Consider the following 144,179-nt stretch of genomic DNA (forward strand, 5'->3'; position numbering starts at 1 on the left):
GTAACATCCATATATGGCCAGCTATCTAAACTTTAACATTGATTTATCCTGTAAAAAATGTCATTCAATTGGTAACATACATTTTTGTCTTCTTCTAATGCCTCTTAAGTGGAAAGTAATCTAAAAGTAACTGAATGTAATCAGATTACGTTACTGAGTTTGGGTAATCCAAAAGTTACTGATTACAATTTGACAGGTAACTAGTAACTAACGGATTACATTTAGAAAGTAACCTACCCAACCCTGAAAATAACGAATGTACGCCTCGAATATTTACCATAACGAACATCCATCATTCATGACATTTCTGTGGGGGAAAGGATGGAGTGGACACCTGGGGTGTGTTCAGGTTCATTTAACGTTTGCTACGTTATGTACTAAAAGACACCTTTCCCCAAAACCTTATTTAAACTTCTTGATTAGACTTTGAGGTACATTTGGTCAGTTTGGTGGGTGTGGATGGGGTGTGGTTTGAAGCAATGAGCAACGTCTTTAAAAAGGCAGCGGAGAGTTCCCCAACCCCTCACCGTTTTTCAACTGATCCTACAGAACAGCACCGTTTCATTTAATTGAACGTTGTAGTACGTTTTTTCGTATTGAATGCAGCCCAGCACTGAGCCCTGTCACAACAAATGAATAACTTAATGGCTACTTTTATTCATTAATTTATGAAAACGCTCTAGAGATGTCTCTGAAATGTTACTTGCCTACATATACATTTGTTTCAAGTTTAAAACGGTTTCATGTCGCCTGGCTCTGGCTTGCAATGGGGCGCTAAACTGAAAAGAAAACGGGTGCATTAATTGGCTATTTAAAAAGCGTTCTCGCTGTGGCTGGGCGTTTGCGCTCACTCACCTTTTGTTGCCTGCGTGCCATATCCGTGGGTTGTTTGGCATTGAATGGGTACGCTATACATCTCAACACAAATACATACATCTGTAGTTTACTTTTCCTCTCCGCTTCCTCTTTCTGAAGTCTTTCCTGTTCATTTTTCACCTGGTCTTCGACAGGAGACTTTTCGGCTTGTGCTTGGTCCGCAGGCGGTCGTTTCTTATGTTTACCTCCTTGACCCGAGGAAGTCGGGGGGTCTTTTGGAACTTGAGTGTCCTCGTTAATTTCTCCCCCCGAGTCTTCGCTGGAGGATGGGTCTAACATGTTTCGCACCGACACAGGTAAACTCCTGACCGCTTCCCTTGAATTGTCTAAACTCCTCGGTGTTTATTGGAGCTGTGACGACTCTTGAGTGAAATGTTTCTTGACATAAATGCGAGGGCGGAGTTTTGAGGAACGTGAGTCGGTGGATTTAGTTTAACGTTAGTCATCTCAGAGAGGAAGAGGCGAGAGGGTTTACTGCGATCAAACTCTGTCCACGAAAATAAGACGATTCATTTTTCTGTAGAGGTCGAATACAAATTATTTATAATTTGCTACTTGAAGCATATTTGATAAAATATGTTTCGTAATGGTTAGGTTGTTACGAGTGCACCGATATAAGTGGACTCAAGTGGCAACTTTGGGGGGGCGACTTTCAGTTGAGCCTATTCACACGTATCTGTCCTCTCATTGGCTAGAAAGGGTCCACCTGATCTCGCCTCCTACCGTCTGCCTTCCATCTTTCGGACATGTATTTCAATTGGTCACTCGACTATATTATCAATATAATAGATAATCCTCTCCTTTGTAAAGACTGCGTTAACTGTGTTGCTGCCGGTACAGTCCGAGGGAGGCAATACAGGTGGGCAACCTGTAGCATTGGCAACACGTGTGCGGTACCTTGCCTCTCAAAGGGGCAACTATGGTACTTTCACTTATACCATGGTATAGTCTGAATCATGGAAATGTACCATGGTTTTAGCTTTTAAGTTGTGTATTTATATATATATTGTGTGTGTGGACACCTTTTAAATTAGTGGATTCGGCTATTTCAGCCACCTGTTGCTGACAGGTGTATAAAATCAAGCACACAGCCATGCAATCTCCATAGACAAACATTTACAGTAGACTGGTCTTGCCTTACATAAGAGCTCATAGACTAACAACATGGAACGTCATAGGATGCCATCTTTTCAACAAGTCCGTTTGTGAAATGTATGCCCTGCTTGAGCTGCCCCAGACAATTGTAAGTGCTTTTATTGGGAAGGCGCAACAACGGCTGAAGTGGTAGGCCACAAAAAGCTTCAGCACTCGGACCACCGAGTGCTGAAGAGCATAAACATTGCCTGTGCTCTGTTGCAACACTCACTACCAAGTTCCAAACTGCCTCTGGAAGCAACGTCAGCACAAGAACTGTTAGTCGAATTGGAATGCCAACTGAGAGCCAGACCTAATTGCCCAACATTCGTGCCCGACCTCACTAATGCGCTTGTGGCTGAATGGAAGCAAGTCCCCGCAGCAATGTCCTCACATCTAGTGGAAAGCCTTTCCAAAAGAGTGGAGGCTGTTAGCTGCAAAGGGGGGACCAACTCCATATTAATGCCCATGATTTTGGAATGAGATGTCAGATGAGCAGGTGGCCACATACTTTTGGTCATGTAGTTTATGATGGTACTGCCATGCACACCTAAATAATACCATGGTATTGCCTCATTTTTACCATGGTTTCATGGAAATACCAAGGTTTTAACCTGCATTATACATTCTACCATATTATGATAAATGGTACCAAGAATTATAATGGTACCATCTGTATTAATTGTCTGTTAACGGCCGTATAATGCATTAAATAAATACCCGCCAACAAGGTCAAGAGGTCAGATTATTATAGGGAACAAAAATGTAACCGCAAAATGAATCGATTTCACAGCTCCATTTGATTCATTGAACAGATGTGAGTTGAGCAATGTCTACATAAGGGTGCAAATTATACACTCACAAAAGCTCTGCCGAATGCCTTGAGGCCGATACGTAAAGCTTAAATGAAAATAAGTGATACTAGCAAGAGCATTGTGCAGGTTTTGTTTTTCCTCTTCTTATTCAACTGTTACCATGCACTAGGCCCTAATCTATGGGTATCACATGACTGGGCATAGGCCCACACACTGGGGAGCCAGCCCCAGCCAATCCGATTTGAGTTTTTCCCCTACAAAAGGGCTTTATTACAGACAGAAATACTCTGCAGTTTCATCAGCTGTCTGGGTGGCTGATCTCCAATCCCGCAGGTGAAGAAGCCGGATGTCAAGATCCTGGGCTTGCGTGGTTACACGTGGTCTCACGCACCATCAACAAAACAAAGGAGATCATGGACTTCAGGAAACAGCAGAGGGAGCACCCCCCTATCCACATCGATGGGACAGCAGTGGAGAAGGTGGAAAATGTTAAGTTCCTCAGCGTACATGTCACAGACAAACTGAAATGGTCCATCCATACAGACAGTGTGGTGAAGAAGGCACAACAGAGCTTCTTCAACCTCAGGAGGCTAAAGAAATGTGGCTTGTCACCTAAAACCCTCAAACTTTTACAGATGCACAATTGAGCAACCTGTCGGGCTGTATCACTGCCTGGTAAGGCAACTGCACCGCCCACAACCGAAGGACTCTCCAGAGGGTGGTGCCGTCTGCTGTTGTTCTGGGATAGATTTGCACTTTTCGCACCAAAGTATGTTCATCTCTAGGAGACAGAACACGTTTCATTCCTGAGCGGTATGACGGCTGCGTGGTCCCATGGTGTTTATACTTGCGTACTATTGTTTGTATAGATCAAATCAAATGTATTTATATAGCCCTTCGTACATCAGCTGATATCTCAAAGTGCTGTACAGAAACCCAGCCTAAAACCCCAAACGGCAAGCAATGCAGGTGTAGAAGCACGGTGGCTAGGAAAAACTCCCTAGAAAGGCCAAAACCTAGGAAGAAACCTAGAGAGGAACCAGGCTATGTGGGTTGGCCAGTCCTCTTCTGGCTATGCCGGGTGGAGATTATAACAGAACATGGCCAATATGTTCAAATGTTCATAAATGACCAGCATGGTCATATAATAATAATAAGGCAGAACAGTTGAAACTGGAGCAGCAGCACGGTCAGATGGACTGGGGACAGCAAGGAGTCATCATGTCAGGTAGTCCTGGGGCATGGTCCTAGTGCTCAGGTCCTCCGAGAGGGAGAGAAAAAAAGAGAGAATTAGAGAGAGCATATGTGGGGTGGCCAGTCCTCTTCTGGCTGTGCCGGGTGGAGATTATAACCGAACATGGCCAAGATGTTCAAATGTTCATAAATGATCAGCATGTTCGAATAATAAGAAGGCAGAACAGTTGAAACTGGAGCAGCAGCACGGCCAGGTGGACTGGGGACAGCAAGGAGTCATCATGTCAGGTAATCCTGGGGCATGGTCCTAGGGCTCAGGTCCTCCGAGAGAGAGAGGAGAGAATTAGAGAACGCACACTTAGATTCACACAGGACACCGAATAGGACAGGAGAAGTACTCCAGATATAACAAACTGACAGATAAAAGTGGTACCTTCTAGCGTTTGGAAATTGCTCCCAAGGATGAACCAGACTTGTAGAGCTCTACAAAAAAAATTCTGAGGTCTTGGCTGATTTCTTTTGATTTTTACCATGATGTGAAGCAAAGAGGCACTGAGTTTGAAGGTAGGCCTTGAAATACATCCACAGGTGCACCTCCAATTGATTCAAATGATGTCACTTAGCCTATCAGAAGCTTCTAAAGCCATGACATAATTTTCTGCAATTTTCCAAGCTGTTTAAATGCACAATCAACTTAGTGTATGTAAACTTCTGACCCACTGGAATTGTGATACAGTGAAATAATCAATTGTTGGAAAAATTACTTGTAATGCACAAAGTAGATGTCCTAACCGACTTGCCAAAACTATAGTTTGTTAAACAAGACATTTTGTGGAGTGGTTGAAAAATGAGTTTTAATGACTCCAACATAAGTGTGTGTAAACTTCTGACTTAAACTGTATATACTATATTCTATCTATTGCATCTTAGCCTATGCCACTCTGTCATTGCTCATCCATATATATTTGTTGGTTTGTATTAGGAATTTGTTGTGGAATGGTTAGATTTTACTTGTTAGATATTGCTGCACTGCACAAGTATTTCGCTACACTTGCAATAATATCTGCATGTGACCAATAAAATTTGATTTAATTTGTTGTGAGGCCAGTTGGACGTATTGCTGAATTTTCTAAAATGACGTTGGAGGTGGCTTATAGTAGAGAAATTTACATTTAATTCTCTGGCAACAGCTCTGGTAGACATTCCTGCAATCAGCATGTCAATTGCACACTCCCTCAACTTGAGACATCTGTGGCATTGTGTTGTGACAAAAGTGAGCATTTCTGTGGCCTTTTATTGTCCCCAGCACAAGGTGCAATGATGATGTAATAACATATAACATAGAAATAACATTTTGTGCATATGGGACATTTCTGGGCTCTTTTACACGACCGGTCCAAAGTTTTAAAACACCTACTCATTCCAGGGTTTTTCTTTTACTTTTGACTGTTTTCTACATTGTAGAATAATAGTGAAGACATCAAAACTATGAAATAACACATGGAATCATGTAGTAACCAAAAATCTAAATATATACACAAATCTAAATATATTTGACATTCTTCAAATAGCCACCCTTTGCCTTGACAGCTTTGCACACTCTTGGCATTCTCTCACCCATCTTCATGAGGTAGTCACCTGGAATGCATTTCAATGAACAGGTGTGTCTTAAGTTCATTTGTGGAATTTCTTTGTGTGGTCCTCATGAAAACATGGGATCAATATTTAACTGTTGCGTTTTATTTTTGTTGTGTGTGTGTGTATGTATGTAAACTCAGCAAAAAAAGAAACGTCCCTTTTTCAGGACCCTGTCTTTCTAAGATAATTCGTAAAAAACAAAATAACTTCACAGATCTACATTGTAAAGGGTTTATACACTGTTTCCCAGGCTTGTTCAATGAACCATAAACAATGAATGAACATGCACCTATGGACACTAACAGCTTACAGACGGTAGGCAATTATGGTCACAGTTATGAAAACTTAGGACATTAAAGAGGCCTTTCTACTGACTCTGAAAAACACCAAAAGAAAGATGCCCAGGGTCCCTGCTCATCTGTGTGAATGTGCCTTAGGCATTCTGCAAGGACGCATGAGGACTGCAGATGTGGCCAGGGCACAATATTTCAATGTCTGTACTGAGGCGCCTAAGACAGCACTACAGGGAGACAGGACGGACAGCTGATCGTCCTCGCAGTGACAGATCACGTGTAACACCACCTGCACAGGATCGGTACATCCAAACACACCTACAGGACAGGTACAGGATGGCAACAACAACTGCCCGAGTTACACCAGGAACGCTCAATCCCTCCATCAGTGCTCAGACTGTCCGCAATAGGCTGGACTGAGGGCTTGTAGGCCTGTTGTAAGGCAGGTCATCACTAGACATCATCGGCAACAACGTCACCTATGGGCACAAACCCACCGTCGCTGGACCAGACAAGACTGGCAAAAAGTGCTCTTCACTGATGAGTCGCAGTTTTGTCTCACCAGGGGTGATGGTCGGATTCGCGTTTATCGTCGAAGGAATGAGTGTTACACCGAGGCCTGTACTCTGGAGCAGGATCGAGGTGGAGGGTCCGTTATGGTCTGGGGCGGTGTGTCACAGCATCATCGGATTGAGCTTGTTGTCATTGCAGGCAATCTCAACGCTGTGCGTTACAGGGAAGACATCCTCCTCCCTCATGTGGTACCCTTCCTGCAGCCTCATCCTGACATGACCCTCCAGCATGACAATGTCATCAGCCATACTGCTTGTTCTGTGAATGATATCCTGCAAGACAGGAATGTCAGTGTTCTGCCATGGCAAGAGAGGAGCCCGGATCTCAATCCCTTGGGCACGTTTGGGACCTGTTAAATCGAAGGGTGAGGGCTAGGGCCATTCCCCCCAGAAATGTCTGGGAACTTGCAGGTGCCTTGGTGGAAGAGTGGGGTAACATCTCACAGCATGAACTGGCAAATCTGGTGCAGTCCATGAGGACGAGATGCACTGCAGTACTTATTGCAGCTGGTGGCCACACCAGATACTGACTGTTACTTTTGATTTTGACCCCCCCTTTGTTCAGGGACAGATTATTCCATTTCTGTTAGTCACTCTGTGGAACTTGTTCAGTTTATGTCTCGGTTGTTGACTCTTATGTTCATACAAATATTTACACATGTTAAGTTTGCTGAAAATAAACGCAGTTGACAAGGAGAGGACTTTTCTATGTATGTATGTATGTAATGTATGTATGTATGTATGTATGTATGTATGTATGTATGTATGTATGTATGTATGTATGTATGTATGTATGTATGTATGTATGTATGTGATAGTCAGATGCAGCCGACGATTGTTGGTCCTAGTTTCTGTAACATAAAAGGTAATTAGTTGCTATGAAAAAGGGGTAATACTTTGTTTTAATAGTACAGTTTTTTTTTTTGCTCATGTTTGCTCAGGGTCCCTGTGATGCAAACCTGAAATGTGACATAATGTAGCCTAATCTTTGGCACTTTGTAATCATTGACATTGTTTATAGTCCAGGGGTTTTGTGCTTGTTTAGGCCCGCAGAGGGCTCTCTTGCTAGCCTGCCTAGTCGGTGTGTCAGTTGAGAGAGAGCAAAGCTAACTGAAGAGAGAAGCACTAGATAAACAAAATATTTTAAACATTATCACGGTGAGCGACTTATAAAGCATAGGATATGAAACACCAAGTTAAGTGGAGTATAATGATAATTTTTTGATTCGTTTAATTAATTTATAAAAGTCTGTTAGCATAGAAGCTAAAGTTAGCTCCAGCCAAAGTAGCTTATCATAGTCATGGTGACAGGACTAGATCCGTTTGTAAATTCAGAGTGCCTTGCTCTCTGAGCGCTTTAGAGCGCACACTGGACTCTATTCAGGTTATTCGGCATAACTATGTGTGTGGAAAACATTTAATCACGGGTAAGACGTTTAACTTGTACAGTCTGTTTGTAACTCCACTCACTGCTTGTAGCTGTATAGTCCATTTGTTGTTGGTCTTGGCTAGGTTAATGTTCCGGTCGCTAGCTAGCACTCACTCATGTGGCTGTTAGCACTGACATGAAAAGGGGCATGTGGGAAGCCCTACAATATTAAGTTTGTAGTGAGAACACTTAAGAGCAGGTCATCTTTAGACATGTAGTTTTGCAATTGACTAAAATAAGCATGCAAGAAAATTACATTTGAAACAAGTAACGGTTTTGCTGTGAGCTAAGATAACCAAGGTTGTTTTTCCCACAGGTGGGCGCGGCCCACTATAATTTTGATATCATGGATGATCAGTCCTTGTATCCATAGCTCTGTCTATGAATTTATATTTATCCAGGCCCATCCCTCCAGCTTTTTACCAAAATAACTTTTATTGTTTCAACTGCAAAATTGCCGCTTTAAAACTTCTTATGGCTGCAGGGGCAGTATTGAGTAGCTTGGATGAATAAGGTGCCCAGAGTAAACAGCCTGCTCCTCAGTCCCAGTTGCTAATATATGCATATTATTAGTATTAGTAGCATTTGGATAGAAAACACTCCGAAGTTTCTAAAACTGTTTGAATGATGTCTGTGAATATAACAGAAGTCAAATGGCAGGCAAAAACCTGAGAAAAAAATCCAAACAGGAAGTGGGAAATCTGAGGCTTGTAATTTTTTTAACTCAACCAATATCCCACTGTGTATTGGATAGGGCTATGTTGCTTCCTAGGGCTTCCACTAGATGTCAACCGTCTTTAGAAACTTGAATGAGGCTTCTACTGTGATGTGGGGCCGGATGAGAGCCCTTTGAGTCAGTGGTCTGGCAGAGAGCCAGGTCCTGGTCATGCGCATTTCACATGAGAGCGACCAGCTTTTCTAGAGACAATGTAATTCTCCTGTTGGAACGTTATTGAAGCTTTATGATAAAAACATCCTAAAGATTGATTCTATACTTAGTTTGAACTGTTTCTACGACCTGTAATATAACTTTTTGAACTTCTCGTCCGATGTTCGGCTGGACCTGCACGAGCATTTGGATTTGTGTACTGAACGCCCTAACAAAAGTAGCTACTTGGACATAAATAATGGACATTATCGAACAAATCAAACATTTATTGTGGAACTAGGATTCCTGGGAGTGCATTATGATGAAGATCATCAAAGGGAATATTTATAATGTTATTCCTTATTTCTGTTGACTCCAACATGGCGGATAAAAAGAATTCTGAGCGCCGTTCTCAGATTATTGCATGGTTTGCTTTTTCTGTAAAAAAAATTGAAATCTGACACAGCGGTTGCATTAAGGAGAGGTATATCTATAATTCCATGTGTAACACTTGTATTTTCATCAACATTTATGATGAGTATTTCTGTGAAATTGATGTGGCTATGCCAAATCACTGGATGTTTTTGGAAATAGTGAACTTTAAATATGAACTTTATCAAACAAAACATACATGTATTGTGTAACATAAAGTCCTATGAGTGTCATCTGATGAAGATCATCAAAGTTTAGTGTTTCATTTTATCTCTATTTGTGCTTTTTGTGACTCCTCTTTGGCTGGAAAAATAGCTGGGTTTGTCTGTGAGTTGGTGGTCACCTAACAATCGTTTGTGGTGCTTTCGCTATAAAGCCTATTTGAAATCGGACACTGTGGTGGGATTAACAACAAGATTACCTTTAAAAAGGCATAAAACACATTTATGTTTGAGGAATTTTAATTATGAGATTTCTGTTGTTTTGAATTTGGCGCCCTGCACTTTCACTGGCTGTTGTCATATCAATCCCGTTAACGGGATTGCAGCCCTAAGAAGCTATTTTAAGTCCCATAACACTTGATGGAATGACATTCCGAATGCACTGTATAGGCTGTCATTGACTTGCATTTAAGTAGGCTGTTGCTTCTATGGAAAGTATACAGGCCCCATTACTTTTTCCACATTTTGTGATGTTACAGCCTTATTCTAAAATCGATTCAATTGTCCCCCATCTACACACAATACCCCATAATGACAAAGCAAAACACTGGTTTTTATACATTTTTATAGTTACTTAAGTATTCAGACCCTTTACTCAATTTTTTTAACCCTTATTTTACCAGATAAGTTGACTGAACACATTCTCATTTACAGCCACGACCTGAGGAATAGTTACAGGGAAGAGGAGGGGGATGAATGAGACCATTGTAAACTTGGGGTGATTAGGTGGCCATGATGGTATGAAGGCCAGATTGGGAGTTTAGCCAGGACACCAGGGATAACACCCCCACTTTTACGATGAGTGCCATGGGATCTTTAGTGACCACAGAGAGTCAGGGCACTTGTTTAACGTCCCATCCGAAAGATGGCACCCTACACAGGGCAATGTCCCCAATCACTGCCATGGGATATTGGGATATTTTATTTTAGACCACAAGAAAGGGTGCCTCCTACTGGTCCCCCAACACCACTTCCAGCAGCATCTGGTCTCCCATCCAGGGACTGACCAGGACCAACCATGCTTCAGAAGTAAGCCAGCAGTGGGATGCAGGGTGGTATGCTGCTGGCCTAAATACTTTGTTGAAACACCTTTGGTAGCGATAACCGCATCGAGTCTTGGCACACCTGTATTTGGGGAGTTTCTCCCAATCTTCTCTGCAGATCCTCTCAAGCTATGTCAGGTTGGATGGAGAGCGTCGCTGTATAGCTATTTTCAGGTCTCTCCAGAGATGTCCGGACATTCAGAGACTTGTCTCAAAGCCACTCCCGCGTTGTCTTGGCATGTGCTTAAGGTCGTTGTCCTGTTGAAAGGTGAACCTTCGCCCCAGTCTGAGATCCTGATCGCTCTGGAGCAGGTGTTCATTTAAGGATCTCTGTACTTTGCACTCTTCATATTTCTCTCGATCCTGACTAGTCTCCCAGTTCCTGCAACTGAAAAACATCCCAACAGCATAATGCTGCCTCCACCATGCTTCACCGTAGTGATGGTATTGGCCTGGTGATGAGCAGTGCCTGGTTTCCTCCAGACGTGACGCTTGGCATTCAGGCCAAAAAGTTGCTTCTTGACACACTGCTCACTTAACCCAGAAGCCAGCCAATCGGCAATTCCGATTAATCGGGCGACCTCTAGTAGTAATGCACGTAAAGTTGGTTGGCAATCGATACATAAAGTCCAAAGAAGAAAAAGAAGCCTGAAGGAAGGAGGATGATGAGCACTAATTCAGTGTACCGTTTGATCTGTGGAATAATTGTTGGAGTAGTGGACCTTGTGCATTTCAGGTAAAATAACAACGCAATGTTTATATCCCAGGACAAATTAGCTAGCAACAGCAAGCTAGCTAGATAAATTGCCATACATATTTAATGATTTTTGACCTGTCCCCAAAGTAATATAATTGGTTCAGCGTTTGTTTTGATATTTCAACCTGCTGTCCTGATCGCTTCTGGTGTGGTTGAACAAAATCAACGTGCGCGCGACTAGATTCTATAAAGCGTGCTGAGGGCATAATCAAATTATCCTCGCGATAATGATCATTCTCCTAGAGACCTGTGTCTGACGTCATTTCAATGTTAATCAGGCGTCTCTGACATGACGTGGGTGTGCATGTGTCTGCATAGCAAATCTTTATTTACTGAACATTATCACCCATTAGATTTCATCTTGTGAAGATGGACACCTCTGCCAAAGCCCAAGGAAGCGTGTTCTTTTAAACCGCCTTTCCACGTGCTACTGTATCGTCACAAAAACAGACCCGATAAACATGTGCCTTCTTTCCCTTCAGAACATTCCTACTTCGTTCTTTAACACCGGACCTTTATTTGTAGCTAGCTTCTTAGTGGGTCGATAAATGGTAACCTCAATTGACATTGTAAACTTTGACCCCCAGGTTATTAGACAGACTAATAACGCACAACATTAGACACCAATCTACTCTCCCATTAAACTGGGCTTGTTTACAATAGGGAAATTAGTCGCTTTGGTAAAGTGTTTGGTTTGTCTTATTGTGTTGGAAGGGTTGTCATTTCTATCCGTGTTTGGCTTTTTTAGAGTCCTTGATTTAAAGGGTAACCCTGGAAACCGACATAATTAACCTTTTCTCACATAGTTTCTAAGCAAGAAATGAAGAGGTGGAATGACCACTTGGCCTTTCTATTTTTCATTCCATTCCACACTGGACTCCTACGAACTTTTCAATTAAGGGTTGAAAAAATATTTAAAAGAATATTAAACAGAGTTTATCTTTGTATTATTAAATATTTTCAGCCAGGATAGGTCAATGAACAGGTCTTGTAGGGAATTACACTTTCTTCACCTCTTGAAAAGATAATCACACACCTCAACAATACATTTGGCTTTGGAGGTGATGTCCCTCACCTCACAAAATGAAAGTTGTGTCACCCTGTTAAGGTAAAATATCTGCACTGTAAATGTCTGTGACTTTGTGTCATGAAAAGGACAAAGAGGCTTAACTATCTAAGTGAGTGAGTCTTGTGCGTATCTTGTACGGGAGTGAGTCCTGTACATCTGTAATTAAATGGCCAATCACCTTTCATTTACATGTGGTGAAGTGGGAATCGACATTAAAATAAATAATGGTTAATATGTTTAAGAACTGAACAGAACGGAGTATCTTGACTTGTATTTTACAGAAGGCTTGCAAGGTGACATGAACCTTTTGGATGGAGATTTGATCTTATGCAGAAGTGGCTGTAAAGCCAACCAAGCTGGGAGGATTAATACAATTGCACATCCCTGTAATGTGTAGAGTCAAATTATCATTTTGTAAGAGTCTATTGCTGACACATTTAAGTTGAATGCATTCAGTTGTACAACTGACTAGGTATCCCCTCTGTCATGTTGGTATACAGGGATCGGGAGACAGGCGCAGGAATGCGTAATAGGGTTTTTTATTGACCCAAATTACAGCGTGTCGGGGACAAAGACCAAACAAACACATATACAAAACACAAGGTTGAAACCAAAACAAAAGAGCGAAGAGTACCTTGAATAAATACACGGGACGAGACCCATAACATACACACACACAATGATTCCACACGGGACGAAATCTGTAATCTGCACAATACAAGTGGCACGAAAGCCAAAACAACAAGGCACAGGTACTCACATGACCAGCGGACATTGTAACAATAATCAACCATTAAGGGAGATAGGGGGAATGGCCTGTCCGACGAAGCTGGGGCTGGTCCATCCGGCGCCGCTGCAACTGGGCTGTCCCGACGTCGCCACAACGGGTCCGTCTGACTGCAACTGGCCCGTTCGACGCCGCCGCAACCAATCCGTCCGACGCCACTGCAATTGGCCCGTCTGACAACACAACTTCGGCAGCTGCATCAGGTCCTGATCGACCTGCACTGCATTTAGTAGGCACTAGATTCGATTTTCTTATCAGATGCATGGTCAATGAAAACATTTGCTGCGATGTCGATGAGAACCTATGGCCATGAATGAATGACACAATAAAAGGTTTTGAATATAAGACTTGCTGCGTTACAACACTTCAAACTGGTAACACTTGTATTAAGAGTGTAGCATATTCACCACATCTCACTGGGCAAAAACTGGATGGATCAACATTGTTTCCATGTCATAAATAAAATAAATGCAATGTGAATATGTTGAATTAATGTGGAAAACTGATTGGATTTGCAAAAAGTCATCAACATAAGAGAATTTAGTATTTTTTTCACCCAATTTTTTACCTAAATCCAATGATGGTGAAATGTTTTGTTGAATTCACATTATTTTACAACTCAACCAAAACTAGACATTGAGCTGACGTCTGTGCCTAGTATAAAACAATATAATTTCCCCATTGTTTTGAACATACAATATAGCTCAGTATTTGTATGATTTATTTTAGTATTTTTTGCTCATCTTTATCAAGGGTGCCAATCATTTTGGACCTCACTGTATGTACTGAAAACATTGTCTTTTTGTCTTCTTTTTTTTTTTGTATTTTAGCCTGGTACGACCATCCTGATCTCGCGAACTTACACGTAGATCAGGCTAGTAGTCTTTGACCATACAGTACAAAGCACTGAGAATGACCCTATGCCACCTGACTGTTAATCATTTGGATAACAGATAAGAAATGTGCTTCAATAACTTATTACGGACAGACATGAACACAAAGGTTTTAAATGTTCAATGTCATGTAAAAACAATGTAATAAATACTCCTTTATGAATTTATTAATCAGACCAGAAGATAAGTTTATCACACATAAAAGTGAGCAGTTTGGTAAGGTGGGTATAGTACACTATCACATTGGATTTTGAACATTCTGAATTGCTGGTAAAAATCCTTACCCAAGATCCTTTTAAGGATCTTATGGTTTTCCAGTGTAACACTGTTGTATCTAGCACTGAGGTATGTACCAGCTTCTTACTAAGATCATGCACACAAAGATCCATTCAGATTGTATTTTACAGTATTTATTTAATATCATCACTTCTATCATGAAATCAGACATCCATTTCAAAGTTGCATAAGCCAAACCAGTTCAATGATCATCAAATACACTATTTTTATTTGACATACAAGAGAGATGGTGAGGAAGAGGGGAAAGGGACAGACAGAGACGGGAAGAGGGAGGAACAGGGCTTCACTGCGTGGCCTTGCCACCAGCGGCTTGTGGGATGGTAGTCAGGATCCTGGCTGTCACCGTTTTGATGGGCTTGGCGACTAACAGGTTGCCGTGGGTGGCTGATTGCAAGTCCACTTCCTGGAGGTATTTGGCCATGACAGGGATCTTGGAGAAGTATTTCTTTGCCACTGTGTGTTTGTGTTTAACATTCCGAATGAACACCACTCCATAGGCCTGTCCATGGTCAACAGGGGTTGATACTTTAGACTTTTCCTCCCATCTAGCTAGTGGTATCATAATCTATGATATTATATTGCCTCGACTGATTTTTTTTCTCTCTCTGGTACTCTAATACTATCTCTTAATATAGGTTATGTTTACTTAGTTAAAACAAAATCTGCTGGAGAAACTAGGCAATTCATTTTAAACCCTCAAGTGTGCGGGTGTGTGTGTGTTTACCTTCTCAGTGTTCTCCATTTTGATGTGAGCAGCAGCTTCTCCCTTGGTGAGCAGGATGCAGTTCCAGGGACTCCACTCCCACTGGCAATCCCACCTCACCATTACCAAGTCATGCATGTCGCTCCATGCACTGAGGGCCGACTGGGCCCCCCACACTACATCTACCAGGTACCGCAGGTCCTGCTCCTGTAAGATACACACGACCACAGTCAGACACACACACACACACACACACACACACACACACACACACACACACACACACACACACACACACACACACACACACACACACACACACACACACACCTGCAGCAGGTAGGTAATCTTGGCCTCTGTGTTCCTCTGGGCCTCAGTCTTGCGGAGCCTCCTGAGGATGGTCTTGTAGTGGGAGAAGTCCTCGCGGCGGCGAGCCTCGTTGTCCAGCTCCGAACAACTGCGACACTTGCCTACCAAGCGAGCATTGGCTGTAAGTGCAAAGTCAGTGGAAAGCAGGTAGCGGCTGCAGCCGCGGCAGAAGTAGATGTTCTTCCTCAACTGAGCTGGGTCCTGGGGGACCTGAAGGAGGAATGAGGGGGATTGAGAGGAGGGTGAGGGTCAGAATAATACCGTTTTCTTAATTGGCCTAATTGAATCCACTGGGCGCACACTGGTTAAATCACCGTTGTTTCCACGTCATTTCAATGAAATGACGTTGAACCAATGTGGAATAGATGTTGAATTGACGTCTGTGCCCAGTGGGAAGGTTCAGTAATTATATTTTATTGACAAGAAAATACACCATATAACAACTATACGGTCTCAGATATGTACACTCGATATACAAAAGTATATGGACACCCCTTCAAATGTGTGGATTCGGCTATTTCAGCCACACCGTTGCTGACAGGTGTATACAATCGAGCACACAGCCATGCAATCTCCATAGACAAACATTGATAGCACAATCCCCATCATAGCACTGAGACTGCACTTGTGAAGGTGGTAAGTGACCTTTTAATGGCATCAGACTGAGGCTCTGCATCTGTCCTCGTGCTCCTAGACCTTAGTGCTGCTTTTGATACCATCGATCACCACATTCTTTTGGAGAGATTGGAAACCCAAATTGGTCTACACGGACAAGTTCTGGCCTGGTTTAGATCTTATCTGTCGGAAAGATATCAGTTTGTCTCTGTGAATGGTTTGTCCTCTGACAAATCAACTGTAAATTTCGGTGTTCCTCAAGGTTCCGTTTTAGGACCACTATTGTTTTCACTATATATTTTACCTCTTGGGGATGTCATTAGAAAACATAATGTTAACTTTCACTGCTATGCGGATGACACACAGCTGTACATTTCAATGAAACATGGTGAAGCCCCAAAATTGCCCTCGCTAGAAGCATGTGTTTCAGACATAAGGAAGTGGATGGCTGCAAACTTTCTACTTTTAAACTCGGACAAAACAGATGCTTGTTCTAGGTCCCAAAAAACAAAGAGATCTTCTGTTGAATCTGACAATTAATCTTAATGGTTGTACAGTCGTCTCAAACAAAACTGTGAAGGACCTCGGCGTTTACTCTGGACCCTGATCTCTCTTTTGAAGTACATATCAAGACCATTTCAAGGACAGCTTTTTTCCATCTACGTAACATTACAAAAATCAGAAACTTTCTGTCCAAATATGATGCAGAAAAATGTATCCATGCTTTTGTCACTTCTAGGTTAGACTACTGCAATGCTCTACCTTCCGGCTACCCGGATAAAGCACTAAATAAACTTCACTTAGTGCTAAATACAGCTGCTAGAATCCTGACTAGAACCATAAAATTTGATCATATTACTCCAGTGCTAGCCTCCCTACACTGGCTTCCTGTCAAGGCAAGGGCTGATTTCAAGGTTTTACTGCTAACCTACAAAGCACTACATGGGCTTGCTCCTACCTATCTCTCTGATTTGGTCCTGCCGTACATACCTACACGTACGCTACGGTCACAAGACGCAGGCCTCCAGCTGGAGGCAGGGCTTTCTCCTATAGAGCTACATTTTTATGGAATGGTCTGCCTACCCATGTAAGAGACGCAAACTCGGTCTCAACCTTTAAGTCTTTACTGAAGACTCATCTCTTCAGTGGGTCATATGATTGAGTGTAGTCTGGCCCAGGAGTGGGAAGGTGAACGGAAAGGCTCTGGAACAACGAACCGCCCTTGCTGTCTCTGCCTGGCCGGTTCCCCTCTTTCCACTGGGATTCTCTGCCTCTAACCCTATTGCAGGGGCTGAGTCACTGGCTTCCTGGGGCTCTTTCATACCGTCCCTGGGAGGGGTGCGTCACTTGAGTGGGTTGAGTCACTGATGTGATCTTCCTGTCTGGGTTGCCCCCCCCCCTTGGGTTGTGCCGTGGCGGAGATCTTTGTGGGCAATACTCGGCCTTGTCTCAGGATGGTAAGTTGGTGGTTGAAGATATCCCTCTAGTGGTGTGGGGGCTGTGCTTTGGCAAAGTGGGTGGGGTTATATCCTTCCTGTTTGGCCCTGTCCGGGGGTGTCCTCGGATGGGGCCACAGTGTCTCGTGACCCCTCCTGTCTCAGCCTCCAGTATTTATGCTGCAGTAGTTTGTGTCGGGGGCTAGGGTCAGTTTGTTATATCTGGAGTACTTCTCCTGTCCTATTCGGTGTCCTGTGTGAATTTAAGTGTGCTCTCTCTAATTCTCTCTTTCTTTCTCTCTCTCGGAGGACCTGAGCCCTAGGACCATGCCTCAGGACTACCTGACATGATGACTCCTTGCTGTCCCCATTCCACCTGGCCGTGCTGCTGCTGCAGTTTCAACTGTTCTGCCTTATTATTATTGGACCATGCTGGTCATTTATGAACATTTGAACATCTTGGCCATGTTCTGTTATAATCTCCACCCGGCACAGCCAGAAGAGGACTGGCCACCCCACATATGCTCTCTCTAATTCTCTCTTTTTTTCTCTCTCTCGGAGGACCTGAGCCCTAGGACCATGCCCCAGGACTACCTGACATGATGACTCCTTGCTGTCCCCAGTCCACCTGGCCGTGCTGCTGTTCCAGTTTCAACTGACCTGAGCCCTAGGACCATGCCCCAGGACTACCTGACATGATGACTCCTTGCTGTCCCCAGTCCACCTGGCCATGCTGCTGCTCCAGTTTCAACTTCCACCTGACTGTGCTGCTGCTCCAGTTTCAACTGTTCTGCCTTATTATTATTCGACCATGCTGGTCATTTATGAACATTTGAACATCTTGGCCATGTTCTGTTATAATCTCCACCCGGCACAGCCAGAAGAGGACTGGCCACCCCACATAGCCTGGTTCCTCTCTAGGTTTCTTCCTAGGTATTGGCCTTTCTAGGGAGTTTTTCCTAGCCACCGTGCTTCTACACCTGCATTGCTTGCTGTTTGGGGTTTTTAGGCTGGGTTTCTGTACAGCACTTTGAGATATCAGCTGATGTACGAAGGGCTATATAAATACATTTGATTTGATTTGATAATCTCCACCCGGCACAGCCAGAAGAGGACTGGCCACCCCACATAGCCTGGTTCCTCTCTAGGTTTCTTCCTAGGTTTTGGCCTTTCTAGGGAGTTTTTCCTAGCCACCGTGCTTCTACACCTGCATTGCTTGCTGTTTGGGGTTTTAGGCTGGGTTTCTGTACAGCACTTTGAGATATCAGCTGATGTACGAAGGGCTATATAAATACATTTGATTTGATTGACAGTAAAACTTACTAAAGAGCTCAGTGATTTTCAACATGGCACAGTCATCAGATGCCACCTTGCCAACATGCCAGATTGTCACATTTCTCCCCTGCTAGAGCTGCCCCGGCCACCTGTAAGTGCTGTTATTGTGAAGTGGAAACATCTAGGAGGAGGAACGGCTCAGCCGCGAAGTGGTAGGCTACACAAGCTCACAGAACAGGACCGCCGAGTGCTGACACTCACTAATAAGTTCCAAACTGCCTCTGGAAGCAACGTCATCACAATAACTGTTAGTCGGGAGCTTCATGAAATCGGTTGCCATGGCCGAGCAGCCGCATACAAGCCTAAGATCACCATTCGTAATACCAAGCATCGTCTGGAGTGGTGTAAAGCTCGCCGCCATTGGACTCTGGAGCTGTGGAAACGTGTTGTCTGGAGTGATGAATCACGCCGGAGGAATTAATTCACCATCTGGCAGTCCGACGGACGAATCTGGGTTTGGAGGAGGCCAAAAGAACGTTACCTGCCTGAATGCATAGTGCCCACTGTACAGCTCCCTCAGTGAAGGGAAATCTTAACGCTAAAGCATACAATGTCATTCTAGACGATTCTGTACTTCCAACTTTGTGGCAACAGTTTGGGGAAGGCCCTTTCCTGTTTCAGCATGAAAGGTGTGGAATTACTTGACTGGCCTGCACAGAGCCCTGACCTCAACCCCATCGAACACCTTCAAGATGAATTGGAACGTCGACTGCGAGCCAGGCCTAATCGCCCAACATCAGTGCCCAACCTCACTAATGCTCTTGTGGCTGAATGGAAGCAAGTCCCCGCAGCAATATTCCAACATCTAGTGGAAAGCCTTCCCAGAAGAGTGGAGGCTGTTTATCAAAGGGGGGACCAACTCCATATTAATGCCCATGATTTAGGAATGAGATGTTCGTAGAACAGGTGTCCACATACTTCTGGCCATGTAATGTACCTTGAGCAGTTTGGCCACCTCAGGGTTAAAGGTGGGGGTTTTGATGTATTGGAGGAAGAGGGTGGAGATTCTCTTCCTCAGCCCCTCCAGATTGGTCTCCTTTACCCCCCTCATCAGGAGGTCCGCCTCCCTGTCAATCAACTCCACAATGTTCTGGGTCAGCTTGCAGTCGTGCTCCTGTACAATTATTAAGCATTTTTGTGATTCACAAATTAAAGAATCCTCATAGAAAACAATGGCCAATTGTCAATTCACAATCAATCAGTATGTATATTTCATATCTAAAAACAACTCAAGATGAATATATATTTTCAGTCAGTATGGGTTGAGGGTAAGTGTTCCCACCTTGACGGTGTGTTTGAGTGTGAGCAGCACGTCAAGCCTCTCCTCCTGGTTGAGGTAGTGCAGGTTGATGCTGGAGTACAGATCTCTCAGCTCCTTGGCTCTGATGGTGTACTGGGTGTCCACCTGGGTCATCTTCCCATCGAATGCGCGCCACCTCTTAGGGGCAGCACACTGGCAAATACAAAAATAATATATTGTTTGGTCAAATGTTTTAATTGAAACTGAGAGCCTGCATTGCCTATTCAATGCTATGGAAAACTTTGGGAGAGAATTAATGGGACACCGCACATATCCCAGAGCAGTGGGAGAGAATAGAGGGGACCTTTGACCTTCTCAAGGAAGGCCTGCACGGCCTTGTCGTAATTCCTCTCTCCGGCGGCGATGCGATGGCGTCCGATGGAGGCAATGAGCTGGCTCTCCTGCTCCAGTAGCGCACACAGAGCAGCCTTCCTCTCAGCACCATCCAGAGTGGCATCGATGTGCTCTACCTCCTCTTTCCTCCACTCTGTTACAAACACATTCAGAGGATTTAAACACACACACACACAGTCTTGTACAGCTAACCTTGTGGAGACACACAATTCAGTCCCATTCAAAAACCTATTTTCCCTAACCCGTTCACTTACCCTAACCTTAACCCGATTGGTGCAGTGGTCTAAGGCACTGCATCTCAGTGCAAGAGGCGTGCCTACAGTCCCTGGTTCAATTCCAGGCTGTATCACATCCGGCCGTGATTGGGAGTCCTATAGGGCTGCGCACAATCAGCCCAGCGTTGTCCGGATTTGGCCGGGGTAGGCCGTCATTGTAAATAAGAATTTGTTCTTAACTGACTTGCCTAGTTAAATAAAGGTTACACACAACCCCAAACCTAACCCTTAACATAATTTGAATTCTAACCTTAACCCTAAACCCCCTAGAAATAGCATTTGACCTCGTGAGGACTAACAAAATGTCCCCAGTTGGTAAAAGTCCCTATCCTACCTACCAGAAGTCCCTATCCTACCTGATAGGTTAAACACAAGAATAGTTAAACAAGTCCACTCACACACACACAAACCAGTGGAGGGTGCTGAGGTGAGGACAGCTCATAATAATGGCTGAAACGGAGCGAATGGAATGGCATCATTTGATGCCATTTCAGCTATTCCGCTCCAGTCATTAACACAAGCCTGTCCTCCCCAATAAGGTGCCACCAACCTCCTGTCACACACACACACACACACACACACACACACACACACACACACATATGAGCAGCAGAGGGTGGTCCCTGCTTACTCTCCAGGGCACTGTAGAGCAGGGCAAAGTCGTCCCTGCACTGGGGGTTCATCCTCCTGTGGTACTCAGCCTTGATCTGCTCCTCTTTCTCCTCCCTCTTCCTCCTCCCCTCTCTCTCCATCCAGGCCAGACGCAGCTCCCTGTCCTGCCTCAGCTGGTCCGTCATCCGCTTGGCCTGCCAGCGCCGCGTGTACATCTGCAGAGTGATCACCTATAGGTGGGGGTAAAGGTGTGAGCACAGAGATACAAAGGCAGCTCTGTCTGTCTATGTATAGTTCAGAGGACGTACAGCTCTCAGTCTCCTGCTATGGTACTGGGCGGCAGTGATGTAGGAGCCAGGGGAGATGAGCTTGTCCTCCATGTTGGACACGTAGCAGCCGATCTTGGTCATCTGGGTGGATGTGCTGTTGGTGCACTGCTGGGACTGGCTCTTCACCGTCACTGTCTGAAGGAGAACATTTGGTTGTTCGCATACCTTATGCAGCTCCAGGTGCAAAAAATTATAATGTTTGAAAAATATTTTTGTTTCAAACTTTTTACACATTAAATGCACTATGCCTTATGTGGGTTGAATGCTGTAACGGCAACATTTATTCACATTACTTTAATAAAATATTTCAGTTGTTGTGTATATTACATTTGTTTTATTTGATGACTATTATTTTATTCAACGACATCATGTCCTTTCTATAAGAGCTGCTGCTTATGCTGTCTGACAAAAATCACAATTCCCAATACCAACTATCAATCACTTAGATAATGTATTTTTAGGTAGATACCCCACGAAGCAACTGCTTTCTATCCCTCTCGATCGCTCCTCTCCGTGCCTGCCCCACACAGACCGGACAAGTAGGCACGCAATGGATTATGGTCATTGTTAGTTACCATATTTTCTGTGCTAAACTATGTAGAATATTGGCCTGTTGGAAACTACAACACCCTACTACATTGCACAGTTCGGACTTGATCTGATTTACATTATATATACAAAAGTATGTGGACATCCCTTCAAATGAGTGGATTTAGCTATTTCAGTTACAACTGTTGCTGACAGGTGTATAAAAATCGAGCACTCCGCCATGCAAAATCTCCACAGACAAACATTGGCAGTAGAATGGCCTTACTGAAGAACTCAGTCACTTTCAATGTGGCACCTTCATAGGATGCCACCTTTGCAACAAGCCAGTTCGTCAAATTTCTGCCCTGCTAGAGCTGCCCCGGTAAACTGTAAGTGCTGTTATAGTGAATTGGAAACGTCTAGAAGAAACAAAGGCTCAGCCTCAAAGTAGTAGGCCACACAAGCTCACAGAAGTGCTGAAGCACATAGCTCTTAAAAATCATCTGTCCTCGGTTGCAACACTCACTACAGAGTTCCAAACTGCCTCTGGAAGAAACATCAGCACAAGAACTGTTTGTCGGGAGCTTCATGAAATGGGTTTCCAAATACAAGCCTAAGATCACCATGCGCAATGTCAAGCATTAGATGGAATGGTGTAAAGCTCGCCGCCATTGAACTCTGGAGAAGTGGAAACGCGTTCACTGGAGTGATGAATCATACTTCACCACCTGGCAGTCCAACAGACGAATCTGGGTTTGTCGGATGCCAGGAAAACGCTACCTGTCCAAATGCGTAATGCAAATGCAACTGTAAAGCTTGGTGGAGGAGGAATAATGGTCTGGGGCTGTTTTTCATGGTTTGGGCTAGGCCCCTTAGTTCCAGTGAAGGGAAATCTTAACGCTACAGCATACAATGACATTCCAGACGATTCTGTGCTTCCAACTTTGTGGCAACAGTTTGGGGAAGGCTCTTTCCTGTTTCAGCATTACAACGCCCCCTTGCACAAAGCGACGTCCATACAGAAATGTTTTTGGTCATGTAGTGTATATCTAAGGAAACTGCGCATTGAGCGCACAGAACTAAATGGAATTCAAATAATTGAACCGACATCAGTCAATTAGTTGTTTAAAAAAATTAAATATAACAAATGTCAGTTAATCGCTCACCAATAGTGTGTGTGTGTATGTACCTGTGTATCACGGCTGAAGGTCCCCACCCCCCTAATGGGTTTCCTCTTAGCTATGGTCTGTACAGCTGCATGGTGGTACTCGGTCTCTGTGGCCTTGTGTCTGTAGCCTCCCAGGAAAGCCTTCCTATGGGTGACCCTCTCAATCTCCACCACCACATCCTGGAATGTCTCTGTCTCTGGGAGAGCGGGAGAGCAAGGGGGGGGAGACTGAAATATACAGATAAAGGATACAACGCATATGACTATCATCCATGAAAGCTGGCCCTACAAAAGTATGGTATTGTCTCCCAGAAGACTGGTAGAGAAAGTCTAGTAAAAAAAATACCTGTCTGGACACGGACAGTGATTACGTCAGGCATGTTGTAGTCCTGCTGCGGCTTGACAGGACGGATGGGGTGGTTTTCAGGGTCAGACGAGGTCATCTCCAACTGGATGGTGCCATGAGGCTGCACTCCCAGCTCTATCAGGGTCCTATGGTCCTCTACCATCCTACCTGGATGGAGAAAGACCTAAATCATAATGCATAAACAAAGAAAGTCAAGGCCTTAGCAGTTAGTTGAAAGACTTACCGCTCTGAGAAATCTGTATGAGTTCTGATGGCACTTTCAGCTCAGTTGCGAAGTGATACTTCAACTCCTTGACGGTCAGCCCAATTGCAAAGGCCATCGTCATCATGTGTCCCTCCGGCATCAGCATGATCTTCACTACAATAGAGAAGATAAACAACATGTCCAACACATAATATGATAAAGCAGACAAATGCCCTTCCTATCATGAAACTATTGTGGTCTATAATTATTGTGATACTTTGTAAATCCTCTTTCTTACCAGTGGCTGTTGAGTTCCCAACTTCATTAGAAAAGGTTGTTTTCTTTGGTGATGCTCCATCTTGCATGATGTCCTCAGGAAGGTCCGCTTGAGCTGTCGCCTCCACGGTGTCCTCCTCACCTGATGTCAAAAAAGTTGACTTGTGCACCGTTTCCCCCACCTGCTCGCCAGTTTCAGTCTTTACTCCAGTATCGCTATCTTGTACATCTGGAAGCGGGTGTTCAGTGGTGTTGCTTTCAACCTGAGATTCATCTAATTCTGCTTCAGGACCTATCCCCTCTTTTTTCACATTTTGTTCATCAGCAATCCCGTTGAGCCCCGACGTTTCTGCGTCTTCTTCGGACATGACGCGTAGCTAGTTAGCCGCTGACAGCAATAGTGGGAAACAATACGTTTTTAAGCGTCAGTAAAAGTGAGTGGATTTTGAATTTACTCTCAAAAAGTCGATAAGCAAGCTGGATAGAAGCACGCTAGCTTTTATTTCCCTGTGTATTTTCAACCGCAACCGACTGCTGTTTGTGCAGCAAGTGCTTGGTCGCTGCCATGGTAACGTCCATGTGATCTCTGCTAAAATGTAACCAATGAAATGCCTCTGCCCACAAAGGTTACCAGAGTCCAAGTGGGGACCATCCCTTGCGAAATCAGCATTACAATATTTGAACGTTAATTCATTTCAAGTGAATGGTAGCAGTATATCTTATAATTGGTATTAGTGTGGTAGTTATCAGGTAGCACTACACGATGTTTATCTTTGCGAGCATTTATAGAGTTGACCACACATGTGATGTCTATTTAAAAAAATTGGCGCCCAAATTAATTATTTGGCCTTAAAGTTTTCAGAGATAAATTAAATAAGCTTTTATATATTTCAAAATGTCCTCCTAGTTCAGGGATCAATTACAATGGGGGTGTGACACACAACATGATGAGATTGGCAAATTAGTTGCAAAAAACAAACCAATTGAAGCTTATTATAAAAGCCTACATTTTTCCCATTTGAAGAACTGTATCCACTTCCACTATCCTCCAAGCAACGCGAGCGTTGCAAAATAAATGTAGAAATCTATGTTATTCAATTATTGCACCTACAATGCTCGCGTCTATTTCTGACGCAGGTTGCACTGCAAGTCCTGCCTCTCCCATCTCCTCATTGGTTTAAAGTGTGACTGAAAGACGAACGAACGAGCTCAGTGGTGGTAATGCACCTAATTTATGGAAGTTGCCAATCGCAATATAAAGTAGGATAAATGAGCTAGTAAGTGCAAGCTAACTAGCTTAAGTGCCATAAATGTTTAATGCTTTTCGACCTGTCCCCAAATTAATATAATTGGTTCAGAGTTTTTTATATATTTTAAAGTCTAAAGCGGACCTTAGTCTAAAGTTTAATAATGATGTTATGTACAGTGAGACTAATGGTAAAATGGCTTTCTAAATGAAAACATAGCAAAGTATCAATCTATGTGACATCAAAGGGGGCCAACCAACTTTCTGGTAGAGAATGCAGTGATGCGCTATGCGCTACGCTACGCGCTATGATAAACTGCATCTAATGGCTTTAATGAAGTGGCAGCTGTGTTCATACGCATGACGTCTCCATAGTCTAGGAACAATAGGAACGTCAACTGAATAATCTGCTTTCTACTATTGAACGAGAGACAGCACCTATTTCTTTAAAAGAAGCCCATTGTTATTCTCAGCTTCTTCACTAACTCATCAATATGCTTTTTAAAAGACAGCTTTTCACCTATCCAGATGCCCAGAGATGTGTAAGCACGGACACGATCAATATGGACACCATCCAAAGTGCATATGCTTAAATCATCAGACTTATGTTTATGCACTCTAGAGAACATATACTTAGTTTTACCTGCATTCAGTATTAATTTATAGTCAACAAAGTTTTTTTTGTACAACAATGAAGGCAGACTCTAGTTCAGATAGAGCCTGGTCAACTGTGGGGGCAATAACATACACAACAGTATCATTGGCATTCAAGTGCAGGTTACAATTTTTGACAGACAAGTCAATATTGTTAATATAAACAGTAGAAACTCTGAACTGGTCTGGTCAGATTGGACAGCTCTGCTAAGGTATTTGTTATTGTAGAATACTGTTATAAAGCTTGGAGTTTGAATGGGTCTGATGGGTGATCTGAGTCTGATGTATGTAGTTCTGTCTGTCATTGAGCTGTGTTCTCTAATATGTCATGTTTCGAGTTTTGTGTAAACCCCAGGAACAGTAGCTGATGTTTTCACAACATCTAATGGGGATCCTAATAAAACACCAAATACCAATGATGGCTCCTCAAAGCCATGGTAATCTAGCAGCTCTATACTACTGAGATAATCCACACTTCAGAACCAAGTACCCACTGCTATGTGGTTACAGACACAAGAGCTCATAGCAATTTATAAGATACTGAACTTTAGAGGCCTGTTGTCTGCACGGACACACACACATGCCACAAAAGAGAATAATCCATTGCATCTATGAGCTTGATCTCTGATGACATGAATGGTGGGATTCAAGCCAAACATAACTGAGAGCAGGCTTAAAACACACAATGATGACATATGCAAGTGTGCCATATTTATGATAAACAGCCCATGATAATTGACTCATAGTTATACACTGGCACCAAGTAGTTCCAATTTATTTAAATGCAGTAAGTACAAAACCTTTTATAGTACCAACAAGGTACTATACTTTCTTTACGTCAACAAAGCCCTGCAGTTTGTTCCATACATTAAAATACCTACCCAATTTGGTAGCCTGGATTCCATCCAGATTGAGCCCCTCCCCTGTCTGGCTCAACCAATCTAGATGGCAATAGACATTTGCCAGTCAGAATGGCACCCTTGCATCATAATGGTTGGTCAGACATTAAGTCCAGGAATTTCTGCCGTGACCTTTTGAATTGTTCTAGTAGCTTCACATGGGCTAACGCTGGAGGAGAGAACAGCAATGGGGGGAGAGACGCCACTGACTCTGGCAGCTAAAGCCGATCTGGTGGAGACTCCTGGAGCGTGGGAGCTTCTCCACACAACACCAACACAATGACTACCCACTATTGCTGGGTAAAATTAGTGTACTGCAATCTGAGGAAAATGACACACTTAAACTGTAAACAATTGTGTTGTTTAATCACATTGATCATGACACTGTTACCAAATCAACCTTAAAACAAATAGGTGTAGACCTGCATTTCATTTGGTTAAGTAATAAACAGACAAATATTTCAGTTAGAGATAAATGTCTTCACAATGATTTTGTGATGAATCCAGAAGTTCATAGAAACACAATCTTTGAGTTGTATTCACCATTGTTGTGTTGTAAGGAGTTTTTAAAACCACGGAGCTGCATAGCTTCATTCTCCTTGCTGAAACTGTTAGGGCCGGTTCATATGAAATGGCCTATTCTTTGATTGCTAGTGGGTGGAGCGGATCTGTCAGAAGAAGTGGACCTTCATGCAGGAAGCAGCCAAGGTGGGCTGCTCTGAGGTCACGATGGTGTTGCGGAGCTCAGGTTAACTAGAAAGATCACCGGGGCTTGACCCTGTTGGGTGTTTCCATGTCCACATGCTAGACATTGCTCTCCACTATGGTATGTAACCAGTGAGGTAAAATCAGCTCGGAATGTTAATGTATCCATCTAGTCATAGGTTCTGTGAATTTACAGAGGTCGTGCTTATAAACTTTACTCATGTATTCTCTCAGGTGGTGTGACTTTGTTTTTACATGTCATATAAGGAAACGGAGTCAATTCCCAGGCTTTAAATGGGAAGAGTGGATGCAGTTCTGGCGGATGCAGTTGGTACAGGAAACCCAGACTGTATTGAACTTCTCTTAAAAAATGGAGCCAACCCTAATCTACCAACATTCGGCCAGGCCTCACAGGTGTTGAATGACATGTCCATCTCCACCAAACCTTTTTCATTTCTCACTGCTATCAAACTCACTGGCCAAAGCCCGATTCACTCTGCAGTTGATAGCAACCATTCTGATTGTATGGAACTACTCATAGAAAATGGCTTTGTACGTCAACGTCCTCCTGACGCCTCTCAGACAAGAACATGGACTTGAGAAGAAGCACATTATACTTTGCTGTCTCTAGGGACATCCCATGCGTGGAAATGCTGCTGAACGCAGGAGCCAAACCTGAACTGGACCCTCTATGCTGCCTCCTGGTGGCGGCGAGAGCTGGGAGGTATGAGATTGTGAAGCTGCTTCTGGCCAGACGTCAATTGTTACTTCACAGTGGTCAGTAACACAGTGCTTCCCCCGGCTCTGTATTACTGCCTGCGGGACGAGATGATGTGTCTTCTGCTCAACAATGGCTATGACGTTGAAAGGTGCTTCACTTGTAACCATGACGACAGCTTGAGTATGAAATGTGTAGAGGGAAGAAGGAATTCCAGTGAGTTGTCAACCTTTTTTTCATTATTTCCATTGTGGGATGTTTATTAAGCTTCTCTCGACTGAGTGACAAACAAAACATTTTCCAATCGCGTCTATCCTTTATGCAGTTTTGTGAATTCATGAGTCTCTCATGCCTCATGCACCTGTCTGGGTGTGTGGTGCGCATTCTTCTGCACTATGTTAGTCATGTGCATATCTCTTCACAATTCAAACTCACCCTGGAGAAGCAGAAAGAATGGCCTGACATATGTGACGTTCTGGGTAAGGTTATATACTGACAAGACTATAGGTTCAAATACAATGTTTTTACTATTCCAGATGCACCATTTACATGGAGTATATCACATTCAAATACAATGCTTTTACTATTCCAGATGCACCATTTACATGGAGTATATCACATTCAAAAGGTTTACTCTTCTGTTTATTCTCTTTCACCTAGGGAAACCCGATCACTCAAGCACCCGTGCTGACTGGAGATCAGGAAGCAGCTGACCTTGAAAAGACTGAATGACCCCATGATCAGGGTCGGATTAATGCAGGGGCTTACTGCGGCTGAAGCCCCTGGGCGGCCCAAGAGGCAGCAAAAATAAGGAAATGGCAGCAAAAATAAGGAAATATATACAGTATATATTACATATGTAGTATGTTTTTACTGCACCAGCCAACCACAGGAGGATTCAGGAGCCCGCTTTCAATGAGTGGAGACAGGAGGTCAGAGCGCTGGCCGTGCCGTGCCAGGATAACAACCTCTCCCTCAACGTGAGCAAGACAAAGGAGATGATTGTTGACTACAGGAAAAGGAGGACCGAGCACGCCCCCATTCTCATCGACAGGGCTGTAGTGGAGCAGGTTGAGAGCTTCAAGTTCCTTGGTGTCCACATCACCAACAAACTATCATGGTCCAAAAACACCAAGACAGTCGGGAAGAGGGCACGACAAAGCCTATTTCCCCTCAGGAGACCGAAAAGATTTGGCATTGATCCTCAGATCCTCAAAACGTTCTACAGCTGTACCATCGAGAGCATCACTGCCTGGTATGGTAACTGCTCGGCCTCCGACCTCAAGGCACTACAGAGGGTAGTGCGTACGGCCCAGTACATCACTGGGGCCAAGCTTCCTGCCATCCAGGACCTCTACACTAGGCGGTGTCAGAGGAAGGCCCTAAAAATTGTCCAAGACTCCAGGCACCCTAGTCATAGACTGTTCTGTCTGCTACCGCACGTCAAGCGGTACCGGAGCAGCAAGTCTAGGTCCAAAAGGCTTCTTAACAGCTTCTACCTCCAAGCCATAAAACTCCTGAACAGTTGTCATCAAGGCAAAGGGTGGCTACTTTGAAGAATCTCAAATATAAAATAGATTTTGATTTGTTTAACACTTTTTTTGGTTACTACATGATTCCATATGTGTTATTTCATAGTTTTGATGTCTTCACTATTCTACAATGTAGAAAATAGTAAAATATAAAGAAAAACCCTTGAATGAGAAGGTGTGTCCCAACTTTTGACTGGTACTGTATATACATGTATATCCTCCTAATATTGTACAATATGTGTGTCGCTTCATTGGCCTGGGCTGTTGTTTGCTTGAATTCAAGACCAAAGCTCCGTTGCCTATGATTTCTTAATCCGGCCCTGCCCATGTTCATGAGCTGTGACCTTTTCCCTCCCAGACTGAAGAGCTACTTGATGAATGATCTGAATGGCCAAAGTGTTTGCCATGTAGGGAGAAGAGACGACTGTGAACTACCAACCATGCAACCGTATTGACTATGCAGCTTGTATACAGTATGTTTGAATTGTTGAGCATATTATTACATTTCTGTTTCACACGTTGTAAAGTCTTTTTTTTATTTTATTGATTGGATAATGTCTTCCCCTGTCTCTTTTTGAGTAACATATTAGTCAAAAAAGCAATAAGTAAAGCATGGATGTTTGATAAAGCCTTTGAAAGGGAATTGATGCTGGAGCTCCAGCAGTTCTGATGCAGCTTCTGAGAGATCCTATTCAGAATCAGCACAATAGTCTTGAATCATCTTTGCGTCTCGGAAAATCAACAACAATGGATGTCTTTCTACATTTTAATCACATGTTAATACTACCCAGCAGGGAGTTCTTCAAGCCCCTTTGATGGTCTGCCAGAGAAAATGGATCTTCCCTGAACAATTCTCTTCTGACAAGGCTAATATTTGCCATCTGTTATTTTAACATTGCTGTCTCTTTCTGCACTAGTCGTATAAATATCTCTGTAATTATTACAGTTGACATTATGGAAAATGAGTGAACATAAGACACAACATTTGGATGTTGTGGTATGGCCTGCATGCTAAACAAACGACTTCAACGGAAGCAGATGACACCTAAAAATAGCATTAGGCGTGTGTGGATGAACATGCGGATGAACCCCCAGTGCAGGGACTACTTTGCCCTGCTCTACAGTGCCCTGGAGAGTAAGCAGTGTGTGTGTGTGTGTGTGTGTGTGTGTGTGTGTGTGTGTGTGTGTGTGTGTGTGTGTGTTTGGTAGAGAGGGGATTCAGTTCAGGCATGGCACAAATTACACTCTCTGTCTGGACCGGGTGGGACCTGTGATTTCAACGGAACTAGATTTCACAGGTGAGAACTGAAATCTGCCTGACTGGTGAAAAGGACAATGCATCTAATAAAACAGAACATTGTGTTTAGATGTTTCTGGAGTCAATTACCTTTGCACACCTAAAGGTCGGGAGCACGGTGATAGTAGGCCACATGGTAACATCCCTATTTCCTCTGAAGCTATGGATCCTGACGACCTGGACGAAGATCGACTGCTTGATTACGACATTTAGATGAGCATTCAGGATTCGTGCCACAAATATCATTATCATCTTTAGAGAGGTAATGCATGATACGAATACACTTGTGAAAATACTCCATGTCCTAGGCTACTTTTGCATTTTGCTATATGCTGTCATTTTTTAGATCAAAATGACATGAACAATTATTCATATTATGCTTACTTCAATTATTTTGGAACACTGTCTAAACATGATCTCCTCTGTTTCAATATTCTCAGTGATGAACATCTGAAGATCCTAAAGGCTATTGATCGAGGTAAATGCATTGTGACTCTGTCTGATTACTGAGATTGTCATTTTCACATGCAGGGTTTTATGGGTAACACTTTTCTTGACAGCCAGCATCATAACACGTTATGACATGGTCATAACCATGTCATAATATGCTATAACATCTGACATAAATTGTTATAAACTGTCATAGTATGGTTATAACACTGTCATGACCAATATGTTTACACCTGTTGTGAGATATAGTGCGTTCTTTTATGGCTGATTATGACACCTATTTAAGAGTGTCAAAACCCACATTTATTCAAATGTGTTTTTTTCCCTGCCAAGAAGTTTCCTTTGTGTAAATTAATTCTTTACATTCATGTTTTTTTTACATCATATTTTAAATAACTTTTAAATAGAAAATTCACTTTATGACACAGTCAAAAAGTATTGTTACCATCAAAATCATATAACCCAGATAAGCCTATCACCTACATGCCCTTGGTCTAAGGCACTGCATCTCAGTGCCAGAGGTGTCACAACAGACCCTGGTTCGATTCCAGGCTGTATCACAACCGGCTGTGATTGGGAGTCCCAAAGGGCAGCACACAATTGGCCCAGCATCGTCCGGGTTAAGGTTTGGACAGGGCAGGTCGTCATTGTAAATAAGAATTTGTTCTTAACTGACTTGCCTCGTTAAATAAAGGTTAAATAAAAAAAATTAAAAAATGTCAGTTAAAAAGAGTGTGTCTTGTCCTGCTCCTGCATTCATCCCAGTCATCAGAAACCATGACAAACATCTGACATCAATGTGTGCACAATTACAATGATAATTTAATATGGTACATTTCAGAAAATGTTATATAACAAAAACATACTGTTCACAAGTAGGCTATGGTGTAATGGAATGTTTTGCCTTGTTTTGGTAGGCTTTGTGGGTTTTGACACTCTAATGTAGGGTGTCACAACCAGACATAAAATAATGCAATATATGTCACGACAGGTCTAAATATATGTGTTATGACAGTGCTATGACCATATTATGTCAGCTATTATGACATATGACACGGCTATGACTGTGTTATGACAGTGCTATGACCATATTATGTCAGCTATTATGACATATGACACGGCTATGACTGTGTTATGACAGTGCTATGACCATATTATGTCAGCTATTATGACATATGACACGGCTATGACTGTGTTATGACAGTGCTATGACCATATTATGTCAGCTATTATGACATATGACACGGCTATGACTGTGTTATGACAGTGCTATGACCATATTATGTCAGCTATTATGACATATGACACGGCTATGACTGTGTTATGACAGTGCTATGACCATATTATGTCAGCTATTATGACATATGACACGGCTATGACTGTGTTATGACAGTGCTATGACCATATTATGTCAGCTATTATGACATATGACACGGCTATGACTGTGTTATGACAGTGCTATGACCATATTATGTCAGCTATTATGACATATGACACGGCTATGACTGTGTTATGACAGTGCTATGACCATATTATGTCAGCTATTATGACATATGACACGGCTATGACTGTGTTATGACACTGGGTGCCATGTAAAGTCATACTGTTTTATTTAAATCATGAACCATGGCTGCAGATGAGCTGTATGCAAAAAAAAATATTGCAATGAAAATGCATCAAGCCCACTTGTCCCAACTTTAAATTGTAAAGTGATATTTATCAATAACTCAGCAAGAAAATAAACATTTCTTTCTCAGGACCCTGTCTTTCAAAGATAATTCATAAAAAACAAAATAACTTCACAGATCTTCATTGTAAAGGGTTTAAACACTGTTTCCCATGCTTGTACAATGAACCATGAACAATTAATTAACATGCACCTGTGGAACAGTCGTTAAGTCACTAACCGCTTACAGACAGTAGGCAATTAAGGTCGCATTTATGGAAACTTAGGTCACTAAAGAGGCATTTCTACTGACTCTGAAAAACAGCCAAAAGAAAGATGCCCAGGGTCACGTGCCTTAGGAATGCTGCAAGGAGGCATGAGGACTGCAGATGTGGCCAGGGTAATAAATTGCAATGTCTGTACTGTGAGACGCCTAAGACAGCGCTACTGATCGTCCTTGCAGTGGCAGACCACGTGTAACAACACCTGCACAGGATCGGTACATCCGAACATCACACCTGCGGGACAGGTACAGGATGGCAACAACAACTGCCCGAGTTACACCAGCAACGCACAATCCCTCCATCAGTGCTCAGACTGTCCGCAATAGGCTGAGAGAGGCTGGACTGAGGGATTGTAGGCCTGTTGTAAGGCAGGTCCTCACCAGACATCACCGGCAACAACATCGCCTATGGGCACAAACCCACCGTCGCTGGACCAGACAGGACTGGCAAAAAGTGCTCTTTACTGACGAGTCGCGGTTTTGTCTCACCAGGGGTGATGGTCGGTTTATCGTCGAAGGAATGAGTCTTACACCGAGGTCTGTACTCTGGAGCGGGATCGATTTGGAGGTGGAGGGTCCGTCAAGGTCTGGGGCGGTGTGTCACAGCATCATTGGACTGAGCGTGTCGTCATTGCAGGCAATCTCAACGCTGTGCATTACAGGGAAAACATCCTCCTCCCTCATGTGGTACCCTTCCTGCAGGCTCATCCTGACATGACCCTCCAGCATGACAATGCCACCAGCCATACTTCTCGTTCTGTGCTTGATTTCCTGCAAGACAGGAATGTCAGTGTTCTGCCATGGCCAGCGAAGAGCCCGGATCTCAATTCCATTGAGCACATCTTGGATCTGTTGGATCGGAAGGTGAGGGCTAGGGCCATTCACACCAGAAATGTCTGAAAACTTGCAGGTGGAAGAGTGGGGTACCATCTCACGGCAAGAACTGGCTAATCTGGAGCAGTCCATGAGGGGATGCACTGCAGTACTTAATGCAGCTGGTGGCCACACCAGATACTGACTGTTACGTTTGATTTTGACCCCCACCCCCTTTGTTCAGGGACACATTATTCCATTTCTGTTAGTCACATGTCTGTGGAACTTGTTCAGTTTATGTCTCAGTTGTTGAATCTTGTGTAAATATTTGTATGAACATAACATGTTAAGTTTGCTGAAAATAAACGCAGAGAGGACGTTTCTTTTTTTGCTGAGTTTATATTATACATATCCCACATCGACCCGTGATAAGACTATGTAATTAATAATGACAAAGTCTATTAAACTGTTTATCTGACTCCATACCGATGATTTAGCAATATTGAAGCAGGACTATTGATGACTTACATTAAGAATCAAGAAATATCTAAGAATTGAATACTAAATGCAAGTATCTCATATCATTGTAAAATTAATGATTACATTATACAGGGCATGGACATAAGTTACAATGCATTGCTGACATTAACGTAGCATTCATAATCTGGGCATGATCGGAGAGGGAGAGAGACAAGGAACCCTTGGCTTGTGCCATACTATTTTGGGGGCCGGCTCGACACCATTTTATGTAGCTTAGATGAATCATGTCCAATTACTTGACAACAGAAAACTGCTAGGAAACTGTAGACTGATATTGAATGTAGACTGATATTGACTGATATTGAATGGCTGATACTTCATCATAAGACACTAATGCTCCTGTGAAAAGTCATCATTCTTTCTGGTACATTCTCTCCCTCCAAGAGCTGATGACAGGGGCTGGTACCCTCTGCACAAGGCAGCTGTCCAACCTTTTCACCTTTATTTATCTAGGTAGGCAAGTTGAGAACAAGTTCTCATTTACAATTGCAACCTGGCCAAGATAAAGCAAAGCAGTTCGACACATACAACGACACAGAGTTACACATGGAGTAAAACAAACATACAGTCAATAATACAGTATAAACAAGTCTATATACGATGTGAGCAAATGAGGTGAGATAAGGGATGTAAAGGCAAAAAAAGGCCATGGTGGCAAAGTAAATACAATATAGCAAGTAAAACACTGGAATGGTAGATTTGCAGTGGAAGAATGTGCGAAGTAGAAATAGAAATAATGGGGTGAAAAGGAGCAAAATAAATAAATAAATAAAATAAATACAGTAGGGAAATAGGTAGTTGTTTGGGCTAAATTATAGATGGGCTATGTACAGGTGCAGTAATCTGTGAGCTGCTCTGACAGTTGGTGCTTAAAGCTAGTGAGGGAGATAAGTGTTTCCAGTTTCAGAGATTTTTGTAGTTCGTTCCAGTCATTGGCAGCAGAGAACTGGAAGGAGAGGCGGCCAAAGAAAGAATTGGTTTTGGGGGTGACTAGAGAGATATACCTGCTGGAGCGTGTGTTACAGGTGGGAGATGCTAGGGTGACCAGCGAGCTGAGATAAGGGGGGACTTTACCTAGCAGGGTCTTGGAGATGACATGGAGCCAGGGGGTTTGGCGACGAGTATGAAGCCAGGGCCAGCCAACGAGAGCGTACAGGTCGCAATGGTGGGTAGTATATGGGGCTTTGGTGACAAAATGGATTGCACTGTGATAGACTGCATCCAATTTGTTGAGTAGGGTATTGGAAGCTATTTTGTAAATGACATTGCCGAAGTCGAGGATTGGTAGGATGGTCAGTTTTACAAGGGTATTGTCACACCCTGACCATAGTTTACTTTGTATATTTCTATGTTTTGGTTGGTCAGGGTGTGAGCTGAGTGGGCATTCTATGTTTCATGTCTAGTTTGTCTATTTCTATGTCTGGCCTGATATGGTTCTCAATCAGAGGCAGGTGTTAGTCATTGTCTCTGATTAGGAACCATATTTAGGTAGCCTGGGTTTCACTGTGTGTTTGTGGGTGATTGTTCCTGTCTCTGTGTTTTCACCAGATAGGGCTGTTTCGGTTTTCGTTACGTTCTTTGTTTTGTAGTCTTTTTATTGATTCGTGTTTTACATTTGTTTATTAAACATGGATCGCAATCTACACGCCGCATTTTGGTCCGACTCTCCTTCACCACAAGAGAACCGTTACAGGTATGTATGACAGCATGAGTGAAGGATGCTTTGTTGCAAAATAGGAAGCCAATTCTAGATTTAACTTTGGATTGGAGATGTTTGATGTGGGTCTGGAAGGAGAGTTTACAGTCTAACCAGACTCCTAGGTATTTGTAGTTGTCCACGTATTCTAAGTCAGAGCTGTCCAGAGTAGTGATGGTGGGCAGGTGCAGGCAGCGATCGGTTGAAGAGCATGCATTTAGTTTTACTTGTATTTAAGAGCAATTGGAGGCCACGGAAGGAGAGTTGTATGGCTTTGAAGCTTGCCTGGAGGGTTGTTAACAGTGTCCAAAGAAGGACCAGAAGTATACAGAATGGTGTCGTCTGCGTAGAGGTGGATCAGAGACTCACCAGCAGCAAGAGCAACATCATTGATGTATACAGAGAAGAGAGTCGGTCCAAGAATTCAACCCTGTGGCACCCCCATAGAGACTGCCAGAGGTCCGGCCAGCAGACACTCCGATTTGACACACTGAACTCTATCAGAGAAGTAGTTGGTGAACCAGGCGAGGCAATCATTTGAGAAACCAAGGCTGTCGAGTCTGCCGATGTGGTGATTGACAGAGTCGAAAGCCTTGGCCAGATCAATGAATACGGCTGTACAGTAATGTTTCTTGTTGATGGCGGTTAAGATATTGTTTAGGAGCTTGAGCGTGGCTGAGGTGCACCCATGACCAGCTCTGAAACCAGATTGCATAGCAGAGAAGGTATGGTGAGATTCGAAATGGTCGGTAATCTGTTTGTTGACTTGGCTTTCGAAAACCTTAGAAAGGCAGGGTAGGATAGATATAGGTCTGTAGCAGTTTGGGTCAAGAGTGGCCCCCCCTTTGTAGAGGGGGATGACCGCAGCTGCTTTCCAATCTTTGGGAATCTCATACGACACGAGAGGTTGAACAGGCTAGTAATAGGGGTGGCAACAATTTCGGCAGATAATTTTAGAATGAAAGGGTCCAGATTGTCTAGCCCGGCTGATTTGTAGGGGTCCAGATTTTGCAGCTCTCTCAGAACCTCAGCTGACTGGATTTGGGAGAAGGAGAAATGGGGTGGCTTGGGTGAGTTGCTGTTGGGGGTGCAGTGCTGTTGACCGGGGTAGGAGTAGCCAGGTGGAAAGCATGGCCAGCTGTAGAAAAATGCTTATCGAAAATTCTCAATTATGGTGGATTTATCAGTGGTGACAGTATTTCCTATCTTCAGTGCAGTGGGCAGATGGGAGGAGGTGTTGTAAAGTCCATGGAGAATTAGAATGTCCCAGAACTTTTTTGAGTTAGTGTTGCAGGAAGCAAATTTCTGCTTGAAAAAGCTAGCCTTGGCTTTTCTAACTGCCTGTGTATAATGGCTTGTAGCTTCCCTGAACAGCTGCATAACACTGGGGCTGTTCGACACTAATGCAGAACGCCATAGGATGTTTTTGTGTTGGTTAAGGGCAGTCAGGTCTGGGGAGAACCAAGGACTATATCAAATCAAATCAAATCAAATTTATTTATATAGCCCTTCGTACATCAGCTGATATCTCAAAGTGCTGTACAGAAACCCAGCCTAAAACCCCAAACAGCAAGCAATGCAGGTGTAGAAGCACGGTGGCTAGGAAAAACTCCCTAGAAAGGCCAATACCTAGGAAGAAACCTAGAGAGGAACCAGGCTATGTGGGGTTGCCAGTCCTCTTCTGGCTGTGCCGGGTGGAGATTATAACAGAACATGGCCAAGATGTTCAAATGTTCATAAATGACCAGCATGGTCGAATAATAATAATAAGGCAGAACAGTTGAAACTGGAGCAGCAGCACAGTCAGGTGGAAGTTGAAACTGGAGCAGCAGCATGGCCAGGTGGACTGGGGACAGCAAGGAGTCATCATGTCAGGTAGTCCTGGGGCATGGTCCTAGGGCTCAGGTCAGTTGAAACTGGAACAGCAGCATGGCCAGGTGGACTGGGGACAGCAACGAGTCATCATGTCAGGTAGTCCTGGGGCATGGTCCTAGGGCTCAGGTCCTCCGAGAGAGAGAAAGAAAGAGAGAAGGAGAGAATTAGAGAACGCACACTTAGATTCACACAGGACACCGAATAGGACAGGAGAAGTACTCCAGATATAACAAACTGACCCCAGCCCCCCGACACATAAACTACTGCAGCATAAATGGCAACAACAAAGAGGACAAACCATTCAGAGACAAACTGATATCTTTCCGACAGATAAGATCTAAACCAGGCCAGAACATGTCCGTGTAGACCAATTTGGGTTTCCAATCTCTCCAAAAGAATGTGGTGATCGATGGTATCAAAAGCAGCACTAAGGTCTAGGAGCACGAGGACAGATGCAGAGCCTCGGTCCGATGCCATTAAAATGTCATTTACCACCTTCACAAGTGCCGTCTCAGTGCTATGATGGGGTCTAAAACCAGACTGAAGCATTTCGTATACATTGTTTGTCTTCAGGAAGGCAGTGAGTTGCTGCGCAACAGCCTTCTCTAAAATTTTTGAGAGGAATGGAAGATTCGATATAGGCCGATAGTTTTTTATATTTTCTGAGTCAAGGTTTGGCTTTTTCAAGAGGCTTTATTACTGCCACTTTTAGTGAGTTTGGTACACATCCAGTGGATAGAGAGCCGTTTATTATGTTCAACATAGGAGGGCCAAGCACAGGAAGCAGCTCTTTCAGTAGTTTAGTTGGAATAGGGTCCAGTATGCAGCTTGAAGGTTTAGAGGCCATGATTATTTTCATCATTGTGTCAAGAGATATAGTACTAAAACACTTGAGCGTCTCTCTTGATCCTAGGTCCTGGCAGAGTTGTGCAGACTCAGGACAACTGAGGTTTGGAGGAATACACAGGTTTAAAGAGGAGTCTGTAATTTGCTTTCTAATAATCATAATCTTTTCCTCAAAGAAGTTCATGAATTTATCACTGCTAAAGTGAAAGTCATCCTCTCTTGGGGAATGCTGCTTTTTAGTTAGCTTTGCGACAGTATTAAAAAGGAATTTCGGATTGTTCTTATTTTCCTCAATTAAGTTAGAAAAATAGGATGATCGAGCAGCAGTAAGGGCTCTACGGTACTGCACGGTACCGTCCTTCCAAGCTAGTCGGAAGACTTCCAGTTTGGTGTGGCGCCATTTCCGTTCCAATTTTCTGGAAGCTTGCTTCAGAGCTCGGGTATTTTCTGTGTACCAGGGAGCTAGTTTCTTATGAGACATTTTTTTTGTTTTTAGGGGTGCAACTGCATCTAGGGTATTGCGCAAGGTTAAATTGAGATCCTCAGTTAGGTGGTTAACTGATTTTTGTCCTCTGGCGTCCTTGGGTAGGCAGAGGGAGTCTGGAAGGGCATTAAGGAATCTTTGTGTTGTCTGTGAATTTATAGCACGACTTTTGATATTCCTTGGTTGGGGTCTAAGCAGATTATTTGTTGCAATTGCAAACGTAATAAAATGGTGGTCCGATAGTCCAGGATTATGAGGAAAAACATTAAGATCCACCACATTTATTCCATGGGACAAAACTAGGTCCAGAGTGTGACAGTGAGTGGGTCCAGAGACATGTTGGACAAAACCCACTGAGTCGATGATGGCTCCGAAAGCCTTTTGGAGTGGGTCTGTGGACTTTTCCATGTGAATATTAAAGTCACCAAAGATTAGAATATTATCTGCTATGACTACAAGGTCCGATAGGAATTCAGGGAACTCAGTGAGAAACGCTGTATATGGCCCAGGAGGCCTGTAAACAGTAGCTATAAAAAGTGATTGAGTAGGCTGCATAGATTTCATGACTAGAAGCTCAAAAGACGAAAATGTCTTTTTTTTTTTTGTAAATTGAAATTTGCTATCGTAAATGTTAGCAACACCTCCGCCTTTGCGGGATGCACGGGGGATATGGTCACTAGTGTAGCCAGGAGGTGAGGCCTCATTTAAAACAGTAAATTCATCAGGCTTAAGCCATGTTTCAGTCAGGCCAATCACATCAAGATTATGATCAGTGATTAGTTCATTGACTATAATTGCCTTTGAAGTAAGGGATCTAACATTAAGTAGCCCTATTTTGAGATGTGAGGTATCATGATCTCTTTCAGTAATGACAGGAATGGAGGTGGTCTTTATCCTAGTGAGATTGCTAAGGCGAACACCGCCATGTTTAGTTTTGCCCAACCTAGGTCGAGGCACAGACACGGTCTCAATGGTGATAGCTGAGCTGACTACACTGACTGTGCTAATGGCAGACTCCACTATGCTGGCAGGCTGGCTAACAGCCTGCTGCCTGGCCTGCACCCTATTTCATTGTGGAGTTAGAGAAGTTAGAGCCCTGTCTATGTTGGTAGATAAGATGAGAGCACCCCTCCAGCTAGGATGGAGTCCGTCACTCCTCAGCAGGTCAGGCTTGGTCCTGTTTGTGGGTGAGTCCCAGAAAGAGGGCCAATTATCTACAAATTCTAACTTTTGGGAGGGGCAGAAAACAGTTTTCAACCAGCGATTGAGTTGAGACTCTGCTGTAGAGCTCATCACTCCCCCTAACTGGGAGGGGGCCAGAGACAATTACTCGATGCCGACACATCTTTCTAGCTGATATGCACGCAGAAGCTATGTTACGCTTGGTGATTTCTGACTGTTTCATCCTAACATCGTTGGTGCCGACGTGGATAACAATATCTCTATACTCTCTACACTCGCCATATCTGTTCCTGGTTCTAAATTTCTTGAATGGGGCATGCTTATTTAAGATGATTAGGAAGGCATTTAAAAAAAATACCCAGGCATCCTCTACTGACGGGATGAGATCAATATCCTTCCAGGATAACCCGGCCAGGTCGATTAGAAAGGCCTGCTCGCTGAAGTGTTTCAGGGAGCATTTGACAGTGATGAGTGGAGGTCGTTTGACTGCTGACCCATTACGGATGCAGGCAATGAGGCAGTGATCGCTGAGATCTTGGTTGAAGACAGCAGAGGTGTATTTAGAGGGCAAGTTGGTTAGGATGATATCTATGAGGGTGCCCGTGTTTAAGGCTTTGGGGAGGTACCTGGTAGGTTCATTGATAATTTGTGTGAGATTGAGGGCATCAAGCTTAGATTGTAGGATGGCTGGGGTGTTAAGCATGTTCCAGTTTAGGTCGCCTAGCAGCACGAGCTCTGAAGATAGATGGGGGGCAATCAGTTCACATATGGTGTCCAGAGCACAGCTGGTGGCAGAGGGTGGTCTATAGCCGGCGGCAACGGTGAGAGACTTGTTTTTAGAGAGGTGGATCTTTAAAAGTAGAAGTTCAAATTGTTTGGGTACATACCTGGATAGTAAGCCTGCAGAGTTCTGTCCATCTTTGCAGTAGATTGCAACACCGCCCCCTTTGGCAGTTCTATCTTGTCTGAAAATGTTGTAGTTTGGAATTAAAATGTCAGAATTTTTGGTGGTCTTCCTAAGCCAGGATTCAGACACAGCTAGAACATCCGGGTTGGCAGAGTGTGCTAAAGCAGTGAATAGAACAAACTTAGGGAGGAGGCTTCTAATGTTAACATGCATGAAACCAAGGCTATTACGGTTACAGAAGTCGTCAAAAGAGAGCGCCTGGGGAATAGGAGTGGAGCTAGGCACTGCAGGGCCTGGATTCACCTCTACATCGCCAGAGGAGGAGTAGGATTGTCACGCCTTGGTCATTGTATTTTGTGTTTTCGTTATATATTTGGTCAGGCCAGGGTGTGACAGGGGTTTATGTTATTGTATTTCGTATTGGGGTTTGTAGTATTTGGGATCGCGGCTGATTAGGGGTGTTGTATAGGCTTGGCTGCCTGAGGCGGTTCTCAATCAGCTGTCAGGTGATTTTCGTTGCCTCTGATTGGGAACCGTATTTAGGTAGCCTGAGTTTCGCTTTGTCTTTCGTGGGTGATTGTTCATGTCTCTGTGTAGTTTCACCAGATAGGCTGTAATAAGTTTCACGTTTTGTTTTCGTATTTAATAGTTATTTCATGTATCATCACTTTTTTTTCATTAAAGAACATGAGTAACCACCACGCTGCATTTCGGTCCGACTCTCTTTCAACAAACGAAGAACGCCGTTACAAGGATAAGGGTACGGCTAAAAGCAACAAGAATTGGTCGTCTAGAACGTCTGGAACCGAGAGTAAAAGGAGGTTTCTGGGGGCGATAAAATAGCTTCAAGGTATAATGTACAGACAAAGGTATGGTAGGATGTGAATACAGTGGAGGTAAACCTAGGTATTTAGTGATGAAGAGAGAGAGATTGTCTCTAGAAACATCATTGAAACCAGGAGATGTCATCGCATGTGTGGGTGGGTGGTGGAACTAATAGGTTGGATAAGGTATAGTGAGCAGGACTAGAGACTCTACAGTGAAATAAGCCAATAAACACTAACCAGAACAGCAATGGACAAGGCATATTGACATTAAGGAGAGGCATGCTTAGTCGAGTGATCAAAAGGGTCCAGTGAGTAGAGAGGTTGGTTGGGGTCATGGCGATTTAGACAGCTAGCCGGGCCATCGGTAGCAAGCTAGCATAGGATGGAGGTCTGTTATTACGCACGAGGTCTGCCACCTCGTGCGTTTCTGTCGGTAGGATTAGTGGGGTTCCGTGTGGTAGAGGGGTTGAATCCAAACCACACACAAAAAAACAATAGATATAGTTATAGAGGCCCGGGTTGGCAGTAAAACGGGTCCGGATAGGTGATTGTAGCCCACGAATGATTGATGGAACTCTTCAGCTGGCTAGCTCCGGAATAATTGATGTTTGCTCCAGAATCGACGAAATCCGATAGTCACATGGATAGCAGCTAGCTAGCTGCGAGATCCAGGTATGAATGTCCAGAGTTAGCGGTTGAAATCCAGGGACATGGAGAGAAAAATAGGTCCGGTATGTTCCGGTCCGAGCCGCGCCGTACAAAACTGGCGATAGATTTTCGAGCTAAAGGATAGCTGATGACCACAAACCGTGGTTAGCTGAAAACTAACGATTAGCCAGTAAAGAAGCTAACTAGCTTCTGGTTAGCTTCTGGTTGGCTTCTATGGAGGATTACAGATTTGAGGTAAATAATACATTTTTTTTTTAAATAAATTGGTGAGGCGGGTTGCAGGAGAGTGTTTTGAAGATGAGTTTATGGAGAAAAAAAAAAAAATGTATGTATATGTGTGTGTGTATATATGTATGTATGTATGTTTGTGTGAAAAAAGTTGTAAATATATGTATATATGGGACACGACAAGATGAGGACAAAAGACGTCTGAACTGCTATGCCATCTTGGAACTGACCTAATCTGTGAGCTGTTCTGACAGCTGGTGCTTAAAGCTATTGAGGGAGATACGTGTTTCAGAGATTTTTGTAGTTCGTTCCAGTCATTGGCAGCAGAGAACTGGAAGGAGAGGCGGCCAAAGAAAGAATTGGTTTTTGGGGTGACCACAGAGATATACCTGCTGGAGCGCGTGCTACAGGTGGTGACCAGCAGGCTGAGATAAGGGGGGACTTTACCTAGCAGGGTCTTGTAGATGACATGGAGCCAGTGGGTTTAGTGTTGTGGGGTAGGCTATTACAGAGCAATTACGTCATCGGCTGCATATCTGGACACGTACTGCATATCCTATAAATCTACTGGCATGAATGTGGATATTTACTGATTTATGTGCGACATGACTTGTTTTGTTGGACGTGCTAGAACTGGTTCCTGATCTCTTGGGTTGTGTCCAACAGCGTCTCTTAGGTTGTCCCTGGAGAAGACAATGGAGGGAGAAACACTGCTAACTCTAGCAGCTATTGCTGGTCTGGTGGACAATGTGAAGATTCAAGCGAGAATCCCCTCTACTGCTAGGTAATAGTGAAAGGTATAAAGTCTGTGTCCTTGGCATCCTTGTTGTCACAACAAGTATTGTTGTTGAAATGACTCATATTGTTCCCCTGATATTCAACAGTTGTTGTGATTTCTCCCAGTCAGCTGTTAGATCGTATGAAATGGCATCTGCCCTGATCACGAGAGGAGCCTGTGTGGAGCAGGTCTGTCTGAAGCAGTCGACTGCCTTGCACGAGGCGGCAAAGGTAGGCTACTCTCATATCATGGAGCTGTTGTTGGAACATGGTGGCCAGGTCTCTGAGATAGATCAAGACGGCGTGACTCCAATGACCATTGCAGCACAGCACGCCCACTCAGAGGTTCTTGAGATCCTTTTTTCACAATGGTGAGTATGGAAAAACACGACAGCTCCAGTTTGCCCTCTGATAGGCTAGAGCTATATATAACTTTCAACATTTTGCATAAAACAACCCAAACCCAGAGTCATATCTATATAGAGAGTTGGGCCAATACGGTTTCTGTCTGAATGTTACGAGAGCGCCACTTTCTCCTCCATAGTCGTTGCTAGGTGATAATTGATGCTTCCGCTTTGTGCCGTTTATTTCTGATAATTTTCAAAACCTATGAAGATGTCCAGTGAAAGCAGATATGCAATTTATTAACACCATAACACAGGACCGACTTGGATACACATTCTCTTAATATATGGCTCTGCCCAAACCCATCAGACACTTGGGCTGCATTTAGACAAGTGGCCCAATTCTGATCTTTTTTTCACTAATTGGTATTTGGATCAATCAGATATGCTTAATAAAGATCTCATGTGAAAAGATCTGATGTGATTGGTTAAAAGACCAGGTAGTGGAAAGAATATCAGAATTGGGCTAACTGCGTGAACGCTGCAAAAATTACTATGGGTTAAGGTGTGATTTGGGACATCGTGAGAATCTCAATTTAATTTCCTTGATTTCTCATGTCCTCTCTCCTCGCCTTCTCAACACCCATTGGACAGACAGGAGGGACACCTGACCTTTTCATCCAATGGGTTTTGAGGAGGCGAGGAGTGAGGACCTGACAAATTAAGGAAATGCAATTGAGATTCTCCCACTGTATCTATCCTACCGATCCTTGACTTCAGCGATGTAATTTACAAAATAGCCTCCAACACTCTACTCAGCAAATTGGATGTCGCCTATCACAGTGCCATCCGTTTTGTCACCAAAGCCCCATATACTACCCACCACTGCGACCTGTATGCTTTCGTTGGCTTGCCCTCAATACATATTCATTGCCAGACCCACTGGCTCTAGGTCCTCTATAAGTCTTTGCTAGGTAAAGCCCCGCCTTATCTCAGCTCACTGGTCACCATAGCAGCATCCACCCGTAGCACGCGCTCCAGCAGTTATATTTCACTGGTTGTCCCCAAAGCCAACTCCTCGATTGGCTGCCTTTCCTTCCAGTTCTCTGCTGCCTGCCAATGACTGGAACGAATTGCAAAAATCACTGAAGCTGGAGTCTTATATCTCCCTCACTAACTTTAAGCAGCAGCTTACTGATCAGAGCAGCTTACTGATCAGAGCAGCTTACTGATCATTGCACCTGTTCATAGCCCATCTGTAAATAGCACACCCAACTACCTCATTCCCATATTGCTATTTATTTTTTTCTCCTTTGCACCCCAGTATCTCTACTTGCACATTCATCTTCTGCACATCTATTACTCCAGTGTTTAATTGCTAACTCTCGCCACTATGGCCTATTTATTACCTTACCTCCCTAATCTCACTACATTTACACACATTGTATATAGACTTTTCTATTGTGTTATTGACTGTACGTTTGTTTATCCCATGCGTAACTCTGTTTGTGTCGCACTGCTTTGCTTTATCTTGGCCAGGTCGAACTTGTTCTCAACTGGCCTACCTGGTTAAATAAAGGTAAAATAAAAAATACATAACAATTGTCTGAGAAATGACAATAAGCAGAAGCTGGATTTCCTCTCCCTACAACTAGGTGGTAATGTGAATGCACAGGCGCCCAATGGGGACAGTGTGCTGTATGATGCTGCACAATCTGGGAATCCAGACTGTATAGATTTCCTTCTGCAGCATGGAGCCAACCCCAATGTACCTAGCCTGTGCTCAGAGCTACCCATTCATTGAACAGCATATGAGGGCCATTACCTGTGAGTACTCTAAGGAGGATGGTGGGAGGAGCTATAGGAGGACAGGCTCATTGTAATGGCTGGAATGGTATAAATGGAACAGTATCAAACACATCGAACATATGGAAACCACGTTTATTCCATTCCAGCCAGAACAATAAGCCTTTCCTCCTATGGCTCCTCCTACCAGCCTCCTCTGCTTGAGTCCATTATTCATCTTTCAAATAAAGAAGAACCGAATGTAGTTTGAAGGAAAACTACTTCACTGATCAGAGTTAACTTTTCTCTATCAGGTCACAGAGAATTTTTATTCTGATAACCACTAGAAGGGCAATCAGACTTTCAGGCAAGAGTCCCGTTCACTCTGCAGCCAACGGAGTCCATGTACAATGCCTGGAGCTACTCGTGGAAAAGGGCTTTGATGTCAACGCTCTCCTAGACTTTCACATCTCTGAAGACTACAGAGACATGAGAAAAAGTGCATTGTACTTTACTGTCTCTAATGGAGACGTGACCTGCACTGAAATGCTGCTGAACACAGGAGACAAACCTGACCTGGCCGCTCTATTCTGCCTCGTGGTGGCGGTGAGAGATGGGCAGTACGAGATTGTAAAGCTGCTTTTGGCCAGACATGCAGACATCAATTGTTACTTTTCCGTGGTGAGTGACAGTGTTTCCCACAGGCTCTGCAGTACTGCCTGCGGGACGGGATGATGATGCGTCTGCCGCTGAACAACAGCTATGACGCAGACAAAAGTTTCTGCTGTCTCAATGACGGCACCTGGGATGACTTGAGTGACCAGACTGATTCCAATTATCAAGAAAAGGTTTCTGTGAGTTATCATTTTAAATCCATAAACTCTCATAAAATCCACATATTAACGATTGTAATAAATGCCGTAACAAATCTTTTTTGTCACCCAGTTCTGTAATTTCATCAGAGTTTCTTGGCTGTTGCACTTGGCTGGGAGAGCAGTGTGGATCTGTAACGGAATTCCTCTTCAGAGGAGTAGCAAGGATCAGACCAATGTGCAGCGTGGTAAGTGTCCATAATGATATATTTAATAAATCAACTGAACAAAAGTACAAACAATCAACTGAAACAGTCCCATATGGTGAAAACACTAACACAGGATACAACCACTCACAAAACACAATAGAAAACAGGCTACCTAAATATGGCTCCCAATCAGAGACAACGACTGGATAAGCGCAAAGCGTGGCTTAGATCAGCTGCATATTAGGTGAGTAGTTTGATAAAATTCAAAGGAAAAATCAAGATAAATGTGTAGGCAATGCAATGGCCATGAGTAGGGGACATGGGGGGCCCCCCCCCCAAAAAAAACGACCTTTGCTCCTGAACCTGAAACCTCTCTTCTGTCTTTCTTCTCTGACCGAAACCCCGTTCACTGACACATCTGTGCAGACTGGTGATCAGGAAACAGATGACTCCAAAGAGACTGGAGGATCCAAACATCAGGGACTCCGCCCCATTCCCACCCAGACTTTTTTTTTAAATTACATGTTTTAATTTCACCTTTATTTAACCAGGTAGGCCAGTTGACAACAAGTTCTCATTTACAACTGCGACCTGGCCAAGATAAAGCAAAGCAGTGCGACACAAACAACACAGTTACACATGGGATAAACAAACATAGGGTCAATAACACAATGGAAAAGTCTACATACATTGTGTGCAAATGTAGTAAGATTAAGGAGGTTAGATAGGCCATAGTGGCAAAATAATTACAATTTAGCAATTAACACTGGAGTGATAGATGTGCAGAAGATGAATGTGCAAGTAGAGATACTGGGGTGAAAAATAACAAAATAAATGAATAACAACATGGGGGTGAGGTAGTTGGGTGGGCTATGTACAGATGGGCTGTGTACAGGTGCAATGATCGGTAAGCTGCTCTGACAGCTGATGCTTAAAGTTAATGAGGGAGAAATAATTCTCCAGCCATTGGCAGCAGAGAACTGTAAGGAAATGCGGCCAAAGGAGGAGTTGGCTTTGGGGATGACCAGTGAAATATACCTGCTAGAGCGCGTGCTATGGGTGGGTGCTGCTATGGTGACCAGTGAGCTGAGATAAGGCGGGGCTTTACCTAGCAAAGACTTAGAGATGACCTGGAGCCAGTGGGTTTGGCAATGAATATGAAGCGAGGGCCAGCCAACGAGAGCATACAGGTCGCAGTGGTGGGTAGTATATGGGGCTTTGGTGACAAAACGAATGGCACTGTGATCCAATTTGCTGAGTAGAGTGTTGGAGGCTATTTTGTAAATGACATTGCCGAAGTCAAGGATCGGTAGGATAGTCAGTTTTACGAGGGTATGTTTGGCAGCATGAAGGATGCTTTGTTGCAAAATAGGATTCTTTGTTGCGAAATAGGATTGGATTGGAGATTCTTAATGTGAGTCTGGAATGAGAGTTTACAGTCTAACCAGACACCTCGGTATTTGCAGTTGTCCACATATGTTCTAAGTCAGATCAGACCACAGGCCCTCTGATTTGACACGCTGAACTCTAACTGAGAAGTAGTTGGTGAACCAGGCAAGGCAGTCATTTGACTCAAAAGGGCTGTTGAGTCTGCCAATAAGAATGTGGTGATTGACAGACAAATCTTGGCCAGGTCGATGAATACAGCTGCACAGTATTGTATTTTATAGATGGCGGTTATGATATCGTTTAGGACCTTGAGCGTGGCTGAGTTGCACCCATGACAAGCTCGGAAACCAGATTGCATAGCGGAGAAGGTACAGTGGGATTCGAAATGGTCGGTGATCTGTTTTTGTTAACTTTGCTTCCAGAGACTTTAGAAAGGCAGAGTAGGATAGATATACTGTAGGTCTGTAACAGTTTGGGTCTAGAGTGTCACCCACTTTGAAGCGGGGGATGACTGCGGCAGTTTTCCAATCTTTAGGGATCTCAGATGACATGAAAGAGGTTGAACAGGTTAGTAATAACGGTTGCAGCAATTGCAGCAGATCATTTTAGAGAGGGTCCAGATTGTCTAGCCCGGCTGATTTGTAGGGTCCAGATTTTGTAGCTCTTTCAGAACATCAGCTATCTGGATTTGGGTGAAGGAGAAATGGGAGGCTTGGGCAAGTTGCTGTGGGGGGTGCAGAGCTGTTGACTGGGTTAGGGGTAGCCAGGTGGAAAGCATGGCCAGCCGTAGAAAATGCTTATTGAAATGTTTGATTATCGTAGATTTATCGGTGGTAAGTGTTCTCTAGCCGCCGTGCAGTGGGCAGCTGGGAGGAGGTGCTCTTATTCTCTATGGACTTTACAGTGTCCCAGAACTTTTTGGAGTTTGCGCTACAGGATGCACATTTTTGTTTCAAAAAGCTAGCCTTTGCTTTCCTAACTGCCTGTGTATATTGGTTCCTAACTTTCCTGAAAAGTTGCATATCATGGGGGCTATTTGATGCTAATGCAGGCCGCCACAGGATTTTTTTTGTGCTGGTCAAGGGCAGTCAGGTCTGGAGTGAACCAAATGCTATATTTGTTCTTAGTTCAACATTATTTGAATGGGGCATGCTTATTTAAGATGGTGAGGAAAGCATTTTTAAAGAATAACCAGGCATCCTCTACTGACGGAATGAGGTCAATATCCTTCCAGTATACCCGGGCCAGGTCGATTTGAAAGGCCTGCTCGCCGAAGTGTTTTAGGGTGAGTTTGACAGTGATGAGGGGTGGTTTGACCGTGGACCCCTTACGGATGCAGGCAATGGGGCAGTGATCGCTGAGGTCCTGGTTGAAGACAGCAGAGGTGTATTTAGAGGGCAGGTTGGTCAGGATGATATCTATGAGGGTGCCCGTGTTTACAGATTTACGGTTGTACCTGGTGGGTTCCATGATAATTGTGTGAGATTGAGGGCATCTATCTTAGATGGCTGGGGTGTTAAGCATGTTCCAGTTTAGGTCGCCTAGCAGCACGAGCTCTGAAGATAGATGGGGGGCAATCAGTTCACATATGGTGTCCAGGGCACAGCTGGGGGCTGAGGGTGGTCGATAGCAGGCGGCAACAGTGAGAGACTTATTTCTGGAGAGGTGGATTTTTAAAGTAGAAGCTCGAACTGTTTGGGTACATACCTGGATAGCATGACATAACTCTGTAGTAGATTGCAACTCCACCCCCTTTGACAGTTTTTTTCTTGCCCGAAAATATTGCAGTTGTGGGGATTAACATTTCTGCATTTTTGGTGGCCTTCCTAAAAAAGGATTCAGACACGGCTAGGACATCAGGATTGGCAGAGTGTGCTAAAGCAGTGAATAAAACAAATTTAGGGCGGAGACATCCGATGTTAACATGCATGAAACCAAGGCTTTTGCGGTTACAGAAGTCAACAAATGATAGCGCCTGGGGAATAGGAGTGGAACTAAGGGATACAGGGCCAGGGTTAACTTCTACATAACCAGAGGAACAGAGGAGGAGTGGTTGTCTAGTGCATTGGGGACAGAGAATAAAAGGAGCAGATTTCTGGGCATGGTAGAATATATTCAAGGCATAATGTACAGACAAGGATATAGTAGGATGTGAGTAGAGCGGAGGTAAACCTAGGCATTGAGTGACGATGAGAGAGGTTTCACCAAGTGAGGTCTCTGCATGTGTGTGGGGTGGGACGAAAGAGCTCTAGCATTTTGAGCGGGACTGAAGGCTCTACTGTGAAATAAAACAGTAAAAACTAGCCAAGACAGCAGACAAGTAGGCATATTGACATTAGAGAGAGGCATAAAGCAATCACAGGTGTTGATCAGGAGAGCTGAGTCAGCAACGGGTAAATGGCGATGAATGGGCAGAGCGGGTCTGTTAGGACAGGACCTGAGTTCGAGGCTTGTGCCGACAGGTAAACAAAATGAGGTACCGTGTTATTGAAACAGTCCAGGGGGCATCAGCTGTGTAGCCGAGTGACCATGGGGTCAAAAAACAGCAGTAGGTGAGTCAGGATGTTTTCTAATCACTACTACGCTTAGGCGAGCAGGGGACACAGCGTTCTGAAAGCTAGCGGGTCGGAGCTAGTAGCTGGTTCTTCGCCGACATCGTAACAAAATAGCCTGTTGAGACCACATCGGGCGATCATGTCGGCAGTCCAGTCGTGATGGATCGACGGGGCTCTGTGTCGACAATAAAGGATCCAGGCCAATTGGCCAAGGATGTATTGTAGCCCTAGAATTAGCTGGTATAAGGGCCTAGCTCGAGGCTAGCTGGTGCTTGCTTCGGGACAGAGGCATTAGCTAACAGTAGCCACTCCTTTGCAGATAGCTAGCTGCGATGATCCGGAGTAATGATCCAGAATGGCAGGAATCCGGTGATATGGTAGAGAGAAGCAGTACAATATGCTCTGAGTTGATATCGCGCTGTGCAGACTAGCAGGTGATTGTCCGAGGCTTGCTAATGACGGGGGAAAAAAGCGAGGACCACTAGCCGTGGCTAACAAAGACTAGTAGCTAGTTATCTGGCTAGCTCCTGATGGAAGTTCCAGTTATAAGGAATAAAAATAGCAGATCCCTACCGCATTGGGTGAGATGGGTTGCAGGAAAGTATATTTAGTTCGTAGATAGAAAGTGAGATTAAGATATATCTGAAAAAGACTGGCTATTTACACGAGATAAGACAAAGACTGAAACACATCCAACTGCAGCGCCATCTTGGAAACTCTAGGAACTGAAGGAATAGACTGAAGGAATACCTATTCTCCAAAGAACATGATTTGCATGGCAAAATGATATGTATGGACAAGTGAATGTCTGTTGTGTTTCATGGTTAGGGTGATATGAAATGAAATAGGAAGGAGGGATGATGGTTCTTATAGTAAATGATGGCATTTAATTGGATCCAGAAGTGACAGATGACCTGCATTCCTTAAGTGACAGATAGTGAAAGCAGGTCAACTCTAATTCTAACCATATATTGCCTGGAGTGCAAACAACAAACATGCACTCTAACCTGACCGGCAGACCTCTGACTTCCATGTGAAAGAATTATACCATGTTAACACCAGAAAGGGGGAAAAAAGCGAGGACCACTAGCCGTGGCTAACAAAGACTAGTAGCTAGTTATCTGGCTAGCTCCTGATGGAAGTTCCAGTTATAAGGAATAAAAATAGCAGATCCCTACCGCATTGGGTGAGATGGGTTGCAGGAAAGTATATTTAGTTCGTAGATAGTGAGATTAAGATATATCTGAAAAAGACTGGCTATTTACACGAGATAAGACTAGACAAAGACTGAAACACATCCAACTGCAGCGCCATCTTGGAAACTCTAGGAACTGAAGGAATAGACTGAAGGAATACCTATTCTCCAAAGAACATGATTTGCATGGCAAAATGATATGTATGGACAAGTGAATGTCTTGTGTTTCATGGTTAAGGTGATATGAAATGAAATAGTTCACATAAGGAAGGAGGGATGATGGTTCTTATAGTAAATGATGGCATTTAATTGGATCCAGAATAAGAATATGTATGTTTATTTTAGTTAGAAAGAGACCACTTAACTATGAAAACAATCCTCTGTATTCATAAACTCGTCTTAAAAGTATACATTCATTTTGCAAAGTCGTTTTTCAATCATTTATTTATTTTCATTTTACTGTTCGTCTTTGCTTTTATAGTGAATTCAATGCATGGCAAGAAGGCTCATCCTATGTTGCTGTTTTTAAAACAACTTATATTATATTGTTAGTACTGAAAATAACACCTGTCTAGATGTTGGCTATCTAATTAAATATTTTGATTATCAAAACATTGAGGTTAATGCTGATTACTGACTCCAGTTGATTGCTGCATGGAACATCACAACACTTCAGGAGTGAAGTGGAATGACCTGCATTCCTTAAGTGACAGATGACCTGCATTCCTTAAGTGACAGATAGTGAAAGCAGGTCAACTCTAATTATAACCATATATTGCCTGGAGTGCAAACAACAAACATGCACTCTAACCTGACCGGCAGACCTCTGACTTCCATGTGAAAGAATTATACCATGTTAACACCAGACATGATTTTATATGGACAGGAGCCAGAGGAGGTAGCATACTTCAGTCAATTGTCTTCCTGAGAGTTTCTTAGATGTTTCACTGTCCACCCAATATGTTGTAATCTTCCACTAGAGTGCAACATTAGCATTTATGCTATACAACAAAGCTCACTATTTTTGCGGAACCCATGGAAATGTCCTGGGGGAATATGGGACCTTGAACTGTTCATGGTCAATCTACTCAAAATTGGACATTGTCGGGTCTTGTTTGGGTAGTACCTGCCATAGATATTAGATCATTATATCATATTACAATATTTACTGCTTAATGTCCTTTTACATTTGATTCAAATGTATCAAGAAGCTGATTAAACAGCATGATAATTACCCAAGTGCATCTCTAAAATGTGCAGTTTTGTCACACAACACAATACCACAGACGTCTCAAGTTTGAGGGAGAATGCAATTGGCATGCTGACTGTAGAAATGCTCACCAGAATCGTTGCCAGAGAATTTAATGTTAATTTCTCTAGGTCATTTTTGAGAATTTGGCAATATGTCCAACCAGCCTCACAACCGCAGATCACGTGTGGAGGTCCCGGGCTGGCTTGTTACATCTAAGTTCTTCACCTGAGGGATTGTCTGAGACCAGCCACCTGGACAGCTGATGAAATTGAGGAGTATTTCTGTCTGTAATAAATCCCATTTGTGTGAAAAAACACATTCAGATTGGCTGGGGCTGACTCCCCCACTGCCCAGTCATGAATTTATTTCAGTCGCCGGATTTTCTTATATGAACTGTGTCTCAGTAAAATTGTTTAAAAAAATGTGCATGTTGTGTTTATATTTTTGATCAGAATATATTTTCCTTTATTATTTTCCCCTAACCCGACCACCCCCCCCCCCCCCAATCAGAGTAAACTAATTGACAACAAGACTTCTATTTCCAGTTTATACATACTATATACATTTTACGGACATGGTACATTGTACATTAGTTAAAGTATATTTTTTAATACCACCATTCAGCTAATATTATATTATCCATCAATTGACTGGCTTTTGAAGTCATTGTCATAGGATGCCACCTGTCCAACAAGTCAGTTCATCAAATTTCTGCCCCACTAGAGCTGCCCCGGTCAACTGTAAGTACTGTTATTATGAAGTGGAAACATCTAGGAGCAACAACAGATGAAGTGGTAGGCCACACAAGCTCACAGAATGGGACCGCCAGCTACTGAAGCGCGTAGTGCGTAAAAATAGTCTGTCCTCGGTTGCAACACTCACTACCGAGTTCCAAACTGCCTCTGGAAGCAACGTCAGCACAAGAACTGTTCGTCGGGAGCTTCATGAAATGGGTTTCCATGGCCAAGCAGCCGCACACAAGCCTAAGATCACCATGCACAATGCAAATCGTGGACTGGAGTAGTGTAAAGCTCGCTGCTGTTGGACTCTGCTACTGTGGGAAAGCATTCTCTGGAGTGATGAATCTTTCTTCACCTTCTGGCAGTCTGACAGACAAATCCGGGTTTGGCTAATGCCTGGAGAATGCTATCTGCCCGAATGCATAGTGCCAATTGTAAAGATTGGGGGAGGAAGAATAATGGTCTTGGGCTGTTTTTCATGGTTCAGGCCCCTTAGTTCCAGTGCAGGAAAATCTTAGCATGACAGTATACAATGACATTCTAGACAATTCTGTGCTTCATACTTTGTGGCAACTATTTAGGGAAGGCCTTTTCCTGATTCAGTAAGACAATGCCCCTGTGCACAAAGCTAAGTCCATACAGAAATGGTTTGTTGAGATCGGTGAGGAAGAACTTGACTGGCCTGCACAGAGCCCTGACCTCAACTCCATCAAACACCTTTGGGATGAATTAGAACACCGACTGCGAGCCAGGCCTAATTGCCCAACATCGGTGTCCGACCTCACTAATGCTCATGGCTGAATGGAAGCAAGTCCCCGCAACAATGTTCCAACATCTAGTGGAAAGCCTTCCCAGAAGAGTGGTTGGTATTATAGCAGCAAAAAAAGGGACTAACTCCATATTAATGCCCATGATTTTGGAATGAGATGTTCGATGAGCAGGTGTCCACATACTTTTGGTCATGGAGTTTATTTTGCTTCCTCTTTAAATATATTGTTTGGTGAATCATGGATGACTATGTTGAAGATTTAAAAATAATTTGGTGCATTTTCCCCCATATTTCATCCAGTTGTCTTTATTTTTATAATATATTACACTTGATCTTTCTTGAATAAGTTCCTCCAGTTATTTTTGTTTTTCATCAAACATATTCTGTGCCTCTATGGTCCAGTTTTTATTGCTATCCATCTGAACGGCTAGTTCTTCTATTTCCTTTGTTAATATGAACTCTTGACCAAAATGTTTTTTTGTTTTAAAGATGAGTACTGAATCGCATGGCCTCTGAAAGCACATTTGAAAGGGGATCTGTTATGTAGGAAAAAGTCAGTTATAAATGATAGTGTCTTGGTTAAAAACAAGTTGTAATCCAGTAGGCTTTGATTACATTTCCAATATCCTCAGCCATGTGGAAATGCTGTAAGAGTAATGTCAATTATTTGATGGTCTGACCACATTCTGTCCCCTTTGAACACTTTCTGAACTTTTGGTAGCAGCGAGAATTACATAAGAAAGTATTCAAGACGACTAGCTTGATTGAGCCTCCTCCATGTACTGTATATCTCACTAGGTCAGGATATTTGAGCCTCGATATAACCACTAGTTCTAATATGTCCATAATATTTGTGATTTAAGTGCATGAGGGGGATAGTTTATAGTGTGATTTCCTTTACAGAACATTGAGGTACTTAATATTAGAGTTGTGTATTGCCTGTAAGCGAGATAAAATATTATATATATTTCAAAGAAGTGTGGATCATCATTATTTGGACTGTATAGATTAATGAGCCAAATCTGTTAACAGCCATTAGCATATTTAAAAAGATGCCGAGCTGTTTGGACATTTAGCACATTTAGACATTCTTTTTGAATTCTTTTTGAATTAATATCATCACCCCTTTTGAGTTTCTTTGACCATGAGAGAAGTATATCATCCCCCTCTCCCAGTCCCTTTTACACACAACTTAATCTAAAGATGTAGAATGATTTTCCTGTAAACAATAGATATTATATTCTTTCTCTATTAGCCAGGTAAAGACCAATCGTCTTTTCTTATCATCTACTTAGCCATTACAATTATTAACTAGCTAATACTTATTTCACCACTTACCATAATGAGATACACGTTTCAATTATACTGACAATAATATGTTTGTAAACTTACCATTAAAAAGTACCAAGATGACTGAATGCCCATATAGCGTACCATGATATCTGCACTGTTAAGCATACTGTAACTATGACTGAGTAAACCTCCAATTGTCCTCCAATTTTTCACCCGTTAAAACCTCCTCCCATCCCAAGTTGGGTTGTCGTCTAGGTGACTGGCAGACCACCACTGTACACATGGATCCTAGGGCCTTTAAGAGATTGGCCTCACCCCTTGAAAAGAGCACAAGGTGCCACCTACAGAACAAAACAGATTAGAAGCCAACAGCATTTCCAGCGCTTTTACCTCGGTTGTACTATATATATAAAATAAAATAAAGTATTTTAATAACCCACCCACACAAACACCTCTACACCTCTCTCCCCTTCCACCCATGGACCAACCTATAACCAACCTATAACCCCCCCGCCTATAACCCCCCCTGCGCGCTCACACACACACACACACACACACACACACACACACACACACACACACACACACACACACACACACACACACACACCTTCAACAATTGTTCCATCCCTGAGGCCAACTCGAGAGTTGACCTGTGAAATGTGTATACCATCGTAGCTATTTTGAGAAGGCATGCCAAATTGAGGAGGAATGGTAAGATTTGATTAAACAATGTCTAGTCCCAGCTGATGGAACTCAGATACCCTCCTTCCCCCCAACAAACACACACGCTGGTCCCCCGTTGTGACACTTCTTCCCAGGTACCTCTGTGCAGTCAGTCCATTTGATTAATCTGTGCTGCCAGGGCCACAATAATTTGCCCCCTCTCTGATCGTCCGAGTGTGTAACACCCCCCCCCCCCCCCCGCCCATGGGTTACCACAACCTGGGTGGGGGTACTCCAGCGAATTCCCACTGGCTAAGTACGATGTCGTCAACGTCAGCTTTGAGAAAATCGTTGTATATTATACTCTCCCATCTGGGGTCTTTAGCTTTGTTGGACCAATCCTGCCAGGCATGCTCAGACTCATCTTTGTTTTTATTGCGCTATACAAAATATTAAACACATTTGTTTACTTTCTAGTGACATTCAAAAGAATAGATAACTATAAATTCACAAAACATGTCACTACAATGCTACTTGGACAAGCCAATTTGCTTAAACAATGTATGAACAATAAAGTTTTGCGGTGTAAAGGACTTGCATTAAGTTTAAAAATTGATAAACTGTTTTTCATGGTTGCAAAAGTGAGGAATGCAAATGCAACCGCAATTTAAGAATTGACCCATCAGCTGCTTAGAGAGCCACTACAGTGCCTTGCGAAAGTATTCGGCCCCCTTGAACTTTGCCACATTTTGCCACATTTCAGGCTTCAAACATAAAGATATAAAACTGTATTTTTTTGTGAAGAATCAACAACAAGTGGGACACAATCATGAAGTGGAACGACATTTATTGGATATTTCAAACTTTTTTAACAAATCAAAAACTGAAAAATTGGGCGTGCAAAATTATTCAGCCCCTTTACTTTTAGTGCAGCAAACTCTCTCCAGAAGTTCAATGAGGATCTCTGAATGATCTCTGAATCTGCATGTTCTGACACATTATGTAACACCATTCACGTTCATCTTTGATGTCTCCCTCAGGCTTTGTTGGTCTATTTTTTTCTCCCTGGGTACGAGCTATGGTGATAGGTCTCTTCAGAGCAACTAAGTGGCCTCACATTGCTCCTGTAAACCTATCTGGTTGATCCCCCACACCCTAAAAAAAGAACATCATTGGCAGACACTTTACACATTTCCCTCCCTTTAAGGGTCTTATGGCAGCTGGGAAGATTAGACAAACAGAGTCTCTCTTTCGCCATCAGTCTTCCTCTCAGATTCCCTACATCCACAGCATCCCTGGCCACACGCCTTTACCATTACCCAGTAACTTTAAGAGAGTGTGCGGAGATTCAGTTGAAAAAGATCCTCGCTAAGATCCAAGCGTTTCTGACAAGTCCATCATGAGTACCTTTGGGTACCGAAAGGAGCTGAAGAAGTATGAATCAATGGATGAAGATGAGGTGTTGGCTGGCTTGTCATTTGAGGAGCTTCAGGAGCTGGAGAGGGAGCTGGCGGATATGGACCCGGATGACAACGTACCTATTGGGCTGAGGCAGAAAGACCAGACCGCCAAGACCCCCACAGGCACCTTCTCCAGAGAGGCACTGCTGAAATACTGGGAGGACGAGACACGCAAACTGCTAGAGGATGACAGATCTGAATCATCCCCTGAACATGTAAGAAAAGGGATGGTATTTCAAGGCTTAAACCAGAGAAAACAAATATATATATATATTATTATTATTATTATATAGATGCCTTAACTTCAGAGGGCTTCCAGATGCAACAAGATCAATTTCAGGCATCTCAAAAAATATTGGCAGAACAAAACAATCTGAAATTAGGTTGTTATGTCTGACTCCTTAACAACATTTTTCCTATTTCGGTGATGAAAAAAATACAATTTATTTCAATCAAACTTAAATATTTTAACTTGAAAAGGTTTATTTATTTCATTTCTAATTGTGAAATAGCAGGGACATCTTTGGAATTCAGTGTCTCGCTGATTGAAATGGCCGATTACTTATATTCTGCATTACAGTATAATTGTACAGATAAATTCCCTTTTGGCACCAGCCTATCTGAAAATAAAAGATAAAGACAGATGAAGATGTTTTTATTTTTTGCCAATGATAGAAATCACAATAATTTGAGATTCAATATTTTAAATAAGAATGATTGAAGATTATAAGAAATGCCAGAGGTTAAGGGAAAGGTTGAAGTATATATGCAAGTGTGCCAAACATTTATTGTTGTGTAAGAGTTAAAACAATATGAAGACTGTGTTCATTGCCTACTGTGTTATTTAGTGTAAGTTAGTGGAAAACAATCAAAAAATACATTGTCTCTGAAAATCCAACTTTAATGATTATGTGTGCTCAGAGAGTTCTGGAGGTATTCCTCATTAAGAGACAGTAACTGGAGAATGTTAGGTCTCAACCTAATTTTCCACCCTGTTAAAAAATACAGGATAGAATGGAGGAAGGACAGACTGATAAGAGCGAAGAGGAATGTGTGACAGAGAGTGACAGTAACAGCACAGAGTCTGAGGACTGTGATGAGGAAGAGGAACGCCAAAATAGAAGGGAAGGGAGCGAAGACGAGGCAGGTGAGGATGAGGATGAGAATGATTCAATTGAGGCTGAAAATGAAGAGGAAAAGAAGGACAAATGCAAACAGGAGCCTTTACCAACTTCTGGTAGACATGGGCAGAACGCTGTTGACCACCTGTCAAGAAACCTAGAGAATTGTTCTGAAAGGGGAGACTTGAGAACAACAATGACTGACCAAAACCTAAATGTGACTCCAGAGAGACCTTGTGGGAACCCTATCGTGATTGACGAGGCACTTGAACGGATCCTTCGCGATGACCCAACGATGAGCGAGCTCAACTTCAACAACATCGAAGACATCTCTCAGGAGACCTTGCTGCGTATCTCCGAAGCACTGAGCGCCAACACACACGTACGTGTTTTAAGCCTTTCTAACACCCGAGCCAATGACCGGGTTGCCTTTGCCGTCTCCAAGATGCTCAGAGAAAACTGCTCCATCACCAACCTCAACATTGAGTCCAACTTTGTGTCTGGCCGGGGAATCTTGGCGCTGTTGGCATCGCTCCAACAAAACAGTACTCTGGTGGAGCTGCGCTTCCACAACCAGAGGCACATCTGCGGGGGGCAGGTTGAGATGGAGATGGTTCGCCTCCTGAGGGACAACAGCACCCTCCTCAAGCTGGGCTACCAGTTTGATCTGCCAGGCCCCAGGATGACCGCCACCAGTATTCTGACCCGCAACCAGGACCGACAGAGGCAGAGACGGCTGCAACAACAGAGGGAGAAAGGCCATCCAGAAGCAACAGTCCAGCCCAAGGCTGATGCCGGGACAACAGGCCTAGTTTCTGTATCGCCTCCTTCAAACAAACCACCCTGGTTCTCTCCAAGACATGCGAGGAATGACCAGACCCCAAATAACATCCCTCCTCCACCTCCCCCACTCACTGGCCTTCAGTCTGAGAGGAATACACCAACCAGGAAGATTGCAGAGACGATCAAACAACATGAAGGGAGTACAAAGGGTCAATCAGGCCAAAAGAAACCCAAATCCAAGAGGGTCAAAAATGGGGCCAATAAGAAGTGCAGCTCTGACATTCTCAAGGAGCTGAAGAATGCCTTGAAGCCTTCTTCACGAAAGAAGAAAGACAACCCACCCCAGCCACCAGCACCTCTGAGCTCAACCCGTGATGATCTGATGGCGGCCATTCGTGGTAGCAGCATTAGATCACTCAAAAGTGTAAGTATGACAGACGCACAAACATCCTATCATGAACCAGTGACAGAATTATTTTTATTAGCACATAAATCATTGCTCAAAAAAGGACTTTCAGTAGACATGAGCAAAACTCAGTTGTACGCATATGATGCTACAAATAAAACTGAAACACTCTTCCAAAAGTCATTACACAGCCTTTGTGGAAACAGTGCTATCATTAGATGACAGCCTTCATAACCCTGTGAATTCCTCCCACTTAATACAGTTATAAATAGCTGAACTCGATAAGACTAATGGCTTGGAGCACTGATGTGCACAGGATGACAGTGTGCCAACAGACCAAACAATCTACAGCATGGATCACCATGAGGCTGTCAGTTGAACAATATGGTTGACAAGAAGAGAAAATAGATAAATTATCTGACCAGAATAAAAAAGTGATAAAAAAGTGATAAAGTCCATGACCCCTTAGAGTAAAGAAAGGTATGTTTAGAATTACAGGAAAATAGCTTAAAAACGGCAAAATCTTCTCTCAGCCAAATAGCAAAATTCATAGAATAGCATGAGATTAGCTATAAAACTGAAAATGTGTCTATCTGCTCCATGTCAAAATGTGTAGAATTGCAAGAAATTAGCATTATAACAGCAACATTTTCTCTCAGCCTCATGGCAAAATATGTAGAATAGCATGACATTAGCTATACAACCATACATTTTTCTCTTAACCCCTTAGAAAAATGTGTAGAATTGCTGTTTTGCTTGGAGAAAAGTATTTTTGTGAATGGATGGTATACCTACATACAATACCAGTCAAATGTTTAGACACCTACTCATTCAAGGGTTTTTCTTACAATTTTCTACATTGTAGAATAATAGTGAAGACATCAAAACTATGAAATAACACATATGGAATCATGTAGTAACCAAAAACGTGTTAAACAAATCAAAATATATTATAGATTTTAGATTATTCAAAGTAGCCACCCTTTGCCTTGATGACAGCTTTGCACACTCTTGGCAGTCGGTCAACCAGCTTCACCTGGAATGCTTTTCCAACAGTCTTGAAAGAGTTCCCACATATGCTGAGCACTTGTTGGCTGTTTATCCTTCACTCTGCCGTCCAACTCATCCCAAATCATCTCAATTACGGGTGATTGTGGAGGTCAGGTCATCTGATGCAGCACTCAATCATTCTCCTTCTTGGTCAAATAGCCCTTACACAGCCTGGAGGTGTGTTGGGTCATTGTTCTGTTGAAAAACAAAATGATAGTCCCCCTAAGCCCAAACCAGATGGGATGGCGTATCGCTGCAGAATGCTGTGGTAGCCATGCCAGTTAAGAGTGCCTTGAATTCTAAATAAATCACAGACAAATCACAGACCGTGTCTCCAGCAAAGCACCCCCACACCATCAGACCTCCTCCTCCATGTTTCACAGAAGATATAATTCGTTCACCTAGTCTGCATCTCACAGACATGACAGTTGGAACCAAAAATGTCAAATTTGGACACATCAGACCAAAGGACAGATTTCCACCAGTCTAATGTCCATTGCTCATGTTTCTTGGCCTAAGCAAGTCTCTTCTTCTTATTGGTGTCCTTTAGTAGTGGATTCTTTGCAGCAATTCGACCATGAAGGCTTGATTCACGCAGTCTCCTCTGAACAGTTGATGGTGAGATGTGTCTGTTACTTGAACTCTGTGATGCATTTATTTGGGCAAGAATTTCTGAGTCTGGTAACTCTAACTCTAACTTATCTTCTTCAGCAAAGGTAACTCTGGGTATTCCTTTCCTGTGGCGGTCCTCATGAGAGCCAGTTTCATCACAGCGCTTAATGGTTTTTGCTACTGCACTTGAAGAAATGTTCAAAGTTCTTGAAATTGCAGGATTGACAGACCTTCATGCCTTAAAGTAATGATGGACTGTAGTTTCTTTGTTATTTGAGCTGTTCTTGCCATAATATGTACTTGGTCTTTTACCAAATCTTCTATATACCACCCCTAACTTGTCACAAACGCATTACGAAGGAAAGGAATTCGACAAATTAACTTTGAACCAGGTACACCTGTTAATTTAATAATTTATTTACCAAATAGGGCTATCTTCTGTATACCACCCCTACCGTGTCACACCACAACTGATTGGCTTAAATGCATTAAGAAGGAAATAAATTCCAAAAATGTACTTTTAAGGCACACCTGTTATTTGAAATGCATTCCAGGCGACAACCTCATGAAGCTGGTTGAGAGAATGCCAAGACTGTGCAAAGCTGTCAAGGCAAAGGGTGGCTACTTTTGAAGAATCTCAAATGTATTTCGAACACTTTTTTTTGGTTATTACATGATTCCACACACATGTTATTTCATAGTTTTGATGTCTTCACTATTATTATACAATGAATGAATGGTACAAATAAAGAAAAACCCTTGAATGAGTACACGTGTCCAAACTTTTGACTGGTACTGTATATACACAGTATATACATACACACACACACAGCATATAAACTCAGCCAAAAAATGTAAATCCTCTTACTGTCAACAGCGTTAATTTTCAGCAAATTTAACATGTGTAAATATTTGTATGAAAATATCAAGATTTGTCAACTGAGACAACTGAGACATAAACAGAACAAGTTCCGCAGACATGTGACTACCAGAAATGGAATAATGTGTCCCTGAACAAAGGGAGGGGGGGGTCAAAATCAAAAGTAACAGTCAGTATCTGGTGTGGCCACCAGCTGCATTAAGTACTGCAGTGCAACTCCTCCTCATGGACTGCACCAGATTTCCCCGTTCTTGCTGTGAGATGTTACCCCACTCTTCCACCAAGGCACCTGCAAGTTCCCGGACATTTCTGGGGGGAATGGCCCGAGCCCTCACCCTTCGATTTAACAGGTCCCATTGAGATCTAGGCTCTTCGCTGACCATGGCAGAACACTGACATTCCTGTCTTGCAGGAAATCAAGCACAGAACGAGCAGTATGGCTGGTGGCTTTGTCATGCTGGAGGGTCATGTCAGGATGAGCCTGCAGGAAGTGAGGGAGGAAGATGTCTTCCCTGTAACGCACAGCATTGAGATGGCCTGCAATGACAACAAGCCCAGTCCGATGTTGCTGTGACACACCGCCCCAGACCATGACGGACCCTCCACCTCCAAATCGATCCCGCTCCAGAGTACAGGCCTCGGTGTAACGCTGATTCCTTTGACGATAAACGCAAATCCAACCATCACCCCTGGTGAGACAAAACCGCAACTCGTCAGTGAAGAGCACTTTTTGCCAGTCCTGTCTGGTTCAGCGACGGTGGGGTTGTGCCCATAGGCGGTGCTGTTGCCGGTGATGTCTGGTGAGGACCTGCCTTACAACAGGTCTACAAGCCCTCAGTCCAGCCTCTCGCGGACAGTATGAGCACTCGGGCAGTTGTTGTCATCCTGTACCTGTCCCACAGGTGTGATCCTGTGCAGGTGTTGTTACACGTGGTCTGCCACTGTGAGGACGATCAGCTGTCTGTCCTGTTTCCCTGTAGTGCTGTCTTAGGCGTCTCACAGTACTGACATTGCAATTTATTGCCCTGGCCACAACTGCATTCCTCGTGCCTCCTTGCAGCATGCCTATGGCACATTCACGCAGATGAGCAGAGCCCTTGGGCATCTTTCTTTTGCTGTTTTTCAGAGTCAGCAGAAAGGCCTCTTCAGTGTCCTAATTTTTCATAACTGTGACCTTAATTGCCTACCGTCTAAGCTGTTAGTGTCTTAACGACAATTCCACAGGTGCATGTTCATTACTTGTTTATAGGTCATTGAAAAAGCATTGGAAAGTGTTTAAACTCTTTACAATGAAGACCTGTAAAGGTATTTGGATTTTTACGAATTATCTTTGAAAGACAGGGTCCTGAAAAAGGGACATTTATTTTTTTGCTGAGTTGAAGTATACAGTTGAAGTCAGAAGTTTACATACACTTAGGTTGGAGTCATTAAATGGATATAGATACTTTTGTACCTGTTTCCTCCAGCATCTTCACAAGGTCCTTTGCTGTTGTTCTGGGATTGATTTGCACTTTTCGCACCAAAGTACGTTCATCTTTAGGAGACAGAATGCGTCTCCTTCCTGAGCGGTACAATTGCGTACTATTGTTTATACAGATGAACGTGCTACCTTCAGGCGTTTGGAAATTGCTCCCAAGGATGAACCAGACTTGGGGAGGTCTACAATTGTTTTTCTGAGGTCTTGGCTGAATTCTTTTGATTTCCCATGATGTCAAGCAAAGAGGCACTGAGTTTGAAGGTAGGACTTCAAATACATCCAAAGGTATACCTCCAATTGACTCAAATGATATCAATTAGCCCATCAGAAGCTTCTAAAGTCATGACGACATTTTCTGGAATTTTCCAAGCTGTTTAAAGGCACAGTCAATTTAGTGTATGTAAACTTCTGACCCACTGGAATTGTGATACAGTGAATTATAAATGAAATAATCTGTCTGTAAACAATTGTTGGAAAAATGACTTGTGTCATGCACAAAGTAGATGTCCTAACCGACTTGCCAAAACAATAGTTTGTCTAACAATACATTTGTGGAGTGGTTGAAAAACAAGTTTTAATAACTCCAACCTAAGTGTATGTAAACTTCCGACTTCAACTGTACATACACACACACACAAACACACACACACACACACTGAGCAAAAATATAAATGCAACATGCAAGAATTTCACAACTTTACTGTTACTGTTACAGTTCATATAAGGAAATCAGTCAATTGAAATAAAGGAATTAGGCCCTAATCTATGGATTTCACATGACTGGGAATACAGATATGCATCTGTTGGTCACAGAAATCTTTAAAAAAGGTAGAGCCATGGATCAGAAAAGCAGTCAGTATCTGGTGTGACTACCATTTGCCTCAAGCAGCAGGACACATGTCCTTCGCATAAAGTTGATCAGGCTGCCACTCCTCTGGCTGTGCAAAGTTGCTGGATATTTGCGGGAACTGGAACACGCCTGCATACACATCGATCCAGAACATCCCAAACATTCTCAATGGGCGATGTCTGTTGTGTACGCAGGCCATGGAAGAACTGGGACATTTTCAACTTCCAGGAATTGTGTACAGATCCTTCCAGGAATTGCGACAGAGGGCCATGCATTATTATGCTGAAACAAACATGAGGAGATGACGACAGATGAATTGCACGACAATTGGCTTCAAATTGCAATCGCTAAAATGCAATTGTGTTTGTTGTCTGTAGCTTATGTTTGCCCATACCATAACCCCACTACCAACACTGGGGCACTCTGTTCACAACGTTGACATCAGCAAAGAGCTCGCCCACACAATGCCATACACGCTGTCTGCCCGGTACAGTTGAAACCAGGATTGATCTGTGAAGAGCACACTTCTCCAAGGTGCCAGTGGCCATCGAAGATGAGTATTTTCCCACTGAAGTCGGTTACGATGCCGAACTGTAGTCAGGTCAACACCCTGGTGAGGACAACGAGCACACAGTCTGTGCAGAAATTCTTCAGTTGTCAAACCCACATTTTCATCAGCTGTCCAGGTCGCTGGTCTCAGACGATTCTGCAGGTGAAGAAGCCGGATGTGGAGGTCCTGGGCTGGAGTGGTTACACAGTCTGTGGTTGTGAGGCCAGTTGGACGTACTGCCAAATTCTCTAAAACGACGTTGGGAGGGGAGACTGCTTATGGTAGAGAAATTAACATTAAATTATCTGACAACAGCTCTGGTGAACATTCCTGCAGTCACCAATTGCACGCTCCTTCAAAACCTGAGACCTCTGTGGCATTGTGTTGTGTGACAAAACTGCACATTTGAGAGTGGCATTTTATTGTCCACAGCACAATGTGCACCAGTGTAATGATCACGCTATTTAATCAGCTACTAGATATGCCACACCTTTTAGGTGGATGGATTATCTTGGCAAATGAGAAATGCTCACTTACAGAGATATAAACAACTCTGTGCACTACATTTGAGAGAAATACGCCTTTTGTGCATATTGGAAAATTTCTGTGTTATTTTATTTCAGCTCAGGAAACATGGGATCAACACTTTACATGTTGCGTTAATATTTTAGTTCAGGTAATGATACTAATACAAATAGGGTTTGTTATTATTTTGTTATGAATAACTGGTAAGGTAGTTGGAACTCAATTGCAACCCCCATCAAAATCATCACTGCTTACAAACAACTTAATGTTACCAAGCTATTTCTCTCACCACGCCAACTGTTTTGCTCTCTCTCCTGATCACTTGGTCTCTCTCTCGAGGTCCATTGGTCCTGAAATACCCATCTACTTATCCACTTATTGCATAGATGGTCCGATGGTTTGTGGCAGTAGGACATGTGTTGACACTGACTGACACACTCTTTCTCCTTGCAGGTGACTCTCCAGCCGGATCTATGTTAACGTTGTGGTAGGAGAGGTTATATCCAACCTGATCAAGAGCTGTTCTCCACAAATACTGCACCCACTTCATTCTGTACTCATAAAAAAAACATGAACCATTTGTACCACAAATGCTACATATATAAATACAAGTATATTAAAATATAATTTGTTTATGTATTACCATGAAACTTTCTGCTTGGAAAACTGTTGACACATTATACATATGATTTTGTTAGTGTTATGTAAATATTTTATATTACTACCTGTCACGTAGTGAAAAATACAACACTGGACTTGATTGCATATTATGAACGGGTCGCAATTTATAGATTAACAATCCATAATATTACTGCTGTTCAATAGTCATTTCAATTAATGATTTATACCCATTGAGTCATCACAGAAATCTTAACTACAAACTGGTTAAATGTAGGCTTAGGGAAGATCCAAAAGATAAGCCTTCTCCCATCCTAGCCAGGATTAAAATGACTTGGAACAAAATTAGAACACATTAATGCTATCTGTAACTAAATCACCTTTAATCCCACCTTGCAGCTTCATGTGTCTCTTGGAATTGTTCCCAATTCCTTAAAGTTAATTTTGAGAAAATCCTTATAATTGTAGTGTGTCATATATTCAAAAGCCTTTTCAATGAAATGACATAAAAATGTCAATTTAAATGTGGAAAATGTCATTTAAACAAGATTCATAGGGCTGGGAATGGAGGGAAAGACAAAGTGAGGAATAGCGTTATAGTGTTACTGACAGGTTATGACAGTGACATGTCAGACGCACCACAGGAAGAATTGGAACAAATGCTTAAAATAAGGTATTGTCACTCTGTACAACTTCACTCAAGCAAAGTAATTCAGTTTAGGGAAGCCATCTGGGTTGAACAACTATTGTCATACATAATACAAAAATTAGATTTTACTGTTCTATATTTACCTTGTACAAATTGTGCAAGTTCTCCCACTTAAAAAGATGAGAGAGGCCTGTAAAATACTTTTTTTCCACCATAATTTGCAAATAAATAAATTTAAAATCCTACAATGTGATTTTCTGGATTTTTTTTCTCATTTTGTCTATCATAGTTGAAGTGTACCTATGATGAAAATTACAGGCCTCTCTCATCTTTTTAAGTGGGAGAACTTGCACAGTTGGTGGCTGACTAAATAGTTTTTTGCCCCACTGTATATAATATTCATATTTTAGCTTTGACCGAAACACATTTTGATGCATCTGTAAATGATGGGCAAATTAAAATTCATGGACATAGTCTACTGAGAAGAGACAGGAATAGGAATGGTGCGAGTATAGCACTGTACATTCAGAATCATATACCTTTTAAGAGAAGGGATGACCTTAATGTATGTCAGATAGAGGCACTATGGGCTCAAGTACATCTGCCTCACCAGGCAGCCATATTGGTAGGATGTGTGTATAGACCACCTAGCTCTAAGGTGTGCTATCTGTATGACTTATGCACAGGGTTTTACCAGGCCACAAATAGTAAAAGAGATGTATTTATCTTGGGTGATTTTAATATAAATTGGAAGGATCATAATAATTCAAATATAACTAAATTAATGAGATACATTGCCTTCTGAAAATATTCAGATCCTTCACTTTTTCCACATTGTTACATTTTTTTCATCAATCTACACATAATACCCAATAATGACAAAGCGAAAACATGTTTTTAGACATTTTTGCAAATGTATTAAAAATAAAAAACAGATACCATATTTACATAATTATTCAGACCCTTTGCTATGAGATTTGAAATTGAGCTCTGGTGCATCCTGTTCCTATGGATAATCCTTGAGATGTTTTTAAAACTTGATTGGAGTGTACCTCTGGTAAATTGAATTGATTGGACATGATTTGGAAAGGCACAAACCTGTCTATATAAAAGTTCCCACAGTGCATGTCAGAGCAAAAACCAAGCCATGAGGTCGAAGGAATTGTCCGTAGAGCGCCGAGACAGGATTGTGTCGAGGCACAGATCTGGGGAAGGATACCAGAACATTTCTACAGCATTGGAGTTCTCAAAAACACAGTGGCCTCCATCATTCTGAAATGAAAGAAGTTTGCAACCACCAAGACTCTTCCTAGAGTTGACCGCCCAGCCAAACTGAACAACTGCGGGAGAAGGGACTTGGTCAGGGAGGTGACAGGCATGTACAAATTACCTCGACTAACCTGTACATTGACTTGGTACCGGTACCCCTGAGTACCCTGAGCCTCGTTATTATTTCATTATGACTTTTGATACATTTTTACTTTAGTTTGGTAAATATTTTCTTAACTCTTCAAATCAAATCAAATCAAATTTTATTTGTCACATACACATGGTTAGCAGATGTTAATGCGAGTGTAGCGAAATGCTTGTGCTTCTAGTTCCGACAATGCAGTAATAACCAACAAGTAATCTAACTAACAATTCCAAAACTACTGTCTTATACACAGTGTAAGGGGATAAAGAATATGTACATAAGGATATATGAATGAGTGATGGTACAGAGCAGCATAGGCAAGATACAATAGATGATATCGAGTACAGTATATACATATGAGATGAGTATGTAAACAAAGTGGCATAGTTAAAGTGGCTAGTGATACATGTATTACATAAGGATGCAGTCGATGATATAGAGTACAGTATATACGTATGCATATGAGATTAATAATGTAGGGTAAGTAACATTATATAAGGTAGCATTGTTTAAAGTGGCTAGTGATATATTTACATCATTTCCGATCAATTCCCATTATTAAAGTGGCTGGAGTTGAGTCAGTGTCATTGTCAGTGTTTTGGCAGCAGCCACTCAATGTTAGTGGTGGCTGTTTAACAGTCTGATGGCCTTGAGATAGAAGCTGTTTTTCAGTCTCTCTGTCCCAGCTTTGATGCACCTGTACTGACCTCGCCTTCTGGATGATAGCGGGGTGAACAGGCAGTGGCTCGGGTGGTTGATGTCCTTGATGATCTTTATGGCCTTCCTGTAACATCGGGTGGTGTAGGTGTCCTGGAGTGCAGGTAGTTTGCCCCCGGTGATGCGTTGTGCAGACCTCACTACCCTCTGGAGAGCCTTACGGTTGAGGGCGGAGCAGTTGCCGTACCAGGCGGTGATACAGCCCGCCAGGATGCTCTCGATTGTGCATCTGTAGAAGTTTGTGAGTGCTTTTGTTGACAAGCCGAATTTCTTCAGCCTCCTGAGGTTGAAGAGGCGCTGCTGCGCCTTCTTCACGATGCTGTCTGTGTGAGTGGACCAATTCAGTTTGTCTGTGATGTGTATGCCGAGGAACTTAAAACTTGCTACCCTCTCCACTACTGTTCCATCGATGTGGATAGGGGGGTGTTCCCTCTGCTGTTTCCTGAAGTCCACAATCATCTCCTTAGTTTTGTTGACGTTGAGTGTGAGGTTATTTTCCTGACACCACACTCCGAGGGCCCTCACCTCCTCCCTGTAGGCCGTCTCGTCGTTTTTGGTAATCAAGCCTACCACTGTTGTGTCGTCCGCAAACTTGATGATTGAGTTGGAGGCGTGCGTGGCCACACAGTCGTGGGTGAACAGGGAGTACAGGAGAGGGCTCAGAACGCACCCTTGTGGGGCCCCAGTGTTGAGGATCAGCGGGGAGGAGATGTTGTTGCCTACCCTCACCACCTGGGGGCGGCCCGTCAGGAAGTCCAGTACCCAGTTGCACAGGGCGGGGTCCAGACCCAGGGTCTCGAGCTTGATGACGAGCTTGGAGGGTACTATGGTGTTGAATGCCGAGCTGTAGTCGATGAACAGAATTCTCACATAGGTATTCCTCTTGTCCAGATGGGTTAGGGCAGTGTGCAGTGTGGTTGAGATTGCATCGTCTGTGGACCTATTTGGGCGGTAAGCAAATTGGAGTGGGTCTAGGGTGTCAGGTAGGGTGGAGGTGATATGGTCCTTGACTAGTCTCTCAAAGCACTTCATGATGACGGATGTGAGTGCTACGTGGCGGTAGTCGTTTAGCTCAGTTACCTTAGCTTTCTTGGGGACAGGAACAATGGTGGCCCTCTTGAAGCATGTGGGAACAGCAGACTGGTATAGGGATTGATTGAATATGTCCGTAAACACACCGGCCAGCTGGTCTGCGCATGCTCTGAGGGCGCGGCTGGGGATGCCGTCTGGGCCTGCAGCCTTGCGAGGGTTAACACGTTTAAATGTCTTACTCACCTCGACTGCAGTGAAGGAGAGACCGCATGTTTTCGTTGCAGGCCGTGTCAGTGGCACTGTATTGTCCTCAAAGCGGGCAAAAATGTTATTTAGTCTGCCTGGGAGCAAGACATCCTGGTCCGTGACTGGGCTGGATTTCTTCCTGTAGTCCGTGATTGACTGCCACATGCCTCTTGTGTCTGAGCCGTTGAATTGAGATTCTACTTTGTCTCTGTACTGACGCTTAGCTTGTTTGATAGCCTTGCGGAGGGAATAGCTGCACTGTTTGTATTCGGTCATGTTACCAGACACCTTGCCCTGATTAAAAGCAGTGGTTTGCGCTTTCAGTTCCACACGAATGCTGCCATCAATCCACGGTTTCTGGTTAGGGAATGTTTTAATCGTTGCTATGGGAACGACATCTTCAACGCACGTCTTCTAATGAACTCGCACACCGAATCAGCGTATTCGTCAATATTGTTATCTGCCGCAATACGAAACATGTCCCAGTCCACGTGATGGAATCAGTCTTGGAGTGTGGAGTCAGCTTGGTCGGACCAGCGTGGGAGCCTCAGCGTGGGAGCCTCTTGTTTTAGTTTCTGTCTGTAGGCAGGGATCAACAAAATGGAGTCGTGGTCAGCTTTTCCGAAAGGGGGGCGGGGCAGGGCCTTATATGCATCGCGGAAGTTAGAGTAACAATGATCCAAGGTCTTTCCACCCCTGGTTGCGCAATCGATATGCTGATAAAATTTAGGGAGTCTTGTTTTCAGATTAGCCTTGTTAAAATCCCCAGCTACAATGAATGCAGCCTCCGGATAAATCGTTTCCAGTTTGCAGAGAGTTAAATAAAGTTTGTTCAGAGCCATCGATGTGTCTGCTTGGGGGGGGATATATACGGCTGTGATTATAATCGAAGAGAATTCTCTTGGTAGATAATGCGGTCTACATTTGATTGTGAGGAATTCTAAATCAGGTGAACAGAAGGATTTGAGTTCCTGTATGTTTCTTTCATCACACCATGTCACGTTAGCCATCAGGCATACGCCCCCGCCCCTCTTCTTACCAGAAAGATGTTTGTTTCTGTCGGCGCGATGCGTGGAGAAACCCGTTGGCTGCACCGCCTCGGATAGCGTCTCTCCCGTGAGCCATGTTTCCGTGAAGCAAAGAACGTTGCAGTCTCTGATGTCCCTCTGGAATGCTACCCTTGCTTGGATTTCATCAACCTTGTTGTCAAGAGACTGGACATTGGCAAGAAGAATGCTAGGGAGTGGTGCACGGTGTGCCCGTCTCCGGAGTCTGACCAGAAGACCGAGTCGTTTTTTTGGGTCGCTGCATGGAATCCACTCCGTTGTCCTGTTTGTAAGGCAGAACACAGGATCCGCGTCGCGAAAAACATATTCTTGGTCGTACTGATGGTGAGTTGACGCTGATCTTATATTCAGTAGTTCTTCTCGACTGTATGTAATGAAACCTAAGATGACCTGGGGTACTAATGTAAGAAATAACACGTAAAAAAAACAAAAAACTGCATAGTTTCCTAGGAATGCGAAGCGAGGCGGCCATCTCTGTCGGCGCCGGAAGTCTTCTGGAACTGCACTGTTGGGCTTGTCAGTAAGCATTTCACTGTTGTATTTGGCGCATGTTGTATTCGGTGCATGTGACAAATAGTTTGATTAGATTTTTTACAATTGTTCACTGGAAAAAAGGGACATTTCCAAATATATGGAAGCATGCTAAACTTTGTCCAAAGACCGCAAAGAACCCATTACTCCTGCCAATTGTCAACTCCTTTCACTCAGTAAGATTTTCATGGAAAATAATGATCTGATCACAGCCAATCAGCATGCTTATCACAAAAACCATTCCACTACACTGGTTGACATGACTGACCAGTTGCTCAGTGCTATGGATAATGGGTGTGCTATTTTATTTTAGTGCAGCATTTCATTTACTGGATAATAAAATAATTTTGACAAAACTATTGCATTATGGGTTTAAGGAGGCAGTATTGAATTGGGTACAGTCATATCTAACTGACAAGAAACAGTCCACCTATATCAATGGGTCATTTTCTTCCACTCATGCTTTAAACTGTGGCATACAGCAGGGCAGCTACCTTGGGCCACTTATTTACTTAATATATACCAACTTAATAGAAACTCAAGCTACTATATTTGCAGATGATACTACAAATTATACAGCAAGACAATTGTTTACACAGGTTTAAAAAAATATATAATTTAACCTTTATTTATCTAGGCAATTGTTTTAAGGTGGAAATATGGTTCTTCTGTTGTCTTCATGCACAATGCTCTTGGTTGGTCATCAATCAACAAGATAATTGAAAAAACATGCTTATTGTATTACACATTGTACAACATTTAAAATGGCTATCTCCACTCACAACAGTATTCAGTTGGTGTAGAGACAGCCATTCAGTTAATACTAGGAATATATAGTCCACCATCTACAGTTGAAGTTGGAAGTTTACATACACTTAGGTTGGAGTCATTAAAACTCGTGTTAACAAACTATAGTTTTGGCAAGTCGGTCAGGACATCTACTTTGTGCATGGCACAAGTCATTTTTCCAACAATTGTTTACAGACAGATTATTTCACTTATAATTCACTGTATCACAATTCCAGTGGGTTAGAAGTTTACATACACTAAATTGACTGTGCCCTTAAACAGCTTGGAAAATTTCAGAAAATTATGGCTTTAGAAGCTTCTGATAGACTAATTGACATCATTTGAGTCAATTGGAGGTGGATGTGAAATATACACTGCTCAAAACAATAAAAGGAACACTAGAATAACACATCCTAGATCTGAATGAATGAAATATTCTTATTAAATACTTTTCTCTTTACATAGTTGAATGTGCTGACAACAAAATCACACAAAAATTATCAATGGAAATCAAATTTATCAACCCACGGAGGTCTGGATTTGGAGTCACACTCAAAATTAAAGTGGAAAACCACACTACAGGCTGATCCAACTTTGATGGAATGTCCTTAAAACAAGTCAAATGAGGCTCTGTAGTGTGTGTGGCCTCCACGTGCCTGTATGACCTCCCTACAATGCCTGGGCATGCTCCTGATGAGGTGGCGGATGGTCTCCTGAGGGATCTCCTCCCAGACCTGGACTAAAGCATCCATAAACTCCTGGACAGTCTGTGGTGCAGCGAGACATGATGTCCCAGATGTGCTCAATTGGATTCAGGTCTGGGGAACGGGCGGGCAAGTCCATAGCATCAATGCCTTCCTCTTGCAGGGACTGCTGACACACTCCAGCCACATGAGGTCTAGCGTTGTCTTGCATTAGGAGGAACCCAGGGCCAACCGCACCAGCATATGGTCTCACAAGGGGTCTGAGGATCTCATCTCGGTACCTAATGGCAGTCAGGCTACCTCTGGCGAGCACATGGAGGGCTGTGCGGCCCCCCAAAGAATTGCCACCCCACACCATGACTGACCCACCGCCAAACCGGTCATGCTGGAGGATGTTGCAGGCAGCAGAACGTTCTCCACGACGTCTCCAGACTCTGTCACGTCTGTCACATGTGCTCAGTGTGAACCTGCTTTCATCTGTGAAGAGCACAGGGCGCTCTTCACAGGGCGCTCTTTTGCACAGGGCGCTCTTTTGGCGAATTTGCCAATCTTGGTGTTCTCTGGCAAATGCCAAACGTCCTGCACGGTGTTGGGCTGTAAGCACAACCCCCACCTGTGGATGTCGGGCCCTCATACCACCCTCATGGAGTCTGTTTCTGACTGTTTGAGCAGACACATGCACATTTGTGGCCTACTGGAGGTCATTTTGCAGGGCTCTGGCAGTGCTCCTCCTGCTCCTCCTTGCACAAAGGCAGAGGTAGCGGTCCTGCTGTTGGGTTGTTGCCCTCCTACGGCCTCCTCCATGTCTCCTGATGTACTGGCCTGTCTCCTGGTAGCGCCTCCATGCTCTGGACACTACGCTGACAGACACAGCAAACCTTCTTGCCACAGCTCGCATTGATGTGCCATCCTGGATGAGCTGCACTACCTGAGCCACTTGTTTGGGTTGTAGACTCCGTCTCATGCTACCACTAGAGTGAAAGCACCGCCAGCATTCAAAATTGACCAAAACATCAGCCAGGAAGCATAGGAACTGAGAAGTGGTCTGTGGTCACCACCTGCAGAACCACTCCTTTATTGGGGGTGTCTTGCTAATTGCCTATAATTTCCACCTGTTGTCTATTCCATTTGCACAACAGCATGTGAAATTTATTGTCAATCACTGTTGCTTCCTAAGTGGACAGTTTGATTTCACAGAAGTGTGATTGACTTGGAGTTACATTGTGTTGTTTAAGTGTTCCCTTTATTTTTTGGAGCAGTGTATTTCAAGGCCTACCTTCGAACTCAGTGCTTCTTTTCTTGCCATCCTGGGAAAATCAAAAGAAAATCAGTCAAGACCTGTAGAACTCCACAAGTCTGGTTCATCCTTGGGAGCAATTTCCAAAGGCACCACGTTCATCTGTACAAAACATTAGTACGCAAGTATAAACACCATGGGACCACACAGCCGTCATACCACTCAGGAAGGAGACGCGTTCCGTCTCCTAGAGATTAACGTACTTTGGTGCGAAAAGTGCAAATCAATCCCAGAACAACAGCAAAGGACCTTGTGAAGATGCTGGAGGAAACAGGTACAAAATAATCTATATCCACAGTAAAACGAGTCCTATATCAACATAGCCTGAAAGGCAGCTCCGCAAGGAAGAAGCCACTGCTTCAAAACCGCCATTAAAAAGGCCAGACTACAGTTTGCAACTGCACATGGGGACAAAGATCGTACTTTTTGGGGAAATATCGAGGGTCACGAGGGTGGAAAATTATGTGGATATATTGAAGCAACATCAAGACATCAGTCAGGAAGATAAAGCTTGGTCACAAATGGGTCACCAAATGGACAATGACCCCAAGCATACTTCCAAAATTGTGGCATACTGGCTTAAGGACAACAAAGTCATGGTATTGGAGTGGCCATCACAAAGCCCTGACCTCAATCCCATAGAGAATTTGGAGGCAGAACTGAAAAAGCGTGAGCAAGCAAGGAGGCCTACACACCTGACTCAGTTATACCAGCTCTGTCAGGAGGAATGGGCCAAAATCCACCCAATTTATTGTGGGAAACTTGTGGAAGGCTACCCGAAACGTTTGACCCAAGTTAAACTATTTAAAGGCAATGCTACCAAATACTAATTGAGTGTATGTAAACTTCTGATCCACTGGGAATGTGATGAAAGAAATAAAAGCTAAAAGCTGGAAATAAATCACTATTATTCTGCCATTTCACATTCTTAAAATAAAGTGGTGATCCTAACTGACCTAAAACAGGGAATTAAAATTAAAATTCATGAATTGTGAAAAACCGAGTTAATATATTTGGCTAAGGTAAACTTCCGAATTCAACTGTATAGTCGTTATACTCTTTTAAATATTTACATTTCGCATTCTAATGTTTTAACACCTTCATAAACAAAACTAAAATGACATTGGCACTAAGGGGGGTCCAATGAGGCCAGCCTTTCTAGTTGAATGGATTTATTAGACTGTTGGCTACTGGTACTCCTTGAGGCCCAAGGAATTAAATATTAAATATTAAATATGTTAAATATCATTTCAGGATGAAACGCTCAAAGCTTTTCTATTTTATGATATTTTTCTGAAAGTACAGCTAGACTATTTTTCTGAAAGCTAGACTGTAAAACACACATTTAAGTGGGTTCAAGGTTTTTTATTGAAATTAAGATATTTAAATTACAAAATGATTAGATTGAGCATCTTGGTGGTTCTAGTGTTAAAGGATTAGCGTCTCCATACACAACCGTACTAACTAGCTAGGTTACTAGCCTAAGTGGCAAACTCTTGTTACGTTTCACTTTGGTCTCAGGGGGAGCCATGAAACCTGCTAGCTAAGCCCGTGTGGCACCGAGCAAGGACCTGACCCTGCCTATGCACCGGCACACCCGTGCCAATGCGGGCGATCATTTCGAGCAAGGGCACACAGACCTTGTGTCATCTGCCTGGGTCTCGAACACACAGAATCAGCATTCGACGACCCCTGGTCATACATCTCTCCACTAGAGTGCTACAGAACAACCCAATATAGTTAGTCTCCCACTCTTAACTCGAGCCGGGAGACTGCCTCGTAGACCCAGCCCTCATGGTACATCATGGAGGGCTATCCCAAGAATCTTCACCCACTTTTACAGTGCTTGGCCCTGGAGGACAGTGTGGAGCTGGGCCTTGACAAGCCACCAGTGGTCACTGGCCAACCACCTCAAACCCAGTGCCTCGTCAATGAAATGCACTTCTGTCCCTGGTAAGACGGAATGCTTATCCACGTCTACCAAAAAGGTCTACGTGTGTGCTGTACGTTCTGTACGGCATTGAACGTTACATCCCTACTACTGGTTTACCAGGCTGATTTGATGCTAGAGATGCATAATCTCCTAGCTATCGGCAAGCCTAATCCAGACTTTTGGGATGAGACCTCAACCTCCGAGCATGCAGGGCTATTCCATGAGCCTTGCAGTGGTAGGGGAGAGAGCTTTGTTGCTCAACCTGATGGACAAAGAGAAATCAGATTTCCTTGATGCTCCTGTCGAGCTGAAGGAACTGTCTGGGTCGGCTGTTGCCGCCATGCGGCAGAAGTAAGAACTTCGAAAGAGGAGGGAAAATACTTTTTGAGGAGGGCAAAGACCATTTCTGTCTACCTTGTAAACCCAGGAATTGTGGCTAACCAGCCTACACCTTCACAAGCCAAGGCTTCGTGTCAGAGAGGGGGCAATTTGCTGGCACCAGGACTGTATGCTGGAAAGCCCCCAGTGACGGCGCGGGCATTGACCCCACAGTTCGGGTCCCCAAACTGGGGCCAACAGTTGGGAAAACGGTCCTTCGCTGCAGCCACATTGAGGTCCCACCCATTTGATTCCCTTGCAGGCAACAGTTCACCCCATGTTCTGGCCTGCCACCTCTCGGATGGAACACGGCCCCACTCCCCTCCCCGGGGAAAGGCATATCTGTGCTATTAAGATCTTTCCCTTTGTGCTGCAACCCATTTTCATGGGTTCACTCAAGGAAGATGGAGGGAATCCATTCTATGCGATTGCCCTCCATGCCACAGCTCTCCCTCCAGGTCTTGTTCAAGCAGCTGGGCCAGGAAGACACATTTTCACTACCAAGCACTGTCCCCATATTCCAGTGGGTCAACCCTGTCCTTTCTAATAAAAAAGCCTGTATCCAGAAGTCATGCCAAGGACACAGAACAAAAATACAATTTGGCTCCCCAAACATTCAGCCTTCATAGACGATTACCTACTTTGCTCCCCATTGCAGGAACAAGAGGTACAAGACACAACTTCCTTTGTAACCCGAGCTAGGTTTCAAGATCAGAAAAAGCTGTTCGGTGCCAACACAGAATAGAATACCTAGGCAATAATGGGGTACTCTCTCTTATCAGGCCACAATCTCCGACAGTGACTCCAATCAATCACATTCAAGACGTGCCTCCGAGTGCTGGGGTTGATGGCGTCCACCACCTCAGGAAGTACCTCTCGGCCTACTGAGGATGAGAGACTTCCAGTGCTGGGTGTCTGTGTACACAGCGTCACCTGAATCTCCAGATCTCAATCTCCCTTGATATTCGTTACTGGTACTCCCTTAAAAAGGTTGTGGCAATGAGGAAAGTGGTGACGAGAGATGTGTCAATCATGGGCTGGGGCACAGTTCATGAATGAAATTACCTTGAATTGCTGACAGTGCTTCTTTCACTGAAACACTTTCTATCCTTCCTTCGGAATAGTCACGTCTTGATAAGGACAGACAATACAACTGTAGTGGTGTATATCAACTGCCAGAGTGTCACTTTCACAGAATATCTTACAGTGTGTGTAACAGAGCACACCTACTGTCCCTACGTGTAACTCATGTCCCAGATGTACTGAACGTAGGAGCAGCCTTATTGTCTAGAGAGAATCCCCATCAATGGGACAGGAGACTCTTTCCCCAAGTCAATCAAGCAATCAAATGCATTTATAAAGCCCTTTTTACATCAGCAGATATCACAACATACAGAAACACAGCCAAAAACTCCACACAGCAAGCAAAGCAGATGTGGAAGCACAGTGGCTAGGAAAAGAAAGAACCTAGGAAGAAACCGAGAGAGGAACCAAGCTCTGGGGGGGGGGGGGGGAGGCCAGTCCTCTTCTGGCTGTGCCGGGTTGAGATGAGTATATGGCCATTAAGACTAGAACAGATCACTTCGCATTGCAAGAAAACGAGCACTGCCCATTGTTCTTTGCGCTAGCAGGAGACACACCACTGGGGGTGGATGAGCTGGCAGACCATTGGCCAAGGGTGTTGCTTACACTTTTCCTCCCCTAAGGTTCCTGCGGGACCTTTTGGACAGAGGGAAGGCTTTCACCAATGTTAGGGTCTATCTAGCTACTAACTTGGTCTGTCATATAGGCTTGGACAAGAACACGGTGGGAAAACTGGATATTTGCAATGAGGCTTGTTGGTCATCCCCTCATACTTTTATGAGGTTCTACCGACTAGACATCACTGCACCTTCAATGGAGCATACTGTCCTCAGTGTCGGGGTCTCTGAGGGTTGCCACGTTGGGACTACCGTGCTTCGGAGAGTATGTGCAATACGGGAGTTGGCCCTATCCCAAGGTGAGAAAAGAAAGAAAATAAGAAATACTTACTTTCAGACCTTCCCAATAACACAGAAGATACACAATGAGTAACAACTTGGCGATATACACGGGGTACCAGTACCGAGTCATGTGCAGGGGTATGAGGTAAGAGATAGATACTGTATATATACAGTAGATAGGGACAAAGTGACTAGGCAACAGGATAGATAAACAGTAACGTACGTGATGAGTCAAAAGAGAGTAAAAAAAGGGTAAATGCAGATAAATTGTTAACCAATAGCAACCAAGACTAACTATTTAGCAGTCTTACGGCTTGGGTTCAGGTTCCTGTTGGTTCGGGACTTGGTGCATCGGTACTGCTTGCCGAGCAGAGAGAAGTCAATGACTTGGATGGCTGGAGTATTTTACCATTTTTAGGGCCTTCCTCTGACACCACTAGGTATAGAGGTCCTGGATGGCAGGGGGCTCGGCCCCAGTGATGTACCCTCTGTAGCCCCTTGTAGTCGGATTTCAGGGAGTACAGGAGGGGACTAAGCACACTTGAGGTGCCCCCGGGTTGAGGTTCAGCGTAGAAGATGTTTTGTTGCTTACCCTCACCACTTCAATAGAGATTGCGTCATCTGTTGATCTGTGGTGCGGTATGCAAATTGGAATGGGTCCAGGGTGTCTGGACCCCGATCTTGCTTTTGAAGAACATATCAAGACCATTTCAAGGACAGCTTTTTTCCATTTACGTAACATTGCAAAAATCAGAAACTTTCTGTCCAAAAATTATGCAGAAAAATTTATCCATGCTTTTGTCACTTCTAGGTTAGACTACTGCAATGCTCTATTTTCCAGCTACCCAGATAAAGCACTAAATAAACTTCAGTTAGTGTTAAATACGGCTGCTAGAATCCTGACTAGAACCAAAAAATGTGATCATATTACTCCAGTGCTAGCCTCCCTACACTGGCTTCCTGTCAAGTTAAGGGCTGGTTTCAAGGTTTTACTGCTAACCTACAAAGCATTACATGGGCTTGCTCCTACCTATCTCTCTGATTTGGTCCTGCTGTACATACCTACACGTATGCTACGGTCACAAGACGCAGGCCTACTAATTGTCCCTAGAATTTCTAAGCAAACAGCTGGAGGCAGGGCTTTCTCCTATAGAGCCCCATTTTTATGGGTCTGCCTACCCATGTAAGAGATGCAAACTCGGTCTCAACCTTTAAGTCTTTACTGAAGACTCATCTCTTCAGTGGGTCAGTGTAGTCTGGCCCAGGAGTGGGAAGGTGAACGGAAAGGCTCTGGAGCAACGAACCGCCCTTGCTGTCTCTGCCTGGCTGGTTCCCCTCTTTCCACTGGGATTCTCTGCCTCTAACTCTATTACAGGGGCTGAGTGACTGGCTTACTGGGGCTCTTTCATACCATCCCTGGGAGGGGTGCGTCACTTGAGTGGGTTGAGTCACTGATGTGATCTTCCTGTCTGGGTTGGCGCCCCCCCGCCCCCTTGGGTTCTGCCGTGGCGGAGATCTTTGTGGGGCTATACTCGGCCTTGTCTCAGGATGGTAAGTTGGTGGTTGAAGATATCCCTCTAGTGGTGTGGGGACTGTGCTTTGGCAAAGTGGGTGGGGTTATATCCTTCCTGTTTGGCCCTGTCCGGGGGTGTCCTCGGATGGGGCCAGTGTCTCCTGACCCCTCCTGTCTCAGCCTCCAGTATTTATGCTGCAGTAGTTTATGTGTCGGGGTGCTAGGCTCAGTTTGTTATATCTGGAGTACTTCTCCTGTCCTATTCGATGTCCTGTGTGAATTTAAGTGTGCTCTCTCTAATTCTCTCTTTCTTTCTCTCTCTCGGAGGACCTGAGCCCTAGGACCATGCCTCAGGACTACCTGACATGATGACTCCTTGCTGTCCCCAGTCCACCTGGCCGTGCTGCTGCTCCAGTTTCAACTATTCTGCCTTATTATTATTTGACCATGCTGGTCATTTATGAACATTTGAACATCTTGGCCATGTTCTGTTATAATCTCCACCCGGCACAGCCAGAAGAGGACTGGCCACCCCACATAGCCTGGTTCCTCTAGGTTTCTTCCTAGGTTTTGGCCTTTCTAGGGAGTTTTTCCTAGCCACCGTGCTTCTACACCTGCATTGCTTGCTGTTTGGGGTTTTAGGCTGGGTTTCTGTACAGCACTTTGAGATATCAGCTGATGTATGAAGGGCTATATAAATACATTTGATTTGGGATGATGGTGTTGATGTAAGCCATGACCAGTCTTTCAATGCATTTCATGAATACAGATGTGAGTGTTACAGGGCGAAAGTATTTCAGACAGGTTACCTTGGCATTCATGGGCACAGGGACTATGGTGGTCCGCTTGAAACATGAAGGTATTGTGTTAGTGAAGGCGGTTGCCAGCTGGTCAGTGCAAGCTGCCAGAACAGCTTCAATACGCCTTGGCAGAGATTTTACAAATGTCTGAATTCCCTCATTTTATGTTTTGTTGGTGGTTGAAAATGCTGTCTCAGGGGCCGCTCCAGAATCTCCCATACGAGTTCAATTAGGTTTAAATCTGGTGACTGAGACATACACACACACACACTTTGAACCACCTATGGTCCTTTTCAACCTGGTCTCAAAGCATTTCACATTATTCTGTACGTAAACCCGAGACACACCATTTAGTATGATACTGTATGTTGTTTCATATGGCATGCATTAATTTGTTGATGTCCATCATCCATTTCATATGTTACGAATTACAATTTGTATGATGTTACAAATTGCAATTCATACAATATGTTAAAATATTTGCTAAATGTATAATGTTACAAATTCCATTTTGTTTTGGCTACCGTTAGCAAGGCTAGGGGTTAGAGTTAGGGGTTAGCATACACACTAAGAAGGGTTAGCATACATGCTAAGTAGATGCAACGTAGCTAGAGTGTAGTAAGTAGGTGCAAAGCCATGATGAGATTCGAACATGGAAACTTTGTATATTTGTTTAGATTATATACACACACAACCGTTCCAAAGTTTGGGGTCACTTAGAAATGTCCTTGTTTTTGAAAGAAAAGCACATTTTGTCCAATAAAATTACATCAAATTTATCAGAAATACAGTGTAGACAATGTTAATGTTGTAAATGACTATTGTAGCTGGAAACGGCAGATTTATGGAATATCTACATAGGCCCATTATCTGCAACCATCACTCCTGTGTTCCAATGGCATGTTGTGTGAGCCTTTTTAAAATTATAAACTTGGATTAGCTAATTGATCATTAGAAAACCCTTTTGCAATTATGTTAGCACAGCTGAAAACTGCTGTTCTGATTAAAGAATCAATAAAACTCAACTAGTATTTAGACTAGTTGAGTATCTGGAGCATCAGCATTTGTGGGTTCAATTACCGGCTCAAAATGGCCCGAAACACACGCCTTTCTTCTGAAACTCGTCAGTCTATTCTTGTTCTGAGAAATTAAGGCAATTCCATGTGAGAAATTGCCAAGAAACTGAAGATCTTGTACAACGCTGTGTACTACTCCCTTCACAGAACAGCGCTAACTGGCACTAACCAGAATACAAAGAGTGGGAGGCCCCGGTGCACAACTGAGCAAGAGGACAAGTACATTAGAGTGTCTAGTTTGAGAAACAGACCTTACAAGTCCTCAACACGCAGCTTCATTGAATGGTACCCGCAAAACACCAGTCTCAACATCAACACTGAAGAGGCGACTCCAGGATGCTGGCCTTCTAGGCAGAGTTGCAATGAAAAAGCCATATCTCAGACTGGCCAATAAAAAAGAAAAAAATAACACAGACACTGGACAGAAGAACTCTGCCTAGAAGGCCAGCATCCCGGAGTCTCCTCTTTACTGTTGACATTGAGACTGGTGTTTTGCGGGTACTATTTAATATGCTGGTCATCCAACTCGGAATTGAAAGTTGGGAATTCGGGCTTCTTTCTAGAGCTCGACCTGAAAAATCACGTCATCATGATTCAACCTTGTTTTTTCCCAGAGTTCCCAGTTGTCTTGAAAGCACCATAAATCCAGAGAATGCCAGACTTTGATGACAAAATTTGCCCATCAAGGACCCCTGCACCACCTTTCTGTCCAAGTGAGCACAACAAGGTGAGTCCAAAAATGTAATATGCCAGGGAGGCATACTGTAGCTAAGAAAGTAATACCAAGTGTATGTTGTGTAGTAAGATGCTAGTAGCCCATGTGCCTCACCCTAATAATTTGGTCCCTTTTCCGCTCTTAATTTCGCCTACTGTTTGGACGGTGGTGCACATGTAGCCTATAGCCTGCTTTAGAGAAATGTAATCATTGAATATTGTAAGAGCTTTCAATGTCTGCTTTATATGCCCCCTTTATTTATCCTACAGTTCTGACTTGGAGTACAGTGAGAACGCTGTAAGAATGGACCATTTTCTGAATTCTGTTGCTGTACATTTCAAAAGTGCTGAACAAATAGTTATATTGACTATGTGCGTCGCTTAAAAATGTCTTAATCGAAATGACGGATTGCCTCCTTTCCCGCTCGTCCCCTTATACCTTAGTTTGTACGTCTTAAATTGTCAGTAGAAACACCATTTGTTTATGCAAGTCACCCATGTCAGATATATTTTTTAAAGGCAGTAAATAAGGCTGAATGAACTGTTTTGCTGCCAGACAAGGCTCCGCTGATAACCAGGTGTAGCAGAGGTAAGGTGTTGGGACAGCTTTATGTAGCACCTTAATTGCACCATTATAGTACAATTAAAGTATTGTTTAGTGTTGTGGATTTGCTGGCATGCATCTGCCAGCTCACCCATCAGCAACTCCCAGCTCAGAGGTAACTGGTTTGGATGTTGAATGTAAATCGATATTTCAGAGACATGTTGTCTGTGATATTTGAAGGATATAATGTGTGTCTGATAGCCTGATCCCAGATCTGCCGTCTTGCCAACTCCTATAGTCCATGTTATGCCAAACATGTTTGACAATGATCAAAAGAGTTGGCAAGATGGGACTAAGATAAGCGAACTGGCCATTTATATGTTTGTATCATGTTTCTCAAGGTGACTGTGTTGAGGTCATTATGAGAAGCCTAGTGTATCCTTGTTATGTCCCCTCTGGATGTGTTCTACGAGGGGCCCATTCCCATCAAGGAGGTTACCTTTTGCTCACCTCAATGATAACATCAAGGAGCAGTTCCTGGCAGAAACATGTGCCAAGTTTGGAGAGGTGGAGGAGATCTTCACCAGCACCAGGAAGGCTAAGGACACGGTCAAACACCTGCACAACATCTCATGGGCAACATTGTTCACACTCAGCTGGATATCAAAAGACAAGACTTGGCTTTATGTCTGTGTGCTTTGAGTGTTGGGAAAAAAACGTATGATTAATATTGAAGCACAGAGGAGTTTTATGGAGACATGAGAAATTATTGTACTCAATATTCCGGGCCTTTGTCAGGGAGGTGAACAAGAACCCGATGGTCACTCTGACAAAGCTCCAGAGTTCCTCTGTGGAGATGGGCAAACCTTCCAGAAGGACAACCATCTTTGCAGCACTCTACCAATCAGGCCTCAGTAGTTTGCCTAAAAGCACCTAAAGGATTCTCAGATGAAACCAAGAGTGAACTATTTTGCTTGAATGCCAAGCTTCACGTTTGGAGGAAACCTGGCACCATCCCTACGGTGAAGCATGGTGGTGGCAGCATTATGCTGTGGGGATGATCTTCAGCGGCAAGGAATGGAAGTCAAGTCAGGATCGAGGGAAAGATGAACGTAGCAAAGTACAGAGAGATCCTTGATGAAAACCTGCTCCAGAGTGCTCAGCACCTCAGACTAGGGCAAAGGTTCACATCCAACAGGACAACGGCCCTAAGCACACAGCCAAGACAACGCAAGAGTGGCTTCGGAACAAGTCTCTGAATCTCCTTGAGTGGCGCAGTCAGAGCCCGGACTTGAACACAATCAAACATCTCTGGAGAGACCTGAAAATAGCTGTGCAGCGACACTCCCCATCCAACCTGAGAGGACCTGCAGAGAAGAATGGGAGAAACTCCCCAAATACAGTGTGCCAAGCTTGTATCATCATACCCAAGAAGACTTGAGGCTGTAATCCCTGCCAAAGGTGCTTCAGCAAAGTACCGAGTAAAGGGTCTGAATACTTATGTAAATTATATTACATTTTTTAATAAAAACCAGTTTTTTTATGGGGTATTGTGTGTTGATTGATGGAATTATTATTTTTTATATCCATTTTAGAATATGGCTGTTAACAAAATATACGTTTCAACACAGATCCAAAAATTGCTTGCACGAGCACGAGAAAAACTAAGTATACAATTTATTTCCATCGCTTTTCCCAACCCATTTGAAGGTTTCTAAAAACGCAGCAATCACCTTGGTGGAGGATGAGCTTCATTACCATCTCAAAACCTTTCAGGAGAGTCAAACCAAAACCTTGTAGACGCTTCATGCAAATGCCAATTTTGGTTCAGTATTAACTTTTGTATGGAGGTATTTAGAGATTCATCCCATAAAAGTAATGGTTTGTAAAAACAAAAAAAGGGAAGACATTTATAGCCGGTACATATGAAAACTGACCTGAAAAAAAAATTATTTTCATTTCAGCAGGAAGGAGAGAATAATACGTTTGGGAATCGTAACAGGTACACTAAGTGACAGAAAAGAAACGAGCGCAGCACAAAACCTAAATGATTGATATGAGCCTATTTGTGTGATTCTGTATTAGTTATCATTTAACGCAGGACACCTTCGTAGTGTCAATCACGAGTGGAGTACAATAAAATAAAAAGTTCAAGCAGAAGCTGCTTTAAGAGCAGCATGACTGGCAAAAAGCATACAGTGATCCTACCCACGGATACAGTGATCCTACCCACGGATACAGTGATCCTACCCACGGATACAGTGATCCTACCCACGGATACAGTGAACCTACCCACGGATACAGTGATCCTACCCACGGATACAGTGATCCTACCCACGGATACAGTGATCCTACCCACGGATACAGTGATCCTACCCACGGATACAGTGATCCTACCCACGGATACAGTGATCCTACCCACGGATACAGTGATCCTACCCACGGATACAGTGATCCTACCCACGGATACAGTGATCCTACCCACGGATACAGTGATCCTACCCATGGATACAGTGATCCTACCCATGGGAATCTTTGTCTTCCCTGTCACTGAATAAGCATACAGTGATCCTACCCATGGGAATCTTTGTCTTCCCCGTCACTGAATAAGCATACAGTGATCCTACCCATGGGAATCTTTGTCTTCCCCGTCACTGAATAAGCATACAGTGATCCTACCCATGGGAATCTTTGTCTTCCCCGTCACTGAATAAGCATACAGTGATCCTACCCATGGGAATCTTTGTCTTCCCCGTCACTGAATAAGCATACAGTGATCCTACCCATGGGAATCTTTGTCTTCCCAGTCACTGAATAAGCATACAGTGATCCTACCCATGGGAATCTTGGTCTTCCCCGTCACTGAATAAGCATACAGTGATCCTACCCATGGGAATCTTTGTCTTCCCCGTCACTGAATAAGCATACAGTGATCCTACCCATGGGAATCTTTGTCTTCCCCGTCACTGAATAAGCATACAGTGATCCTACCCATGGGAATCTTTGTCTTCCCCGTCACTGAATAAGCATACAGTGATCCTACCCATGGGAATCTTGGTCTTCCCCGTCACTGAATAAGCATACAGTGATCCTACCCATGGGAATCTTTGTCTTCCCTGTCACTGAATAAGCACATCGTTGGAACACAACTATGACACCGCACTGTTACTCTTATAATAAATTCAATTTTGAAATTGTGCAAAGACACCAGCTGTGAACATACTAGCATTGAAAACATTTGAGTCAATTGTGGCTTACAATTCTAATAAGTGGACTCCATAAAATAACTTTGCTAAACTAGGATCTCTTTAAGAAAATCAAAAAGGTACAAAAAAGTAGGGTAGGAAAATAGTGTTATCTTGCGTCAACCAACAATAACGACATGAGGATCCCGTCCGTTTGTTTCTCATCTCCCTTTCTTTACCAACGAGAACATACAGCAACATTTAATAGTAACGCACCAATGAAATATATCCCAAATAAAATTGCACATGGTTAATCCAGCAGATACCGTACTGCTTGAACCTGCTGTTATAGAGCGTCTTTAGGCTGTCATAAGCATGACATAGCAGCAATGTACAGTGTTACTCCTTCGGGCTAAATGCTCAGAACGTTGGAGACAAATGTAATGTAAAGAGCTGATAAATGTATAAGACTCTATTCTTGAGGACAGACAATCATATCAATATTACAAAATGTGTTTCTATCTGGAAGTTCTGTGACATTGCACCATCCTGAACAGACCCCAGGTGTCGTTGGTGGTAATAATACATCATATACAGCGGTAGTCAGCCTAAGCATCTCAGCTTATTACCATTAACAGTTATGACTTTTCTATTGGGACTTCCAATCACGGCCGGTTGTGATACAGCCTGGAATCGAACCAGGGACTGTAGTGACGCCTCAAGCACTGAGATGCAATGCCTTAGACCCCTGCGCCACTCGGGAGCCCTTATAAACAGACTATATAATTGATGTCATGCTTTTAACGGCGATGTGAGCAGAGTTCCAGGAAAGTGTTCACAGAGACTCTACAGAGGGTATGTGGAAAAAAAAGACTTTACAGATTAAATGAACAAGGTATTGCACAGATTAATAAAAAGGCAACAATAAATATACACCAAATTCATGGAACATTTACATTACAATTTTAGTCAGGCTTTTGGAAGATTTTAGGATCAGTTTAGTGTCAGAACAGGTGTTGGGGGAGGAAAGACGTAACTAGTCATCCCATTCGTCATCATCTTCAAAATCCTCTTCGTCATCATCATCATCTTCATCTAGGAAATGACAAAACAAACTCGTAAACAAAGCATAGATCTGTATTTTGAGGGAAACTGGCAATAACACAATTCAGATGAGTACTTTAATTCAGCGTCTTGACAACTGCTCACCAATGCCTGCTCGGCACAAGACTTTATTCGGACGTTAAATTAAAGCCTAGGCATTAACTCAGGGAGCTAATGTATATCCTCAGATCTCAGGTTTTTCCTCAAGCTGTTAACTGAATCATTTCCATCACACTGACAGTGGGCACCTACCTGAGGAGTGGATGGCTTTGCTCCTCTTCTGCATTACTTCCATAAGTGCCCCCACTATGCCTGCCGAGGGTGCTGGTGTAGGGGAGCCAGAGTCTGGGCCGTCTGGTACCTGACACGCGCGCGCACACACACACACACACACACAGTTACAAACATGGAAATGCACACACACATGCACAGACAAAAATGGTACACTTACAGTTTTGAGCTGGATGCCCTGCCGTATCTGATCGAGCAGCGCATCGCGCCCCACAGTGGTGGCCGGTGGTTTGGAGACCGGTGCCTCCACCTTCTTCAGCTGGGTGCCCCCACGGATCTGCTCCAGCAGGGCAGACTTACCCCCCGAGCCCTGGGGTGAGCGGGACAACGGCACACCACAGTCCAACTCTGGAGGGGGCGGGGGTCCAGGTGGGGGTGGTGGAGGTGGTGGTGGAGGGGCTCCACAACCGGAGGGTGGTGGTGCTGGTGGGGGAGGTGGTGGTGCAGCCTGGGGTGCTGTGTTGGCATGCAAGGGTGGAGGAGGAGGTGGTGGTGGCTGGTGGTGGCCCCCTCTGGTGGGGGGCGGGGGTGGAGGGGGGGTTCCTAGGGCACCAGGCCTGGAGGGTGGGGGTGGGGGAGGGGCCGAGGTGGGGGCCCGAGAGGGTGGAGGTGGCGGGGCACCCCGGCCACCTCGCAATGGTGGTGGTGGGGGAGCTGGGCCCGAGCTGTGGGGCGGGGTAGGGGGAGGTGGGCCTCCCCGAGAGGGAGGAGGTGGTGGGGCTGCGTGGGACAGAGAGGGAAAGAGAAAGTCAGTTAAGGAGTCGCAATATTCCATCCAGCAGGGTTCAAATGACTGGGGTGCACAAGAGTACTGCACGGTCCCAATACAAATCACAGTTCTTTCACTTAATAAGCACTGAAAATGAATGTTGTTTCCAATTATAGGTTACCCCCAAGAGTTAATGTGTCATTCAAACCCTGTCATCCAGATACTCTGTTTCAAAGCACTCCAATGCACAGCCAAAACAACTCCCAGCACAGCGATGTGGCATTTAACATCCAAAATCAAACACTGATAAAAACTAAAGCACTCTACCACAACTCTCCAATCCATGCTTGATTTTCTGAGTCGAGTAGTAGAATACCTGGATCCCCATTAAGATTTTTTTAAATTAGTTAGACTTCTGGTACGTTCAACGTTCAAGAGCTCAGAAATTCACTTCTAGCAACATTTTCTATTATAGCCTTTCAACTCTGTTAATTAAAACTTCAGACAAACCACAAGCTAGTTAGCTTTATCCGGTCAAGCATGTCAAAGCTCACAGTCAACACCTGAGGCAGAAACACACTAACCACAACTCTATGGAAACACACAGTCAGTTACCCAACACACCACCTGCACGGCCCTGGAAAAATAACACATAATTAAGCCCCATCTGGCTTTCGCCATCTCATTACCAGTGGAGTGCATTCTCAACAAGGAAGTTCATCACATTCACAGTGGGTGGAATCCTTAATACTTCGAGATACACGGAACTCAGACGACGGTTCAGGTGAGCTCACCTTGCCTACGGAGCTCGTTCTTGACGGCCTCCACCCCTCCTTTCTTCTCGATGAAGTCGTAGATGACCTTGGAGGTCTCCTTGTCTTTGAGTTGCGCCTCTGAGATGCCACACATGTCAAACAGGTTCTTCAGCTCTGGGTCCAGGTTATTCAACTGGGACAGAGAAAGGGGGACAGAGAGAAAGACCTGGTCAGGAAAATAAAATAAAAAAGACACAGGCTAGCATCTGTGGTGTTTTGTAAAGGGCTACAAAGACGCTGTACAACCATGGCCTAAAATAAATTAAAAAATGCAATGGCAATATCATTTAACTCATGACTCATTGAGCACACAATAAACAAATGACTTTGTCAATCTAAGTGCCATCCTGCCTCCTGGTGGATTAAAAGGGGAATTGCACCTGGTGGAGCACACAACAATAACCCCAAACACACATCAAACTCCACAAAGAAATGGTACATTGAACACAAAATCAACATTTTGCAATAGCCATCTCAGTCTCCGGACTTGAAACCCATTGAAAACCTGTGGTTTGAATTTAAGAAGTTAGGCCACAAGATTCTGGAGGAATGGTATAACCCTCCCAACGTGTTCTCCAATTTCATAAAACATTTTAGAAAAAGGCTGTGTCATTATCCTCTCAAGGGGCGGGTGCTAGAGCCCCAATAAATTTGACCAATATCTGTTTTGTATTACTTGTTAAACAAAATCTCTAAGTAATTGTATTCCATTTTTTGAGCATACAATATAGCTCAGTATTTGTATTATTCATTTCATAGTATTTTTTGCTCATCTTTATAAAAGGGTGCCAATCATTACAGACCTGGCTATGTATTCAGTGTCTGCTAAATGGAATTTTTACATTATACACTGAGTGTACAAACTGCTGTTTCAATGACAGACTGACCAGGTGAAAGATGACCAGTTAAATCCACTTCAAATCAGGGTCGATGAAGGGCAGGAGACATATTAAAGAAGGATTTTTAAGCCTTGAGACAATTGAGACACTGTGTACGTGTGCCATTCAGAGGGTTAATGGGCAAGACAAAAAAGATTAAAGCACTTTTGAACAGTCTACCGGTTTGTGTCTAGAACTGCAACGCTGCTGGGTTTTTTCAAGCTCAACAGTTTCCCGGATGTATGAAGAATGGTCCACCACCCAAAGTACATCCGGCCAACTTGACCCAACTGTGCAAAGCTTTGGAGTCAACATGGGCCAGCATCCCTGTGGAACGCTTGACACCCTGAAGAGTCCACACCCAGATGAACTGAAGCTGTTCTGAGTGCAAACGAATTGCTCGCACCTGCTTGCCAGACAGGCAGGTCTTGGCAGGGGAGCTGTGCTGAGATGAACGTTGGGCTTGTAGCCTTTGCAAGAATCCGCATTGTACTCACCAGAATGGGGGAAGGTTGTCGTTGGCTGCTGGGTAGGGCAGCCGGGGACGAAGACCGGTAGTAAGTGGGAATTTGGGAAACCAGACAAGATAGTGGGGTTGCTAGGAGTGCGAGCCATCTCCCCAGTGTTTGCAAAACAGCGTGCTGCAAGTGTAGTGCGCTCCTCTTAACCTACGTAATTAAATCACACCAAAACCGACGCTGATCAACCTGAATCAGAATATAGCCTCGTTGTTGTTCCTGTCCAGATTGTAGCCTATTCAGTGCACCGTGGATCAGCCTGCCACTAGCCACTGCCAGTCGGCCTCCAACCGCCCCAACGGTGATGCACATGCCCAGACCCATGAGGGGGCCCCGTAAACTAGGAGAGCTGTTTTTAAATGTTACATTTAAAATGTTCAATGTTGTCTATGCCCTCTTTCATTGGCCTAGTCTTAAATGTTTTTAGAAATATTTATATATATATATTTCTATTTTAAAATCAGTCAGCATCCACAGCGTGGGTTATGTGGAGCGAACAGAACGGGTATGTTCTATGACTTCACTATCAGGTGTGGGTCTCTGAACAGTGTGTAGGCTATGATGCGCCTTGGGGTGCAGTGAATTTGCATGTTTGTACAATTGCGTTTCATTGGGCTAGGCTCGGGTTTACAGTGAAGTAGTAGTAGAACCTTGGATGTTCAGTTCTCCTTAACCGTATATCTCACTAGTGTGTGAAGTGTCACTTTTTACCACGTTATCACTATCGTTATCGTCTTCGGGTCATTGCAGCACTTCCGATTGAGTTATGGACAGATTAATTTTTTTAAACATACATTTTTTACAGGACAAGGGGAAATATTTTGTAACATAATTACCCTCAAAATAATTTTCCACCAACAGATGTGTCAATGCACCACACAACCAATAAACAAAACATACTGGCATGGATTGCATTAACACCACAGTAAATAGACAAACAGAAAACAGATCCTTCCCTACCCAGTATCAAAGGCTGAATGTCATTCAACTTTTTGCTGTTTTGTAACAATCTCTTTCCATTTGTTAAACAGTCCTCTGCACAGCTTGGATTGCATATGCTACAGTAATATAAAGGACTGAATGTCTCATTTATAAATCATAAATCTCCAGTCCGGGGCCCACAACGAGGGTGCCCAGTCCTCTGCACAGCTTGGATTGCATATGCTACAGTAATATAAAGGACTGAATGCACATCTAATTTATAAATCATAAATCTCCAGTCCGGGGCCCACAACGAGGGTGCCCAGTCCTCTGCACAGCTTGGATTGCATATGCTACAGTAATATAAAGGACTGAATGTCTAATTTATAGATCATAAATCTCCAGTCCGGGGCCCACAACGAGGGTGCCCAGTCCTCTGCACAGCTTGGATTGCATATGCTACAGTAATATAAAGGACTGAATGTCTAATTTAGAAATCATAAATCTCCAGTCCGGGGCCCACAACGAGGGTGCCCAGTCCTCTGCACAGCTTGGATTGCATATGCTACAGTAATATAAAGGACTGAATGCACGTCTAATTTATAAATCATAAATCTCCAGTCCGGGGCCCACAACGAGGGTGCCCAGTCCTCTGCACAGCTTGGATTGCATATGCTACAGTAATATAAAGGACTGAATGCACGTCTAATTTATAAATCATAAATCTCCAGTCCGGGGCCCACAACGAGGGTGCCCAGTCCTCTGCACAGCTTGGATTGCATATGCTACAGTAATATAAAGGACTGAATGCACGTCTAATTTATAAATCATAAATCTCCAGTCCGGGGCCCACAACGAGGGTGCCCAGTCCTCTGCACAGCTTGGATTGCATATGCTACAGTAATATAAAGGACTGAATGCCTAATTTATAAATCATAAATCTCCAGTCCGGGGCCCACAACGAGGGTGCCCAGTCCTCTGCACAGCTTGGATTGCATATGCTACAGTAATATAAAGGACTGAATGCACGTCTAATTTATAAATCATAAATCTCCAGTCCGGGGCCCACAACGAGGGTGCCCAGTCCTCTGCACAGCTTGGATTGCATATGCTACAGTAATATAAAGGACTGAATGTCTAATTTATAGATCATAAATCTCCAGTCCGGGGCCCACAACGAGGGTGCCCAGTCCTCTGCACAGCTTGGATTGCATATGCTACAGTAATATAAAGGACTGAATGCACGTCTAATTTATAAATCATAAATCTACACCTTATTTTTTTTAAACATAGCTACACCTATGGGCTTCTATGTTTTTCTGTTGTGCGTAATGTGCGGTAGCCTATATCCTAGGCTACGTATTGGATAACGGCACAATCAATTGGGCTCATATATAAATCAAATCCAGACATTCATTTAGCTTTAGAGTGACTCTTCTGGTTTGGACGGGAAATACTGGGTTACCCGGGAGCAAAGTGATTATTTGTGGGATGGAACATTTGTAAAATACCGGGAAAATATTCAACCCTCTGTGGCTGCTGGTGAACCATGATGTGCAGACATAATCAAAGTGACACTGGAACTGGCACACTTGCCATTCTTCAGGGTGTCTATAGGTTTCCATCCAATTGGCAACAGATTTTCATGTGAATATTCAAAAGCTACATAAAAACAACATGCACATTTCAGGGTTTAGTTTAGGAAAATGTGACAGGGTTTAGTTTAGGAAAATGTGACCGACCGGGAAATGCTTTATTTACTTGCATCCGTCTTTATGCCTCTAACTTTCTCATTCATCATTATTATTCACGATTCATTGAGGATTATCCGTAATCATGGTAGCATTCACATCATTTTTAAAGGTGACTCCAAAAGTTGACACAATATATTATCTACCATTCATTTCTATTGGGCACAAAATACTCTGCAACACAACCAAAACAAACAGCAAATTCATCCAACAAATCTGTAGTCACAAGCTTGATGTAGTCATTGCGTACTAGGGATATGGGACTAAATACTTAACCTTTGACTACTTTAACACAAGTGAATTTGTCCCAATACCTTTGCTCTCCTAAAATGGCGGGACTATATACAAAAAGTGCTGTAATTTCTACGGTTTAGAAATATGGATTTCTACGGTTTACCCGATATGGATTAAAATACCATCAAGTTAAAGCTGACAGTCTGCGCGTTAACCTCAGTCATTGTATAATTTCAAAGTGCTATGAGTACAGAGCCAAAACAACAATAAAAATGGTCACTGTCCCAATACTTTTATAGCTCACTGTATTTGGCGCATGGAGCTAGATGAGGAAATTTAGCTAGATGAGGAAATTTAGCTAGATGAGGAAATTTAGCTAGATGAGGAAATTTAGCTAGAATGGAAGAAATTATATAGTAAAACATGCAAAATAGCAAATGTAAACCCCCCAAATAAAAAACACTACCCTTGCCTCCCCCATCAGTAAATTGTGATCTGTCCCTTAGAGACTGCAGGAATTTAGTAGGTTGCCTGGCATTTTCCGCATGCGGTCTTATTAAATTGTGTAGTTAATAAAGATCATTGTTTGCCATATCTGTGTTGAGTTTGTGTCCTATTCTCTGACGCCGGAACATACCAGTCAAACAAGCTCTGCTCAATCCAGTACTTGTTTCTCAGTCCCTGCCGATGAAAAACATCCCCACAGCATGATGCTGCCATCACCATGATTGACTGTGGGGATGGTATTCTCGGGGTGATGTGAGGTGTTGGGTTTGCGCCAGACATAGCATTTTCCTTGATGGCCAAAAAGCTCAATTTTTGTCTCATCTGAGCAGAGTACCTTCTTCCATATGTTTGGGGAGTCTCCCACATGCCTTTTGGCGAACACCAAATGTGTTTGCTTATTTTTTTCTTTAATCAATGGCTTTTTTTCTGGACAATCTTCCGTAAAGCCCAGCTCTGTGGAGTGTACTGCTTAAAGTGGTCCCATGGACAGATACTCCAATCTCTGCTGTGTAGTTTTGCAGCTCCTTCAGGATTATCTTTGGTCTCTTTGTTGCCTCTCTGATTAATGCCCTCCTTGCCTGGTCTGTGAGTTTTGGTGGGCGGCCCTCTCTTGGCAGGTTTGTTGCGGTGCCAGATTCTTTCCATGTTTTAATAATGGATTTAATGGAGCTCTGTGGGATGTTCAAAGTTTTGGATATTTTTTTTTATAACCCAACCCTGATCTGTACTTCTCCACAACTTTGTCCCTGACCTGTTTGTAGAGCTCCTTGGTCTTCATGGTGCTGCTTGCTTGGTGGTGTCCCTTGCTTAGTATTGTTGCAGACTCTGGGGCCTTTCAGAACAGGACAGAACCATGTGACACTTAAAAGTCCATCTGTGTGCAATCTAACTAATTATGTGACTTCTGAGGAGAATTGGTTGCATCAGACTGTATTTAGGGGCTTCATAGCAAAGGGGGTGAATACATATGCAAAGGAGGTGAATACATATGCAAAGGGGGTGAATACATATGCAAAGGGGGTGAATACATATGCAAAGGGGGTGAATACATATGCAAAGGGGGTGAATACATATGCAAAGGGGGTGAATACATATGCAAAGGGGGTGAATACATATGCAAAGGGGGTGAATACATATGCAAAGGGGGTGAATACATATGCAAAGGGGGTGAATACATATGCAAAGGGAGTGAATACATATGCAAAGGGGGTGAATACATATGCAAAGGGGGTGAATACATATGCAAAGGGGGTGAATACATATGCACGCACCCCTTTTCCGTTTTTTATTTTTTCAAATGTTTTGAAACAAGTTATTTTTTCCATTTCACTTCACTAATTTGGAATATTTAATATTTAATAGGAAAACCGCCAAGGGGGTTGAATACTTTTACAAGGCACTGTATGACCTTCTTAAAACAATTCCATATGGTAGCTTACTAGAACCCCCCAGCCCACACAGCTTAGACAGGGTTTAGACTGTATGGGGTTTTGTTTAAGTTAGGAAGTCGCATAGAGAGAAAATGCATGAAAATCAACTTATGTTCCATTCATTTGCGCTTACCTCGGGTCGGAATCAGGGAATATGTGCTTAAGCCAACTTCTCTGACAGTTGTCTGAATGGCATGACAAAGATTGTCAGATGCCTAATTGTTAGGTCTAATATTGGCAAAAACACTTTTTTGGTGACCCGAGCAGAAACATTGAGTTTTGGGCAACACTCACAAACATATGTGATGGTGATGATTGATGAACTGCAGAACACAGGTATTCTATGAGGATCAACTGACTTATGACTTGCGCTACTGAAGCATAGCTGCCCAAAACAGTGACCAACAATTTTCCGGAATATTCTGGGTTGCAGGAGAGGCTTGTATGACGGCATTGGATGCATGATAAATATGTGCTGTATACAAATGAGGCCATTGTGTGGGTCAATCATGAGTCGACCACACAGGTCACCATTGTGTGCCCATGAAGGATCCGGTGTGTGTGTGGTACTCACATCGAAGCCTGTGTTTGGGTCCCAGCCCACATGGCCGATGTGCCTGAAGAGAGACAGACAAGGATGAGAACATACATACACGTGTACCCACAAGCAAGCCGATTCACAAACGTGTGTGGGTGTGCATTGCAACAATCACGTGCAAGCACAGACACTCACGTAAGACCACTCACTTGTGCGCACACACACAAACACACAGAGAGGGGCAATTATGAATGCAGACAAAACACAACTGAGCCATTGAAAAGGTTCTCAAGACACAAAGAACACCCTCAAACATGAGTGACAAGCTCAATACGTTACACAACTTCCGCTGCGCTACATCTCTCTACACAGACCCGTCTGTAGTCTCGACGGCAGTGTGGTCCACTCACTGGAAGTTGCTGGGGGTGCCTATGTCTGCCTTGGTGAGCTTCTTCCTCTTGCACTTGACTTTCTTCTCCTTCTTGCTGAGGCTGCTGTGCAGCATGTTGTTGATGTGGTGTGGCTGGGGAAGCTGCTGCTGAGAGTTGTGGAAGCGCACATTGTTAATCTCTGGGTTCTTGATGTCCACTGTGGCCATAGGGAGAGCCGGGCCTATAGAAGGAGGGAGAGATGGAGGAAGAAAATGAGAAGCTTCTAAAACTAGCTCAGAACCACTGCTGGGAAGCTCAGAAGCAGTGTTTCTCTCCCGAAATGAGGTGGAGTCAATCCAAAAGGTCGTCCTTTGGTTTCTTAGCATACTGGACAAGTTATATTACACAGGCCAAACAGATCATACACGATCATTTTAAATATTAATCATTTAAAAAAAGTTACACTTAGTTTGCATACTTGACTGGTAGTAAAAAGACAACTGTATAACTTGGCCTGTGTTGTGACTATGGTAGTCTCTGAAGTCCATCAATATTGCAATCTTTAAAATGTTTTTAAATATAAATATATAGAAACAAGGGAAAAAGTTCAAGACAGCTAACAATGAAGGACCACACACAATAAAACAGTATTTCGATGTATTTAGCACTATTTCAAAATAGTGTACAGACAACAAACAATAGAGGGCACCAATTGTCTATACAAATGCCAGGGCCTTAGTGAATATCATCTGTAGAAGCTGAAAACCAGCATGTGCCAAACAAAGTCAGTACAAATTCCATTAAAATTATAATTCAAAGTTTTTACATTTATGAAAAACATTGATGCAATTATGTAAATCATGTGCATTAATTGCTTAATTCACTAGAATTTAAATGGGATCATGGACATGAACTCTGACTGACGACAACCCTACCGTTAAACACCGCTCTCAGCCAGCTCTTAATCCTCGGCTCCTCTAGCACCACACCCCCCTCATTTGCCTCTTCATCATCCTCTTCCTCAAAAGGACAAGGGCGGGATGGACATGAACTCTGCATGACGACAACTCTACCATTAAATATCTCTTTAAACCAGCTCTTAATCCTCGGTTCCTCTAGCACCACACCCCCCTCCTTTTCCTCTTCATCCTCCTCCGCTCTCTCTTCCTCAAAAGGACAGGGGCAGGACAACAGCATATAAAGCCCATCCACGAGCAGTACTGGACACCCAAGCAGACCCAACCAGTCTCCCAACTTCAACTCACTGTCCAATGACTCTGTTAAAGACAGGCTTGATAAAGAGGTTGTGCAATACATCCTTGTGCCATCCATATGATAGTGTTGGGTAGACCAACCGACTGGCGAGGCTTTCAGACTGACACAACGGAATAGCACAGCACAACTCAAGAAACGGTGACAGAATCAAACTGGCTCATAGACAGTGCTTGTCCTCCCATTGTTTGTTCCTTATGTGACATCAGTCATATTAACTTTAGAGCTGGAAGCCATGTTGCTGCTTGGACAATTCAAATATACTCTTGTTGATCATCTGTTGCTTGGTTTAAAATTCTGCTAATTCTTTGGACTGTTAATGGTAAAAATTACCCAAGAGGCACCAACATGGCTGCTATAAAACGTACACGATGTTGTCTAGGAACATTATAATAATGACTTCTGATTGAAACTGCAATGGCCAACAAACAGAGCTACAGTAGTTCTGTGAACTACTCTTGCATGAGGAATAACCTTACGTGAGACCTAGGTTAGGCTTCAGTTCAGCGGGATAACAGTCTTATGGCATGCACATGATTCGGGTTTTACCCCAGTTAGTCACACAAACTCTCAATACATGGTGTGGTCAAACCTCCCCCTGTCCCGGCATTTGATTACGCTCCTCGAGTCCCCTGTTAATCTCCACAATATGCAGATGGGTCAGACATAAATCAGTAATCTACAGCTAATCCCAACCAAATCCCTGGATTTCCTACAAATGTTAGAAGTCTCAGCTATCGACGAGGACTTTGAAAGCTCCTTCACCATGAGACATGTTTACCCTCCTTGTACATCACCAGAAGCTTTCAATGGAAAACGTGCAACAAATCCCGGGAGTGGTACCATACAGATGGTTGTCTTTGGCTGTATGAAAGTCAATGATTGACAGATAATGTCAATGGTTGTCCAGTCCATATTAGGGTTCAGAAACCTCATAAATGTAATGATTAAATATTAAAGCGCACACGGTCAGCATGACAGTGAATTATGACATGGAAAACAAATTGGGGGAGGGAAGCAAAAGACCTCTCCATCATGGTTGACAACTCCACGGTGTTCCCATCCCAGAGTGCAAAGAACCATGGATTGACCCTGGACAACACCCTGTCATTCTCTGAAAACATAAAAGCGGTGACTCACTCCTGCAGGTTCATGCTCTGCAACATCTTTAGAGTATGACCCTTCCTCACACAGAAAGCGGCGTGGGTCCTAATCCAGGCACTCGTCATCTCCCATCTAGACTACTGAAACACTGGCTGGGCTCCCTGCTTGTGCCATCATACCCCTGCACCTTATCCAGAACGCCGCAGCCCGCTTTGGGAGAACCTGGGAATGTTGAACACGTCACCCCGCTCCTCTGCACAATCCACTGGCTTCCAGTCGAAGCTCGGAGACACCACAAAACCAGAGTGCTTGCCTACGGAGCAGTAAAGGGAACTGCTCTTCCCTACCTTCAGGCTCTGCTCAAACCCTACAACCCAACCCGAGCACTCCGTTCTGCCACCGTCGGTCTCTTGGCCCTCCCCCCTATGGGGAGGTCTTGTCCCGCTCAGCCCAGTCAAAGCTCTTCTCTGTTCTGGCACCCCAATGGCGGAACCAGCTTCCCCCTGACGCTAGGACAGCAGAGTCCCTGTCCATCTTCCCCCTGACGCTAGGACAACAGAGTCCCTGTCCATCTTCCCCCTGACGCTAGGACAGCAGAGTCCCTGTCCATCTTCCCCCTGACGCTAGGACAACAGAGTCCCTGTCCATCTTCCCCCTGATGCTAGGACAACAGAGTCCCTGTCCATCTTTCCCCTGATGCTAGGACAACAGAGTCCCTGTCCATCTTCCCCCTGACGCTAGGACAACAGAGTCCCTGTCCATCTTCCCCCTGACGCTAGGACAGCAGAGTCCCTGTCCATCTTCCCCCTGACGCTAGGACAGCAGAGTCCCTGTCCATCTTCCCCCTGATGCTAGGACAACAGAGTCCCTGTCATTCTTCCCCCTGATGCTAGGACAACAGAGTCTCTGTCCATCTTCCGAAAACATCTGAAACCCTACCTCTTCAAAGAGTATATTAAATTAAACTCACAGCGATGTGTGTATGTGTGTGTACACATGCATCTACTCCAATACATTTGATTTCGCTTGACTGATTATAGGAGAACTACGCTTTTAAATGGTAAAATAACCAAAGATTACATTTAAATAAAACATGTTGAAGGTCAAATTTGGACTAACCAAATTGGTACAAATCAAAGAATGGACAACATACCATTTGCAGGGTCACATCTTTTCTCTGCAAAACAAAATGGGAACAATTATAATTTCGCAGCCAATGCAAGTGGGCTTTGGCACACCTATCAGAGCGACAGAGAGTGTTGATGGAAGTGTCGAAGGACAAAGTGTCTGGAAAGTGTTCAGAGTGAGTTTATGAGAGTCATGGACAAAGGGAAATGCCATGGAAGTCCATGGAAATGTTGGAGAAAATACCAGTTCCATTCAGATCCTGGGAGCCAAATGCATTTCACTCAGGAGGAGAAGGATGCATTTTCACAAGTTCAGAAAATATGCACAAAAAAAAAGACAAGAAGTACTGGTGCAGAATGAAAGCTAGTGTCCCTACCATACCATTACAGTAGACCCCTTCCCTGCCCCACGTCTGAAAGCACACTCCTCACAGCAAGAGCAGCAAACTTCAAAGGCCGGCATGGAGAGAGAAACAGAGAGATGTAGAGAAGCCAGAGAGGAACACCACTGCAGCCTTTAGCGCAGAAAGACCCTCTTCTGTTTTTACAGACAGAAACCGTGCCGTCGGAAAGTATTTAGACCCCTTGACTTTTTCCACATTTTGTTAAGTTACAGCCTTATCCAAAAAATGATTACGTCCTCCCCCCCCCCTCAATCTACACAATGGGAGTTTTTTTTTTAAGTGTTTGCTAATTTATTAAAAATAAAAACATTTACATAAGTATTCAGACTCTTTACGCAGTACTTTGTTGAAGCATCTTTGGCAGCGAATACAGTCTCGAGTTTTCTTGGTTATGACGCTAAAAGCTTGCCACATCTGTATTTGGGGAGTTTCTCCCATTCTTCTGCAGATTCTGTCAAGCTCGGTCAGGCTGGATGGGGAGCGTTGCTGCTCAGCTATTATCAGGTCTCTACAGAGATGTTCGATCGGGTTCAAGTCCGGGCTCTGGATGGGCCACTCAAGGACATTCACAGACTTGTCCCGTCTTTGCTGTGTGCTTAGGGTCGTTGTCCTGTTGGAAGGTGAACCTTCACCAGAGTCTGAGATCCTGAGCAGGTTTTCATCAAGGATCTCGCTGTACTTTGCACGGTTCATCTTTGCCTTGATCCTCCCAGTCCCTGCCGCTGAAAAACATCCCCACAGCATGCTGCCACCACCATGATTCATCGTAGGGATGGTGCCAGGTTTTCTCCAGACGTGACTGTTCGCATTCAGGCCAAAGAGTTCAAAATTGGTTTCATCATACCAGAGAATATTCTTTCTCATGGTCAGAGTCTTTAGGTGCCTTTTGGCAAACTCCAAGCAGGCTGTCATGTGCATTTTACTGAGGAGTGGTTTCCATCTGGCCACTACCATAAAGGCCTCATTGGTGGAGTGCTGCACTGGCCTCAGTGGTTGTCCTTCTGGAAGATTCTCCCATCTTCACAGGGGAACTCTAGAGCTCTGTCAGAGTGACCGTCGTCTTCTTGTACACCTCCCTGACCAAGGCCCTTCTCCCCAGAGGGCTCAGTTTGGCCGGACGGCAAGCTCTAGGAAGAGTCTTGGTGGTTACAAAATTCTTCCATTTAAGAATGGAGGCAACTGTGTTCTTGGGGACCTTCAATGCTGCAGACATTTTTTGGTACCCTTCCCCAGATATGTGCCTCAACACAATCCTGTCTCTGAGCTCTACGGTCAAAACCATCGACGTCATGGCATGGTTTTTGCTCTGACATGCACTGTCAACTGTGGGACCTTTATATAGACAGGTGTGTGCCTTTCCAAATCATGTCCAATCAATTGAATTTGCCACAGGTGGACTCCAATCAAATTGTAGAAACATCTCAAGGATGATCAATGGAAAAGGATGCACCCGAACAAAATTTAGAGTCTCACAGCATAGGGTCTAAATACTTATGTAAATAAGGTATTTAGGTTTTTTAGACTATGGCTGTAAGGTAACATGTGGAAAAAGTCAAGGGGTCTGAATACTTTCCGAAGACACTGTATATCACTGATTTTCCAACAGCAACCAGCAGGAAAAATTTGACACAGGGCTCCATTCCAAAACAATTCCTAGACCGTTGTTGACCCCAAATGAACCCCCTCGCAGGTCTGAGTTACAAGATGGGTCTCAGGTAATAGAGGGATCGGCTTGGGATGGGGCCCTGTGGTCTTGTTAGTAGTAGCGCAGGAAGAGAAATTGAAGCTTCCTCCAGAAGATGAAAGGTTGAGGTGGTGAGAAAGCAGATGTAGAGTAGACTGAGCACACCGAGCCACTGTAGTTACCCGTTTTACGTTGGCGTCTGCCGAGTAGCTCGTTAAGTGCGGCTCTAAATCGCTTGGCCTCTTCCTCGCTAGCGAAGTTCAGGCCTACCTGGCAGTTCTGGAGATAAAGAGAGTAAAGAGAGATCAGTCTTTTTTAAGACACTGTCCTTGTGGGGTCCAAAAGCTTTCAAGCGGCGAGATTTCATACTTACATCTCCTGCGAATGAAATGAAATACGACCTAGAGCTGTTGATTGAGAAGTTATTGTAGAGCTCCTGTTCAAACATGGTTTTCCCTTCCTGAAGAGAGAGAAATAACATTAATTAGTGAACTGCCTTTTGGCAGCAGAGGGAATTCCTCAGGAAAGGGACTCAGTGTTAGGCTAGCTTCAACCATCCTTCATCTACTTCACTCACCTTGATGTCAAAGACCCTGATGAAGTAGGACCTCAGAGGGTTATCCTTGATCAGACAGGCTACTCCGCAGCACCTCTTCATCCAGGATGAGCTCCTGTCTGCCCCATACACCTGGACCACCGCTGAGCACAGGGTCTAAGGACGAATTCACGGTGGGAGTGTTACAGCAAAGTAAAAACACTATAGTGACACGTTTTGATAATAAAATGTGATTAAGCAGCATTAGATTGCACATTGTCTTCGGTCTTCACAAAACTACCTTAACTAGTGGAATGCCTCTAGGGGGAAATGTGTAAATGATGGCCATATAGAGGAAGCGGACCACATACACGAACAGGAAACACTGATTACTTGCCCCAAGAGCATAGTACAACATTTGCAGATAATACACCCTGAGAATATCTGATAGGGAATGATGACAGACATAGCCAGTGGCCACACAATCTAAAGCTTTGTTTGCTTCAAGGACACAGAGCGACCTGTGCCAATCACAAAACGAGATGAGGAAGAGGAAATACCATTCTAGCTCGCTTCCTCTTCAGTGATTTATTATTGCGGGTAGGAGAGAAAGAACATGAGGAAGCACTTCTCTCCTCAAACTCACACCTCATCATAACACAGGAAAGGTCACTGGCCAGACCATAGGCCACTAGCCAGACCATAGTACATTGGATTTGATTAGTTAGGACACCCCAAAAATTAGGTTTTATTTTTTTGCCTGATTACGTTTATTTTTTCCCCAAAAATTCTGTTTTCCCCCTTGGTTTTTCCAGTTCTCAGGTTTCCACTATCAAAAAAAAGAGAGATGTTCTAAGTCCACAAAAAATGCTTAGATTAGGCTGGCAATAATATAGTGCCTATAAGAACATCCAATTGGTAGAGAGAAATAGTCCTAAAATAACTACAACCTAAAACTTCTTAACTGGGAATATTGAAGACTCATGTTAAAAAGGAACCACCAGCTTTCATGTGTTCTCATGTTCTGAGCAAGGAACTGAAACGTTAGCTTTCTTACTTCTCTAACATTGTGGTTTTGCATTATTTAAACCAAATTGAACATGTTTCAATATTTATTTGAGGCTACATTTATTTAATTTATGTATTATATTAAGTTAAAATAAAAGTGTTCATTCAGTATTGTTGTAATTGTCATTATTACAAATATATATCAAAATCGTTTGATTAATCTGTATCGGCGATCTTTGGTCCTCCAATAAATAGGTATCGGTGTTGAAAAATCGTAATCAATCGACCTCTAGTATACACACACACTCCAGGGATTTTCATTATTTTTTTACATTGTAGAATAAAAGCGAAGACATCAAAACTAATAAATAGCACATATCGAATCATATAGAAACCAAAAAAGTGTTTAAAATATAAAATATATTTTGATTTGAATGAGATTCTTCAAAGCAGCCACCCATTTGCACACTTTTGGCATTCTCTCAACCAGCTTCACCTGGAATGCTTTTCAAACAGTCTTGAAGGAGTTTCCCTAATGCTGAGCACTTTTCGGCTGCTTTCCCTTCAATCTGCGATCAAACTCATCCCAAACATCTCAACTGGGTTGATGTTGGATGATTGTGGAGGCCAGGTCATCTGATGCAGCACTCCATCACTCTCCTTCTTGGTCAAATAGCCCTTACACAGCCTGGAGATGTGTTGGGTCATTGTCATGGCACATCAAAGCACTGAAACACCATCACACCTCCTCCTCCATGCTTCACGGTGGGAACTACACATGTGGAGATCATCCGTTCATCGTCTCACAAAGACAAGGCGGTTGGAACCAAAAATCTCAAATGTGGACTCATCAGAACAAAGGACAGATTTCCACAGGTCTAATGAGCATTGCTCGTGTTTCTTTGTCCAAGCAAGACTCTTCTTATTATTGGTGTCCTTTAGTAGTGGTTTCTTTGCAGCAATTCAACCATGTAGGCCTGATTCACGCAGTCTCCTCTGAACAGATGAAGTTGAGATGTGTCTGTTACTTGAACTCTTGTGAAGCATTTATTTGGGCTGCAATTTCTGAATCAGAAACTCTAATGAACTTATCCTCTGCAGCAGAGGTAACTCTGGGTCTTCCTTTCCTGTGGGGGTCCTCATGAGGGCCAGTTTCATGTTTTTTGGCGACTGCACTTGAAGGAACTTTAAAAGTTGAGAAATTTTCCAAATTGACTGACCTTCATGTCTTAAAGTAATGATGGACTGCCTTTTCTCTTTGCTCATTTAAGCTGTTCTTGCCATAACATGGACTTGGTATTTTACCAAATAGGGCTATCTTCTGTATACCACTCCTATGTTGTCAAAACACAACTGATTGGCTCAAATGCATGAAGGAAAGAAATTCCACAAATGTACTTTTACCAAGGCACACCTGTTAATTGAAATGCATTCCCTGGAATGAGTAGGTGTCCACATTTTGGACTGGTACTAATACACACACAAAAGTTTGGGGTAATGTAGAAATGTCCTACATAATATATTAAATATTTATATTTTTTATTTTTTATCCATTAAAATAACATAAATTTGATCAGAAATACAGTGTAGACATTGTTACTGTTGTAAATTACTATTGTAGCTGGAAACAGCAGATTTTTTATGGAATATCTACATAGGCATACAGAGTCCCATTATCAGCAACCATCACTCCTGTGTTCCAATGGCACGGTGCTAGCTAATCCAAATTTGTCATTTTAAAGGGCTAATTGATCATTAGAAAACTCTTTTGCAATTATGTTAGCACAGCTGAAAACTGTGTCCTGATTAAAGAAGCAATACAACTAGCCTTCAGACCAGTTGAGTATTTGGAGCATCAGCATTTGTGGGTTCGATTACAGGCAGAAACAAAGACCTTTCTTCTGAAACTCATCAGTCTATTCTTGTTCTGAGAAATTAAGGCTATTCCATGCGAGAAATTGCCAATAAACTGAAGATCTTGTACAATGCTGAGTACTATTCCCTTCACAGAACAGTGCAAACTGGCTTTAACCAGAATAGAAAGAGGAGTGGGAGGCCCTGGTGCACAACTGAGCAAGAGGACAAGTACATTAGAGTGTCTAGTTTGAGAAACAGATGCCTCACAAGTCCTCAACAGGCAGCTTCATTAAATAGTACCCGCAAAACAACAGTCTCAACGTCAACAGTGAAGAGGAGACTCCGGGATGCTTGCCTTCTAGGCAGAGTTCCTCTGTCCAGTCTCAACATCAACAGTGAAGAGGAGACTCCGGGATGCTTGCCTTCTAGGCAGAGTTCCTCTGTCCAGTCTCAACATCAACAGTGAAGAGGAGACTCCGGGATGCTTGCCTTCTAGGCAGAGTTCCTCTGTCCAGTCTCAACATCAACAGTGAAGAGGTGACTCCGGGATGCTGGCCTTCTAGGAAGAGTTGCAAAGAAAAAGCCATATCTCAGACTGGCCAATAAAAAGAAAGGATTAAGATGTGCAATAGAACACAGCTTGACCGTATGGTACGTAAGAAGTGCCCATCAAGCCAATTTAACTTGTGGGAGGTGCTTCATGGGGTGAAATCTCTTCAGATTACCTCAACAAATTGACAACTAAAATGCCAAAGGTAGTAACTGCTGCAAATGGAGGATTCTTTGACAAAAGCTCAATTTTAAGGACAATTATTATTTAAATTAAAGTCATTATTTATTACCTGGTCAACGTCTTGTCTATATTTCCTATTCATTTTGCAACTCATTTCATGTATGTTTTCATGGAATAAGGACATTACTAAGTGACCCCAAACTTTTGAACGGCAGTGTTTATGTTTTTTATTTATTGCTTGTGGCGGCAATGATTTAGCAGCAGTGCCCCGCAGCTGCTAAATGATTCTAGGGGAAACACTGTTAAACCACATCAGGAGACCACTTCAATTCAAGTGCAAACCAGTCAGAGACCATTGTTTGGTTAGCGTTGTTTCTATAGCGCTTATGTGATTGCAGAATTTGCAAAACAAATGGCCACTAGATTGATGCAAATAATCACGATATCATTCTGCCAGGTAGGAATAGGCTACTTTGTAGTTTAATTGAGAAGGTTTGCAGTCTGAAAGTGTACTGTATACCGATATGTGCACAGAACACAGATAGGGTCAATCCAGATCAGTATGTTCTCAATCCCCATGGTAGGAAAAATGTTGAGGGATAAAAAGAACACACATCAAAGCTATGGCTCTGTCTTAATAGACACTCAGCTTTGACTTACGGCAAATGGTGATATGTTATTTATTTAGACAGTGTACTGTAGGCTATAGTAGTCGTTCCACTGGGCTGCCATTTGACACTTACTGTAATCTAATTCAGCTTCTCAATAATAAACTGATTTGACTTTCATCCTTACAAAAAACAATTGTCGTAAAAGTGCAGTAACTACAGTAAAATATTTTGGGATGCAGTATTTGCAGAATACTGCCCTCCGACTGCAGTTATACTGCAATCCCACAGCAGTCTTTTTTTTGTAAAGGGCACAACTACCTTCTTAGCCTTTAGCATTGGGGAAATAGTTGCTTCTTCCCGCAACGAACCTGTGTTATCTGTGTAAACAATGGCTCGTGTAAACAATGGGACGAGGCAAGGATAATATGCATGTTCTGAACATATTCCATTGTGCAAACACGGATTTGACAGCGATCGTTATCAAATAAAAACAAAATACTGACGTGCAAACATGCCAGACAGACTGCAGTGCATCAGTTGGTTGAGTAACGTTAAGTTGTCCATTTTATATCACACACCGTAGCGTTCAACCTTAACTTAGGTCAACACTATCGGTCATGTTTATTAATGTTTACTGTTTACAGCCAAGCCAGGCGAAAACCACTAATACTCCAGAGGCACACGTTATATTTCCAAGCCAATTTCTTGACAGCAAATCCATCTGACAGGCAAACAGTTCTGCTTATCCAAACATCGTTCCAGCAAAGCCATGGAAAAAGATGCTGAGCTGTCATGCGTCTTATTGGCCTACAGCCAGGTTATTTCCTAACGTTAGCCTACATAACACTAACATTTAGCCTAACACGTTATTTTGCAACGGTGCAGGTAGACAAATTGCACTTGAACTTGAGAGCGTGGCATGGTCGTAAACAAGACAACTTACATTGCATTTCCTGCCCAGGTAGTTGAATAGGCATTCGTTCTCTTGCGGGGTGAGGAGTATGGAGCCAATATTTCCAACCCGCCGCTGCTGAGAATGGCTATTCATGTTCGTAAATAACTTCTCAATAAACAAAATTAACTGTTTTACTCTTGAACATTACATCAAATTGGTGCAGCCTTTGGTCGCCATGGCCTGCAACCGGATCATCTCATGACGTTGTTTCAAAGGTAGAGGTCTGCAAAATGAAATATTTCAGGATCCTGGTTGTTGGATAACAACCTCCATGACTAAATGGTGGGAACCCCAATCTTTGCAGAATGCAAATTCTAAACTTTCATTCCGAACTCCAGCTGCAGCATCGATACATCCATCCAACATGGCAGTGTAAAGGAACAACCATTCCAATGAAGATAGGGGTCATGGAGAAATATACAAATACTATTCAATTGAAGGGCAGGGCTTTCCGAACGAAATTAATTTCCATTCAAAAAAGATGTTGCCTGTCGTCTTTAAATGTTCTGATGTTAGAATATAACGAGGATGCCAAAATATCCCGAACTATGAAATGGTCTAGCCCTATTTCCCAGTGGATTTTGTAACATGAATGCAGTATACTGAGAGGTTGCGCGTGGAGCTGGGCAGGGACTGGTGTTGGTTACTTATGAGGGAGGAGCTACTACCGTTGTCATATTTTTAAGAAGATGGATACAATGTTACATATGTACAATATAGCCTACTTTATTACATTTTGGGCACAAATACTTTATATTTCTTATAATTGCGCTGCCTCTCACCCCCCCCCCCCCCCCCCCCCTCTCTCAAACACACTGAGGTCAGTGAGTTCAATTGTTATCAATATGGATATTTTGGAGTTTTAAAACAAGTCCAAAAGCTATATCATAATTTGAACATGGGGGCATGACTAACATGACTCATGTTTTCAAGTTTAACGTCCTCTAGCCTTATACTACCACACTGCACAGTTCTTCAGTCACCCCAACAACTGAGCCTCAATACCCCCTGGGGTGTAGATTTGCATCAAAGTGCCCTCCATGTCTTCCATCCAACATATAAAAAGGGGAGGAAGAGAGATAGACAGATGGACAGACTTTAACTGAGGGGGCTGTCCTACCAGGTGCCACCTGGCCCTTGCTTAAACCCTGTCAATGAGGTATTAGCAAATCATTAATCTGTTAGGCTAGCAGCCCCTCGTGTGTTTGTTTGTGTTGTTAAAAAGGTATAAGTCAAAATGTCACATGCGCCAAGTACAAGATGTAGACTTTATAGTGAAATGCTTCCTTACGAGCCCTTTCCCAACAATGCAGAGTTAAAAAGTAAGACAAATTTGCAAATAAGAAGAAAAAAGTAACTCAATAAAAAAAAATCTATTTTGTGAAGTGCACCAGTTCCTCCTGTAGCAAAGCACCCCCACAAAATGAGCTATGTGCTACACGGTTGGGATGGTGTTCTTCGGCTTGCAATCATCCCCCTTTTTCCTCCAAACATAACGACGGTCATTAAGGCCAAAAAGTTATAGTTTTGTTTCATCATACCAGAGGACATTTCTCCAAAAAGTACGATCTTTGTCCCCAACTGTAGTCTGGCTTTTTAAATGGTGGTTTTGGAGCAGTGGGTTCTTCCTTGCGGAGCGGCCTTTCAGGTTATGTCGATATAAGACTTATTCTACTGTGGCTATAGATACTTTTGTACCTGTTTCCTCCAGCATCTTCACAATGTCCTTTGATGTTGTTCTGAGATTGATTTGCACTTTGCACGAAAGCACATTCATCTCTAGGAGACAGAACGCATCTACTTCCTGAGCGGTATGACGGCTGCATGGTCCCATGGTGTTTATACTTGTGTACTATTGTTTGTACAGATGAACGTGGTACCTTCAGGCGTTTGGAAACTGCTCCCAAGGACGAACCAGACTTGTGGAGGTCTACTATTGTTTTTCTGAGGTCTTGGCTGATTTCTTTTGATTTTCCCATGATGTCAAGCAAAGAGGCACTGAGTATGTAGGTAGGCCTTGAAATCCATTCACAGGTACACCTCCAATTGACTCAAATGATGTCAATTAGCCTATCAGAAGCTTCCAAAGCCATGACAGCATTTTCTGGAATGTATGTAAACTTCAACAAGTTTGAATGACTCCAACCTAATTGTATGTAAACTTCCGACTTCAACTGTAGTTGCGGTAATTGAGCTAATATTTACACGTGGGTAGGGGTAAAATTGACTAGGCAATCAGGATATATAATAAACAGAGTAACTGCAGCATATGTGAAGAGTGTGAAGGTTTGTGTGATTGTGGGGTGGAGGCTGCTGAGGGAAGAACGGCTCATAATAATGTCTGGAATGGAGTGTAATCAAACCATGTTTTGATTACATTCCAGCCATTATTATGAGCCGTTCTCCCCCCAGCAGCCTCCACTGGAGTGTAGGTAGTGTGCGTGACCATTTTTATTGCCTTCCTCTGATACCGCCTGGTGTAGAGGTGCTAGATGGCATGGAGCTCAGCCACAGTCTACTGGGCCATACTCACCACCCGCTGTAGCTTCTTGCATTCAGGTGCCTTGCAGTACCAAGCAGTGATGCAGCCAGTTAAGATGCTCTCAATGGTGTAGCTGTAGAACTTTTTCCAGCTCTGAGGGTCCATGCCAAATCTTTCCAGCCTCCTAAGGGGGAAGAGGTGTTGTCATGCCCTCTTCACAACTGTGTTTGGACCATGTTGGATCTTTTTTTCCTTCATTTTATATTTAACCTTTATTTAACTAAGCAAAGAAGTTAAAGAACAAATTAACTAAGAAGTTAAGAACAAATTCTTAGTTACAATGACAGCCTACTCTGGTCAAACCCTAACCCAGACAACGCTAGGCCAACTGTGCCTATGGGACTCCCAATCACAGCCAGTTGTGATACAGCCTGGAATTGAACCAGGATCTGTAGTGATGCCTCTAGCACTGAGATGCTGCGCCTTAGACCGCTGTGCCACTCGGGAGCCCAAAGGATAGGACACTAACTAATATTAGTGTGGAGAGACTTGCTGTGTCATAAGTCTGACCACGTGGTGGCCACAATATTCTCTCTCTCTCTTTCTCACTCACACACACCGCATGCATACACACACACGGACACACACCTTTTGACCTCTTCACCATCTTTCGTTATCTCGCATACATGCACGCACACACACACGACTTGACCTGCACACATACAAGGCTGACAGAAATAGTGGTGGAGGGCACACAATTTTCCACTAGTGTTGTTTTGCCTGTGGTTCAACACTCACAGACTAAAGCTAGTGGATTATGTAAGAGAGACAGACAGAGAAAATGTCATTAAGACAAGACAAGAGAATGGGCTGAACAGAGGAAATTCAGAAAGGAAATACCCTAGTTTTGAGACATCCACCACTCCCCCTCCCTTTCCCTCGGCCTCTTCTGTGCAGTACCAAGATTGATTCGTCACTGTATTCTTCTCTCCCTCAGATGGGTCATGTCATTCCAGGTGGTGACTGTAACATGTGGGCTGGTGATTATTCATTCATTCTCATCACAAGTAGATTCTGTGCTGCATTCATGAAGCCGACATCAGAACAATACAGTGGGCACAATGAGGCCATTCTCTGTCATGGACTCATCATACTGTAAAAAGTTCAAAGAGGCTATTCTTTTAAGTACAGTTCACAAACACAGTAAGGCAGTTTGATTGTGCTTACTATATAACTAAAACTCTATGTTTTCTGACATTTTCAACATATTTACAATATTCTTAACACAAAATTACATTTGAGACATTCACATAGTTTCCCCTCTCACAGACCAGTTCCAGATTCCCTGTGTAAAAATGTCAGTGCTTCCTCTACAAGGTCTGGAACACTTCAGTCATAGGTTTTAACCAAATCATCATTATCTAGAGTAGACATTGGATATAACAATGGATTTATAACATTACATTTAAAGGCTTAAAAGCCTTCACAAACTATTTTATAACCCTTTTGTACCACCGCGTTGTTGATGACATGTTTCTGATTGGCTAGGGCATTCTAGAATGGGCATTAAAAACTGATATTTGTTTTGTTTCTTGTCCGAACAATGCAAATGGACTACATTTACTGTGTTGAACACTGCAACTCCAGAGTAAAAAAAATAAACGTTAATTACTTTAATCTTATGTGGTCAATGAGGCCTGGGCCTATGTTCATAAACCATCTCAGAGTTGGAGTTTTGCCTTTAAGATTAAATTGGACTGAGAGGCGGGACCCGAGTTTATATCAGTACTCCTACTTGGTTAAATCAATGACATTGACAACCACGGACACGCCACATGTCACCACACAGACAGAAAGAAGAAGACTCCCACAAGCTGATTAGAACAAGGTATTTTGTTTAAGATGGTATGGTCAATTTTTCGATGACTTATTTCCCTGAACCTCTTTCACTTACAGTGAGACACCAAATTATCCACCAGTAGATGGAGGTAGACACTCCATTATGGCTGGGATCTATTCAATTCCAACAGTTGATTCATGAAATTGATTGAATTTCTATTCATAAAGGTGGGGGAAAAAATTCAATAATAGGCCCATTTCCATTTCATGAAGTGATGAATTGACCCCACCACAGGGTTATTTAGAGAAATATTCATCAGAAGTCACACTACAACATGGTACACTGTAAGAATAGAAAGTCTCAAAACCCCATGATTGTGTAATGAAACCATGACAAGTGGTGCACCTAAGCTGAGATCTGGTGTTTGGAGGTGGTTTGAATGTAAACCCAATGTAAGTGTTTTAATACAGAGAATGTGTATTGAAAATAAAGTACTCTGAAACACCCAAAAGGGGTTCTTCAACCTGGATATTGGTGTTTTTAAGAGATCGTTGTGAAAACACTTTTTGAGGGTTCAGATCGTCTAACAGGCAGCATCAAAACACCAAAACCGTGTTTTTCATACAATCAGTGGTTTAGAAATGCAAATGCTTTATGGCCTAAATATTGATTGATGATAAGGGCTTATAGATAATATTTTTTTATGGACTTCCACCTTTAGTTTTTTATGCTTTATTTTGACAGATTAGGAACAGGAGGGGCAGTAAGATCAAAATCAAATCAAATGTTATTTGTCATATGCGCCGAATACAACAGGTGTAGTAGACCTTACAGTGAAATACTTACGTACTTACAAGCCCGTAACCAACAATGCAGTTCAGAAAATACCCCCCAAAAAGCATAAATAAAAGTAACAAATAATTACAGAGCAGCAGTAGGATAACAATAGCGAGGCTATATACAGTGGGTACCAGTACAGAGAAATATCAATGTGCGGGGGCACTGGTTAGTCAAGGTAATTGAGATAATATGTACATGTAGGTATGGTTATTAAAGTGACTATGCATAGATAATAACAAAGAGTAGCAGCAGCAAAGACGAGTGGGGGGGGGGGGGGGGGGGGGCAATGCAAATAGTCTGGGTAGCCATTTGATTGTTAGATGTTTAGGAGTCTTATGGCTTGGAGGTAGAAGCTGTTAAGTCACTTGGACCTAGACTTGGCATGCCGGTAACACTTGCCGAGCTGGAGAAGAGAGAACAGTCTATGACTAGGGTGGCTGGAGTCTCTGAAACTTTTTTAGGGCCTTCTTCTGACATCGCCTGGTATAGAAGTCCTGGATGGCAGGAAGCTTGGCCCCGGTGATGTACTGGGCCGTACACACTACCCTCTTTCGTTCCTTGCGTTCTGAGGCCAAGGAGTTGCCATACCAGGCAGTGATGCAACCCGTCAGGATGCTCTCGATGGTACAGCTGTAGAACCTTTTGAGGATCTGAGGACCCATGCCAAATCTTTTCAGTCTCCTGAGAAGGAATAGGTTTTGTCATGCCCTCTTCACAACTGTCTTGGTGTGCTTGGACCATGTTAGTTTGTTGGTGATGTGGACGCTAAGGAACTTGAAGTTCTCAACCTGCTCCACTACAGTCCCATCAATGAGAATGGGGGTACAGATGGTACATTTCGTTGACATTTTACCCACTCAACCACACAGGCACAATGTAAGAAATGATTCTGGGGTGAAGTGAGTGAATAGCCGAAAGGTTGCTATATCGAATCCCTGAGCTGACAAGGTAAAAATCTGTTGTTCTGCCCCTAAACAAGGCAGTTAACCCACTGTTCATAGGCCGTCATTGTAAATACGGATTTGTTCTTAACTGACTTGCCTAGTTACATAAAGGTAAAAAAAATGCAAGTTGTGCAGAGCCTGTGGTCTAGCGGTAATGCACCCGGCTTAGACATGTCACCCCTCTCCCCACTGAAGATCGGAGTTCAGACAAAGGGATCTAATTCTGTAGAAGACAGGATTCAAAACCTCATAATGGTGTGTAGAAGCTTTAGAGAGAGGACACGACGCCAAAAGAGAAGGTATTTATTTCTATACTAAACAAGCCTCGAAAACGGCAACATTGGATTTTCAACCATTTTGGTGTTTCAAAGCACTTAATTTGAAGAGTGTAATCTAATGTTGTCTGCCACAGAAGGCCTTGATGTAATTAACTTGCCTATGGTGTTTCTTTCTTCTTCTTTTTATAAAATTGGTATCTAGACTCAGACAACAACAAGTTAAAGACTTCCTGAATATATCTGCTCCCATAATGTCATTGTCTTACCCCTATTCTGAATGCAATCTGTAAGTTGTCTGTCCCCTCTGTGGCAAAGACGTTGGGCAGGTACCAATATTAATTTGATCTCTAGGGACCTTTCTTCAGTCTGTTAATTCATTGTTAGGAAATAAGTGCATTAGAACTCATGAGCCCTTCCTACTCTTATAAGTGCAGGTCAATAGATCACAATGTCCATGACTGCTTGAAACAGAAAGCCGAATGTAGTCATTTATAGATGCAGCCATAGTCGTTTAAGCTCTCATTGAGGGATTAGGGTACTACTGATCATCTATAGATGGACTTTTGGACTCCAACTGCCGTGCTCTACAAAGTTCAAATAATCAGTCATTCAATTCAGTGATGGCCTGAAGCAAGATTTTGGGAAAAGAACACCTTGCTAGACAATATTCTTCCATTCTCAATGTCTGCCAGTGTCCACACAATGTCAATAACAGCTGAGCTCTGTAATTGGCATATTACTGGAAATGTTCAACGTTTACCAGTAAACTACCAGAATATTGGTAACTTTCAAGGATTTTATGTAATTTATCACATCTAGTGGCCCTTTTGGGTACTTCAGATGATCACAGGTGTCTGTAATTATCTCTGGCCAGTTGAGCTCTGTAATTGGCATATTACTGGAAATGTTCAACGTTTACCAGTAAACTACCAGAATATTGGTAACTTTCAAGGATTTTATGTAATTTATCACATCTAGTGGCCCTTTTGGGTACTTCAGATGATCACAGGTGTCTGTAATTATCTCTGGCCAGTTGTGTGAAATACATGAAATAATCAAACAAGATTATTTTAAAATAGAAAACAGAATGACGAAGCTGTAAAACATTATACTAAATTATAAACCATCAACTTAATGAATACTATTGGTGTTTAATAAGAAGGGTTCTGCATGTAATATCCTTTACATATATTTTTTACACACTTTGATTTATTTTACTATGTCAATATGTCTTTGTTTTGCATCCAAACTAGTGGTAGGTGTGGAAAAAGTCAATAGTTGGAAGAGTTGAAAAGTGAATTGAAAATAAAGCCATTAGTCTCTTGATTAGTCTCTTCATTAATTAGGCTATTTTCTCTTGAACCATAAGGCTGGCATCCCCAGCCGCGTCCTATTAGAAACTCATGGACAATATGGACACAAATATAAACAATGAAGACAATATATTAATGCATATTTTTTTTGTTATTCAAGTATAAATTACCAAAGTTACCATAGATTACCTGTTAATTACCACACTTATAGAACATTCCGGTAACTTTCCGGTACAGTAGCTTTGCAACCTTCGACATGCTTATAACTCTTGTAAACAGATTGTAGATGCTGTAGATTTCTTGGGTGCTGAAATAATGATATCACATTACTAAAAATACATGTGCTGTGAGGGATGTTCTCACACCGGTTAAAATAAAGATGAACTGACTGTACCAAGATGGTACAGACACTTCCGGCGCCGACAGAGATGGCCGCCTCGCTTCGCATTCCTAGGAAACTATGCAGTATTTTTTTTACATGTTATTTCTTACATTGGTACCCCAGGTAATCTTAAGTTTCATTACATACAGTCGAGAGGAACTACTGAATATAAGAGCAACGTCAACTCACCATCATTACGACCAGGAAGATGACTTTCCCGAAGCGGATCCTGTGTTTTGCCCATCACCCAGGACAATGGATCGGATCCCAGCCGGCGAACCTAAAAAACGTTGCCGTAAAAGGGGCAAACGAAGCGGTCTTCTGGTCAGGCTCCGTGTAGCTATTCCCTCTGCAAGGCAATCAAACAATATAGAGACAAAGTAGAGTTGCAATTCAACGGCTCAGACACAAGAGGTATGTGGCAGGGTCTACAGTCAATCACGGATTACAAAAAGAAAACCAGCCCCGTCGCGGACCAGGATGTCTGAAAACCAGCCCCGTCGCGGACCAGACAGACTAAATAACTTCTTTGCTCACTTTGAGGACAATACAGTGCCACTGACATGGCCCGCTATCAAAACCTGCGAACTCTCCTTCACTGCAGCTGACGTGAGTAAAACATTTAAACATGTTAAACCTCGCAAGGCTGCAGGCCCAGACGGCATCCCCAGCCACTGAACGACTACCGCCCCGTAGCACTCACTTCCGTCATCATCAAGTGCTTTGATAGACAAGTCAAGGACCATATCACCTCCACCCTACCTGACACCCTAGACCCACTTCAATTTGCTTACCGCCCCAATAGGTCCACAGACGACGCAATCGCAACCACACTGCACACTGCCCTAACCCATCTGGACAAGAGGAATACCTATGTGAGAATGCTGTTCATCAACTACAGCTCAGTATTTAACACCATAGTACCCTCCAAACTCGTCATCAAGCCCTGGGTCTCGACCCCGCCCTATGCAACTGGGTACTGGACTTCCTGATGGGCCGCCCCCAAGTGGTGAGGGTAGGTAACAACATCTCCACCCCGCTGATCCTCAACACTGGGGCCCCACAAGGGTGCATTCTGAGCCCTCTCCTGTTCACCCACGACTGCATGGCCATACACGCCTCCAACTCAATCATCAAGTTTGCGGACGACACTACAGTGGTAGGCTTGATTACCAACAATGACGAGATGGCCTACAGGGAGGAGGTGAGGGCCCTCGGAGTGTGGTGTCAGGAAAGTAACCTCATACTCAACATCAACAAAACAAAGGAGATGATCGTGGACTTCATGAAACAGCAGAGGGAGCACCCCCCTATCCACATCGACGGGACAGTAGTGGAGAGGGTAGTACGTTTTAAGTTCCTCAGCGTACACATCACGGACAAACTGAATTGGTCCACACACACAGACAGCATTGTGAAGAAGGTGCAGCAGCGCCTCTTCAATCTCAGGAGGCTGAAGAAATTTTGCTTGTCACCAAAAGCACTCACAAACTTGATTTCCATTGATAATCTTTGTGTGATTTTGTTGTCAGCACATTCAACCATGTAAAGAAAAAAGTATTTAATAATAATATTTCATTAATCAAGATCTAGGATGTGTTATTTTAGTGTTCCCTTTATTTTTTGAGCAGTGTATATACTGTATATACTGTACTCGATACCATCTACTGCATCTTGCCTATGCCGTTCTGTACCATCACTCATTCATATATCTTTATGTACATATTCTTTATCCCTTTACACTTGTGTGTATAAGGTAGTAGTTGTGGAATTGTTTGGTTAGATTACTTGTTGGTTATTACTGCATTGTCGGAACTAGAAGCACAAGCATTTCGCTACACTCGCATTAACATCTGCTAACCATGTGTATGTGACAAATAAAATTTGATTTGATTTGTGCTAAATGTGACCCATTTCAGGGAACTAGGCGTATGTCGCGGGTCACTACTTCACAGGAGAGCCGTTTCAAATTATAGGTTGTTTTTGTAAATCAAAATGCCTTCTCGAACATGTGAACTTTTATGTGCCTTAATAACAAACTTGTATGCCATCTGTAAATATGAATACAATTGTTAAATTACGAGCCTAGATGGTTTATCCAAAGAAAAAGTCAGCAACCTAGCCATGATTGGCTGAGATAATGAGTGGGCTGGACATGCCGAGAGATGAGCTTGGATTGGTCTGCCATATAGCATGCTTCTGTCTATTTGAGCAGGTCAGTATGTCTAGGTAATCCTGTCTAATGCAGCTTTTTTTATGTATTGTGTATTAAAACTGCATAAGTGCTTATATCTTCAAACTATGGGCAAGAATTTGAATATGATAGCTTCCGGATTATATCTTCAAACTATGGGCAACCATGGCATCCGACAGGAGACGGTCCAACCATGATGAATGATGAATACGGGTAAGATTCTGGATAGCTATATTATCAGAGATGACATGTTTCTAATTGTGACAGAAAGAGTCATTTACTTGGCTAGCTATAGCCTAATGTTAGCTAGCTAACATTGTTCCTTGTTGGTTAGCTAATTGCAGATTCATGCAGGATAGTAATGTCATGAGCTGTGGTTATAGTTCATTGTTTACCAAGTTAGCTAGCTAAAAAATTTAACATTTAATTTGAGTAAAATGTTTGAAAAAAAGTAAATGTGAAATAATATACATCAATATTTTTATTCTAAACGTGTGCCACAATTTTTGGCACCCCTAAAATCTAACTGAAGTACATTCCCATTAATAGTTTACGTTTTTAAGTTCACCTGAGTGATTAGGAACACTTAAGTGGTAAGCCATGACTTCCTGTTTCACTGGGGTATAAATACGGTATGACACACACAGGTCAAGTTCCCATAGACATCCATCACTATGGGAAAGACCCGAGAATACAGTAATGATCTGCGACAAAAGGTTGTTGAGCTGCACAAATCAGGAAATGGCTATAAGAAAATAGGTCAATGGTTGAAAATGCCCATTTCCACTATCAGGGCAATAATTAAGAAGTTTAAAGCAACTGGAGATGTTAACAATCGGCCTGGAAAGGGACGTGTGTCTATATTGACCCCACGCACAGTGAGGAGGATGGTTTGAGTGGCCAAAAAATCTCCACGGATCGCAGCTGGAGAATTGCAGACGTTAGTTGGGTCTTGGGGTCAGAAAGTCTCCAAAACTACAATCAGACACCACCTACATAACCACAAGTTGTTTGGGAGGGTTGCCATAAAAAAAAGCCTTTGCTGTCATCAAACAACAAACTCAAGCACCTATAGTTACTGGAACGTTACTGGAACATTCAATGGGATCGGGTTTTATGGTCAGATAAGACCAAAATAGAGCTTTTTGGAAACAAACACCAGAGGTCAGTTTGGTGTAGACAGAAAGATAGCCATGCAGAAAAGTACCTCGTCCCTACTGTGAAGTATGATGGTGAATCTTTGATGTTGTGTGGCTGTTTTCCTTCCAAAGGCCCTGGACAACTTGTTATGATACATTGTATCATGGACTCCATCAAGTACCAGCAGATACTAAATCAAAACCTGACTGCCTTTGCTAGGAAGCTCAAACTGTGGAATGAGCTTAAGAGGAGAGTCCACAAGCGTGGACCTTGGAATCTGAAGAGACTCTGTATGGAGGAATGGTCTCAGATCCCTTGCCATGTGTTCTCCAACCTCATTACACATTATAGGAGAAGACTCCGAGCTGTTATCTTGGCAACGGGAGGTTGCACTAAGTATTGACTGAAGAGGTGCCAATAATTGTGGCACACATATATTTGAGAAAATGATTTGTTTTATGATAAGAATACATTTTATCTTTCAATTATTTTTTACTTTAATTAAAGGTTAGATTTTTGTGAATATTTTGAAAGAAAGAACAAGAGGATAAACAATAAATACTTTTTTTCACAGACAGTTTTGCTCATATTTACCAAGGGTGCCAATATTAATGGAGGGCACTGTACCTGCAGATTCATGCAGGGTAGTAATGTCATGAGTTGTGATTATGGTTAATTGTTTACCTAGCTAGCTACATGTCTTAATAAAATACTCCACCATGCAAGTAACCATTTCGTGTGCGTTAGTAAATTCAGTCTGGCCATCTACTCCGATTTCAGAGCACTCTTGTGCGAGTGTGCCAGAGTGTGCAGAATAACTGAAGAATTTAAGAACGCTCAATACCCGTTGAATATGGCCGGTGTCAGTAAACTCATCGACCGCTGTGTGCTATGAACGCGGAACGCTCTGAATTTACGAACGGACAATCTGACAGCACAGTTACAGTCACCAACGCTCCGGATAACATAACAGCCTAACCAGATCTGCTAGGGCGAGTGATGTTCAGTGAGCTGTTCTCTCTCACTTAGATGTCTGGAAGTAGCTAGCAAGTTAGCTTGACTGCTGTTGTTAGTACATTCGGATCAACCCTTAAAGAGATGGGTGGGGCTAAAACTTAAGAGGGTGTGAACGATGCTGAATGGGTGGGGCTAAAACGTAAGAGGGTGTGAACGATGCTGAATGGGTGTAGACAAAGAAGGGCTCCAATAGTAGTACCAAAACATTGAAAGGTAATTTTGTCAAAAGTGAGTTTACAACTTTCAAAGCAAAATTACTTTCCCATTGTTCCTCAACTGTAGTGTATGATATACCATTTTCTAGCTCTGAGTCTCTACTTTTATCCAATGTAAAAAACACAATTTAAATTTTTGCTCCATAAGACCGATTTGGAACTCCATGTTACATCTTATCCATATGCACCTTAGCCACCTCGTAGACGTAGTTGTGAGTTTTAACTGTACCAGTGGTGAAAAAAGTACCCAATTGTCATACTTGAGTAAAGGTAAAGATACCTCAATAGAAAATGAGTAAAAGTGAAAGTCACCCATTAAAATACTACTTGAGTACAAGTCTAAAAGTATTTTGTTTTAAATATATTTAATTAAGTATCAAAAGTAAATGTTATTGCTCAAATATAGTTAAGTATCGAAAGTAAACGTTGAAACATTTCAAATGATTTATATTAGGCAAACAGCACCGTTATCTTGGTTTTCTTTTATTTTGGATAGCCAGGGGCACACTCCAACACTCAGACATAATTTACAAAGGAAGCATTTGTGTTAAGTTAGTTTGCCAGATTAGAGGCAGTAGGGATGACCAGGGAAAAGGGTGTGAATTGGCCAATATTTCTGTCCAGCTAAGCATTTCAAAATGCTACTTTTGTGTGTCAGGGAAAGTGTATGGAGTAAAAAGTACATTATTTTCTTTAGGAATGTAGTGAAGTAAAAGTTGTCTAAAATATAAGTTGTAAAGTAAAGTACAGATACCCCAAAAAACAACTTAACTCATACTTATTAGTATTTTTTATTAAGTACTTTACACCACTGAACAGTAGCCAAAAACCTTCTGTGATTGTATTTGGCAGTGGAAAAAATTGCTTTGTTTCATTGTGACAGGTTTCTATTGAACTTAGGCCATGGTCTACTTCATAAAGTCCATAAAAATGTGATCTGTTTTCATGTTTTAAAGATAACACTCTTCCGAGGAAATCCTCCAGTTGAGAAGAGATAGTAGACTGAGAGTGACTAGCAGGGACGGGTTCCCTCTCTGGCAAGAGCGGTGCAACCATCTCCACTGCCTGAGTTAGTCAGGTCAGCGAGGAGGAGCCAAGCCAACAAAAGAGGGGCATCGCTGGCCCCACAGACACCAAGGGTCCCAGGGGAGATCCAAAGCGAAGGGCACTGCTGGTCCCCAAATAACCCAGTTAGAGGGGCATATAGGAGAGAAGAAAGCATTGTTGAACCGTTATCGTTTTTAGAAGACCTGGACTGGTTCCTCGGGATCAATGGGACCAGGCTAGATCAGTAGGAGCTTTGAAAGAGGTATGTGAGACTTTAGATCAGGGCTCCCAAACCTTGTTCCTGGAGAGCTACACTCCAGTAGGTTTTCAATCCAACCCCAGTTGTAACTAACCTGGTTCAGCTTATCAACCAGCTAATTATTAGAATCAGGTGCACTAGATTAGGGTCGGAGCGAAAACCTACAGGACGGCAGGGTTGGGCAGCCCTTTTTTAGATCATAAATCTTCCTCATAGTATCTATGGCTCAGATCAAATGTATTTCTATCATAAAACTGTTTAACTTCCATAGCAATTCGTTTCACAAGCCATTCATTTAACTGAGGAGAGAAATATTTTACTCAGTAGTATCTGATAGTGATCATTTTTTAAGACTTGCAGGGTCATTAAGATTGAAACTCAGAGATGACGTGTTGAACCAAAAGTATGGTGCCACAGTAGATGAACTGGCAGGGAATATTAATAAAACCACCATCACATATGGAAATGATATTCACCACACTGAAGGGTTCAGAGAAAGACCGCAAGATGTGAAGACAGCTAAATGTGAACATGATCAAGGCTTCAGAACAGCCCATTCGTTCATGTTTGGTGGTGTGCATGTGTGTGTGCGTGTGTGATTGTGTGTGTGTGTGTGCGAGCGCGTGTGTGCGTGCATGTGTAAATTATTTCGGGAGGGTGTTATTGGAGCACAGTTTCTTCCAGTGTTAATAAGAACTGGAAAAGTGACAAGTGCATCAAGTCTACAGTATGACAGGCCAATAATAGCCTGCTTTCATCAAAGACCAATCTGTTTCATCACAGTTGTCAGACACAAGATTAGATACACAGACACAGACACAGCTATACATGCATACACACGTTTGAAAAGTGAAAGACCTTCCATATGATATGCAGATCACAGGGATAGCATCAATAAACACATCTCGCTGGGTGCTGACTAGCGGTGGATCCAAAGGATGTAGAGAAAGAGTCTGACTCATCTGTTCTGCCCAGCACTGCTATGCAGATTAGTGTCTCCACATGTTTACTTTTATTTCCACACTCATTCTTTTCAACATTTAACCTAACGCCATCTCGGCTCCCTCAAAAGCACATTCACTCAGACATTCACAAAAAGATCCATGAAGATCCATGGTACATAAAGATGGGCCATTTAGTTCCACGGTTGGTCTCATACTTTCCAAATGACATGAACAGCCTGTGAATTGCAGGTTTTTTTCAATGGCTTTGGGGCCATTTTCACATGTATGTGGGACATTTTCACAATGCTTAGTACAAAACTCAAAAGAGATCTGAGAGATCAAAATGAAGTTGCTGGGGTCTTTTTGTTGATGTTTTTCGATACTGCTTTATTAATGCAGCATTGGCCAAACAGTAGTAGTAGTAGTAGTATATGCCATTTACATAGCAGGAGCTTTTATCCAAAGTGACAACAGTGAGTCCACATATTTTCATACTGTATGTAAACTCAGTGGGAATCAACCACACAACTCAGGTGTTGCTAGTACCATGCTCTAATGAACTGAGCCACACAGGACCACGACCAGTTTGGAGTTTTGTACCGAGTTTAGAAAATTGACCACATAGTTGTGAAAATAGTACCAATGCGATTAAAGAAAACTGTAAACACATGTGAATTGTATATAATAATATAATTATATAGACCAACATACCAACTGTAAACACATGTGAATTGGGTCTCCATAATTATATAGACCAACATACTCTGAGTGTACAAAACATTAGAAACACCAACTTCCTCATATTGAGTTGCACCCCCCTTTTGCAATCAGAACAGCGTCAATTCATCAGGGCATGGACACTACAAGGTGTTGAAAGCGTTCCACAGGGATGCTGGCCCATGTTGACTCCAATTTTGGCACACACACAATCCATGTGTCAACTGTCTCAAGGATTTATTTTTTTTCAGATTTTTTTTCTTCCAACGGGGCTATAGATTTGGGTGAAGTTTTTTTCTCACCTGAGTAGCCTCGTTTCACTGCCAAAAATAAAATTAAACCATCTAGTGTTCAGCGAAATAACAACACAATGTCAAATACAGGTGGCCCAGTCAAATAATTAACATCCAATCACATTAACCGTTACTCTCTCGCAGGAATTCCACTAACTGTCCGTATGTAGCCAAACGTAGCTGCTACTCATTCCGTTTGCTCGAAAATGTATAAATGGTTAAAAAGGCCCGCGTCCATAGAGACACATACCAGCTCTACTGGTAGTACTGCTACTAGCAGCATTACTACAACTGCACCTGTCGACCACAAGCACATCCAATGCTAGCATCAGTAGTTCTACATTTGTTGTTAGCCCAGCTAACATGGACACTGACAGTTGTGAATCTGATGCAGTCGAAGAGCTACTGCCCACTCACCCGGGAAAGCACCGAATAATAGACCATCGAAGAGGCACAAATATGATGAGAACTACATTGGTTTGGGGTTTACTTATATTGGGACTGGTACGTTTCCTCAGCCACAGTATGTTATATGTGCAAAAGTACTTTCTCACAACTCGATGAAACATTCACTCTTGCGCAGACATTTAGAAACAAAACATGCCAACTTGAAAAATAAGCCACAGGAGTTTTTTGAGCGAGAATTAAGACTACTTTCGAGTAGTAAGACATGTATAAATGCAACAGTTACCATTAATAAGAAGGGGCTAGAAGCGTCTTATATGGTGAGCTACCGTTTGGCTTGGACAGGCAAGCCCCATGCTATTGTGGAGGACTTAATTCTTCCTGCTGCTGCGGATATGGCTGAGACAATGCTGGGGGAAAAGGTAAAAAACAACTATACAGACAATGCCTTCATCAAACAACACTGTTTCACGACGCATCAGTGACATGGCAGGAGATGTTTTTGAAACAATTACTGCTTCTCATACAAGCCAATGAATTCTATGCGTTACAGCTGGATGAGTCCACAGACGTGGCGGGACTGGCACAGCTACTCCGTTACGTTTATAGAGAGTCAATTAAGGAAGACATCCTCTTTTGCAAATCACTGGAAACCAGGACAACAGGAGAGGATATTTTTTAAGGACTGGACAGCTTTGTGACATCAAATGGACTTTGGTGGTCAAGATGTGTTGGTATCTGTCCTGATGGCGCAAAAGCCATGACATTGAGACATAGTGGAGAGGTAACGCACGTGCAAGCAGTTGCTCCCGACACCACTTGGGTACACCGCAGCATCCACCAAGAGGCTCTTGCTGCCAAAGGAATGCCTGATAGCTTGAAAGATGTTTTGGACACTACAGTGAAAATGGTTAACTTTGTTAATAAAGAAAGGCCCCTGAACTCTCGTGTATTTTCTGCACTATGCAATGATATGGGCAGCGACTATGTAACGCTTTTACAACATACAGAAGTTCACTGGTTAAAGTATTGACACCATTTTTAAAAATTGAGAGACGAGCTTAAGGTTTTCTTTACTGACCATCATTTTCACTTGTCAGAAAACTTGCATGACTGGCCTATCTGGGTGATGCTTTTTCTCGCCTGAATGATCTGAATCTAGGATTACAGGGACTCTCCGCAACTATATTCAATATGTGGGACAAAATTGGGGCTATGATTAAGAAGTTGGAGCTCTTCTCCAAGGACAACACACGTCTTTCCATCATTGTATGATTTTTTTGTGTGTAAATGAACTCAAGATTACGGACAATGTCAAATGTGATATAGCGAAGCACCTGAGTGAGTTGGATGTGCAATTACTCAGGTACTTTCCCGAAACGGATGACACAAACAACTGGATTCGTTATCCCTTTCATGCCCTACATCCAGTCCACTTACCGATATCTGAACAAGAGAGTCTCGTCGAGAATTGCAACGAAATTGCCTTGGCAAATCGCGCTAAGACATTGATGGCCTTTGCCACCACGTACCTATGTGAGTGTGGATTCTCGGCCCTCACTAGCATGAAAATGTGGAAAATGATTTATGACTGAGATGCTCTCCAATACAACCCCAAATTGTAGAGTTATGTTCATCCTTTCAACCCTTCTCATTAACCTGTGGTGAGTTATTCACACCCTTCTCATTAACCTGTGGTGAGTCATTCACACCCTTCTCATCAACCCGTGGTGAGTTATTCACACCCTTCTCATTAACCTGTGGTGAGTCATTCACACCCTTCTCATCAACCTGTGGTGAGTTATTCACACCCTTCTCATTAACCTGTGGTGAGTCATTCACCATTTTTTGATGAACAAATAAAGTTTTATATGTAAGATGGCTAAATAAAGAGCAAAATTATTAATTATTATATTATTATTTGTACCCTGGTCCTATAAGAGCTCTTTGTCACTTCCCACGAGCCGGGTTGTAACAAAAACGAACAAAAACTGTTTAATAAATGTGTCGTATAGTGTGTGTGTGACAGGCTAACAATGATGGCAAAAAACAACATTTGAGAGTGCTCTGACCCTGGTGTTAGAGGGGGTACACAGCTGGCAGTTGAATGTTTGAAGGGTTACGGGACTATAAAAAGTTTAGGAACCACTGATCTACACTGATTGAAGTGGATTTAACAAGTGACATAAATAAGGGATTGTAGCTTTCACCTGGGTTCACCTGGTTAGTCTATATCATGGAAAGGTGTTCCTAATGTTTTGTACACTCAGTGTATATTGATGACCAACATATTTATGCCAATTGTACATACATGGCGATGATAATGCCAAAGATATATTTATTTTTCCTACCACAAACTATCGGCAAGGGACTTATTTCATTTTAGCTGCTCCCGGCATTTTATGGGAAGGAAAATAAAATGTTTGATGAATTACAATGCATGGTTAGCAAAATGACAGTTCATATGTCAAAGTATGAAAGTTCTATGAACAGTTCTAAGAACTGAAAGCTAGCGATGACACAAGGCACAACTGTCAGTATTACTAAGTAATCACACTAATAAAGGATCTGTTATAATATAACGTTTGTACATTGACTGATTGATTAGGATCATTTACTTGTCAGCTCATTGAAGGTTTGAGAAAAGGGTTAGCTTCCATTCTTGAAGTTCAGCGCTGGTACGTTCATCTGGAGTCAATCAGCCCAGTCAGGAGACTTGGCTCCGGTTTGAGTTCAGTTGTGTCTTTTTGAGGAAAAACATGACATCAAATGTGGAGTCTTTTGTCTGTTTGAGCTAAGACATTTTTTTTTTTGTTGGGGGGGGGGGGGGTCTTTTTAGTGGTCAGGGCGAGTGGTGTTCCTGGAGGCACTGGGGCTATTTATGGTTTGAGGAAAGCCTGAGAGACTTCACCACAGACTGTTTGTCTTCGGCAAGGATTACGGTACAGTTTGACTGACAAAGCACAGCACAGGACTCGCAGCCAAAGCCTTTTCCTCTTCAGTTATAACTACAAATGTAAATGTTATATTCAGGAATTATACGGAATGCACAGTTGTTGGCCCTGCATAATAAGAACGACAAAAAAAAAAACATATTGTTCTTTCTGGCGTTAAACAGGTTATAAAACTTCCCAGAATCAGATATTGGTCAAAAAGATACTGAAATACAGTGCCTTGCGAAAGTATTCGGCCCCCTTGAACTTTGCGACCTTTTGCCACATTTCAGGCTTCAAACATAAAGATATAAAACTGTATTTTTTTGTGAAGAATCAACAACAAGTGGGACACAATCATGAAGTGGAACAACATTTATTGGATATTTCAAACTTTTTTAACAAATCAAAAACTGAAAAATTGGACGTGCAAAATTATTCAGCCCCTTTAAGTTAATACTTTGTAGTGCCACCTTTTGCTGCGATTACAGCTGTAAGTCGCTTGGGGTATGTCTCTATCAGTTTTGCACATCGAGAGACTGAAATTTTTTCCCATTCCTCCTTGCAAAACAGCTCGAGCTCAGTGAGGTTGGATGGAGAGCATTTGTGAACAGCAGTTTTCAGTTCTTTCCACAGATTCTCGATTGGATTCAGGTCTGGACTTTGACTTGGCCATTCTAACACCTGGATATGTTTATTTTTGAACCATTCCATTGTAGATTTTGCTTTATGTTTTGGATCATTGTCTTGTTGGAAGACAAATCTCTGTCCCAGTCTCAGGTCTTTTGCAGACTCCATCAGGTTTTCTTCCAGAATGGTCCTGTATTTGGCTCCATCCATTTTCCCATCAATTTTAACCATCTTCCCTGTCCCTGCTGAAGAAAAGCAGGCCCAAACCATGATGCTACCACCACCATGTTTGACAGTGGGGATGGTGTGTTCAGGGTGATGAGCTGTGTTGCTTTTACGCCAAACATAACGTTTTGCATTGTTGCCAAAAAGTTCAATTTTGGTTTCATCTGACCAGAGCACCTTCTTCCACATGTTTGGTGTGTCTCCCAGGTGGCTTGTGGCAAACTTTAAACAACACTTTTTATGGATATCTTTAAGAAATTGCTTTTTTCTTGCCACTCTTCCATAAAGGCCAGATTTGTGCAATATACGACTGATTGTTGTCCTATGGACAGAGTCTCCCACCTCAGCTGTAGATCTCTGCAGTTCATCCAGAGTGATCATGGGCCTTTTGGCTGCATCTCTGATCAGTCTTCTCCTTGTATGAGCTGAAAGTTTAGAGGGACGGCCAGGTCTTGGTAGATTTGCAGTGGTCTGATACTCCTTCCATTTCAATATTATCGCTTGCACAGTGCTCCTTGGGATGTTTAAAGCTTGGGAAATCTTTTTGTATCCAAATCCGGCTTTAAACTTCTTCACAACAGTATCTCGGACCTGCCTGGTGTGTTCCTTGTTCTTCATGATGCTCTCTGCGCTTTTAACGGACCTCTGAGACTATCACAGTGCAGGTGCATTTATACGGAGACTTGATTACACACAGGTGGATTGTATTTATCATTAGTCATTTAGGTCAACATTGGATCATTCAGAGATCCTCACTGAACTTCTGGAGAGAGTTTGCTGCACTGAAAGTAAAGGGGCTGAATAATTTTGCACGCCCAATTTTTCAGTTTTTGATTTGTTAAAAAAGTTTGAAATATCCAATAAATGTCGTTCCACTTCATGATTGTGCCCCACTTGTTGTTGATTCTTCACAAAAAAATACAGTTTTATATCTTTATGTTTGAAGCCTGAAATGTGACAAAAGGTCGCAAAGTTCAAGGGGGCCGAATACTTTCGCAAGGCACTGTATATCTTGATTATTATCATTACACCATACAATGTACCTATTGCATATACAGTATACAGACAAGGATGTTCTCCTAGAAGTGAAGGAATTATTAAATAAATGAAGCAATCACAATCCCATCAGGGGTGGATAAAAATTACGGCCGATTTTCCATGTCTCTATTGAAGACAACGTCAGGGGCCTTGTATTCTGAGAGTGGGGTCATGGTTTCTCTCCCTGGACTCGGATAAAGGCACTAATTGCAATTAGGTGTGGGGGCATCTTACACAAGATCCTGAAAAGAGTGAGCGTGTGTGTGTGTGTGTGCGTGTTTGTGCGTGTGTGTGTGTGCGTGTTTGTGCATGTGTGTGTCTGTGTCTGTGTTGGTGTGCATGCCTGGTGATGGATGGGAATCATTGTCAAAACAACAAACGCAACAGTTCTAATTAAGGCCCACTCTGATATGTAAATATCTTCATCGTGGTCACATTAACGAAGGCCAACTCAAAACGTCTTTGTTAGGGCAATATGACAAAATAAGCCCGGCAGACTTGATAGATCTTGACAGGAGCACATTCAGTCAAATGGCACCTTTCTCTGAGAAGAATAGAGGACCATTGTACAGTGTGTGCAATCTAGAGCAGTGCAGCTCATTGACCCTCACTCACATGTCCTTTCCAGCCTTGATTATCCCTGCCTACTGAAGCCCATGATGCGTTTACTTTTATCCCGTGATTTCTATCCTGTTCTTTTTCCTTTTCATGTTGGGATAGAACGACTAAGACTCTAGGGCGATGGCGCTGATTCGCTGCTGTCTGCTGGTGGTAGTGTTGTGGATTGGGGTCAGAGAAGGGGCCGGTGGTGAGCAGATGAAGCAGGCCCAGGCTCCTCTTATCCCTCATCGGCCCTTCATCGTAGTGTGGAACGCCCCGACAGAGTCCTGCCGCCTTCGCTTCAAGGTGGACCTGGACCTCAGCGTCTTTGACATCGTGGCCAACCTCAACGAGACCCTTAGCGGGCCCAATGTCACCATCTTCTACCATAGCCACCTGGGCTATTATCCTTACTACGCCAGCTCTGGGAACCCCATCAACGGGGGCCTGCCCCAGAACCAGAGCCTGTCCAAGCACCTGAGCAAGGCCAGGGCCGACATCGACAAGCTCATTCCTCACAAGGACTTCCGAGGCCTGGGTGTCATTGACTGGGAAAACTGGAGGCCCCAGTGGGTGCGCAACTGGGGCTCGAAGGACATCTACCGCAACAAGTCCAAGGAGCAGATCCGGATGCTCCATCCAGATTGGCCTGAGAGCAAGGTGGAGAATGAGGCCAAGGAGGCCTTTGAGAGGGCCGGACAGGCCTTTATGAACAATACTCTACTGTTGGCCGAAAGTCGACGACCTGACGGCCTCTGGGGCTTCTACTTGTTCCCCGACTGCTACAACTATGGCTACAAGACACACCCGCATCGCTACACAGGTGAATGCCCCAACGTGGAGCATGTCCGCAATGACCATCTGATGTGGCTTTGGAGGGAGAGCACAGCTCTCTACCCCTCTGTGTACCTAGACTACGAACTCAAGTCCTCGGCCAACACCGTCAAGTTTGTCCACTACCGCGTCAAAGAGGCCATGAGGATTGCCTCCATCGCACGCACTGACTTCACCCTGCCTGTGTTTGTCTACTCTAGACCCTTCTATGCCTACACCTTCACGGTCCTCTCAGAGGTGAGAAGGATTACTAATAACTGGTGATGTTGCTGTTGGTTCAAGAGTGAAAATAATAGTGTTAGAACAGTGCTAAATATTCCAACACATTTTTAGCGCTTCTTAACACAAGTTAGCGCTTTTTATCATTTGTGCAAGGTTTGTATTGCCTTTCAGTCATTGTGATAAACTACCTAACCTCTGTTAAGTCACTTGTCTTGTCTCCTGCCATGTTCAGGTTGATAAAAAGCTATTAATCTCCCAGAAGCTTCTGGAACTGTCACAGAGTGATGAGTAGATTGCTTAGTCTCAGCTATGAAATCTCACATGACCTTTCATTTATTTACAATACATGGGCTCCATCCAGAAACATCCCCTAGCCCTTAACCCCTATAGGCACTTGAGTAGATCTGAAATAACTGGATAGTTTAAGCATTTCTACCTTGCCCTCTGATTGGCTGGGTGGATATTGCTTACCTACAGTATTTGAACCTTTCAGGTGTATTAAAGTACCTATAGGGAGGTGATATAGGGCTTTTTCTGGATTGGGCCATGATCTCTATTTTGAGTTTCAGGGTGTAAAACATGAGAATGTACCAGTCAACATTGATCACTGGAGCAGGTCAAGTATTCACCTCACTTTGACCTGAAGGGGAGACTGTGTCTGCAGTGTTACATCTTTTATTATGTCTCTCCTAGAGTGACCTGGTGCACACTATTGGAGAGAGTGCAGCTCTTGGGGCGTCAGGAGTGGTACTTTGGGGCTCCTCAGAATATGCTCGAACTCAGGTAAAGAAATAACACAGAAAACTATATGCAATATGATTGTTTTTATTTATTAATCCCGGATCTGAGGACCAACAGTGGGGCACCTTTTTTTGCCTGGAAACACGTGATTTCAACTAATCATGTTCATAAAATGATAGTCTTATCAAGTTATGTCAAATCACAATTGATATTCTAATGTGATCCAAACATAGAAATCTATAATGTACTGTACTGTATTGTACTTTACTGTACTCTACTGCACACTTAACTCAAGTAGAGTACAGTACAGTACAGGAAAGTAGAGTATAGTTCAGTAAAGTAGAGTGGAGTACAGTAAAGTAGAGTACAGTACAGTATGGTACTCTGTACTGTACTCTACTGTGCTGTGCTGTGCTGTACTGAACTGTACTGTACTCTACTGTACTGAACTGTACTCTACTCTACTGTGCTGTGCTGTACTGAACTATACTCCACTAGAGTTTCTTACAATTCACTGGGTCTAAATTCTTACAATAATTATTTTGGATTAATTACAAGCTGTGCTATTTTCAATCTTCCTGAATAGGGCTATGGCGGTCATAAAATTTAGTCAGCCGGTGATTGGTTGCTATTTCATTGGGGCCAGGAGTGAGAACCTAGATGAAGATGTCTGGTATCTAACTTGTTTGACCCAGTAACAATGGGAGATGAACTGATCTGCTGGTTTATTCTGGTCGGTTTTCGGATGCAAGCAGGTTTGTTTTAACATGTAATCTCTCCTTAGTAGCATAGGAAATCCAGCGCTAACCTGCAGCTGCACATTAAGTTCTCCATGTTGGTTGCAATTGACCCAATATGTTTTTACCAAGCTCATCCTGTGTATTAGATTGAACATTTCAAGCCTTGATTCCCTCCATTCCAGTTTTAGAGGAAATCAAACGAAGAGAAAAAAAGAGAAGAAAGCCAAGGGATAGTGCATGAAGTAAATTAACATACTGTGTGTGACATAAGGGATAGTGCATGAAGTAAATTAACATACTGTGGGTGACATAAGGGATAGTGCATTAAGTAAATTAACATACTGTGGGTGACATAAGGGATAGTGCATGAAGCAAATTAACATACTGTGGGTGACATACGGGATAGTGCATGAAGTAAATTAACATACTGTGGGTGACATAAGGGATAGTGCATGAAGTAAATTAACATACTGTGGGTGACATAAGGGATAGTGCATGAAGTAAATTAGCATACTGTGGGTGACATAAGGGATAGTGCATGAAGTAAATTAACATACTGTGGGTGACATAAGGGATAGTGCATGAAGTAAATTAACATACTGTGGGTGACATAAGGGATAGTGCATGAAGTAAATTAACATACTGTGGGTGACATAAGGAAGGTTCATTCAACATAACTATTATTCCCAGTGAACTGCAGGCCTATTTTTTAGCTATACTTTCACAGACACCTATACTTATGCTGTGTATTTATGCTGTGCATCACATTGTGTTTGTGCCTCTGCCTGTCTATGTGCACCTCCAGAGAAACTGCCTGACCGTGAAGAAGTATATTGATGGCCCGTTAGGCCACTATGTCATCAACGTCACCTCAGCCGCCAAGCTGTGCAGCAAAGCCCTGTGCAAGAAGAACGGCAAGTGTGTGAGGAAGAGCCTCGACTCAGGAGCCTACCTCCACCTCAATCCCCGTTTCTTCCACATTCGCCGCAACCTGGGCCCCCGGGGGCCCCGCTTCCACGTGAGCGGCCATCTTAACAACCACGACATCCTGGACATGAAGCACAAGTTTACCTGCCAATGCTACCAAGGCTGGACGGGGGTCTACTGCGAGATGCCCCAGATGCCACCGCTCCCTCCCATGCCCCGACCTAGGGACAACAGCCTGCTAGGGGACATACTGGTCATCCTGTCACTTCACTTCTCCTGTCTGTGTGTCATCATGTTCCTTGGTCTCTGCCTCATCATCAAGTGCTTGATACTGTAGAGAGAGGACTACCCAGCAAACTGGGAACATTCCCAGGACATTAAATAACATTCTTATTAAGTTCCAGCTAACATTAGGATGATAACATCCCACAAACATTTGTAATCACCAAATATTTTTTTTATGAGAAATGTTTCAAATGAAATATAATTGGAATGTGCTCCTAACATTCACTAAATTGTTGTGCACAACATCTGTATAAACGACCACAGAACATTCTCCTAAGGTTCACATTAGGTTGCCAGGGAATATAATAACACAACATCGCGTTAATGTTCTCAGAACTTACTGGCGCAACAAAATGTGGATGAAATAGTGGTTGTGTGGAAACATTACCGGAGCGTTCTGCTGATTTTGATGGAAATTGTTATTCAAAACAACAAGCAGGGAATATACCTACAATGGTCTCATAAAGTTATAGTGTGACATTAAGACATGGTGTTCCAAAAACATCCCCGAACAAACTTCAGCAATTATGTCTGGATTTCAATTGAATAGGTTCTGAAAAATCTGCCCCAATCATTTGAATTTTAAATATTTGGAAGTAGATATATTTCCTGCCTGTCATAAAACAATTGCCAGAAACTTTAACAGAATGCTGAAATCAATTCAATCTGACCCCAGTAGATAGATTAACATCCCAATTGCTTTCACTGGCAGAATATCTATTGTCAAAATGAATATATTGCCACGGCTGAATATCTGTAGGTCAATGCTTCCCGTGGCTCCCCCTTCTGGCTATTGGGATAAAATTCATATTGTGGTTTCAAAATGTAAATGTAAAGGTAATTAAAACAAAACATCTACAAAGAGGGAAAGACCAAACTTTAAATTGTATTTCCAGGCACTGACATTTCGCCCCGTCCTAAATTGGTTTACTGATATTTCCCTTAAACATTGTAAACTATGTTTTGGTCCTATTGTTGCTCATACAATTTCTATTTGGCACATAATGGTTTGAGAACAATCCAAGATTTGAAAAACACATACACATTTCCAGGCATCTCTTTCTTTCTATATTTACAACTTCGGTCAGCTATGTTGGCCTATGGAGTATCTCGGGAAACCCAACTACCAAACCATCCAATGATGGGATTTATATATAAAGGATCTGGGCTACCAAAAGGACAAATCTCTTTCATATATAAACAACTGTTGGAAAGCTCATATTCAGAGGTAGCCAATACAAAAGTATGGTCTACAGATCTAAGTGAATTTGAATAGCCCTTTAACTGGAAAAGAATATGGGAAAAACAGAACCTTAGAATCCGATAATTCGAACAATCAATGTATATATTTTACATTTGTTCATAGACTATATTTAATACCAAGGAAATGTCTTACTATGAAATTGGACATCATTTATTTTTTGTTTTCTTTTCCTGTATATACAGAATGTGGTTAGGTAAAATAATGAATTGAAAATATATGACCGGAATATGAAATCATAAACATTTAAATATTGTACCTGTAAGCCACCCCCCCCCCCCCCCCCCATGAAAAAATGACATATAAAATACACATTTGGTCTAAAACCTAAAAGAAACATAGTGCGACTGTTAATGGAGAAGTCATCCTAAATACATAAAACAACATGAAGGGTACATTCCCACTAGACTCTCATGAAGTTAGGCACAGTGATGGTGAAACGTTAAATGACTGGGAGGTTGTACAGATGGAGTGTGCGACTCTCTTTGCTTGTATAGCTTACGGTTTATTCACCTCTACATCCTTTTGCGAGAGTCTTATGAAGTTATTCTGTAACGTTATGACATGATGTTCCAATGATGTTCTAAGAACATACTTCAATGATAATGGAAGTGGCTCTGAAAACGTCACTGCAATGCTCTGCCAATATTGATGTACCATATTATTATACGAAGTTGCCAAACTTTGAAACTTAGTCTAAAAATGGCATTTCAATATGTTTACATGATGCTATCTAATTAGGGTATTGTCCAAATATAGTTATAACTAGGGCTGAGCGACATAGACAAAATATAATATCACAATATATATATTTCTTTCTGAATCCATTTGTCAGTATTTTATGTTTTATGTTTACAAAAAAGGGGAAATTTAAAATGCAATTTGGTAAATGGCAAAAAATAAAAAATAAATGGCCCCAGCTATTAGGGTACTAGGGGGTAACTAGCCCCCCTAAGAACAATGTCTAATTGCTGACACAAAAAAGCAACTTTGGATAAAATAAAATTTGTGGATGAAGGTCATGTTTAGGTGAATAAAGTATAAGGGGAAATAAACAGTCTACACTTTTTTTTGTTATTTAATGATATGTTGTTTTTAGAAAAGGGGCGTTTGTTTTAAGTTCCCGGGGAAACTGCTCCCGGAGGTGCCAGTTACCCTGTAGAAGATTTTGGCATAGTGTTTCACACAAGTTGTCACAACACAGAATAAGACCCTGATGCAGACAGTATGAATAACAGACGTTTATTATAAAACAGGGGGCAGGCAAACGACAGGTCAAGGGCAGGCAGAGGTCGGTAAATCCAAGGCAGAGTCCGTAAGGTACAGAGTGGAAGGCAGACTAAGGGTCAGGTCAGGCAGAAGTCAGTAATCTAGCGCAGTGTCAAAAGGTACAGAACGACAGGCAGGTTCAGGGTCAGTGCAGGCAGAATGACCAAAACCGGGATAACTAGAAATCAGGGGCTCAAGAACACAGGAGTACGAAAAACACGCTGTAGGCTTGATGAGACAAGATGAACTGACAACAGAGAACACAGATATAAATGCACAGGGGATAATGGGGAAGATGGGCGACACCTGGAGGGGGGTGGAGACAAAACAAAGACAGGTGAAACAGATTAGGGTGTGACACACGTGTGTTAAAATCCGTGTAATCAGTTATATTTAGAAATTCTTTAGAAACGAATACTTAAAAGCAAAGTCTAGTTGGCTTATTTGAATTATTTTAATAAAATATGGAGGGGGGAATGGTGTTGCACATTTCACCATTAATATACACACTAATCAAATCAAATCACATTTTATTTGAATACAACAGTGAAATGCTTACTTACAAGCCCTTAACCAAATTGAAGTTTTAAGAAAAAAACTAATAATTAAAGAGCAGCAGTAAATAACAATAGCGGGGCTATAGACAGGGGGTACCGGTACAGAGTCAATGTGCGGGGGCACCGGTGTCAAGTTAATTGAGGTAATACATACATGCAGGTAGAGTTATTAAAGTGACTATGTATAGAGAATAACAGGGAGAGGCAGCAACGTTTAAGAGGGAGGAGGGGCAACGCAAATAGTCTGGGTAGCCATTTGATTAGCTGTTCACAAGTCTTATGGCTTGTAGATGCCTTTTGGTCCCAGACATGGCACTCTGGTAAAACTTGCAGTGCGGTAACAGAGAAAACAGTCCATGACTTGGGTGGCTGGAGTCTTTGACAATTTTTAAGGCCTTCTGACACCGCCTGGAATAGATGTCCTTGATGGCAGGGAGTTCGGCCCCAGTGATGTACTGGGCCGTACGTACTACCCTCTGTAGCACCTTATGGTCAGATGCCGAGCAGTTGCCATACCAAACAGTGATGCAGCCAGTCAAGATGCTCTCAATGATGCAGCTGTAGAACTTTTTGAGGGCCACGCCAAATCTTTTCAGCCTCCTGCTGGGGAAGAAGCATTGCCATGCCCTCTTCACTACTGTGTCGGTGTGTTTGGACCATGACAGGTCCTTAGTGATGTGGACACCGAGGAACTTGAAGATCTCGACCCACTCTTCTACAGCCCCGTCAATGTGAACATGTTCGGAACAGATGGTGCGGTCACGCATGGCCCTGCCACATTCGTCGAGCATCAGAGCCGGTATAGTAGGATTCAATCTTAATCCTGTATTGACGCTTTGCTTGCTTGATGGTTCATCTGAGGGCATAGAAGGATTTCTTAAAAGCATCCAGATTAGTGTCCTGCTCCTTGAAAGTGGCAGCTCCAGCCTTTAGATCGATGCAGACGTTGCCTGTAATCCATGGCTTCTAGCCTTTAGCCCAGGGCGGTTGTTACCTGTAATCCATGGCTTATGCTTGGGGTATGTATGTAAGGTCAATGTGGGTGCTCCTCAATGCCAACGGATGAATCACAGAACATATTCCAGTCTGTGCTAGTGAAACATGCTTAGCATCCACTTTATCAGACCACTTCCATATTGAGCGCGTCTCTGGTGCTTCATATTTGATTTTGCTTGTAAGCAGGAATCAGGATAGAGTTATGGTCCAATTTGCCAAATAGAGAGCAGGGGAGAATCTTTGTATGTAGAGAAAACGTGATCTAGAGTTTTTCCCCCCTCCAGTAGCACGAGTGACATGCTGGTAGAAATGAGGTACAACGGATTTAAGTTTTCCTGCATTAAAATCACTGGCCACTAGGAGCTCCGCTTCTGGATGAGAATGTTCTTGTTTGCTTATTGCCTTATACAGCTTGTTGAGTGCGGTCTTAGTGCCAGCATCAGCTTGGGGTGGTAAATAGACAGCTATGAAAAATACAGACAAAAACTCTCTCTGTAAATAGTATGGTCTACAGCTTATCATGAGGTATTCTATTACATTTCTTTGTATATATCCATTACAATTATACCAGCTGATTCATGTCACTGCCCTATCCCATCTGGACAAGAGGAATACCTATATAAGAATGATGTTCATTGACTATAGCTCAGCCTTCAACACAATATTACTCTCCAAGCTCATCATTAAGCTCGGGGCCCTGGGTCTGAACCCCACCCTGTGCAACTGGGTGCTGGATTTCCAGACGGGCCACCCCCAGGTGGTGAAGGGAGGAAACAACATCGCCACTTGGCTGAGCCTCAACACAGAGGCCCCACAAGAGTGCATGCTCAGGCCCCTCCTGTACTCCCTGTTCACCTGTACACTCATCATCAAGTTAGCAGAAGACATAACAGTTGTAGGCCTGATTACCAACAATGACAAGACAGCCTACAGGGAGGAGGTGAGGGCCCTGGCAGAGTGGTGCCAGGAAAATAACCTCTCCCTCAACGTCAACAAAATGAAGGATCTAATCGTGGACTTCAGGAAACAGCAGAGAGAGCACGCCACTATCCACATCGACGGGACCGCAATGGAAAAGGTGAAAAGCTTCAAGTTCCTCAGCTCTGATCTGAAATGGTCCACCCACACAGACGGTGTGGTGCACAACAGCATCTCTTCAACCTCAGGAGGCTGAAGATATTTGGCTTGGCCCCTAAGACCCTCACAAACATTTATAGATGCACAACCGAGAGCATCCTGTTGAGCTGTATCACCGCCTGGTATGGCAACTGCACTGCCCACAAGCGTAGGGCTCTCCAAAGGGTGGTGCGGTCTGCCTAACGCATCACCGGGGGCACACTGGACACCTACAGCACTGGATATCACAGGAAAGCCGAAAAGATCATCAAGGACATCAACCACCCGAGCCACGGCCTGTTCACCCCGCTACCATCCAGAAGGCGAGGTCAGTACAGGTGCATCAAAGCTGGGACCAAGAGACTGAAAAACAGCTTCTATCTCAAGGCCATCACTAGCAGCTACTGCCCGGTTACTCAACCCTTCACCTTAGACATGGAATCACTGGTCACTTGAATAATGTTTACATACTGCTTTACTCACTTCACATGTATGTACTGTATTATATTCTACTGTATTTTAGTCAATGCCCCTCCGACATTGCTCGTCCTAATATATATTTTTTAACTCCAATCTTTAACTTTAGATTTGGGTGTATTGTTGTGAATTGTTAGATATTACTGAAATTGTTGGAGCTAGGAACACAAGCATTTTGTTACACGCGCAATAAAATCTGCTAAATGTACTCAGCAAAAAAAATAAACGTCCTCTCACCCTCAACTGCTTTTATTTTCAGCAAACTTAACATGTGTAAATATTTGTATGAACAAAACAAGATTCAACAACTGAGACAAACTGAACAAGTTCTACAGACATGTGACTAACAGTAATGGAATAATGTGTCCCTGAACAAAGGGGGGGATCAAAATCAAAAGTAACCATCAGTATCTGGAGTGGCCACTAGCTGCATTAAGTACTGCAGTGCATTTCCTCCTCATGGACTGCACCAGATTTGCCAGTTCTTGCTGTGAGATGTTACTCCACTCTTTCACCAAGGCACTTGCAAGTTCCCGGACATTTCTGGGGGGAATGGCCCTAACCCTCACCCTTCGATCCAACAGGTCCTAGACATGCTCAATGGGATTGAGATCCGGGCTATTCGCTGGCCATGGCAGAACACTGACATTCCTGTCTTGCAGGATAACACACACAGAATGAGCGGTATGGCTGGTGGCATTGTCTTGCTGGATGGTCATGTCAGGATGAGCCTGCAGGAAGGCTACCACATGAGGGAGGAGGATGTCTTCCCTGTAACGTACAGCATTGAGATTGCCTGCAATGACAACAAGCTCAGTCCGATGATGCTGTGACACACTGCCCCAGACCATGACGGACCCTCCAGCTCCAAATCGATTCAGCTCCAGAGTACAAGCCTCAGTGTAACAATAATTCCTTCGACGATAAACGCGAATCTGACCACCACCCCTGGTGAAGAGCACTTTTTTTCATACCGGTGAGGTCTACAAGCCCCCAGTCAAGCCTCTCAGACTGTGGACAGCAGAGCACTGATGGAGGGATTGTGCATTCCTGGTGTATCTCTGGCAGTTGTTGTTGCCATCCTGTACCTGTCCTGCAGGTGTGTTTTCATAACTGTGACCTTAATTGCCTACCGTCTGTAAGCTGTAAGTGTCTTAATGACCATGCCACAGGTGCACATTCATTAATTGTTTATGGTTCATTGAACAAGCATGGGAAACAGTGTTTAAACCCTTTACAATGAAGATCTGTAAAGTTATTTGAATTTTTACGAATTATATTTGAAAGACAGGGTCTTCTTTTTTTGCTGAGTTTATGTGTATGTGACCAATATTATTTGATTTGATTTGATGATTTCGACTGGCTGAGAATCACTGCCTGTCTGTCTCGTTCCGACTCCAGACACGTTCATTACTATCGGACCGCTGGAGATCGAATTTGAATATTGAAACAATGTTGCAAATGTCGAAGAGACAGACAGACAGCAAGGTTTATATAAAAATCTCCATTGTTGAAAAGAAAAAGTTAGTCAAAAAAAAAAGTTAAATAATGTCGATGCTTTTTACAGTGGAGATCAAGTTTATAAATTGCCTGGCTGGGATGATGAGACAGTGGATTGCAGTTAGATGGAACAGAGTAAATAGACATTTTAACTTCATAGATTTGGCCTGTGATTACTTCTGGAATAGACACCAGCTGGAATGCGGTTTTAACCAATCAGCACTCAGGATTAGAACCACCCGTTGTATAAGTAAGGGATAATCAACGAGGGCTATGCTTTCTATGGAAATGAATGAATGACGTGGACCATGGAGTTGCGTAATTTTCCAGAAAACATATAGAGCTTGATTATCCCTTTTACACCATGGCTATAAAGAAACGTGTTCATTTGCCTGTAGAAATGTGTTTAACATCCACTAAAGTAGCTAGCAAGTTTACTAGATAGTGACAGTAGTTGCGGTGGTAACCAAACAAATAGACTTGCTAGTTTATCTAATCAAACCTTCAGGGCTGACATTATGGGCCCGCCCTACCGTACACTGCTTGCCCATCAAAATAAAATATTGAATATTTATAATTTATTTGATCAAAAAGCACACCGACAATCTCAGATAAAGCATAGGGTAGCCTAGTGGTTAGAGTGTTGGACTAGTAACCAGAAGGTTGCAAGTTCAAACCCCCGAGCTGACAAGGTACAAATCTGTTGTACTACCCCTGAACAGGCAGTTAACCCACTGTTCCTAGGCTGTCATTGAAAATAAGAATTTGTTCTTAACTGACTTGCCTAGTTAAATAAAAGGTCAAATAATTATAAAAATCAGATTGAGTGAAACAGCGCTCCTCTGTCTAAGTATGTGTAGACCATGCATCTGATGCTGTCTATACAAAAACAGAACAGCATGTCATACTATTTCTGGCCAGACAGGATCAGATACATATTGTAAGACAGAGGGGGGTGCTTTCTCCGGTTATAGTTTCAGCAGAGAGGAAGAGGGGAAGCGAGACTGCTCACTCTCAACAAAATCTGTACAGAATACGCCCAATGTGTTTTGATGGGCATATTACGCAGACCTAAGCTTGTAGCCTGCCTTTGCGCACAGCCTTTGCTGACTCCCATTGTTAGGGCAGACGCATGAGCATCTTGTCATTATATAAAGATCTCTAGTTTCAGCCTCTTGCGAATTGGAAAGGAAAGTTGGCACTGTTCGGATGCTGGCTTCCCCTAAAGTAAATTGATGTTGTGCCAAAATGATATAATTTCTCCTGTTTAAATAAAATCATTCAAAATACATCACCAGAAAGCATGACTTAGCCACAGAGGATCATTAGCTTCTTAAAAAGATATAGCTGTGTATTGATTCAAATCACAAGTGTGTAGGCCTGTGCCTATTTGGGAAGCCTGAAATTTGAGCAGCATGTGTGGCAATAGGCCTAGTTGATTGAGTTGCAGCGGTCAGTGAAAAAACAAAATGTGTGTCAAGACAACTTCCCTTGAATATAGTTGAAAATGTTTCAACAAGAACAAGGGGAGGGGTGTGTGGCGAGGATATGACATGTCTCTCTCCAGAATACATGCATTCAGCTCTCCAGAATGTCCTCAGCTGTCTCCCACCAATTCTTGTGCATTCATTGTGTGAATGGTTTCCCCTTTGATTGTACATTTTTGATCAATTCCCTATTACGTACAACACCAGTAGTCCCAGTAAATGTACCGTTAATCGTCTGTCATTTGGTTACATTCATTTCTGTTAAAGCATGTATGAATTACAGTCATTTTGTCACGCCC

At 43.0% G+C, this 144,179-nt stretch overlaps 4 protein-coding genes, 1 long non-coding RNA gene and 1 pseudogene across 7 annotated transcripts; 4 read left to right on the forward strand and 2 right to left on the reverse strand.

Moving 5' to 3' along the window:
- The first annotated feature begins 815 nt into the window (after positions 1–815).
- LOC116356340 (uncharacterized) lies at positions 816–21,571 on the forward strand. 2 transcript variants are annotated; one of them, XR_004204845.1, is made up of 4 exons: positions 816–903; positions 1,011–1,172; positions 15,051–15,210; positions 21,462–21,571. It is a non-coding gene; the product is annotated as an uncharacterized LOC116356340 (long non-coding RNA). The 2 variants fall into 2 exon arrangements; XR_004204844.1 differs by having other exon boundaries at positions 823–1,172.
- On the reverse strand, positions 14,167–24,927 carry iqub (IQ motif and ubiquitin domain containing). The gene is made up of 12 exons (XM_031801767.1): positions 24,192–24,927; positions 23,933–24,067; positions 23,689–23,856; positions 23,364–23,539; positions 21,626–21,781; positions 21,337–21,547; positions 20,388–20,563; positions 20,059–20,229; positions 19,714–19,890; positions 15,352–15,600; positions 15,043–15,228; positions 14,167–14,817 (listed from the first exon to the last, which is right to left on the reverse strand). Exons 1-12 carry the CDS (start codon positions 24,535–24,537, stop codon positions 14,602–14,604), a joined length of 2,367 nt encoding a protein of 788 aa, XP_031657627.1. The 5' UTR covers positions 24,538–24,927; the 3' UTR covers positions 14,167–14,601.
- A 3,336-nt stretch (positions 24,928–28,263) lies between these two features.
- Positions 28,264–29,104, forward strand: LOC109867635 (ankyrin repeat and SOCS box protein 14-like; annotated as a pseudogene).
- A 29,585-nt stretch (positions 29,105–58,689) lies between these two features.
- On the forward strand, positions 58,690–68,655 carry LOC109866902 (leiomodin-2). The gene is made up of 3 exons (XM_020455791.2): positions 58,690–59,147; positions 59,941–61,260; positions 67,640–68,655. The coding sequence occupies exons 1-3, from the start codon at positions 58,872–58,874 to the stop codon at positions 67,664–67,666; spliced, it is 1,623 nt and encodes a 540-aa protein (XP_020311380.1). The 5' UTR covers positions 58,690–58,871; the 3' UTR covers positions 67,667–68,655.
- Positions 68,656–86,855: 18,200 nt separating this feature from the next.
- LOC109866797 (WASP like actin nucleation promoting factor) lies at positions 86,856–110,356 on the reverse strand. 2 transcript variants are annotated; one of them, XM_020455637.2, is made up of 11 exons: positions 109,721–110,356; positions 104,611–104,745; positions 104,407–104,493; positions 104,216–104,312; positions 101,972–101,995; positions 98,482–98,683; positions 98,108–98,150; positions 91,274–91,427; positions 89,931–90,490; positions 89,732–89,840; positions 86,856–89,470 (listed from the first exon to the last, which is right to left on the reverse strand). In XM_020455637.2, exons 1-11 carry the CDS (start codon positions 109,823–109,825, stop codon positions 89,412–89,414), a joined length of 1,575 nt encoding a protein of 524 aa, XP_020311226.2. In that variant the 5' UTR covers positions 109,826–110,356; the 3' UTR covers positions 86,856–89,411. The 2 variants fall into 2 exon arrangements, with proteins under 2 accessions (XP_020311226.2, XP_031657862.1); XM_031802002.1 differs by lacking the exon at positions 101,972–101,995 and having other exon boundaries at positions 109,721–110,339.
- A 21,046-nt stretch (positions 110,357–131,402) lies between these two features.
- On the forward strand, positions 131,403–136,735 carry LOC109867639 (hyaluronidase-like). Its single transcript, XM_020456888.2, has 3 exons — positions 131,403–132,539; positions 133,218–133,307; positions 134,811–136,735. Exons 1-3 carry the CDS (start codon positions 131,610–131,612, stop codon positions 135,267–135,269), a joined length of 1,479 nt encoding a protein of 492 aa, XP_020312477.1. The 5' UTR covers positions 131,403–131,609; the 3' UTR covers positions 135,270–136,735.
- The last annotated feature ends 7,444 nt before the right edge of the window (positions 136,736–144,179 follow it).

The sequence above is a fragment of the Oncorhynchus kisutch genome, linkage group LG22 (assembly GCF_002021735.2).
Source record: "Oncorhynchus kisutch isolate 150728-3 linkage group LG22, Okis_V2, whole genome shotgun sequence".
Taxonomy (NCBI): Eukaryota; Metazoa; Chordata; class Actinopteri; order Salmoniformes; family Salmonidae; genus Oncorhynchus; species Oncorhynchus kisutch.

What these genes read in the sequence shown, in the direction of transcription:
- iqub (XM_031801767.1), bottom strand. Translation starts at nt 24,537, where the DNA reads ATGTCCGAAGAAGACGCAGAAACGTCGGGGCTCAACGGGATTGCTGAT. An exon ending in CATACAGATTTCTCAGAGCG is followed by an intron (nt 23,857 to 23,932) that starts GTAAGTCTTTCA and finishes TTCTCCATCCAG; the next exon opens with GTAGGATGGTAGAGGACCAT. An exon ending in ATAGCAGGAGACTGAGAGCT is followed by an intron (nt 21,548 to 21,625) that starts GTACGTCCTCTG and finishes CCCCACCTATAG; the next exon opens with GTGATCACTCTGCAGATGTA.
- LOC109866902 (XM_020455791.2), top strand. Translation starts at nt 58,872, where the DNA reads ATGAGTACCTTTGGGTACCGAAAGGAGCTGAAGAAGTATGAATCAATG. An exon ending in CTGAATCATCCCCTGAACAT is followed by an intron (nt 59,148 to 59,940) that starts GTAAGAAAAGGG and finishes TAAAAAATACAG; the next exon opens with GATAGAATGGAGGAAGGACA. An exon ending in GCATTAGATCACTCAAAAGT is followed by an intron (nt 61,261 to 67,639) that starts GTAAGTATGACA and finishes TTCTCCTTGCAG; the next exon opens with GTGACTCTCCAGCCGGATCT.
- LOC109866797 (XM_020455637.2), bottom strand. Translation starts at nt 109,825, where the DNA reads ATGAATAGCCATTCTCAGCAGCGGCGGGTTGGAAATATTGGCTCCATA. An exon ending in ACCTGGGCAGGAAATGCAAT is followed by an intron (nt 104,746 to 109,720) that starts GTAAGTTGTCTT and finishes ATTCGTCCTTAG; the next exon opens with ACCCTGTGCTCAGCGGTGGT. An exon ending in GGCACCCCCAGCAACTTCCA is followed by an intron (nt 98,151 to 98,481) that starts GTGAGTGGACCA and finishes GTCTCTCTTCAG; the next exon opens with GCACATCGGCCATGTGGGCT.
- LOC109867639 (XM_020456888.2), top strand. Translation starts at nt 131,610, where the DNA reads ATGGCGCTGATTCGCTGCTGTCTGCTGGTGGTAGTGTTGTGGATTGGG. An exon ending in CCTTCACGGTCCTCTCAGAG is followed by an intron (nt 132,540 to 133,217) that starts GTGAGAAGGATT and finishes TGTCTCTCCTAG; the next exon opens with AGTGACCTGGTGCACACTAT. An exon ending in CAGAATATGCTCGAACTCAG is followed by an intron (nt 133,308 to 134,810) that starts GTAAAGAAATAA and finishes GTGCACCTCCAG; the next exon opens with AGAAACTGCCTGACCGTGAA.